At 47.7% G+C, this 142,852-nt stretch overlaps 1 protein-coding gene and 4 long non-coding RNA genes across 15 annotated transcripts; all 5 read right to left on the bottom strand.

The window, feature by feature from the left end:
• Positions 1–33,386: 33,386 nt before the first annotated feature.
• LOC311437216 lies at positions 33,387–41,281 on the bottom strand. The gene is made up of 4 exons (XR_014693369.1): positions 41,213–41,281; positions 39,897–40,219; positions 35,372–35,682; positions 33,387–34,641 (listed from the first exon to the last, which is right to left on the bottom strand). It is a non-coding gene; the product is annotated as an uncharacterized lncRNA (long non-coding RNA).
• A 19,434-nt stretch (positions 41,282–60,715) lies between these two features.
• BMP4 (bone morphogenetic protein 4) lies at positions 60,716–64,247 on the bottom strand. Its single transcript, XM_084520201.1, has 3 exons — positions 64,097–64,247; positions 63,348–63,727; positions 60,716–62,383 (listed from the first exon to the last, which is right to left on the bottom strand). Exons 2-3 carry the CDS (start codon positions 63,718–63,720, stop codon positions 61,542–61,544), a joined length of 1,215 nt encoding a protein of 404 aa, XP_084376327.1. The 5' UTR covers positions 63,721–63,727; positions 64,097–64,247; the 3' UTR covers positions 60,716–61,541.
• A 315-nt stretch (positions 64,248–64,562) lies between these two features.
• Positions 64,563–71,175, bottom strand: LOC311437787. Of its 5 annotated transcripts, XR_014693711.1 has the most exons (6): positions 71,013–71,169; positions 69,433–69,473; positions 67,615–67,710; positions 66,996–67,199; positions 66,282–66,738; positions 64,563–64,999 (listed from the first exon to the last, which is right to left on the bottom strand). It is a non-coding gene; the product is annotated as an uncharacterized lncRNA (long non-coding RNA). The 5 variants fall into 5 exon arrangements; XR_014693708.1 differs by lacking the exon at positions 64,563–64,999 and having other exon boundaries at positions 66,122–66,738; positions 71,013–71,175; XR_014693709.1 differs by lacking the exon at positions 64,563–64,999 and having other exon boundaries at positions 66,122–66,738; positions 66,996–67,195; positions 71,013–71,175.
• Positions 71,176–84,836: 13,661 nt separating this feature from the next.
• Positions 84,837–98,604, bottom strand: LOC311437211. 7 transcript variants are annotated; one of them, XR_014693365.1, is made up of 11 exons: positions 98,097–98,604; positions 94,791–94,956; positions 94,384–94,625; positions 92,885–93,262; positions 92,245–92,398; positions 91,822–91,953; positions 90,188–90,382; positions 87,778–87,874; positions 87,556–87,658; positions 87,183–87,457; positions 84,837–85,022 (listed from the first exon to the last, which is right to left on the bottom strand). It is a non-coding gene; the product is annotated as an uncharacterized lncRNA (long non-coding RNA). The 7 variants fall into 7 exon arrangements; XR_014693360.1 differs by having other exon boundaries at positions 91,822–92,107; positions 94,384–94,956; XR_014693361.1 differs by having other exon boundaries at positions 94,384–94,956.
• A 10,129-nt stretch (positions 98,605–108,733) lies between these two features.
• Positions 108,734–140,522, bottom strand: LOC311437212. The gene is made up of 10 exons (XR_014693367.1): positions 140,246–140,522; positions 139,114–139,255; positions 129,716–131,192; positions 128,791–128,896; positions 125,216–125,353; positions 125,067–125,110; positions 113,361–114,892; positions 111,634–111,783; positions 109,263–109,336; positions 108,734–108,852 (listed from the first exon to the last, which is right to left on the bottom strand). It is a non-coding gene; the product is annotated as an uncharacterized lncRNA (long non-coding RNA).
• Positions 140,523–142,852: the final 2,330 nt, after the last annotated feature.

Genomic DNA, 142,852 nt, shown 5'->3' with positions numbered 1-142,852 from the left:
CAGATCCTGGGGTGATGAAGTATTGATGTTGCCAAGGTGATTAATGAAGAAATACACACTTTCCAAGTCTGGTGCAATGCATGTATTTTTGTTCCAAGAGGAAACCTCATGTCACCTACTTCACACATTGGAAACGGGCTGTTGTACGTCACCTGCTTTCCCCTGCACTGAGCTGAGCAGCAGACTTGATTACTCTTGCTCTCTCCCACTTCTCCATCCAGACCTGATTTCCATGGGGAGATCTTCAGTGCTGTTTCTAACAGCTCATCCAGCTGGAAGCTGTCTGGAGAGCTGCCCACACCTACCAGTATCTCCCAGTGACTGTGAGGTAGGTCTGTGTCATACAATCAGTGCTGTCATAATGAAAGGGGCCATCTGAACAGGCACATGCACATCTGATCTGAGTCACTCCAGCACGTTCCCACTCAACATCCGCTGTCCTGCCTCCAAATTTAGCCCCAGGTGATTCCTCCTCTCCCTTTTTAGGTGAAGGTCACAAGAGCAGCCAAGAAATCACCGGGAGTCAGCACTGGAGTTGAGGGCTGAGAGCAGGTTGTTTTGGTTTGTTTTTCTTTCCCTTCTTCTCCTTTTTCAAAGTGTTTTTTTTTTTTTTTTTTTTTTTTTTTTTTTTTTTTTTTTTTCCTCTTGGTGTCTTCTGCTGTGAGCTCTATTTGGATACTGCTCCATCATACTCCAAGCTCTGTAAATACCTGAGGCTGCTCTGGTACATTCAGCAGCAGCTAAAAGAGGATTGTTAAACCTCCCTGACACAGAAGGATGGGACGAACCCCTGCCCAGGAAAGTGTTTGGGCTTATTAATACAATGAAGCGCACAATGGAAAGTGCAGTGCACCTACTGGGTCTTCTCATGCTACTTCTGGAAGGATAAAAGCACACTAGGACAACAGCTGCTCTCTGAAGATGTGTTTGCATGCCAGCAGTGCTAATGCATAGAATAAACTGGATTTTTCCAATTGCTAATGATTTTAATCTTTTCCTTCTGTCTCTGAAGTCGAGGGGCCGACAGAACACAGAATTGGCTCGTGGTGTTTGCTTCCCCTTTTCAGTGCATTTTCTGTAATATTAACCACACGCAAACTCGGAGATCACCTTCTGCCTGAGGATGGCCATGGGGTTATTGCACCTCCCTGGATGTTTCTTTCCATGGCTGTGACCCACTGCAGCACTGAAAGAAAGATGTTCCCAGCTCTTCTGTTTTCCTACACACATCACATCATCCCTTGGCATCTGTTTCCTTCGCCAGCTTTTGCTGGGAGCTGTTGCCAGCATTTGTCAGCTGAAGCAGGGGACAAGCCTTGCTCTCCAGATCAGCTGCTCCACAAAGGCCAAGCTATGGATCTCTCTGCCCACCCTTTGGTGGAGCCAACCTTGAAAGCCTCAGAGCAGCCTGGGCACTGCATCGCCTTCCCTAATTACCTGCGCTTAACTGTCAGCATCATATTCTCCTCAGGGCCAAACCCAAAGACTTTTCAATTCAGGCAAAGCAAATAGATGATACGAATTGCTATCACTACAGGCCCCTCAAGTCAGCCCGGGATATTTTCCTGACTGGGACAGTGCCGGAACAGGGGCCTGTCTGCTTTTCAAGGGATGCAATTTGATCCTGAATTTTGCGAATAGGATTCAGGATTTTTCTGTCTTCACTGGTGAAGAGGCAAATCTCGTCACTTTCCCAGCATGGCAGAAAGCCAGCACAGGAGCCCTGAAAGATGGATACAGCTCAACTGGCCACCCAGTACACCAGCAACTAGGGCATGGGCAGATCCTTCTGAACAAAGTGCAGAGCTTTCTCCATCTCAGGTCCTAGGAGCCTGTGCATGGACAGCCTATTACAGATCCTGGTCCAGAATTCATGGGGGTAACAGTACAAAAGACGAATGGGACCCACCCTTTGCTAGCTTTGCCTGCTGCAGTGGGTAGCCCCAGTTTTCTTCCACATCCTGGATGCAACCTTCTCCCTTCTCTTTCCTGCTCCTACCCCCTATCAGTGCTCAGAGCACAAATCTTCCATTTTTTTCTTCTTCAAAGTGAAACATTCTGTATCTTATTTATTTTGAAAACAATTTACAAGGGCAATAATAGCATCCTTTGGCTTCTTGCCTTGATAGCCCCAGGCATTCTATATGCCTCATTATGGGAACAAGCGCACACCCTGCCATGTACTACTTATATAGGCAACTCACTGTACGCTCATTAAAAATCTGTAGGTATTGGCTGATATACTCAAAGCAGAAAGCGCGCAGCGCTAGCAAGTCTGCATATTACTGCCGAGCATAGAAAATGACTGCATAATAGGTCGTGTGGTTCAGCAACGCAGCTCAGTATCCTGGACATCTGAAAACCTTTTGTGGTTCCAGCATCCCACACAACCGCGTGCCGTTTCTGGACGCAGGAGGTGGCGATACGAGCGGTTACACAAGGAGGCAGTCGTTTTACACGAATCCACGCTGTGACCGATGCAAAAAAAAAAAAATGTTCGCGTTTCATGGAAGGAGATAAATAACGCAAAATCAAAGCTGCTGTTACAGAAAAGAGGAGGAAAAAAAAAAAAAAAAAAAAAAAAAGCCGACTCTTGGAAGCCTCGGCCTCCAAGTGGAAGAGCAATGCCCCTCAAAATGGCCAAGGAGAAAAATGCGCAGAATGTCCTTGTGTTGTGCAAAGAGTAATTGCACTGGGCAGGAGTTTTAAAGTAAGCAAACATGACTTCCAATGTGATCCATATTAAGATTTATTGACCCTTAAAGTCAATATTCTCTGCATCAGGGCCAAGGTTAACATTGACTTTGAGGCCAATGAGAAAGCGCTAATGAAGTGACGGTTAAGAGGCCCTCACAAAACTGTCTCTTTTTTCAAAGGGGGTTGGAAGTCTCTACCCAAGATCAGCCCCATCTTCCTCTACATTTCAAAGGCATCCAAATCTGCTAGGCTTTCTGCAAAACCCCAGCCATGTTAATACCGTGCCAAACTGATAAACCCTTTGGATAACTCTTCTAGCAGAGACATATGCACCCTCCAGGGTATCATCACCCTGATGCTCTGATCGTGGTCAGGACCTGTTCATCTCAATCCAGTATAAACACAGATGGAAGGAAAACTTGACCTCAGCTGGTGACAAGCTAAGAACTCATTGGACAGCACTGTAGAGAAAGTCAGTATTAGTAAAATGCTGTTATTAGACAAGTCTTACTCTAGGGAAGAGCAGGCATACATCAAGAAACCAGGGGTTTGCAAGGTTGTGCAAGAAGAAAGTACGTCACACCTCAGCCTCACCATTGCAAGTTTACAATTTCCTTTGCTATTCACAGTGAGATGTTAAGTGGACAGAGAATATACAGTCTCAGTAGATTAAATTTAAGGAGTGGTTACCCAGGGTCTACTCTGATGTGTAACTCTGTACTTTCAGAATATCCATGCCTGAAAAAAAAGGCAGATTTCCAAAGTTGGTTTGGGCACTTGCCCAAAACCTTGCTATACCTGCAGAAAGGCTTGTGTCCCAGACATGGTCTCCTTTCCCCAGTTTTACTAATCAGGCCAGTAAGCGATACTCCTTCTCCTATAAAATCTTGACTTCCTTACTACTGATCTGCCAAACCTTCATTAGTAAGAGGTGGGGAGCAGAGCTGGAGAGAAGCCCTGGAAGTTCTGTTCTTAGTGACAGTGCAATGCAGCACAACTCTCCACTGAGTGCACACATATTTTGAGGGCTTATACAAGAGCACAGCACTGACAGGGAACATGGATGTCTTTGGAGTACAGAGGGGATGTAGCATAGCACATATTTCAGCCCAGTTCCAGAGGCAAAGCTTTCTTTTTAAACTTCTTTGAATAAAGTTGCAAAAATTTCCTTGGGACCTTGTTAGTTCTATACACTTTTATGTCTTTCCCCAGCTGCTTGCTTTCTCCTTGTGTTCATTAAGACATTTGGTTTTGTTACAAGGTCTGGGCAAAAGAAAAATAGCTGTATGTATATATAAACAGACTATTAAAATAAAGAGCACCATGTACTGGCACAGAAGAATTTGTAGTGTTATTTAAAAGTTTTTAGGTTCAGTGAGGCTGTTATGCACAGCAAATGGCATCTCAAGCCCAGCTCCTACCAGTTTTCTCATCATGCTCTTGTTCATCTGTCCTTTATTTTTCCTTCCCCGAGAAGCACACACATAGGGTCAGATCCTGCAATTCCCAATTGTCAGGAGGGAAGTTCGCTCAGCTCTCATGGATCTTGAAAAAATTGGTCCCTGATGACCTCTTTTGGCATTTCATCACAGACTGCTAAACGCCTCCCTCTGATCCTCTGTGGTGGTGCTGTGCTATGTGGCAGCATCTTCTTTCTTCAATAGTCTCAAATAGGAAGAACACAGCAGGCCCTATAGGGTGCATCCAGGCTGCTTCATTATGCCAGAATTAGGGGAAAGAAAAGAAGAAAAAAAAATAAAGAAGCAAAAAAAGAGGGAGAGAGAGATGGGCAGGATACCACCACATGGGCCACTGCCCCACTTGCAAGAGTCTCAGGGGAAACTGATGAGGATTTGCTGCCCACAATGCAACCACAGCTCTAGATGCATCCCAAGACCCATGTTGTGGCCCCTCTTCAAAATGTGATCAGTAAAAAGTCAGTGCCCAACCTAAACCTTTATTTAGCTGCTTTATACAATTACCACATAACTTGGCATGGTGGGCACAGCCCTACAGGGACTAGGAAAACACGCAGCGAACAAGGAGGCAAGCTGGCAGTGAGATTTTCCCACACTTTCTTAGAGAATCAATTTTTATTCTTGCAAATGACAAACAGAAAAGAAGAAGAAGAAGAAGAAGGAAGGAGGAGGAGGAGGAGGAGGAGGAGGAGAAGGAGAAGGAGAAGGAGAAGGAGAAGGAGAAGGAGAAGGAGAAGGAGAAGGAGAAGGAGAAGGAGAAGGAGAAGGAGAAGGAGAAGGAGAAGGAGAAGGAGAAGGAGAAGGAGAAGGAGAAGGAGAAGGAGAAGGAGAAGGAGAAGGAGAAGGAGAAGGAGAAGAAAATAACTTACCACTCACTCACTCTGGGGAGCACATGAAAGATGCTATGGCTGCAACAAATTCATCCTAGCAACGCAAGATCCAGCCTTTTGCATTTCTGCACAAATCCATGCTGTTTCTCCCTAAAACATGTCACTATTAATTTTGTACACACACACTCCCACTCAAACCTTTTGTTACTATACAGATATTTCAGCCACCTAAGTGGTGCAAAATTAAAAAAAATGTGCAAACAGAAGAGCTTTGGGGATGCAGCACCAATGAACATTACCCTCTCTGGAGCAAAGGAATGGCACAAACAGCAGCAGTGAGCTTGGAGGTGAAGCTCCAGCTTTCTGCTTGGTGAGATTATACCTTTAAGAGGAAAAAAAAAAAAAAAAAAAAAAAAAAAAAAAAAAAACAGAAAAGAAACCTAATCCTTGGGATGAGTCACTCTAGAATTGCCGTTTCTCCCCTCATAGGGCTGAGCAGCCCCACACAATGCCCCCGGGGCACAGGCTCCTCATTTGGCAGGGCTCAGGGCAGAATTCAGGCCGGGGAATACCTTTACGCTGGAGAATTTGGCTTGTAACAAGGCTTTTCAGGAACATGGCAATTGCCCACGTGAACGCATGGCTTCCTGCATTAATATGCTAAAGAGACAAGACAAGCATCTTTAACTACAGCTGAGGACTAATTAAGACTGCTCTTTTACAAATATTGCATGGTTCATTCCATTCTTCCCCGATTAAGAACAAAAGAAGAAAGAAGTCATTTATTGTCATGAGTCACTTCAGATACAATGGAAGGAATTCCAACAGATGACTGAGACAAAACAAAAGCTGACATTATGAAAGCCATGTCTAAACACTAATTTAAACTGTCAACTTGCTAGTGAGGAAGGTTCATGACAGAGGGAGAATTAAAACTTAAAAGAGCACATAAATCATTGAAGAGATTAGCAGCGTGTGATGGGGCCAAAGTACGCCGCGCTGGAAGCTCGCTGAATGGTAGTAAGCTGCCCCGCAGTTTGGGGGTGAATGCTGTGTTTTGCCAACAGTCCTGGGCTAAAATGAGTGATTTGGGCCGAGTTCCCAGAAGCGGGAGCTGTGTGAGTCAGTGGCGTTACTCCCACGTCCAGCAGGTGAGGATCAGACCCCTTGAGCAACATCCTAAGGCTAGATAAAATCTAGCCCAAGCTTCTCTCCGACTTGGAGGTGCTTGGTTTTGGAAAGGAGCCAAAATGGCTTCGGGTCACATCCAGAGCCTCTGTAAACAGCCACAGCAGACTCCCATGACCTGGACCTGCCCACGACACGCAGGGAGCCCACCCTTCCCTTCCAGCAGCACCTCTGCCTCTCCCTCTCCTCTGTTTTCCAGGGAACATGTCCTGAGGCAGTGCCTCAACTCACCATAGACCTGCCTCCCACCAGCAGAGAGAAAACTAGCTCATCTCTGCCGGAATAAAGAAACGTGGCATTCAAAATTGCATTGTGTGATACAGGGTTTCAACTGTGGATTTTCTTCCTACACATCAGAGCAATTTCTTATACAGATTTTCAAGCAAGTTTACACTTTTCAGCCCAGCTGGCTTCTCAGACTGCCACACAGCCTCCAGCTATCACACAACAGCTCTACAGCACATCTTATTCTGCATAAATCTTCTAAGGGCTGTGGGCAACAGTACAGCAAAATGAATGAATATTGGGACTCTGTATCACCTAAAATCTATATCTATTTGCTCCCATTGTTTTTAATACTCCTAAAAAAGAGAAACCATAATAGATTACCAAGTAAGAACCGTTCATATTGTTGTATTCATGTAGGTTTAGCACCCTTTCTAGCTATTTGTTATCAAGGTGACCCTGAAATCCATGCAAGCAAAAGCTCCACCTTGACTTCAACTCAACACGAGCACTGCTTCCCTCCTAGACCAGAAAGCCACCAGTGAAGTCTCCAGCCACAACCCCAGAGTTTACTTTAGTCAAAAGTCAAAGGCCAGGAAAATATTTGATTAGTTGGTGAATAAGAAGGCATTTGAGAATGCTGGCTTAATGCAGACATTTAACCCATTAAGAGACTACTTTTCTTGAACACCAACAATGAAGAAGTCCCCCGTCCTGCTGTACACTCTCCCACGGACAGGGATATTAGTCTGGGAGGACCACAGGCTCTCTTTAACTATCTGAACATCAGCCCTAAAGTTAATGGAGAGATTGCACTGCCACGGTCCAGGCCCTTGCATCCTAAAAGTGCTGCTGGAATTAGGTCACTCTCAGCTTTGGCTCCGGTTCAGGCAGAAGTTCAAAAAGTCAATTATAAAATAAATAAAAAGAGGGAAAGTAAATGAGATGCAGAGCCCTTTAACTTAGAGGGATGAAATCACTGTGGAACTCGGGGAGAGCTTTGCTGTGAGTTTAGGAGTGATCAGGACCCTTTGTAGTGTCGTTACATTTGGCTAAACATGTTACAGAACTACAGATTTTTTTCTTCCTGTCCTTGTGGTGGAAATCAATACAGCTTTGGCTATATCACTGTTGCCTACTCATGTTATGTCAGTACTTGCAAGCCACAGCCATTTTTACCGTTGTGTAGGGCCCCATAAAAAGGCTGAACAGGAGGACTGACCCGTCCTTTATGCACAAGAGGCAAAGAAGAAAATAAATAAACAGTTGGACAATACTAGCCACAATCATGAAAAGAGATGTTAAGAAAAAAAATAGATTTTTTTTTTTTTTTTAATTTACAAAGAGCTCTTCACAAGTGTGAAGAAAAAGAGCAATGGGGCTGCACATGGAGGCTCACTGCCTCCCTGTCTGGCCTCTAGTACGGACTGATGGCTAGACCAAAAGGGGCTGTGTTAGCTCCTGGTCTTTGCTTCTTCTGGCTAGGATGAAGACAGAGGAGCTGCTAAGACAGGAGTCACTTAAGACGGGGTCAAGCAAAGGACTTGGGAGAAATATTTTTGCAGCAGTATACCAGAGGATTTCAGTGAAACAAGGCTGCACGTGAAGACCAGAGGAAAGGTTTATAGCAGAAACCAAAACAAGAAATGAGATCCTCAGGAGAGGATTTGGATGTGTGAATGGGGGAGTCCCAGTGTGTCTATTAGAGATGTTCTGCAGGAAGTCTGCAAGGCTTGACCATCTCCTGGTTGAGGGAGCACAGAGATGGCCAGGATAAATATGATGCACACAAGAGTAGAGGCAGTTTTGGCTACTCTATCTTTGGCATTAAAGACGGAAAGAAGTAGAGGAACATGAAAAGAAAGATGAAGACTGTGTTTCTCAGTCAAGTTGGTCAGCTGAGGTGAGAGGTGCTGGGGCTCTCTATTTCCAGATGCCAGCAGAATTTCTGTGGAATGGTAAAATTAAATGGAAAAGGAGGAGGTTCCATGTGGAATTTGGAAAGGGACAAACTGAGGGCAAGACTGCAGGATTCAGAGAAGCAGCAGAAGCAGACAGAATCATGATATCACGGGGAAGCAAGATTTCATGGGGAGGAACATGAGGCTTACTCTCAAAAAGGTGCCAGACCAGCCAGGGAAGAGGAGGATGGGAGCTCTGGGCTTGCTCCGGAATACACCCCAGCATGAAGACACAAGGATCCTATTCAGGTCCACTGAGTATGGGGTCAAGATATTGCCTTCAGCGGGCTGCTGTGCTTGTGTGGCCACAGCCTGGACACAGCCAGACCACCCGACAGGGGTCATACTTTGTGTACTTCAGTTACTAGTCCTTGGAGCCTCCCATGGGAAAGGTGGAGCTCGAGGGGATCCCACTGGTGTCGTGGAGCCACACACCGGGCTGACGGTGAGCATTAATGTGGGTGCAACGCTCCCTGAAGCCTCGGCCCAACGATGCTGCAATGAAGGGGTGAATCAGGCCTTTTCACATTGACGTCAGTAAAGTTACACCCAGGGTAAAATTAGCCCCAGGACAGTCGTTCTGACACTTTCACAATAGCACTTTTTGGGGTTTTGGCTTAGTTTTGCTTTTTTTTTTTTTTTTCTTTACTTTTTTAAGTGATTCTCCACTAAGCCCACTTCTGCAGTGTGGAGAGGGAGAGAGACGGCCCCGGCTGCTTTGTGTGCGTGGATCGTGAGGGACGAAGCAACGTAACCGTGCTGACAAACAGATCACGCTTCGGAGATCTGAGCCTGAGCGTTACCTTATGTTTTAGCTGCTCGATCGGCTCCCACGCCTGGGACTGTTTGAATTTCCCACCAGCTCAGCGCAGCTATTTTCCACATACTTTAGGTGCCGAATTAATTGTGAGCTCAAAGAAACGACATTTCCAGGCTCCTGACGAAGAGCGTATCTATCGGTGGAGAGCAAGACACGCTGCTAAGCTTTTACGAGGTCGTTCACCCGCATCCGAAATGTGGGTGAGCAGCTGGGCCCCGTGGGGTTATTTGAGGACCCACTGGTGTGCGCCGCGATGCGAAGCCAGCACGAGTACCCTACGTGTGCCGATCGAAGAGAGGTCCGTAAATACATGTGCAGTTGGCTGCATTTTTTGCTCAGCTCCCATCCGTGTTTGTAAACACTGGAGAAAGAGACCCGAATCTGTGTCCAACCCCGCGCAGTTACAGAACATACTGTAATTCTGTAATGCGAAACAGAGTGGCTCGCTAACCGTGCAGATCTGGAGAGAATTCCTGACATGATCCTTTTACGTATTTTATGTTAATCACTTCCATCTCAGGAACACACGCAAACAATACCCTATTAGACGTTCCCTTTGGCACTCGGACAGCAGCGCAAGCTGCCGCATGTACCAGAGTGGCGGCCGGAGCAGCCGCAGTAGGGATGGGATGGGACGGGACAGGACATTACAGGAGGCCATCGGTGGATGTTGCTAATGGGAAATAGCCAAAGGGTAACATACAAAAGGGCAGAGCGACCACCACCTCCTTGTTTGGGTTTTTGTGCTGGTTTTCCTGTGGGTTTTTCTAGGAGAGCGAGTCTCCGGATGCCCAGGAGGGCTTGTGGGTGTCAGAACCGTGCCATGATCCCAGAGACCCCAATGCTCTTCTGCATGGGGCAGGAAGGAAAATTTCCCTGCACAGAGCTGCACATCACTGCCTCGAGCAGGACCCTCTTGGGTAGCACACGAAGGATCAGCACCTGCCTGTTCAGGTTTTTCCATCCTTTGCTCAAGTTTGCAGAGTGGTACGAGGGGTATGTGACTATTTAACTCTTCAAACAAGCCTTTACTGCTTTCAAAACTGGATTGAAAAATATTTTCCCAGTGGAAAGAGGCTGAACTACCTAAGCAGCAGGGCTTTGCTGCAGCCTGTGACACCAAAACACTCTACAGAGGGGAGGTGGGACATCCGTGAGCATTAAGGGGATGAATCTTGCTGCTGTAGAAAACAGGCAGGAGTCCATGGGGACCTCACCAGTGCTCTACAAATAGCCTGGGAGGCAGGCAGGGGGATGAGAAGGGAGAGGAGACATCACTGCAACTGCAGGAGCAATCACAGATAGAAGACACATAAAACAAGCCCACTGCTGCAACAAGGCTGGCTCCTCACCTTTAATAAAATACCAACCCGTGGTGAAGTCAGGCAGCTGTGCACATCAGCAGTCAGCTCACCACAGGGCATTTAGGGCTGGCACAGTGCCCCATCGCCAGGGGCACAGGATCTGCAGGGCGCCTCCATCCCTGGATGTACCCATCACGCTTCAGCAGATGGGTATCCACCAGCATCACCCCACACCAGATCAGAGCAAACCCCAGGAAAAACAGAAATAAGACCTCTCCAAAAGCCCAGCACAAGGTTTTGCAAGGATCTGAGGATTCAGATCCAGATACTGCATTTACCTTTTGCAGCAGATGGATTTATTTTTTTTTATTACTCACTAAGATGAAAATCTGGGGTGCTTACATCATGCAGCCCTTTAGTCCTGGTAAAGCAGGACATACTTGTCCTAGTGCCAGTGAGAAGCAGTGCCTGGGAGATGGGACATTTCTGCTCAGGATGTACTTTTAAAGCGTTTTAAAAGCAGCCCTGACGTTGAATAATAATGCTGAAACAGAATTCACTCCAACATTCACTAGCCCAAGTGTCTTTGCTGAAATCATGCTGTTTCCCTATTGTTATTTAACAATAAATCCTGCCCCCAGGGAAATGTGTATAAATATGAATTTAAGAGTTCCCAGATACAAAGAATCTCCCTTTTTCACCCTCCCGGGAGATAAATAGCTTAGAAATCTTCCTACCAATGTGTGCTTTTCTCAAGACTTTTCCCCTTAATGCTGTAAAATGCTTCTGGAGCATCCAGACAGTGAAAGAGCACAGCACAGCGAAGAGAAACTTTTTAAGCTGCTGGATGGATTCCTTCATCCCAGTGCTGAGGGGTTAAACACCTCCACGTGCATGCTTCTTCGCTGCTCTGGAGCCCAGCTGCGTTGTTTTGTTCTAGAGCTGCCTGGAAAAGGTAATGTGGCCCTATTTTTGCAAAAGGATCATTGCAATTTTTGCACTACTGCTTCCTCTCAATTTTCCTGGGTCTGAGCTGGGCAGAGAGGCAGTTTGGGAGCTGCCTACAGGGCTCTGCCTGGCTTCTTCATCTGGGGATGCACCATGGAGAGATGCTTTTATTAGCTTCATTTTATGGCTGATTGGATGGAAATGGTGCAGCTCAAAACCTGGAGCCCTCATTTCTCATCTTCTGATGGGTGTCAAAGCCTTGGCAGCCTCCATCTCATGGGCTGTGGGGATCTAAGGGCCACCACAACAACTTTTTCAAAATTCGACATTTCCAGACTGCTGAACTGCAGGGCCCTGCTCTGCATCAAAGCCTGGGAGACATCTCAGTCCCTACTGAGTGAAGAGAGATATGACCACAGCAGTACCTTTCAGTTAAAAAAACTGTCGTCAATATCTTCCCAGCCCTGCACTGAGATCATAAGGTCAGGCAGACCTTTGTGCATGTGCATCGCCCAGATATACACAAGGTCTACAGTCAGACATGTATAGAAATATATAGAAACTCACTAAGCATGGTGGAGTACAGAATTAATCACAGTAATTTCCCTTTTTTTTTACACTTCATCCCCAATAATAACATCTTCTAAAAGAAACCCTAAGGGGGATTTATGCGGAGCAACATGTGGCTGGCAGCAAACAGAAAGGCACGTGGCACCTGGGCAAAGAGCGAGGCACAGTGTGCTGGGCACCTGGCCTCCCTCTGCATTTACCAGGCAGGTTGGACACAATCCCTGGGAGCAACTCAGAACTGCCCCAGGCACTCGGAGAAATGTTGAAAGTAACCCAGCTCAAGCTCCACCTGGAAAGCAGTGGGTGGGAAAGATAAGAGCTGTGTGATTGGCATGCCAAAAACACATGGGGGAGATAGCTGCAAGGGGGGATCCCCGAGGAGCTGGCACTGCATGCTTTCCCTTGCCCATTTCTGCACGCCTGTCCGTCCTGAGTTTGAATCAATCCTCTGCTCTAATAACCTGACAAAGAACTTCTACCTTGTGCAATATCCACAGTTACTCATTTCTTCTGACTCCCTCTACCTCTATCAGCAGTTCTTTAACTCTAGTTCTGCCTGGAGAGTTTTCATTGATGTAATTAACTTTTTTGGGGGAAGAATAGCTCTGTTTCTGTGATGTTTTTTTCCAAGGTCCTGGTGGTACTGAGGGAGAGCTGGCCATTCTTGTGAACCACGCTGTGCGACACTCACCCTGCTTCCCTCCCTTCCCCACAAAAAGCCAGAAATATCATTTAAATCACTATTGTTCCCTATGATTTAATTTCATGCCGCTGCTCAACAGCTACAGCTATTTACGGCAGTCCCCTGTTAAATGATCACGGCTCACCCTGGGTATTTATGAACTTGAAATCACTTTTAATGGTGCAAGATCATCCCCAAATTCAGCATCTCTCCTTGCAGCTGGAGTATAGATAGGACATGTTTACTTAAAGTGCTGGGAGTTCAAATATTTAGCTTGTGGTTTTGATGACTGAACAATCTGTACTGTGCTTGGGGACTACATGTGCGTCTCGCAGGGAGCAGAGGTCTGCAAAGGAAGGCGCAAACATGTTTGTCAATACAGCGGAGCCCCCCGCCACCGCTTCTCGCCTCCCGGAACACGATGTTTAAGAGGGCATGAATTAATATAAACAGCCTGCTGATGTCCGTCTGACAGAATATGTGGGAAATTGAGTTCACCTTGAATTTATGAACTGGGAAGGCTATTTCTTGTGGTGATTAATGGTGAGTCACGGAGCAAAGCCGAGGCCATTCACAAGCCCGCGCGCTATACGTCGGGTGTCGTGGGAGTGAGAACAGTGGGAGAGCAAAGAAAGGTCTCATGACAGTCTGTTAACTAATTTTCATGTGCCAAGTGAAGACGTGTCCTGGAATTTTGCAGGACTATATTTAGCAATGCTGAGCGTCTCCAAAGAGAGGCTTTGTAAGATGCTGGAACAGGAAGAGAAATACACGCAGGTATAAAAGCACTCTAAGAAAGCAATAACTTACACAACTTTAGAGGGATATCTGACAATACATTTACTGCCAGCTGGGGACCGAGATGTATATCCAGAAGGCTGACGAACAGCAGCCTGCCCAGCGTTGCACTTCTGCTTAAATACGAGTGCAATAACAGTTCTAGTGTGGCCTTTTTCCCTATAGATTTCCAGGGATTTTACCCTGGGGATCTGGTGCTTGTCTGGGCCATTCCCATGTGGCAGATCTCCTTCCATCCCAGCCTTGCCTTCTTGCTGAGAAATACCAGCAGAATCCCAGAGAAATGATTTTTTGGGGATACCTTTTGGAATATCGGTTTGTGCTGATGGTAAAAGCGGTGTAGGCAGAAGAAGGCCAAACCTAAATTCCTACTTGTGATGTGATGGGCTTGCGAGCTGACCCACAACACGATGGAGCTTGGGCTGAAGCTGGCCTGGCTGCCAACCCAGCCCTTTAGGTGCAGCCATTCATAACCTATGGCCAGGGCAAAGTAGCTCTTGGGTATGCTAAATCCACGGTGATACTACAGGACAAAGCTCCAGCTGCAGAAAGAGCCCCTGCAGGCTACTCAGCCTTTGTGCACAAAGGAATAGGGTATTTCATTTAAGGGAACTTACTTTCCCCGTTAACATGAGCTGTTTAGGATGGGACTTGTGCTTTTATTTATACAAACAATCTTCTCCTGCCCTTCAGAACCCCAACACAGGCTTCAAATTCAATATTCAATAGTATTGTGATACAGGACTGATGTTATTTCACAATATCATCATCCACGACTTGGTCCTACTGCTGATTAGCATAGGGGAACATTTCTCACATCTTCATGGTGTACTTCCCCATCCCATGCCTGTGTATTTGGACACTGCACAAATGAAAGGAGAATTTCACCCCATATGACCCTTCAGAATCCAGTTGAACTGTGGTACAATAAAATAATGCAATTTTATCTTAATGCCAGCCGGCATTATTATCAAATATCTGCAGGGCAAACAACCAGGAATGAACCTGCTGCCATGCACACAGGTTTCTTTCATGAAACAGAGAAAAAAAAAGAAAAAATAAGAAAAAGAAAAAAAAGAGGGAAAAAAAGAGGGGAAAAGGGGAAAAACAAAACCAACAAAAGAATAATGCTATAGGGTCTCCCCAGTAGCACAGGGGGCACAATCTAGTGCTGTGTATATGGCAAGGCAGCAGAGGCCCGAGGACACGCTGTCCCAGTGCCAGGGTTGCCAGCATCCTGACAGAATTAGGAAGTCCTCTCTCGCAGTTGCCCTGTAGACATGAAATTACACAAAGAAAGACTTCATTAGGATCCCGAACTAAATATAGTCAAGTGGGGAGAGTGGAACGTTCATTTTTCACTCTTGGCAAGCAGCACGGCTTCCCAACCTTTAGGACATTGTTTTAACTAAACTGGAATCCTGCACAATTGTCATTCTGACAGCTCAGCACCTTGGAGGGGAGGAAATGATGAAAATAAAATCTTTACCTGGGAAAACCCTGAAAAAAGCACGTGTCCTGATGGCAAAGTTCTTGCCCAGCTGAAATGCTGCTGTCACTGGGAACAAAGGGCTGGAAAATTATTGGCGTCAATGAGAGTTTTGTATGAGCAAAGATCACGGGGTCAGTGCCAAACAGATTGTTTGCAGCTCCAAAAGTCTTAGAAAACTGGATATGACAGAAAGAGCAGTACTGATAGAAAAAACACAAGCCTTTCTGATCAATTAAGGTCTGTCAGCATCTTCTCTGGGACTCATTCCTGGTGCAAGAGCCCTGTCCTGCTCCAGGATGGGTCTCAGCACCACCAGGTCACCCGGCACAGGGGCTCCTCCATGGAAGAGCACCGAGCACCCAGCTCTGCAGTCTGGCATGGAGTCTGTTTTTTGGGGGATCCATCACTGCTCAAGTGTTTTATTCAAAGTTTTGGTGGTGTCGGATGTACGCCAGCCCCTGGAGGAGAGGCAGAGCTGGCTCTCCCTGTCTCATCCCTGGGCTACAAAATGCAGCTCTTCCTTTTCTTCTTTCTGGCTCATTTCTTCTACTGCTCATGGCCAGCTTCAAGCTCGGTGTCCTCATACAAAAATGCCCTGCTGTTTCTCCGGACATCATTGTGCCATCAAGGAGAAGTCAGGTTTGGGGTCAAGTAGCTTGGGCAATTATGTGGGTGAGGAAAGGATGAGAAGGTGGGGCTGGGGGTGGGTGAACAAGGCTGAAGACAGAGCACAGGGGAATAGGAAGGGTCCCAAGGCTTCAGACCAGCAATTCCCAAACTTCTCTTGGAGGCCTTTGCCCAGGGCGTGCATCATCTTGTCTGTGAGCAATCCTCTAACAGAGGAGTTGTTCTAGGGCTGTCACACTCTGTCCCTGCCTGCTCAGCACAGGGAAATGGCACAAAGCACCCACAAGGCAGCAGAGGATCAAGCAGAGGATCAGCCTTCCTCACCAGAAAGCCAAAGGCACCTGGGTGTGCGACTCCAGCACATCAACTCTCTGCGACCCACATGGGGTTAGGAGTTAGGTGTGGCGAGGCTTTTATGAATCTAGCTTTGGTTACTCCTGCTTTTCTTGGCTCCTGATAAATATCAACAGTTCCTAAGAAAGGGTCAGAAATCCCACACTCATCTGTCATCCGAACAGCATCCACCGAAGCGACTGAAACGCTAGTGAATCCAGCACACGATGCTGTAACGGGGCAGGAAATCCCAGGAACAAAAAGGACACGTTAGGAGATGAAGGGGGAGGCAGAAGGAGAAGCATCCAACCTGTAAATTATACCTCCTATTTCCCCACAGCTGCATCAGTAAGGGTGGGAACTTTGATGGAAATAACTCTTCCATGGGAACGCTGTGCGGGGCGAAGCTTTCAGAGGGGCATCCCACCTCGCCTGTAATGGAAAACCTGAAATAGCATTTTGAAGACGTCTCCCATTAAGCGTGCTGCCTCCAGCAGATGTTCAGGGGGTAGGGAGCATGACCAAATGCAGCTGAACTGAGGGAGTTTCCAACCCAATGGGAATATCCATGGATTGAAGGATGCACAACCCTAGGAGAGAGTTTGCAGTGGGTCAGTTAAGGGAGGTAGGTGGGATAAAGGTAAATCCATTTATTCTGGTTCCCATTTAGCCCCAGGCAGGCCCCTGCACTACTCCGAGAGTACAAAGCCTGGGGCAGGAGCATGGCATGGGGTTGCCTTCCCCTCTCCCAGCTCTGGCCATGCCGCTGGACCTCAGCCCTGGCAGCTCCCCAGACAGAGCCGCTGGCAGCCGGGACCAGCAAGGGCTGCAGAGCTCCACAAACATCACTGTTTTAGGAAAAACATCAGCAAAGAGCGGTCACGTGCTTCACTCCAGGAGCTGAAGGCGTGAGAAGGGCTTTAAAAAAAAAAAAATAAAAAAAATCTATTCATTGAAGAAAAGCAATCCAGAAAAGAAACCAAAAAAGGAAGCAGCCCTGATGCAGACCCCCCCAGAGCGCCGCATGGCAGTGTGAGCAGCGGAGAGGATTTGGACAACAGCAGCAGGCTGGGACGAGCTGTCCTGGTGGTACCCACCCTCCCAGAGGGGTGCAAGGGGGTGATCTCTTGAGGGAAGGGTTCCCAGGACAGCTCTGCTGCAGCCGTTCCCATCCCCACAATATGGCCATGCCCTGCTGTAGCATGGGGTGATGCTCAGACCCAGTTTGAGGCAGCTGTGTGCACCCACGTCCCCCACCAACCATGGCATAGGCGTGGGCAGAGCAGGGGTAGGGGGCTTCCAGACCACCTCCATGCCCACCTTTGGCCACGGTGTGGCTCCCACCAGGGAGGGATGGGTGGCAGCACCACGCTCAGGTGATGCTCTGCTGCAAGCATGGCACCAGCAGAGTCAAAATGACTTCTGGGTCTTGTGGGTTTTGTGTCTTCCTCTTCTGCCAGTTATCAAAAACCAGCATTTGTCCCCCTCCTTTACATGCAAGCCCCTCGTGCCTGCTCCTAGACCCACTGCTCACAGGCCAAGGACGTCACCAGCAAAGTGCTCTGGGGCTGAGCACAGAGGTGGAAGGGTCCAAAAGAAACACCAGACCTACCGAGCGGTGAAAACGAGCTCTGCCACTGTGCAAGAAGGCACAGGCGTGTATAATATAATATATACTGTACATACCGAGAGAAAGAATATACTTCTCACTGCAAAGTGTTTTATATGCTAACCATCAGGCATACACCAAGTCAATGGATGCTGGCACTTTACATAAATATATGATGATGCAGTGCTATATGTAATAAAAATCTGGAGCACAAAATATGGAAGCAATTCAAGAAAACAGATCTCACATTTTTGCCTTTGTTACAGTCAGATTTTGACATGCTCTGATTAAAATTCAACATCTGCATGCATTTAAAATTAAAATATATAGGTATTCATGTTTTCCTCCTTCCACAATGTTTTACTGCTGCCTTTTTCTTCTTAAATATTAAAAACATTACATTATTTTATTTCAGATGTCTCAATATATTACACATCACCCTTTCACCTCAGAGCTTTGGTTCAAATCCAGCTCTTCGCTGAGGAAATAGAAAACATCTGAAAATATTTAGTAGTCTCATCTCAGTGTCTAATCACAGTCTGCTCTGACATGACAAAACACAACAAACAAACTGGCTTGCCACAGATGAAAAATGTTTACACAAAAATACTCAGGAGTGTAAGAATGAATAAAGGCATCTCTAACTGCATTAAAGCCCGTGTTGTTAAGTAATAAAATAGTTAGCAGATAATCTGAGCTGCACCTGCCCCTCTCAAAAAAAAAAAAAAGAAAAAAAGAAAAAAAAAAAACTACAGGTGATTTAAAGACCTCGCAGCCTAGCAGGTCCTGCCTCATGTTTTTCTGTTATTCTAAAGCAGAAAGATGTGTCAAGCTGCAGTGCAAATATTGTCCATGGGCATCATGGTCTGCGGAGCCTAAGTACCTCGTGATTTAGGAATCTCAGAAGAAAACTTTATTGCCAGTAAATCTTCCAGGACTAAAATATACGTACTTTAAGAGGGACGAGCATAAATAAGTCGTTGTCCTTGCTGGGGAATTCAGCCATTTGGTGGGTGGTTAGGAGAGCAGCTATCCCGGTAGACTTCATGGTGGGCGCTGGGATGGTGCACAGCACAGATCCTCCTCCAAAGCAGTGGCAATTTAAACAGGCAAGAGACAGGGTAGGAGAGAAATAAAAGCTGCAGAGAGGTGCAGGACCTTCCCCAAAGCCAGTGAAAGACTCAGTCATGATAGCCCCAGGCCTGCACTTCTCTTCCTTTGACAACTGCTCCCCAGTTTTGCCTGGCCCACAGGTGTTGTGCATGAGTAAGGGGCAGGTGTTGGCAACACCACATTTTGTTCTCCAGCAGGCTCAGCTTTGCTTCCTACCTCTATTTTTCCATGAGCAAGAATGGAGAATATTACAAAGGGTGCGGCGCTCATGGGTTGGGTTGGACTTGCAAGTCCTTGTGGACTTGCCCCCTCCTCCTGCTTGTGTTCAATCCACCATCTGCTGAGATGGAGGAGGATGCAGCAGGGCAAGAGGCATTCTCCCTGACCCTAGATGCTTGCTGTAAGAGTCATGTCCTTCTCCTGAGATGTAGCAAACCCTCACCGGCATGGCCAATGCATCTCTGGAACCAACGAGGTTCCATGTGGCTCATCCATTCCCCAGGTTAGGCAGCAGGAACAGGCAAATTATAACTTTCCCTATGTATTTTTTTTTGTTTGTTTTGTTTTTTTCTCTCAGCTCTGACATAACCAAAAGGGAGCATAAAGAAAGAACAACGCTTTCTCTGTATTTCTGTCCCCCGTCTTCAGATACTTCCCACTTTTGCCAGGCTTACCCCAAGTAGGCTCTTCTCAAGCTTTGCTCTGAGGAACTGGCTCTGTAAACTATTTCTAAGCCATTGTTTTCCAACCTGCAGAAGCTGACCAAGATCTACAAGGGAAAAAAATGTTAAAATCCATTGTCTTGTCCATCAGTCTCTTACAATGCCTTTTTTTTAGGAAGCTGTTGTTGTATTTTCTGCTGCACTGGCCAAATTAAATATGAATAAATTAACATGGCTTTTCATTACATCCGCTTTAATGCAAAATGATATGTACCCCTTAATTCAATAAATTAAGATAGTATATTTTTTTAAGGGAAAAATACCGGTGTAGCCTAAGCCTTTGCAGATCTTGGCATGTCTACAGTACACAAAGGACAGGCCAAGGAGACACCCAAAGGATGGCCATCCTCTGGAGGAGCCTCCAGAAGTGAGGGCTCAGCTAACAAACCTTGCTGGGAGGAAGGCTTGCTCTGCCTGGGCACAGCTCTGGAGGATAATAATTTTCTTTGCATGTGACTTAGGCAATATCCCAAGCATTTTCCATTATGTCTTTCTCCACAGCATCCCCTGGTCTGTCTTTGAATATATTGTCTGTGCTTCATACTCTTTTGTTTTCCCTCAGCTGTCATGTTTTCCTTCTGCTCCTTGAGGAAATCTCTCACTTTGCTAACTGTTTAAATTCAGCATCGACAAGCACGCTTGTTCACACAGCCTTTGCTTCTTTGCACTTCTTTATCCCCTTGCAAACCTATTTCAAATTAGTTCTCATTTCAAGATGTGAACGTCGCTCCAATCAGCCATGTTGGCCTGCTAGGCAGCATATTAGTAAATTATTTCTCCAGGCTCTTGATTGACATTGTTGAAAAGATATTTTTCATGCGTGTCAGTCTTTGTGGGGTGAAAATGCCTTTAACATGCTTCTAGGATTTACATGGGCTTCCCTGGGCTGCTGCTGCCAAGTTCAGATGCGGTTGGAGCATGTGGCATTCTTTGTCCTACTCTTATTACATTTTTCTTTTTATCCAGCCCTGCTACATATTTCTTATTTTTCATATTTCTGCCCTGTGATGTAAAGATTAGCCAGTTGCTGAATGTGCCCTTGTCATGCCTGTCCACTCCAGCGTGAGCAGCTCCTGCTGTGATCACTGTGGTTTCTCCTTCCTTCCCTTCTTTCCTTCTTCTTCTTTTTTTTTTTTTTTCTTTCTTTCCATTTTTGTCTTTGTTTGTTTGTTTTTTTTGGTTGCTTGGTTGGTTTGTTGGTTGTTTTTTTTTGTTTGTTTGCTTGCTTGCTTGTTTTTGTTTTCTTTTATTCATTTATCTTCTTTTTTAATATTTGAAGACTCAGACCTTCAAACAGCAGAACAAGACGTCGCATGTCAGCCAAGCCATGGCATGAGCCCATACACATGGTCATAGATGGGGACGAACTCAAAACACCAACCTTTGCTTTCATCTCAGCATGCAGAGGTCAGGCCTTGCCTCTGGCTCTGCAAGCAGCCTTCCAGCCCCAGAACCACAGCTGCCCTACATCCAGGCTGTTTTCCTGTCTTTGCAGACACAGCCCTTTCTGCTCAAGTTCTTCCAGAGCTCCATGCCACCCAAGCCATGGCCATACCAGTGACATCTCCACAACCTCATTAAAGATGCCTGCAGAAGTGTAGCTGAGGGCTGGAAGCCTCAAAAACAAACATGGGAGCAGGAACAAAGAAAGAAAACTTAACTTCACTTGTCAAATGAGTACATTTGGAACAGAAGATACTGGGAAAAAAAGTCATCTTTCTCAGAAATGCAATCACATGCCCAAGTGTTGGCTATACATGACCAAACTCCCTTTTGAAGTCAGCAAATGTAGGACTGGTTCCCTAAGAGCCATGTCCAGGAATGGCATTATGCTTCCAGGATGGATTGAACGCGTCAGCCAGCATTTGCTCAGTGCTTTTCTGGTTCACTTGAAAACTGCTTTCTTAAATGAAAATCCGGTCTTCGCCCTGGACATACATCTGTCTTTAAGTCACTGTCAATTCATGCCTAAGAATGGGTTCATCAACAGTGCAGCACCTCAACATCCACGTTCAACACCTTCCCTACGACAGATCTGCCACCAAAATGGGTCTCACCCATTTTCTTGAAGCACATCATCAAGATACAAATACTAGCACAGTCACAGACTATGCTTTAAGCCCTAGAGCACTCAAAAATAATCAACAAGTCATAGAGCAGGAAGGAAAGTCACAGGAGTATTGAGACACAAGCATTTGAGATGAAGTTGATTCCCATGTTTACCAGTCAATACCTCACAAAAAAAAAAAGAAAAAAAAAAAAAAAGAAAAAAAGAAACACCAAAAATCACCTGTTTCTTTGGCAAGCAGCAACTGGAGAGCTTTCTTAAATTTGTGGCAGTAGAGTCCACACTCAAATTGTTCTCCTGATGGAAATCCAACAATCTTCTCCATCACCATTGTGGGTAGAGGACAGGCCACCGATGGGAATAGTTTCACAATTCTTTTATTGGAAGCATCTGTAGAAACCATAAAACAACAACTACAACAACAGCCACACAAAGCCATGTTTTCTCACTTCTTTCCGAGCAAGGAGGGTGCCAGAGCGATTCTCCCCTCCCGCCCCACTGCGTGGTGGTTTCCTTTGTTCGCATTTCACTGCCTGGACCCAGCAGAGAGATTTATGGGCTGGTGCTGAGCTCAGGACGCACACAGCACTGGTCTCCGGGGGCTTGGGCTTGACCAGGAAGAATGGGGGTGCAGAAAAGCTCCTGCAGCTTCAGGGAGGAGGAAATTTGAGGGAGGAAGGTTATTTTGGGCCAGATTCCAACGCCATCCACTGAGCAGCAGCTCTCTGAAAAACGAGCCCTGGTAGCTGATGAGACTCTTGGTGGAGAATAAATCTGCGGGGTACCACACTCAGGGACACAATGCCTGGGCCAGGACCGACATCCTCTGTGCTCCCCTCTGAACTTGGTCCCCCTCCCAGTGACGAGAAGCCCATTTATTTCACCATCAGATGATTTCCCATCAACAAGGGGTGCCAGGAGCACTTGCCAGCCCTGCCGAGAGCAGCATTTTGGTACCCAAGCTCTGCTGGGACCTGAAGTGTGCTCTGCCCAGCCCCATGGAGAGAGGGCTCTGCGTGTCAGGGTGGAGGTGGTGCAAGAGTGGGACGTGAGACCCTGTTTGCTCTCCTTGGCTTTGACGCACGCTGTCTGTGAATTTCAGTAAGTTACCACATCAGCCCCGAGTCACCCTACCCCAGCGAAGCCGGGACACTGTGTTTCCTGACGTGTCAGGCTCTCGTAAGGAAGAAACTCTCCTGATTTGTGATGGGTGGGAGGAGCAGGACAGAAAAACAAAGAGAAGAAGAAGACAAAGAGCGTGCAGTAGAGATGCTTGGCTCAGCAGAGGCAACAACACTCTGAGCACGCAAGGTTGTGCACATAAATATTCATGGTCTGTTCAACACCCACCCCTACCCAGACCCCCAGTGATGTCCAAAGCCTTGTAGGAGCAGAGCTCCAGCACTCCTGGCAATGGTGACAGCCATCAAAGTGGAGTTTTTTTTATCTCAAATACAGGAACTGGGAAACACTCCTGCCTCCACAGACCCTTCCTCAGGGGTGCAGACCCCAAACACCTCCAGAGGCTGGATTAATATTCGCACAGCACCTAGCATAGCAGGAGCCTGAGCCAAACAGGGTCCCACGTATACAAAAACAGTGATTTTTTTTTTTGCAATCCTGTGCATGTGTGTGTTTTTTCGGTGCATGTGCTCATGATAAACATAAACCAATAAAACAAACCCAAGTGAAATACAGACTGGGAAAAATGTAACCTATTAAAGCCACACAGAAAGGTTTTTTTTCCTCTTCTTGCTCTTTTTCAGTTTGTCTAAATATACCTCCAGGCTTTTTCTTTTGGTTTAAGTGTGCTCTTTCATGGATGGTTTTCAATGTATGTTAAAGTTGCTGCCTGCTGCCAGCTCAGATTTTTGCACTACGCGTCTCGGCTTTCTGTTCTATTAAGACAAAGTGCTGGCACCGCTCTTCGGCCGAGTACATTGTTCATGGTACTGAGCAGCGATTTTCCATATCTGACTGTCTTTGGGTTCACCCCAGGAGGAAGGGTGAGCCTGGTTTGTTAAGCTCTCGTTTCTCAGAGAGCAGCAACATCTGGAGCGCGGAGCAGGCTGCTGGCACGCCTCAGCGGAAAGGAATTCGGCACGGGGTGAGGTCTGCCCAGCTCCAGAGGTGTCATTGCAATCGGTTCTGGTGACGGAGAAATAACGAAGCCCCCACATAAAGCAGCATTAGGAGCACATTCCAAGCTACGCTGTGTTGCTCCGGGGTTTTGTTTCGTCTAACAGGGAGCCAGGAGGCCCAGGAAACATATAGCCCTTCGTTCTCATCATCCGAAACTACATTTTGCTCTCCTGCTGCACAAGATTTTTACACTTGACAAAAGCTTGTTTCCCTTGTTTTATAACTCAATGAGTTAGCAGAACAAATAATCGAGGCAGGTGTAGAGGTTGAGCTCTAGCACTTGATTTCAGTGCCACTTTTATAGGCCCCTTTGAGGCGCTCCCAAAAACACATTCCCGGTGCAACCATCCCCTGAAAGTCACGGTACAGAAGCCACCTTTGGATGAAGATGGGCAGCTTGCAGCATAGCCAGCAATGTGGGCATCCTCCAGACCTCTGTCAGGCACAAGGCCCTTTCAGCATTTTGGCCAAGGTAGACAAGATGCCTTCACACAAGCTGGTGCATTGCTTTGGGACACAAGACCCCCAAGATCTATAGGTGACACTCCAGCACACCACACCTCCACAAACATCCTCCTTTCCTCATGCTCTCCGCCTTCCCTTGCCTTTTCCCTTCCAGTATTGTTGGAGAGCAATGCGTACAAGAAACTTCACTAGATGGTGCTTTCCAAAGCAATGCCGAGAGGCGGTAACTGAACACCACCCCACTAAAATGTTTATGTCCTCGGGTCTCCATGTGCGTTTGTAATTGTACTTGCTGGAAAGCCAGCCCACCACCACGAGTGGAGATAAAAGCTATCCGGCACGCAATCCCTGAAAGTTTATTTTGGCTGCCAAGCCAAATGTGGAGATAGTCTTTAATTAGAAGTGTTGCCTCTGCAACAGTGCAAAGCAATAACAACAACAGTGGAATTCGTCTGAAGTGTGTGCTCCCCTCGCATGGCTATGGTGAATTAAGCAAAAATGTCAAACTCAGTCTGCAACCAGCAGACATATTCCATCACATTAGATGTTTACACCATACAGTAGCCTGACTATGGAGGATTGGTGAGAGCACACATTTTGACAAGCACTGGTGATGTTCACGCTTATTTGGATTGATACACAAAGAAAGACTCTCAGATGTTTTCCTCTCCACCTTTCCAAATTGCTGTGATGACAATTAAAAGGCAGACATTGAAATTAATGCCTGTCACGACTTCATTTGGGGCAGATCTATAGTACAATTTACCCAGAGAATCCCAAGAGAGTCCTGGTAGGGTATTTCTTGATCCCAGCAACATTTATTTATTTAGACCTGAATTACTAGCATATCACTCTTAAAGCTTTCTGCTAAAATAATAACTCCATATGATTTTATTTAAAAAGCTTTACACCTTCCAGTAATGTATAAAGAAATGGTAATTACCTTGGGAAGTTCAGAAGTTACAAAGACCACACAACTGAATGCATGGTAGCACTTTGCCCTATCACAAATACACTGCTTTTCTTACAGGGAGAATAATATTTTAATAATGTACGATGTTCTTATGGGGTCTGTTGTTATAGCTGAATGTAAGTCTCACCAGAGAAGCCCAATTTCCCACTTTTTTGTTTGTTTGTTTTGTAGCAGAAATCTAGCACACTCCAACATCAGAAGTAAAAATAAATAAATTAATTAATTAAAAAAAAAAATCTTAACTGGAACCTTCCAGCAACTCTTTAAGAAACTACTTTTTCTCATATGATGACAATGTGATTTTAAGGTAAAACATTCTCAAGACCTACCAAACCCAGAAATAATTGCTCCATCAAATGGGGGTCTCTGGTTTGAAGCCTGGGGGACCAGCCTTGCTCACAAGAAGCATAAAGCTATCGGTTTCCTCCTCTGTGCCAAACGCTGTCAGTACCCCGGCCCCTTGCCAGAGCACATCGCTACACACCAGGCAGAAAAGAAAACTAAGAGTGAAAACAAAATGGTCAAAACCCTCCAGGCCCTCGGCTGGAGCTCCACAGGGTCAACAGAGGCCAGGACACAAATGTGAGATTCATTTCTCCCCACCTGCAAGAATTAGCCTGATTATTTAAATCAGACTAAAGAAGAAAGCCCTCAGTGCTCACTTTCTGCAACATGTTTACACTTTTTTAGAAACCAGAGCAAGCCTAGAGGCCCTCAAGTGACCACACTGGGTTGCAAACCGAGTTTATCTCAGCTTGGTAAGACCTATGGAAATGTTGAAGCACGGTGTCTTCACCTGGAGCTGCCCTCCTGGTCGTTTGCTCTTAGCTACCTCGAGTTAAAAGCTGTGTCTGAAACACCTGACTGCAAACGATTCTTTCCAGTGAAATCATGTGAAAGCAGAACAAACAATTTTCTTCCTAATAAAAGCAAGGCCTTCAAGACCAGCAGAGCCAACAAGTTAATCAAGTTTCCTACTAAACAGGAAGTTGTGCGACTGTGGCAGGAGGAGCAGATCTGCGTTTTGGCTAGGGAAAGAGCAGAGAGGAATAATAGAAATTAACCACTGGGTGCTTTTTTTGTTTTGCTTTGTTTTGTTTCTTTGACAGGAAAATAACCTTCAAATGCACCGGTTTGGGCAGTGTGTTGCTTGATAAGACTGGCAGTAAAATGAAAGCAAGCTGCAGCAGCTTCAGAAAAGGGAATGGTAAAACCACCACATGCACGAGAACCATCATAATTAAACCAGAGACACACCATTAATATTTTTTTGTGGTTGTTATCACACTAGTTGTTATCATCACTAATTAGAGCTGCAGCAACACTCATATTGTAGCAACATTTGGCGTTTCTGCCCCTGAGCAGGATCCCACTGTGTCGCTCAAACACAGAGCAGAACAAATAGCCCCCATCCCAACAAGGTTTGTAATGCAGCATGTTCTCTTGCAGGGCTTACAAAGGAGAATAAACTCACTGCTTGCTCCATTCTCATATGTACAAAGCAACTTCCACTTCCAAGGGCTTGCGTGTTTTCCTGTCGTCAGATGGGCAATTATTCCAGCGTATCTCACAATGGTGGTGATAGACCAAATCAAGAAGAGCTAAAAAATAGAGACAAAAATGCAGTCGTGTCATTACTGCAGAACATATGACCCTATTTTCCTCCGAGCTACCAAGCAGTACTATGGGACATGTGCATTCATGTGAAAATAAGCCCAGCCAGTCGTTGAGATATATACAAAATGTATGATTCATGATCATTGTTGCACTGGAATCACTCGACAAAGAGACAGAAGGAAGCTGTTGATTACCAGGCACCTCAGGAAAGACCACAGATACAGAGAAATTTAATATTATAGTCACTGTGGACGTGTGAATTTTCATCTGCAGACTAACAGGCAGGCCTGTGAGAAGAAATGGAGAAAAGCATGCTCATTAGATTCAGAATAACTGGAAAAAGTTTTGTATCCACCAATTCAATAAGGGTGGAAGTCACTGACTCATGCCAGCTGAGGCCATTGAATAGGTCGTTGACCAGCACTCCGAGGTCCAAATGGGCACTATGCCCTTTATAGCCTTAATCCTTTGAATTAGTAAAGTCCCAAAGACTGAAGAGGCCATAGAGAAAGCACACAGGTCATATGCTAGCTGTGTTCCTTTGGTTCTTTGGGACTTAGCTTTACTTGGAGAAAGCAGTAGTATTGAACCCTCAGTACACTGAGTAACTTGAAAGTGTAAGTATTTGTTGGATCAAAGTATGCATTACTTCAAAAGCATAAAATGCCTAGATATTGAAGGCAATAAATCTTCCTCTGTAAAATGCATGCATATATAATTTATATGATAAGCTTACTCAGATTTTTAGGTTGGCTTCCAACAGACATGAGATGTAGGCAATTATGTTTCCTAGGAGTGAGTCTGTCTGCCCCCTCTCAGTCCCAAAGAAAATAATTTTTGAGCCCATTAGCCAGTTTCAACCAATTTTGGCAGAGGGATAGAGGTCTTGAGGGTACTAAGTTCCCATATACTTTGTGGAAGTAGGTGGCCAGGTAGGAGTGGCAGGCTTGTTAATGCATGCCTTGAGGGAATGGGATCAGCAGAGACACAACCCTTCTTAGACCTCAGAGAATCCAGAAAGACCTCATGAATGCCCCAACAGACATGGAGTTGTGACAGATTCAGTCAAAATTCATGTCTCATTAGACATCAGCAGAATCAAAGCATAGGGCTCAAAGCAAATATTTCCCTGTTGATCTCCTCCTCGACAAACCATCCATTTTTCCTTCTTTTTTGGGCCTGATGGCAGATACAGTACCTTCAGAGCACCCTCACATCACAGCTAGCAATTCTCCACTTACAGCTTTTGTTTCTTTCCATTTAATGGGAGCCCCATTGCATTTTTATGCCTTAACTCTCTGCTCATAACTGTCAGACTATCTCCTAACATATGGAAACAATTCATTTTCTTTGTCATCGTTTGGATCTGAAACTAGGGTACTCTGAAATGTAACTATACATGAATTTCCCTGAACTAATTACATAATATTTATCCTATTTTCTTTAAAGTAATACTCGCTAGCTAAGAAATGAAGAACTGCATTGCTTATAATAAACTCTGCATGCTACATTGTAATCTAAACTGTACAGTTATATATGGTGAAGAACTAAAAGGTTTGAGTTATTCCCCTTGGCAAACATTTTTTTAAGGATTGCTTAAATAAGCAGTACAGAAACCAGATGTCATTTGGTAAGAGTATCTGAATGACCAAAAATTTGCTGTCTGGGTATTTTTTTTACTTTATAAAAACATGAGAAATTCTTTGGATTTATATCATATTTAGCAGCTGTGAAACAGTGCAAACATCTGTTTGTACCTATAGGGAGCTGACCTGCGGGGTCCTCATCTCTTAATCACCAAGCAACAAGCTAGTCTCATATACATAGTTTATTGTTTTCTTTTCAGCTGCCTCCTGCACTTCAAAGTTTTTATACTCTCATGTTCTATTATCGCGGCAAGAGGGACAGTCCATTCATTATAAGTCCAGATCAGCGCAACAACTGATCAAAATTGCCATAAAGCACCATGGACCCAGAAGTGCCCTTGAACAGAGTCATAAGCAACTTTCAGTATGTCATTAAAAAATTGTTGCTTCTCTTTTTTCTTTCCAGCATTCTTGATTTTTTTTTCTTTAAACATAAAAACTAGAAGAAAAGAAGATGAAAAGGAACAGAAGTCTTTTGCAGACAGTCCTCTTGAGGGAAGAGGGGTTGACAAGACAACCCCATGAGGTCTCATCCTCCTTATTTTTCTAGGTTTCTACAATTGCCAGTTATCACAGGAAAAAAAATATATATTTCTTACCTCAAAGCAGCATCCTAATGACTAGAGAGTAGGAGAATCCAGTAACTTTATCAGCTATCCGCCCCCAGAGAGGGTCTCCAGCTGTATGTAGGCACAACACCCAGCCTAAGTAAAATCTCAGCTTCCTTCAGGACTTTTAATAGAAGGCAGGGGAGGTAATTTACTTGAGAGAAGCATTTTGTCCTGGTCTTTACAGCTTTCTTACACACACACACCATCCTTTAGTGATTTAGCCAGGAGCAGAATTTTTCAGCCTCTGCGATAATCTCTCCTCTTTTTTCCCTAATGTAATATTGACCTTGGGACCTTGATTTTTATGCAGTGAGAGAAAGGTGCAAACAGCGTGAAAGAAAAGATTTGTGGCCCTTGGACATGAGAGTGGAATCAGCACTCCCAGATATACTATGAGAGCTTAAACTATAGTCTGAACTAAGTCTGAAAACAAATGGGAAACACTGTATGATTCCATCCCATTACAGTACAAATAAATCATTTCTGGAAATCTAAAACAAATGGCCCGAGCTCAGCTCTATGGATGATCCAAATGCAAAAAAGCTGCTAATTCTAAAAGGCAGATGCAAGTAACCAATTAAGTAAGAATGCAGCAAAAAAATAAGGAGTGTAACTTGTTTAGCAGGAAGATGTTAAGGCCATAGAAGTGGGTCTTCCAATCACCTTTTTTGGTATTCCTGAGCAAACATTCTTTTTTGCTTACGTTAATATGGAATGTATTATGACAACGTTCTTATGGATATCCATGCCTTTTGTCTATCAGTACTTGCAGATACATTCAAAACAGCTGCAAATATTTTTTAAATTATGTAAAAGTTCCAAACACTTTGAAAAGAATATTAATATCCCTTTAAAACAGCATTGTATTATATTAAATTAAGGCTAGGAATTTACAGAACAAAAAAATATGTTGTTAGCATTAACATTTTCACTGTTCTCAAACACAGTCATCTTAGATAAGGCTTAGGATTATTTTGATTAAATTTAAAAGAGTTATGGTGTTTGCACATTTAGACGACAAAGCAGATAATCACACATATAGATTACAAGGAAACGTTTGTGTTCATGAAGTTCAGAAGTGTTTTTTTTTTCAACTATTTTATTTTATATATATATATGCGTGTGTGTACACATATATAAATCACATCTCTTTACAACTCTTGTTTCTCTCTCCTATCTGCGGGCCATCATAGGTATATCGTCTCCCCTGGTGCAGGTGGAGAATTTATGTCCCTTAATGCTGCTTCCTCAGTCTTTATCTATGCAGTTGTAAAAATAATAATAATAATAATTTAAAAATTATCTCGGAGGGATTTTCAGAAGTGATCTGACAGGGGAGGTATCAGAACTTGTAACAAACCCCTCAACCATCTTCCTGTGGTGGCCTGTTCACATCTGTAACGAGGAGGCTGGTAGCACACCAGGGAGCTATGGGACAGGAGCAGCTCTACCTGTCCCCTCTTCCAGACTCTTTGGGGAAGGAAAAATATTAATTAGTGCTTTGCCCTGGCACATGGGGCAATGCCATTGTAACTGGAACATTGGCACCACTGGAAGACCACTACAAAAGTACCATGGGCAAGTGCTGAAGATCAAGGGGTCTCCAAGCTCAGGAACAATCTCTTACAGGTCCCACCCAAGGAGTGGGGCAGGAGGAACCATGTATTGACTCAGACTCCTGCAGGAAAAACAAAACAAAACAAAAAAAACAAGGAGAAAGAAACCAGGATTGCCAAAAAAAAACACTCTCCAAAATAATCCTACAAGGGCATGCATATGCAAAAGTGATTGCAACTTGGAAATGTGTTTTGTGGCTCTTGGGTCAGCTGGGGTTTTTAGTGTTAAGAGATGCCCAACATGCAACCTGGAGGTAACATCAGCTCTGCAAGCAAGGGCTTTCTTCTGGCTGTTTCTTCTGTCATGGCCTGTTGTGTCATTTCTTTCTGTCCAGCCTATGCAGCTCCACTTTCAGCCTCCTAGCTTTGATAAACAACATGATAAATAACAGGGAGGATGGGGAAAAGAGGAAAGAATAAAGCTGATCCATGTGCTAACTCCATCGATGGGAACTTATGGACTGTTATTACTTTTCATTTTTTGCTAGGATTAAACAGCTAATAAATACAGATTTCATGTCCCATAAATAACATTGTGTTTGTCAGCTCACTCAAAGAATAATCGATAGTTAGTGCATGAGATTTTCCAGTACAAAAAAATAAGCTCTACGTTTACTTTTCCCAGAGATACCTATGCATTCTCCATTTGGTTTTGTCCCTATCTAAAATACCAGCTATACTCTCACGAAAACCACCTTGAGTGACCTAATTGCAGGCAGCTGGGTGCCTTCAAAACTTCTGGAAATAAGACCTAGACCTAAATAGTTCCCACATCTGTGGAGGCTGCCTTTCTGCTTGGAAAATCAGAACACGAGCCCTGGTCAGAAACTGCCATCAGTCCTGAGCCGTCTCCTAGTGCCAAGTCCTTGCAAGGACTTCATCTCAGCAGAGCAGCTTTTGGATATAACTGTCTTGGTGCTGTCAGCCCCTCCTGACACGAGCATTACGTCTCTGCCAGGCCCACAGGGTTACAAGTCTTGGAAGCCTGAAACAACTCTACCCTGCGTGAGCTGCCAAATATACAGCCCAGTGTCCAGGCGAAGGATAAAGCATTGCTCCAACCCTCACTAAGATGGGTTCATGGTACAGTCGTCTCTGCTAAAAATACGGGGGCTTTTCCTTTCACCCATGCTGCAATACCAGCCACCAAAGTTATCACAGAATCAGAGGAGTTATTTATATTTTCTTATTTTTTATCTACTCAGATAGGTCACTACTTGTGCTCTGCTTGTTTGGGCAGAGGCACAGCAGCAGACTCAACACACGAGTTTTTCACTATGCATCTCTACCTTCCACCTCACCAGTGGCACTTATCAAACCAGCTTTTTCACCTGTATCTAATTTAAAGGTTACAGTCCATCCATTAACCCCTGCTAACACCACCCTAGAGGCAAAGCAGCAATATTCATTTAGTTGTACTTGGAAATCTGTCCTAAAACTTCAGTATCAAAAAATAAAAAATAAAATAACAAAAAAATAAATGCTTACACAGTACAGCGAATTATATATCTCATCTCAGGGACACCCTTTCTGACACCACAGACTCCTGTCCTTCTCTCTAGCCAACCTTCATGTGTGCAAAGCCATGCAGCAGTTCAGCATCAGGATGCTGGATGCTTTTTGTATGACATTCCCAGAAACCCCTCTAGTCGCCACCCCAGTATTCCTCATTCCCCCTCATTATTTGCTCTTTTTTCTGGGCACGTAGCCTGGGGTTTGTCCCCACCAGCTGCACCCCGTGCACAACCCACCCAAGCAAGGAGGGGCTGAAATTCGCTGCGTCTGCACATGGAAACAGCCCTGCTATCTGTGCATGTGGTTACCTGGCAATTCCAGCCGACAATTTTTGGATTATAATTCCATTACCCGTGCAGCTACCAATTCTTGCAACCTGCCCCTGCCAAGAAAACTCCAAGAGAAACAAAATCCCTTAAAACCCCTGCTCACAATGCTCCAAATTGCTTTGGCAGCTTCCTTCCAAAATTAAGTGATTAAAGCAGTGCTAATGAGACATTCATCACCTGCACCTTTTTCCTTAAAATAAATACACAGGGCTCCGCGTTACAGGTGCATGCAAAATTGCTTAAATACACAGCTTTGAAGCACAGAAAAAATAATAATAATAATTTTTTGAAAAAATAAAGGACATTCTGGCAAAAAGTTCCCCAAATACTTGAAAATATAACTGAATAAATAACTCCTTTTTGGACCGAAATCTGCAGACCTTAGCAGATGTGTCCAAGCTAAACGAAACATCCAGGGAACTGGATCTCCTTTCTGATGAGAAATAATGAAGAGCACTGCCCTGGCAAGGAGACAGCCTGGAGGAGCCCACTGGTCTTTTCCAGCTCCGACTTCCGTGATAGCTCCGAGTTATCCTTAGGCACCGGCCCGATCCATCAATGAGGTTATTTAGTGCCGACGCGGGCCCCGGGGCTGCCAAGCCTACATCCATGTTGAACTGGGAGCATTCAGACCTTCGCCAAGTGAATGGGATTGTTGGGCGCTCACGGTCAAGCACGTGCAGGGTGGAAGTGCTGTAAGGATGACTGCATGGAAGCGTGGGCAAAGATCCTCTTAGGAAGCAGTGGCTTTGGAAAAATATGAGGGTAATCCTTAAATTTCCTTTTTTTTTTTTTTTTAAACACCACCATGGAGGTGTCAGCTTAAATTATTAGGGAAAATGCTAAGGCACGTAAAGAAATCACATTCCACAGACCTGCACAGAGGTGTAGAGGGGATATTTTCTGCGGGGCTTTTTTTTTTTTTTTTTTTTTTTTTTTTTAGGCCACGCTACAACAGTACCTGCCATTGTATTTGCAGGGCAGGGTGTAAAATCTGCTTACGGGATTTTTCGCTGCACGGCTCTGCTCCGCGACCCTTTGCTGCGGGGCTCCAAAGGTGAAGCCCTCGGCAAAACCCTTTTCCTCAGCGGCAATGGAAGCGGGAGCAGGCCCTGCGTTTGTAAATATTAACTTATTTCCAATGTCAGATTATTTACTCTCCGCTCTTATAGCCGCCCGGGCCAAATGGACGGGGTCCAAGTTTGTTAACAATAGATCTTGGCTGGGACACGCCGTAGCAAAGGTTAAATCCTGTTTGTCGTGCTCCGGCCCGGAGCCCCATTGACTCGAGCGGCACCGGCGGCTTTGGGAGGGCGACGGGCTCTGGCGAGGAGGTGAACACAAGGAGGTGAAAAAGGACAGTGTCCTGTGAAATGAGGCTCTTTGCTCTCAAGGTAATACACGTAGATGTGCTTGCTGTCCACTGGAAAACTGAAAAAGCATCGTTACCTTTCTGCACAATTTCCTTTGTTTTTTTGCTTTCCTTGCTCCACGCCACCCCCATCATGTTACACATTTATGTAATGCACATTACACATAGGTCCGTGTATTATACATGAAACTGCAAAAACAAAGCCAAGGAAAGATTTTAGGGACACATAAACCCAGGGAGGGACAGACCCTGCAGTCCCTACAGTATGAGCCACCCTTGTTTGAGGGGTCCGGTCTCTCCTTGTTGACCAACCACACAAGAACAAGCAGAGGACAGCAGCTGCCATTTGACCACAAATCTCCAAATTCACACCCAAAACCAAGCACTGGGTGGTGAGGAGGCAGCGGGCCATCCCAAAACAAGCAAGAGGGAGTCGCTTGTACCAGCAGAAGAGGAACATTTACCCATGGCAAGGCAGGACTGAGCCACCCTGTGCATCCTCCTGCTGGGCCACAGGACCGCTGCTGGCCCCGCTGCGCCAAGACACGCCGATCCTTTGGGGCACGCGGCGTGCTTTGCCCGGCGTGACCCCCACAGATGGCTCACGAAGGAAGCGCTCCCGAAGCCAAAGCGGTGCACAGAGCAGCTTATCCAGGAGCACTCGCGTCCAGAGACATTCCTCCGTTGATTAGGGAGGCTGAGCAGGAGCCAGGGGCGGGCCGGCAATCTCCTTCCTCCGGCTGCAGCCTTACCGCCACGGCTTGGATCACACCTCTCGGAGACGCTCGGGTCGGGCACGGGAAGTTCACGGCTGCAAGCTCGCTGGCAGGGAAGGGGATGCAGGGGAAGTTCACCAGGGTTCAGCCAGAGCCAGGTCCGGAACGACAGGTCTGATAAGAAAAGAGAGGGTTTGCAATGGACATGAGCCCCCCCCGGGAGTCCTCGTCTCTTCTCCAGCCGGTGCAAGGTGCTGGGTGCTTTGGGAACAGAGAGCCAGGCTCTGCTCCGACAAGCTCATGGCTTACAGCAGCTTGGGAAGAGACAGAAATGGACTGACTGGTGCACCTCACCTTGATGGAAGGCAAAGTTTCCAGGTGGGCACCTCTTCTGGTGCCTTGTCGTAAGCCATCCTGCTGAACATGGACAAGGTCACTTCAAGGCACACTTTGCAATACAGGAAAGACTAAACAAACCTCCGCAGCAGCCAGGGTCAAGCTGTGCCATTTTCATCCCCGAAGCCAAGAAGAAGATAACACTTTGCATCAGGGAGCAAAACCAAGGCAGCAGAAGGACAGAAAAGACGGGAAACGTTACTCGAATCATCTCCGCAGCGAGCGGAGGGACCGGAGTCGAGCAAACAAAGAGATCAGATGGCCAGATGGGACAGATCAAGCTGACCACAAAGCCTCTGTCCAACATTTTTTGATAACTGCCAGAGCCATATGTTCGTGAGGGTTTGGGGATAACTGGGAAGGGTGTGTGGGCTCGGAAGGAGCCTGGCCACGCTTGGAGCTGTGTGGCCACAGGAGGATGTAGGCTTCTTGGGCACAAGCAGAGTGCCTTTGGTGTGTGGATCCATGCTCTGCAAGGGGAAAGAAGCTGGTAGATCATTTTTCTCACCTCCTTGCCGGGCTGTGACCAACCCTTTTGCGTGCTTTTCCCGGTGTTTGGTCCGTCACTAATGAGCCATGTGTTGGGGGAATTCTTAGGTCATTTATTTTGCATCATGTCTGCTAGGAGAGGTAGCAGGATGGTGGCTAATTAGGAAAGCAGACAGATAGCACCGAACAAAGCCAAGGGCAGAGGGACCGTGTCTGTGAGCACGGAGGACAGCAGCCTCCCTTTCTGCCAGCTGCCCCATGACGTCCACGCTCACCATGGGCAGAAGTTGCACATCCTGGACAGCCCGTCCTGCCCTTTGTGCAATGTCTCTGAAAAAAAAAAAAAAAGGAAAAAAAAATCACTTTGCTCATTTATTTTGTCAGCTGCTCCTTTGGTTATTTAGCGCATTCCAAGGAGCGTGAGGAAATACGACAGATGACGTCCTGCAAAAGCCACGGCGACAGTTTGCAAGAGTGACTGGCAATGGGCACCCCGCTAGTGATGTGCAAGGACATCCAACCCTCCCAGAAAACCACCACCGGCCCTGGAAACGTGCAGCTTGTCACCCACTCCTGGGTGGGTGCTGTTCCAGGTCCCTTCGGGTGTTTGCTGCACGTCGCAAACTCAAGACCCTGGAGATGGGACCCAACCAGCCACGACTGCAGGCAGTGGCTTTGGCCCCTTGGAAATGGAGTGGAAAGAATTTAGCCCAATAATATTGCTTCCTTCTGGCCCGGTAATGTTACCATTACATCATTATAGCCTTCCCATACAGGCTGCTTCCCACCCTGCTGCCTTTTCATCCACGGGCGCTTGGACATGAAGAGCTTTGAAGCTGGCCCTGGGCATTGACAGAGCCTTGGAGTCCTTCTACAACCAGAACAAGACGTGTCTCTGAAAGCTTTGCTCCTTCCCGTGTGGATTTGTTTTCTCACGCACAGACATACCTGGAGCAGGGTGTGATGGAAAAACTCTCTGTTGGATCTTGCCACCCTCGTTTTACCAGCTGTGACCAGACACAAAAAGGTCACTCAAGGAAGCCAGGACCAAAGCAAGGACTTTATAAAGCACATATCCACTTAACAGCAGGAAGAAAACTGAGAGGAGCAAGTCAACTACATGAGTGCCATCTTCTCCAAGGCCAAACCACCACGCTAGGAGCAGTGAGGAGCACAGTGGAAACCACCTGCCTGTTGTTAAACCCTCCTCGTCCTGTTGACTTTGGGTGCAGGTCCCCCTGCTGAGGCTGGGTTTTGGGTCACACCACCATTGTTTGGGAACCGTAGACATGGCCTCTGAGAAAAACACCAGCCATGGGCTGCATGTCCTGGCTGCTGGTGGAACCCAAGGGGCCATCCCCAGGGTGCTAGCTCTTGCCACCAGCACCACAGCAGCTCCCAAAACCCTGCCTCACCTCTTCCCCCACCGCCTCAAAGCCCCATAAAAACCCCACACCATACAGCAATACCTTGCTGTAACTCCCCAGGACCCTAGCCAAGAGCACAAAACACTGCAGACACTTCTCATGTCAAGGGTACGTGGGTCTTGCAGGGGGCACAGCTTGCCTTTTGTCCCATATGCTGGTGTAAACCCAAGAGCTCAGCAAAAGAACACAGACAAAGTCAGAAAAATGGCCAAAAATTCAATGGGGTTGGAGTTTCCAGAGCATTTGCATGGCTGTGGCAATGGAGGGAGCATCCCTTTGGCCAGGGTTGCCCAAATCTTCCCCTCTCACTGGATGCAGTGATGCTTCCCGGGCGGATGGGACCAGCAACCAGGTTAGCAAATGCCACTGAGCCAGCGCCCCACTGCCTAATGTAAACGGGGCTGTTGGGCATGGTGAGTGCCACGAGGCTTTGATCAGGGCCCTGGCCCGAAATGGGGACCAAAGTGGGCTCCTCCATCGGCCAGGAGGGGAAGGAAGCCCGTGGGCTTTGCACCTCATGCCAGAAAGTTTTCTGCTGTGGAAGAAAGGAAATTGTGAGGGTTATGCCACAAGCTGCCCAGAAGTAGCTGGGAAAACTCACTCCCTGATTTTGCTTCTGAAACAGTTCCCAAGTTAAAAAATAATAATAATAATAAAATAAAATAAATAGGGTTTGGAGGGTTTTTTTTGGGGGGTGAGCATGGACAGAGCTCGCTGATAGTTTTTCTCCAGTGGCAAAGCCGAAGGATGCTGGGGTGGGAAGTTCCCCATCACTGAGCTGCCCACAGCTCACCCTCTTCCCCCAGCGAAATGATCCAGGTTAACAAAATAACAATGGGGGGGAGTGAAGAGACTTTTTCAGGTCTGGGTCACCCCATGGATGTGGTTCACAACCCCATCCTCAGATGGCTTCACCGCCCCACATGTATAGGGGGACACCGCATCTCGCCCTACACCCCGCTGAGAGTTACACCCCACCACCCTGTTACAGGATAGCCACAGCCCCAACAGAAACAGGGAGAAAAAATCAGCTTTTTGGGTACGGAGCTGGCCTATGCTGCCCAATTCCTGCACGCTGGTAGAGGAAAAAGTGGCCGAGGTAGGAAAACACCAGCACTTTCTGTTTGAGAGTGGCAGTAACTCCGTGAAGTGGTTAGGAGTTTACAAGGGCTCGGAAAAAATTACCTCGTTTTAGTAAGTGTTAATTATATGACTAATTAAATGGAGAGGAGGTTGAAACACTCTCCTAGTCATAACCTGCGTGCTCCCAGCCCAGTCCTTGCGTGACAGAGAAAACAGGGAACGAATCCTGCTTGGCCCTCACGGCAGGAAGTGGCTACTAAACCGGCTCTAACTTCTAATTTATTTATCTGGAAAGCTGCAAGGAACTGCTTTAAAATTCACCGACGTTTCTGCTACTTAAAAAAAAAAAAAAAAAAAAAAAAAACACCAGCCATTCAGTAAAACACATTTGGAACAGGCTGAGTTTTAGGAAAGAGATATAAAAGGCCACTTTGTTTATGTTTTTCAGCAGTGGTATGTTGGCTTCTTTTCTTTTTTTTAATGATGGCGAAGAAAAAAAAAACATTATGTTAAATCTCTTATCTTCACACAAAGTGGCTGCAGCTATCACAAAACACACACATTGTGTCATTTCAAAACACGAGCAGGCTCGCGGGCAAACATTCTCCAGATTACCTCCTCTCTCTCTTTTTATTTTTATTTTTAATGACTTTGTTGACATTAATAATGCTCAGCATATTCAAGCGAGGTGCTTTGTTCCTCCAGTCAGGTCTCAATCACATCCTTCTGAAGAAGCACAAGGGAACCCCAGGGTCTCAGCCTGGTCCTCAGTGCCTGCAGAGCCCTCTCTGGTGCCCAGCACTGCAGAATCCCCCTCTCACCCTTTCCATGGGCTTAAAATAGGGGAAAAAATGTGCCCAAAAGTGATGAGCATGGGGCTGTGATGCAGAAATCTGTAAAACAAATTATCAAATCTTCTCCCGCGTCAGGGATTTCTTCTCCATCCCAAAGGACTGCACCACAGCTCCCTCAGGCCCAGCTCCTCATTTTTTTTTACGGTAGATAAAAGTGATGCTCTGAGCCTGCTGGGACGTGGCAGAGGTTGCTGGCAAACGGGTGCACGCTGTCATCTGCTGCCCTCCCTCCCCACGGCTCCCACCCACTCGGGCAGGACCGGGCTGGGCGACAAACCCCGAGCCAACCCCAGCTGGAGAGCCAGCCCTGAGATCGGGGAAGCCCAGCCAAAAATAAGCTCTAAATATCAGAAAAATGTGTGGGGGTGGAAAGCAAGCGGCAGCTGTTCAGGTGTGAGGTGCCTCGGTGGGCTCCTCACAAGAGATGGCTGAGGGCTGATTTGATCCACAGCGTGCACAATGAACTGTGAACACCTTGCTCCAGGCACAGCCAGGAGGATATTTTGGCAAAGCTTGGTCCTTCAGTGCTATTCTTCTCCATCCCAAATCCCCTCCTTGTGCTTCCAGAGGTGGGTTTGACTCAAAGGTGCTTTACTCCCCACCCTGTACGGCCACCCTGGAGTAGGCTGAACTCATCTGCACGGCTTCTTCACTCCACAATTAGTCCCTGGCCTGTCTTTTCTGAACAATGCAGGTGGTGATGCCTCCAAATAGGCAAATAGCCTGGTAGCAAGGACAGGAGGATTGACGGAAATGTGGAGGATTTATGAAAATGAGGAACTGTTTGAACAGAACTGGCCAGAATATGGCCTGGCTGGCGGGCCTAGATGGCATACACGGCTAGCCAACAAACCAGCACGTGCACATTCAGCCAACCAACCCACCCAAACAGCATGTGCACATTTAACCAACTAACCCAACCAACCAACATGTGTATAGTCAACCAACTAACCGAACGAACCAGCACATATACGTTCAGCCAACCAAACCACCCAACAAGCAAATGCACATTCAACCAACTAACCCAACCAACCAACATGTGCACGTTCAACCAGCCAACTCAACCAACCAGCACATACACATTCAACCCACCAGCCCACCCAAAGAACATGTGCACAGCCACCCAACCAGCATGTGAGTGTTCAAGCAGCCAACAGCTGCTTGGGGAAGCAGGACTTACCTCTATAATCCATTTGAAACACACCCCATCGTCACTCCTTTGATTGTATCCTCAAGGTTATGCTTTGGTCTGATAGCTGTGGTCATCCCGGAGGTGTCACCAAGCCACAGGGACACCGTGCAGGTTCAGAGTGCAAAACCACAGCCTGCTTGCAGGGAGGTTTTCTCTTCCTGCAGCAATCTGCAGGATCTCTGAGGAGCCCCACCAGGTCTCTTCCACCAGCAGCTGGTTTGGGATGCTGCCAGACCTCATCAGCAGGAACCAGGAGGGATGTCCCAGAAGCTGGAGAGCGGGTGTCCTCACCAGGAGGTTTCATCCCTTCCCTGGATCAACAGTGGTAAGCATGCAGGAGATGGCAACACCTGAGAGATGCGTGCTGAAGGCACCACCGTGGTGCAGAACCATGTCCCTTCCCTCCACCCTCCCACCAAGCAGCACAGCACTCAGCCTCTAGCCCCAGCACAAACCCTATTTTCACCTGGGGCCGGCTACCCCAGAGAGACAGCCTGGGGGCAAAGGAGGTAAAAAACTGCACAATAGTCACCCGAATATTCCAAATGCACGAGGCTAAAAGCAGCACTTCCTCCAAAAACACGGGTCTAGACTTCAAAACAGACTGAATGCACGATTTCAGGGAAATTTCTGAGAGCATTCATTACCGACAGTGCCATAAATGTGACGGATTTCACAAGTTTGTCCAACCGACGTGCCGAAAACAGCCTCGGCCGGACTGAGCCAGCCCTGGTGCCAGCAGGCAAACAAGCCCCCGCGGCACGGCACCAGCGCCGATAATACTTGCGCAAGGCAAGAACCGGAGGACCTTTCAGCAGCTATAACTAATCTATTTCCACCGTTACGCTGCATTGCTTCAGAGACAAAGTGGGGATTTTTATTTTTTTTTATTTTTTTATTTTTTTTACTGCTAATTAACGTTTGTTCGCGCACAAAATGCAGAAGCCGGTGCCAACCGGACATACCTAGATATAGCCTAATATTAGATTTCACAAAAGCATTCATCCTGTCTAAACAAACATCCTCCATACAATATTAACCTTAAAATCTTCGCCGAAACAGATGTTTGCGCTCGTAGGCACGGCCCGGCATCGTTTCCCAGGACGAAGCGAACCCTCCGCATCCATGACCGTCCCCACACCCCAAATAACCCGGGCATTGACAGGAAAACAGGCTGTTATTTTAGGAAGCTTTGCATAAAACTTGGTTTCAAGTTTAAAACCGTATCAGTCACTATTTGTCTCTAGCCCAGACTCGGGATAGGGTTTCTTCCTCTGGCTTTATTGCCGTGCAAAGTTACTCACTTTTTTGTTACAGCCAGAAGACAAAGTCCTGCTTTTAACAGCTGAGAAAATGTGCTGGCAGATGATATACGATGTTGATTAACCAATAATACGGCTCGGGTCTGGTCGAACATGCAGGCGTCTGAAATGGGAAAGCGAGTTTTTTAACAATTTGTTATACACAGTAGCAAGAAAAACAGGAAGTAGGTGTTTATTAGCAGTTTCCAAATATACCAGCCAAAATAAAACTCCCCGTGCAGTCTGAGGTATTCAAAATACAGCAAGGACCAGAATTCCTAAGATTATAAAAGGGTAATTAATCACAAACAGTGTTCACAGACCAGTGATTTGGAAACTTCCTTTTTATTGAAGATCGGGATCAAGAGCAAACTTCAAAGCAAAACTAATTGATCTGAGATTCATTGCGTCTGGTCGATAAAGCAAAAAAATAAAATATCATTCCGGCGAAGCCAGGTCTACGGTTTACATTCATTATGCCCTGACAGCCCATAAAGCACATTAAAAAGCCATTTTTCAGCGAATGCTATAGCGCTGACCTATTTCGACATAAAAGCTATTCATACACGGGAGACTGTTGCTTCCTCGTAATCAGCGTATTGCACCCAAAAGCCAGCCGTGTTATTCCAGGCTTGTTTCTCAGGAATGCGAGCATATCTCGGGGACTGATTCATAAAAGGAAGAGAGCAGCCCACTCCTGGGCCAGGCTCGCATGCTTTATTCAGAAGCAAAATTTCCGAATTTTGTTTGGATTCAGCCAACCTGTTAACTCTAGTAGAGCCGGGTGAGAAGTTGCAGCAAACAGCTCAGGCACTAAATGAGCTCTTTTTTTTTTTTTTTTCCCCTTCTTCTTCTGAAATTGACTGAAAACAGGTTTTTTTACCCATATTTCCTCCTAAGATTTGTATGCAAGCACATCCCAGCCAGGAGATAATTTATTCACTGCCAGCGCTCATTGCAAGATTTGCAATTACACCTGTGCAGTTTGTCAACTAAGTCCTCCAGCTTTGTTTTTTGTTTGTTTGTTTTTTGTTTTGTTTGTTTGTTTTTGGCTTGTTTTGGTTTGGATTGTTTGTTGTTTTTTTTCTAGTCTGGAGCACCCTATGGCCGGACCCCACACAGGACCCTACCATCCAATTCCAGGGCTGACACCAGGGGTGGGATGCACAGCCCATGGGATGAGGAACACAGCTGGCTTTTCTTACAGCATTCATTTCTGTGGCAGGTAGGAAGGCATGGATGGACACAGAGTTTGGAGAAAGCAGAGAACGATGTTCTCTTCTCCGGCTGGCACAAAGCATCCCAGGCTGATTGCAAGAAGGTCGCTTGCACCAAGCAGAGCTTTCCAAGGCAATCTGTGCCTCCTCTGTTTTTCTGGAGAGCCTGAGGAATCCCTGGCACAAAAAGATGCTGGAGCTGCATCCCTCTCAGCCCTCCCTCCATCCTGCTGGAGGTTTTTGTATTGCAGGAATCCCAGCTGGGCCGTGGGCTGCAGAGTGCTTGGATCACGCACCCAGCCCTCCCAGCGCCAAATCTTCCCACCTCAAACCCTGTCAAAACACAGGCGGCGCGGACGCATCCAATTTATTCTCGATAGGTTTTGCAGACTTTAATTCTGCTGTGCTGCTTTCCTGGAATCAAAGGCAGAAGTCTCAAAGCTGCCAGGTCACTGAAGCCTCTGATAAAGATTTTATCCTACATGCAGGCTGTGATTTTTGCCTTTTGTCCACCGATGTCTTCACCTGTGTCATCCCCTCTTGGCAAGGGAGCCTGTTGCTGCGAACAGGAAGGAGCGCTGCGAACAAAACCTTTTACAAGGGATTAAATTTCTTCTAAAAGCATGTAATTCTACATAGCCAGAAGCAGTTTCTAATCTTCATATATAGGAACTTACAAGGCAAGGAATTCAAAGCCACCGGATTAAATGAAAAATGTGAATGAAAAGCTACATGCTGATACTCAGCTGACCTAGGCAAGTTACTGTACATTTTTCAAAGTTTTAAATTACCACTAATGGAAAACGTGGGGAGTAAGCTTCAAGCGTCTCTCTACATCATTGCTTTAAGAAAAGAAGTCCAAAACAATGAATGAATATTTGCGGAGAAGCCCACGATGCTTTCCAACACGGTTGGCCTCCCTTTGCTCTTACTGTATAGATCAGCAGGTATCATCTGATCAGATTAAGACCAGCTGTTCGTTTCTGGTAAAGGAATTTCCCAAAAAGGTAAAATATAATTCAGGCTTAGAAACCAAGATACTTTGGGAGAATAAAACCTCTGCTCGCTTCTGTAAAAAAAGCAGAGAAAAAGACATTATAAAGCATTTAAGAGCTTTGGTTTCAATTATTTTATATTAAAGGATAGGTAAGCTTAAATTGCTCAGACTCTTTAAAAAAAATAAAAGGGATTGTAAACAAAATTGGAAACAGATACGCAGCGACCAAGTTCCCACAGGTGCGTTCTCCTGCCGTGGAAATACCCGTGTGAATTCGCCGTTTCCCACCACGCCAGGGGAGATGATAAATTCTGAAGTTACCCCGCGTGCCTTCGGCCTCGGCCGCAGGAGAAGAGGAGAAGTGACCTCTTGTCTGGGCAGGCTGAGGACCCCAGTGTCCCTCCATGAGTCTCGCACCAAACCGAAGCAAAGGGTTGTGCTGGCCACCAGGGCTCGCCGCCAGATCAAAGCCCCGGGCCACTCACAATAAAACAAGAGGATAAAGCCCAAAGACTCAAAGAAACAAAGGGAAGGTTGACGAGATAAGGATCAGCTGCAGATATGATATTTCACCCAGATCAGAGCCGGTGCAGAAGTTCAATTCAGAGTTCATAAGACAAAAATACAAAGAGAGAGAGCATCTCTAAGGTTTTGTTGCTCTGTGTCTGTGTTCTCAGTGATATTCCCATCTTCCAGGCAACAAAGATTGGCCCTGTATTGTGTGACAACGTATAATTTAGCTCATCTTTTCCTCCAGGAAAAAGATCATCTTTTTCCCCGAGCTCATCTTCCCTCCTCACACCAACTCAAATGTGCACTGTGAGCATTTCTAGCACCTTCACCCAGCCTCAAACCAACGCCTCCAGACACATCTTGCAAGCGAGGTGTGAAGCCATGGGGTAACCAACACACCCAGAAACCCCTTTCTTTGGGGAAAGGGACTTCTGCATGCCCTGAAACCCTTTATATATATATATATATATATATATATATTTATATTTATATTTATATTTATATTTATATTTATATTTATATATGAACTTACAAGCTGTGAGGTTTCTGCCTGAGCTCACCCCGTGCAGCATCACACCCCGGTGCTCACTCTCTATATCACAGCTGTTTTCTAGAGTACCTACAAGGCAGTATTTTCACCCCGTTGCAAACCTGCCATGGAGAAACCTTCTCTAACCTTGCAACATCCAAATTCAAAGGCAGCAGCTGGATGCAGTAGAGGAGGACACAGATGGATCAGGGGAAGATGAGCGAGGAGCACCCCGCCGGGCACAGCGTGAGGGGGATGTCCTTGCCTCTGCTTGCTTGTAGGTTGAGATGTGGGGAAGAAAAGCTTGGGAAAGAGATTTTTAGAAAAGCACAAAAGAAAAAATAAAAAGAAGATGCAATTCTTAAATCAGGTGAGTGCTGTGGGCTTGTGATCAGGGCGAGCAGGTTAAATATATGCCACAGCTAAGAGCAAATACATCAGGGCACAAAACAGCATCCATGCTCTTACAGAGCCCCAGTCTCCAGGTCCTCCTGAGGACAGCACACTGAAGACATCCACACAGCAGTACCAGTCCTGTCCACTCCGAAAGAGGCTTTCAAACACCTCACGTGCAGTCCCCTGGCACAGAAACCCCCAGAGACCTGCAGGCAGCCCAAACCCTGAGCACCAACCCCACTGCTGCTCAGCAGAGGCAGCACAAGGACGTCAGCTCCAGAGGTTTTATTTTGGCCATGGGGAACGATGGTTTCCTGTCAACGCCGTATACAAACCGACCTCCTGCCGGCTGTATTTTGTTCGTTTTTGCCTCCAGAGATCACACACCTTCTGAAGTTTCCTAACATGTTGTCTCATAAGGTGCTTTCACAACAGCCACGCCGCGGATACATTAGCCAGCCACAGCCGAGCATAATTCCAGTCTCATAAATCTTCCGGCAATTACGAGGCCTCATTCAACCTCCCCGTGAGATAAAACAACCGCTGCTTCGTGGCGTCATGATGGGATTATTTTTTATTTTTTTTTTTAGCTTTTGCTTTCCAGCAAATCAAGCCTGCAAATAACTGCAATGTGCCGCTTCCTCTGCGGAGCCCGGCAGAAATTGTTCACCTCTGCTGGGTCCTGGTCGTGGGCAGCTCCCTTGGCACGAACGAGCTGCAGGAAGGGGAAAGCTGACGAAGTTCAGTGAAATTTGGGATTTCCAAGGTGCCCAGGTGCAGCACGCTGGGACCTGCTCTGCCCACAGCCGTGAGGATGGAAGGGGCTGGGGTAAGGGCAGCTCAGCACGGAGCGGGGTTGCTGGGCTTTCTGCAGTTTTAGGAAACAAAGCAATATTTTCTACCCTTTTTCCTTTGACCATACCCCATCTTCTTGCAGAGAAAGCAAGCCTGTTGAACCATGAGTTGTGCCCAGACAGGCAGATGTGCAATGTAATGCCATCCTCACCCGCAGTCCCACGGTGCTCACAGCCATCACAGGCGGCAGAAGCAGCACTCGTGGTTACGCATTTGTAGATCCTGGAGGATCCAACCCTCACAGCCCCAGGGGACCAAACCAGCCCATCCATTCCTTATTTCCTCAAATGAGACATCCTACACTTCGCTATTTGTCACCCACAAGGGAAAAACAGAGGAATCCAGTTAGAAAGGGAGGAAATCCCATGTTTCGTGGGTACCACCCCCTTGGCATCGTGGGGTAGCACCCAGGTAAGCGCAGCCAAATTGTGGGATCTTGCACAAGCCACCCTGCTGCAGACGTGTTTTAGCTCACGGCAGATTCCCACTGCTCCTTGCCCACAGCTCTGGAACGTGGGAAGGAGCCAAACTGCCGGATTTCGCTGCCTTCCCTTGCCATGAGGATGAAGTCATGGGTACCCTGCGCTCCGCGCGAGGCGCTCAGACTTTCCTCCCTCCCCACCGGCAATGGAAAGTTGTTGGAGCGAGATGGGCAGCGAGCTCCCTTTTGAAAGCCTTTCCTTCTGCAAACACATTACTGCGCCACTGGACGCTGTTCAATCCGGCGGCGGCGTTAAGTCGGGTCGCCTGAGCGCAGTTTTGCAGCAAGAAGCGGCAGGGTGGGCAGATGGGAACCCGCAGACATCGTGCCGTGTTGCTGCCTGCTGGGTTTTCTTGCAGCACCAGCCACCCCGGATCCCTCCCAGGCTTTGCCCAAGATGATCACAGCGGGCAGCCTGAGCAGCCTTGGTTGGGACAAAGCCATGGCAACTCCTGCCCTGAGCACCTCTGCTGCCTGCCCCCGAGCAGTTTCGGGGCTGCTCTGTCCCACCAGGGCAGCATTATTAACATCAGCAGTACCCAGCAAAGCTGAGGCATCTTCCCCGGGCAGATGGTTGCAGTACGTGTTTGTGCTCCCATCGCTGGTGTGTGAACATGCTCCCAAGACAGGACGCTCAGCAGGGCCGATGCGCCACAGCCTGAACAGCAGCCTTTCTTTCCACCTCACCTGTCCCCAAAACAAGATCTTTTCAGCAATTTCTGATGATTGTAACGCAGCGGTGACCACTGAATAAATAAACTGGACGCCCTTAGTTCTGATTATATTGCTCAAGAAAGCAAAAATCTCACTTACGTGAGCATCCCTCCTAACACAGCCCTTTGGGAGACCCCCGTTTGTATCAGTTCCCCCAAGTACCGCTCCCATCGCTGGTGTGGTTCTTTGAGTGGCCTCCCTGGGGTGTCCCGGTGTGGGACAGAGCATGAGGGGCTAGCACTGAGCACATCCTGGGGCATCAAAGGTGTTGTCCTGCACAGGGATCCTTGTGGGGGCACAGCCCCTCGCCCCGCTGCAGCTCTGCACCCCCTCAGCTCCCCACCCGCGATCCCCGAGTGCCGCGCAGCCGAAGGAAATCAGAGCACGGGCTTGAAAGGCTGCTTGGAAAACATTAGCAGCTCATTACCGATCATCTGTTTAAAAATCCCCATTAATGTATACACATACGTCCCTGGACGGCACATTTACCCCCAGCTAATGGCACGGAGGGGAAGCTGGAGGGATCTGTGCGCAACGGCTCCGGCGCGCTCCCAGCCCGCCCTCATTTACAGTTTTCCCCACACAGGCTCCTTCTGACCTCTTCAAATCCCATCCCAATTACAGCCTCCCACTTACCCTTCAATGTAAATAAATCCTGCGTGGTGGGACCGCTGCTACCAGCGCAGATAAAAGCCGTGATGTTGATGGAGGAAAAGCACAACCTGCGGCCAGCTCGCAAGGCGGGCAGGAAAACTAAGCACGGGGGACATCACAGAATCACAGAATTTGCTAGGTTGGAAGAGACCTCAAGGTCATCGAGTCCAACCTCCAACCTAACGCTAACAGCCCTCCACTAAACCATATCCCTAAGCTCTACATCTAAACGTCTTTTGAAGACTTCCAAGGATGGTGACTCCACCACTTCCCTGGGCAGCCTGTTCCAGTGCCTCACAACCCTTTCAGTGAAGAAGTTCTTCCTCACATCTAGCCTAAAACTCCCCTGGCTCAACTTAAACCCATTCCCCCTCGTCCTGTCACCAGGAACGTGGGAGAACAGGCCAACCCCCACCTCGCTACAGCCTCCCTTGAGGTACCTAAAAAGAGCGATAAGGTCGCCCCTGAGCCTCCTCTTCTCCAGGCTGAACAAGCCCAGCTCCCTCAGCCGCTCCTCGTAGGACTTGTTCTCCAGGCCCCTCACCAGCTTCGTCGCCCTTCTCTGCACCCGCTCAAGCACCTCGATGTCCTTCTTGTAGCGAGGGGCCCAAAACTGAACACAGTACTCGAGGTGCGGCCTCACCAGAGCTGAGTACAGGGGGACGATCACCTCCCTAGCCCTGCTGGTCACGCTGTTCCTAATACAAGCCAGGATGCCGTTGGCCTTCTTGGCCACCTGAGCACACTGCTGCCTCATATTCAGCCGACTGTCCACCATCACTCCCAGGTCCTTCTCTGCCTGGCAGCTTTCCAACCATTCCTCTCCCAGCCTGTAGCTCTGCTTGGGGTTATTGCGCCCCAGGTGCAGGACCCGGCACTTGGCCTTGTTAAACTTCATGCAGTTGACCTCAGCCCATCGGTCCAGCCTATCCAGATCCTCCTGCAGAGCTTTCCTACCCTCAAGCAGATCGACACACGCACCTAACTTGGTGTCATCTGCGAACTTACTGAGGGTGCACTCGATGCCCTCGTCCAGATCATCGATGAAGATATTAAAGAGGACCGGCCCCAGCACCGAGCCCTGGGGGATGCCACTAGTGACTGGCCTCCAACTGGACTTGGCTCCATTCACCACGACTCTTTGGGCCCGGCTATCCAGCCAGTTTCTAACCCAACGAAGCGTGCGCCAGTCCAAGCCAAGAGCAGCCAGTTTCCCGAGGAGAATGCTGTGGGAGACGGTGTCAAAAGCCTTGCTGAAGTCAAGGTAGACCACATCCACAGCCTTTCCCTCATCCACCCAGCGCGTCACTCTGTCATAGAAGGAGATCAGGTTCGTCAGGCATGACCTGCCTTTCATAAAGCCATGCTGACTGGGCCTGATCGCCTGCTTCCCCTTCAAGTGCTGCATGATGACTCTCAGGAGGATCTGCTCCATGAGCTTTCCTGGCACTGAGGTCAAACTGACAGGCCTGTAGTTTCCTGGGTCTGCCCTCCAGCCCTTCTTGTAGATGGGCGTCACGTTTGCTAGCCGCCAGTCGATTGGGACCTCCCCCGATAGCCAGGACTGTTGATAAATGATGGACAGCGGCTTGGCCAGCTCCTCTGCCAGTTCCCTCAGTACCCTTGGGTGGATCCCATCCGGCCCCATCGACTTGTGCACATCTAAGTGCCGTAGTAGGTCACCAACCAGTTCTTCATGGATAATGAGGGCCACATCCTGCTCCCCATCCCCTTCCACCAGCTCAGGGTACTGGGTATCCAGAGAACATCCGGTATTGCCGCTAAAGACTGAGGCAAAGAAGGCATTGAGCACCTCCGCCTTTTCCTCATCTCTTGTAACTAAGTTTCCCCCCGCATCCAGTAAAGGATGGAGATTCTCCTTAGTCCTCCTTTTTGTGTTGATGTATTTATAGAAACGTTTTTTGTTATCTTTAACGGCAGTAGCCAGATTGAGCTCCAGATGAGCTTTGGCCTTCCTAATTTTGTCCCTGCACAGCCTCGCTACTTCTTTAAAGTCCTCCTTAGTGGCCTGCCCACTTTTCCAAAGCTTATAAACCCTCTTTTTCCTCCTAAGATCAAGCCACAATTCTCTGTTGAGCCAGGCCGGTCTTCTTCCCCGCCAGCTCGTCTTTGGGCACGTGGGAACAGACCGTTCCTGCGCCATTAAGACTTCCCTCTTGAAGAGCGCCCAGCCTTCCTGGACCCCTCTGCCCTTCAGAACCGCCTCCCAAGGGACTCCACCAACCAGTGTCCTGAGCAGCTCAAAGTCAGCCCTCCGAAAGTCCAATACAGCGGTTTTACTGGTCCCCTTCCTGGCCTCGCCAAGAATAGTGAACTCCACCATTGCGTGGTCACTCTGCCCTAGACAGCTCCCGACGATCACGTCCTCCACCAGTCCTTCTCTGTTTGTGAAGAGAAGGTCTAGCGGGGCACCTCCCCTGGTAGGCTCACTAACCAGCTGCGTCAGGAAGCTATCTTCCACGCTCTCCAGAAACCTCCTAGACTGCTTTCTCAGGGCTGTGTTGTGCTTCCAGGATATGTCAGGGAAGTTGAAGTCCCCCACGAGTACAAGAGCTGATGATTTTGCAACCTCTGTCAGCTGCCTGTAGAATTCCTCATCCGTCTCCTCATCCTGGTTCGGCGGTCTATAGCAGACCCCGACCAGGACACTAGCCTTGTTGTCCCTGCCGATCCTAACCCAAAGGGACTCGACCTTGTCATTCCCAACCTCGAGTTCTACAACCTCGAAAGACTCTTTAATATAGAGAGCCACACCACCACCCCTTCTATGCTGCCTGTCCCTTCTATAGAGCTTATAGCCAGGCATTGCAGCACTCCAGTCATGAGACTGGTCCCACCACGTCTCCGTGATGGCAACCAAGTCGTAGCCTGCCTGCCACACGATGGCTTCCAGCTCCTCCTGTTTGTTACCCATGCTGCGTGCATTGGTGTAGATGCACTTCAGCTGGGCCATTGCCTTATCCTCCGGCCTTGCCATTGTTCCCCCTGGCACAGCCCCAACAATCCTAGCCTCAGCCCCATCCCCCTTCCTACCTAGTTTAAAGCCCTCTCAATGAGCCCTGCCAGTTCCTGGCCCAGGATCCTTTTTCCCCTAAAAGATAGGGACCCGTCTGCGGCCATCAGGCCAGGTGCTGAGTAAAGTGCCCCATGATCAAAAAACCCAAGATTTCTGCGTTGGCACCAGCCCCGGAGCCACGTGTTTAACAGGTGGGCTTTCCGTGTCCTCTCTGAACTCCTCCCTGCCACCATAGGGATGGACGAAAACACCACCTGCACTCCCGCTCCATCCACTAACCGACCCAGTCCCCTAAAGTCCCTTTTGATAGCCTTGAGGCTTCTCTCTTCGATGTTATCACTGCCCACCTGGACTATCAAAAGGGGGTAATAGTCAGAGGGGCGTACCAGGTTAGGAAGCTTCCTGGCAACGTCCCTGACCCTGGCCCCAGGGAGACAGCAGACTTCCCTACGGGTAGGGTCCGGCCGACAAATAGGGCCCTCTGTTCCCCTAAGAATCGAGTCACCAACAACAATAACCCTCCTGTCTTTTTTGGTGGAGGCAGTCCTGAGGCGCGGAGTCGACCTCCTCGCCCCAGGCATCCTCCTGGGAACATTTGCTACCTCTTCCTCACACACCGGCCTCTCAATCTCTAGGGCCTCAAACCTGTTGTGTAAGGGCACCTGGGAAGGTGGGGCCGGAAGGGGAGAGCATCGCCTGCGATGTCGAGCAGGGACCTGTTTCCATTCCTCCTCAGCTCCCAGATCCCCTCCCTCTGCCCGACGGGGACAGGGCAGGGGGTCCGCCCCCATTTGGGGAGTCTCACCTCGGCACCTCCCCTTGAGGCCCTGCAGGGAGTTACTCCAGAAGTCTATCTCCCGCTCACACTCCCTGATGGCCCTCAACCTCTCCACCTCCTCCTTGAGCTCCGCCACCATGCGGACCAGGTCATCCACCTGCTCGCACCTCACGCACGCAGTTTCTCTGCCTCCCGCCGATGGCAGCAACAGGCTCAGACACTCCTTGCATCCGGTGACCTGAACTGCGGCATTTTTTAACGGGTAGTCGGTCTGCGTGTGTACCGACTTTCTGGAGAGCGCGCCGTGCCTGGTGGCGACCATTATCGCCTAGTTACGGCTGTTGTTAACGAGGTGTTGTTTGTGTGTAGGGGGAGCGCTCTGCCCTTCCTGCGCGCCCTGCCTGCGCGAACTGCCGCGCTAACTGCTGCGCCACTCCCTCTGACGTGCCACGCCCTGTTTGCCCGCCCTGGTCGCCGCGCTCCTGGTCGCTCGCGCTCCCTAGGGGCTGCTTTTGAAGGGCTGGGGAGGGGGCGCTGCTGGCTCCGCCTTCGCCTCGTCAGCCTCCCTCACGAGGGCTGCCGGGTCCTGGCGGCTCTCTCTAGTAGGCTCGATGCCGGACAAAATTAGCCCTGCCTGGCCCGATCCCCCGCTCCGCTGCAGAACGCGTCTGCCCCGGAGCCGATCGCCTCGGCAAATGCATCGGGGCTGATGGAGGGGATCGGGGGTGATGCCCAGAGCTTGGGCACGATGGGATCAACATCCAGGGATGTTGAAAGAGAAGCTCCAAGGCAGCGAATGGCCGTCCCTGATAAAGAGATGGATGGCAGGGAAATTCTGTGGGACACCCACACACCTGGGACATCTTGCTCAATGTATGGGAAATCCGCTTGGGGGACCGCCTGTTTTCTCTGCTGAGGCTTGGGGGGAGCTGAGATAACCCCATCCACCCACCACACGTCAGAGGATGGAAACCCCTGAAGAATCTGCATCAGATGCAGTTTTCCCGTATGTATTAATGAGGTCTCGAATGAAAGGAAGCATTTGGGACACTTTTAAATGTAACTCACTGCCATGCCACTGACTGTGCCGGTGTTACACTGCTAGAGCCCTGGACCTTTTCCCCTTGGTAAAAAAAAAAAAAGATTTCTCCAAAAGTATCCAACAGGCCTGGAGACAGAAAAAGCTGCATCTCTGCTGGCTCCTGAGGATGTCAAAAAGCTCCTAAATCTCGTTTCCAAATGGATCTTCCCCAGCCACGGGCAGCCTGCCCCAGGTGGGACGCCGGCATCTCACCGCGGTTCCTGCACGAGCCACCACAACTTCTTCCAGTTTGGTGCCATGGGGTGTGACAGCAGGTCCTGGGCTTTGGTCTGCTGGGTTTTGGGGCAGAGGAGAGGGGTGTTGTGTCCAGTTTGTTTTGTGTTTTTTTTTCCTCAATCGTGGTCTTAAGGCGGGGGCTCTTCTACCGATCATTAAATAATTACCGTGCGGTTTGAAATTGTTTTTAGCGAGAAAGGACTAAATGATCTTATAATGTCCTGAAACTGTCAACATGATAGATGGGGCTGCATTCAGCATAAATTATAGGCAGTTTCCATGCCACAAAAGCCGCACAGGCTCACGGATCCAGCCAAAACATTCAGCAGAAAGTTCTGCCAGGCCGCAGGGCCCGCTTTGCCAAGACGTGCAGGTGTGCACCGCCGAGCGCCGACCCGCGCCGCTCCCCCTCTCCTCCCACCCTGCTGCGCTCACCTCAGCTCACCTGAACCACGGCGTTACGTGAGCCCAGGAGCCACGGGAGGGATTTCCAGCTCGGAGATGGCACGTGCTTTCATTTCATCTGCAGGTGCAGGAGCTGGGGATGGAGACGTTCGCAGATGCTCTTGGAGAGGTGTCCAACCCCAGCGCACAGCACCTCGGACATCACCGGGGCTTTGTGCAGCTGTGGGGACCCAAGGCCGTACATTTCCTTGGTGCTCCTGTGCTTGTGAGGCAGCATCTCCCTGGCCAGGTAGCTCACACCCTGAAATATCATATATATATCTCCACATCTGTGGTCCTGGAGACAGGGTGCCCAGCTCACACGCGTGGCCACACAACCTCCACGTTGGGCAGTCCCTCAGCAAAGCACAGGGTCACCATCGCAAGTCCCAGAATCGTGGTGCCCATCACATCCATCATATTCGCTTCATGGGACAGTACCTCCAACCTAATTGTGTTCCCCAAAACACCAGCAGAGGCTGAGGCAATCCCGTCTGTCCTCTGAGCACTGAATTCCCCAAGAGCTGAAGGGTTGCAGAGAGCCCGTCCTGCTCCCCCAGAGGAGCAGCGAGCGAACCCTCCACTGGTCTGGATGCACCAAGGGGGGCTGCTTCTCTGCTCAACCCATGGGGTGAGAACATGACATGACCCAGCTGAGCCCTGCAGGATCCATCAGCCTCCTGGAGCTCAGCGGGATGTCCCCTTCTGTGCCACCAACAGCCCTGAGATGGGATAGGAGCGAGAATCCGGAGAGGACTTTGCCTGGCCCTGCCTCTTCCAGGGGGCAAAGGAAGACACCGGTGTCATCGCGCACGAGTGAGGTCAGGAAATTCTTGCTCTGTCCCTGCTCCTGGTTTTGCTGAGTCCGAAGCGAGTTGTTCAGAACAAGATAAGGACCCGGCGGCAGCTCTGTGCAAAACATCCTGTTGGCCTCCGCGCTGCACCGCGGCGGGGACAAACCTCTTGTAGGAGGTACAAAATCCTTGCCCTGTGCCCTCGTTTGGGTGGCCTTCATCGCTGGTTTTGGTGTTTGGGGCACTTGGATGAATGCAATGATTTGGAGATGTGCTGCAGCGTCAGCAGGGAGGGGAGGACCTTTCCCCCCGAGCACCAGCTCACAGTAGGATCTCCTGGATGTCCCATTCTGCTCCACAAATACCCTTTTCCTACAGAAATCGTTTCCCGGCCCTTCTCTTCAGCGCTGCTAATCATCACTCTCCCAGCCTCTGGATCAGGCCCAAACCAATCACATCTGCACCCAAAAAAAGAAAAGCGCCCGCTTGTGTTTCATTTACTTTTATGGGAGCGTTAACGGGTTTCAGTCACATAAAACCTTCACCTTCAAAAGGGAAAGGGGAGAGACAGAAGAGGAAAGCCCGGCACGTAAGGCGGGCGGCTTAGCCCCAATTACAAACCAAGTGGCACCAGCACGAGAGGAGCTGACCCGCTGCCTGGGGGTTCCCCGCACGGGGTTTAGGGTCAAGCACGGGGCCAGGGATGATGCCAAGAGGTAAAAGGATGGGATGGGGACCAACGTTATGGCCCCGTTGTCACCAGGACATGGGGATGTGCCACCAGCAGCACAGCCCCGGGCAGCCCACAGCTGCGTGCAGCTGCCCTGACCCCATCTGTGGGGTCTTCTGCTGGTGGCTTGGGGTTTCTCCGCTGAAGATGCTCCTAACCGAAACCAGATTTGGTTCCCAAATAGCCCCAAACCCCCTTAAAGCTTACAAATCTTCCACACCTGTGTTTGCTCATTCCTGCTGCTCAGCCCAGCCCTGGGAAAGGCGATGTTTATCCCACTCCTCCGCAGTTATTTACAATGGGGTTTTCGGATGGAGATGGAGCACATATTTGTCTAATGGCGACAGGGCAGTGAATTTAATTCTCCTCATTAACAGTCATCAGCTTAACGGGAAGCAATAAAAGATTTTTTTTTTATTTTTTTTTTAATAGCGGGTGCTCGAGAGGGGTTTTTTATTGCAGCTGCTGTCAGCGGGATGAGCGCATTCCTGGGCTGCGAGGGGGGAAACTGAGGCACGAGGCTGTTTGCTGGCCCACCCGGGACCACACAGACGGAGGTGGGAAGAAATCTCAGCCCTGTGCTGCCCCCGGGCCACACAAGCCCTGTTATTATTATAAGCCATTATTCGACCCGCAGCCAAAGCAATTTGTGCAGCGTGCTGGGGAATGGCACCAGCGCCCAGGGGGGCTGCTGCAGGGCCCCCCACCCTGCTCCTCCCCGTGTTGGTCACCTCCAAATCTTCTCGTCTGGTTGAGGACATCCAGGAAGGGACAGGTTTTGGCCCTATAGTCGCACTGAAATGGTTCATCTGGGCTCCCGCTGCCCCAATAACTTGAGGTTTTCTCCCCAAACGTCCCCACGCAGGGACAAGCAGCCCTTCCTTCTCCACGGGATTTACCCAGACTTATACGCACACAAAGTCCCTTCCAGCCCCTGATTTTCCTGGAAAAAACACAGCCCGGCTCTTCTCAGAGATCACTCGATCCTCGTGGCAGCCCAGCAAGGTCTGAAGCAATTTGTCCTGAACGCAGGGATCACAAACGCACGCGGTGCCTTGGCCGTCCCTCAGGCAGCTCTGGGGAAAATCCTCGCTCTGTCTGACCCGGGTTGTGTCCCGGGGGATCCGAGCTGGTTTCTGAGCAGCGCAGAGCCCAGCTTTTTATTTTCTGCCACGTCCAAGAGCTGTTGATCCCTGCTTACCCTTCACCCCGTCCTTACCCCAGCTCTGCAGGTCCATCAGACCGAGAGCAACGGGTCCAGCTCCAAGGTCAAGCTCCAAGCTGCTGCAGGTGATTTTGTTGGTCCCAGCAGCTCGGGGGGACCCCAGCAAAGGGCTGAGCTCCTGCCCAGCCCCAACACCTCCCTGACCCATGGGGAGAGCTGCCTGCAGCGAGCAGCAGGGCTTGGTGCCTGGGGAGCGCGTTGTAAGAGCATCACAGCCACGACCTCCTTCCATCCTGAGCATGCAGGGGGATTAGAAGGGATAAACTCCGAAAAAAAAAAAAGGAAAGAAATTATATGAGTGGCTCCCCGTTGCAATCCCTACTCCTGTTGCCTCGGAGGTATCTGCTCAGCACGGGGTCCAAGCTGAGCATCACTTCCACGGGTGTGATTCCCTATGAGAAGCGATGCACCCCGTGCCCAGCGAGCAGGAGGCAGCCCCTCGTGAGCCCTCTCCTCGCACCCAGGGCTCCCCAGGCTGATCCTGGCACGCAGGCTCTCACTTCTTTCCGTATTAAATAGCAGGAGCGCCTTACAGTGCAGGCAACACTGGGATGGGGTGACTTGGCAAAGCATTTGCGCCTTGCCCGTGGGACTTCAGGCCAAGCTGAGCCCTCAGTTTCCAGTGAAAAGCAGCCTGGGGTCTCCGTTCAAGCATGAGAAGGAAAAAAATCACGTTACCAAATGCCTTCACCAAATGAAGGAAGCCCTCTGCCTGGCCAGGGGGAAGCCGCCCACCCTGCTGGGGGACGCAGGCGCCAAGGGAGCAGAGAAAGAAGATGGGAAGCCCTCTCCAACACCACAACGGAGCTGCCATCAGCCAGGCCATTCCCAAACCCCAATGTGTTATTTCTGTAGGCACGGATGCGTGCATTGCAAATGTATTTTTGCAATTTCTGCGAGCTGATTAACTCTTGGTTATGTTATGGTACCAGTGGTCTCCGTCCTCCACCGCTATTGCCCAAATCCTGCTGGCTTCCTGGACTCGGCAGAGCTGGAAATAGCCCCGAGAAGGGTAAGGACCAGCAAGGGGCAGCTTCCATGGAAAAACAGAGACCTAAAGGTGAGGACACAGCAGAGGAGGAGGGCAGCAGGCATGTAGGAACAGGGCAGAGATGATCTCTGGGTCAGAAGAGGCAGCTCGCTGTCCAAAACCACAAGACCTGCTGGGCATGGCGATGGGTTATTCGGTTTTGCTTCCGCAGCAAAGAGGAGGAAACAGCTCAAAAGGGATATTCGGGTAAGCTGAGGAACTCACTGGCATAGGATCTAAAAAAAAAAATAAGGTTTGTAAGGTAATTCTATACTTCATTTATGGAAGTAAAATCCAAGCCAACCTATTAAATACAGCAACCCTAATTTTGGCTCAGGATGCTGGACCTGTAAAGAGTTGGATGCTGGTGGGTACTTTGGATGAACATCACCAGTGGCTTGCTGGGTTCCTGCGAGCTCCTAGAGCATCCTCAGAAAGGAAGCAGCACCAGGTGGTCCCCGGGAAAGAGTTAGCACGGACTTTTTATGAGTGGAGAGGAGCATCAACAGCTTTCCATCCTTAGCCTGCTAAAACTGGGAGAGTTTTGCAGCTGAATCTCAAGGCAGGGGCTGAGGTGGTCCCATAGCTCTGCTGGCTCCCCACGTGCACAGCCCAACGTCTCCACCCAAAACCCTCGCCCACAGAGGGGCAGCAGCATCTCCTCATACCCACGGGGGTCCCACAGCTCCAGGCTGGGACCGTGGCTCCTTGTGTGCTCGTTGGATCTTCAGGTCCACTGCCACGTGGGAAACCCCAAGGTGAGGAGCACAAAGCATCTCCCAGTGCCCAGGTGCAGCAGTTTTTTAAGCCACCAGAGCTGGGCCACGCTAATTATTTTCAGAATGGGTCAAAAAAACCTTGCTGGAGGTGTCCGAGCAGAACAGGCACATCAAGAAGGGTCTTCCTTTGGTGGATCCATAGCACAGCCTCTGAGCTCGTCCCGGAACAGCGATGTTCAAGCCTTGGTGCTCGTCTTCCAGATCAATTTGCATTTTTAGAAACTAATTTGCAACGCCTCAGACCCTGTGGCCACAAGCAGAGCCTGGCTGTGCTGCGCTCCTCCTACAGCATCTCCGGGGCAGCGCCTTTCCCAGAGCGACGCTGCAAGACTTGACCACTGCGAACAAGTGACAAAGGGTGACCAAACCCTGCTGAGATACTCTGCTCATTTCCTACACCCGTAAACCACGTGGACTGGAGCAAACCACTACTTCTACCAAAAGCCACAGCCTGCTGGAGGTGGGCACGAAGACGGAGACGCATCATGGTGAGTTTCAGGGCGTTTGCTGTCCAGCTTGTGCTCCTGGGATGCCAGATTTTGGGTCGCAGCTGCCAGGAGGACACTCAGCATCTGCTGAGCGAGAGGGGGGATTAAATCAACGCGCCTTATCTCAAACCTCCATGCGCTGGGGCTCCGGAGATTTCGGTGCCAGCCCCCGACGGCGAAGCGCTCGCCCGCTCCGAGCCGAGTTGGGTCTGCGAATCCATCCCATGGCGCAGGGGAATCGTTGAGCTTCCAGAGCAGGTTTATTTGTCACTTTTTGTAAACACAGCTAAACACTGGCTGCCCGAGACTAAACCGACCTCCAGCTCTTTGCCACGTGAGCAAGGTAAGTTTCCGAAACGGATAAACCAGGGAGGAGCCGAATCGGCGCGTCCGTGGCGAGCAGAGCTCTGCTGACAGGGGCCTGGCCACCACGCTGACTCCAGAGCACACAATTGCTGCAAGAAATGCCCAAAACAATGGCCAGAAAAGCTTCCTCGAATTCCTGGGTCTCCCCGCACCAACGCTTCACTCGCAGCTCCCCCAAAGCCACCTCTCGGCCCTCTCCCGAGGGGAGCTCTGATCAGCACCAGCAAACAAATGATGGGGAAGAAATGCCTCCAGTTATCAGCTGGAAACTGGAAAGGGGCCCGATTCTGCCTTTCTCTGACAACTTTGTTGTATTTTCCCAGTTTTTAAGCAATTTATCTGATTCCTGACTTGGTTAAATAGCTCTGGGATCAGAGGGGGCCGTGCGGCCGCCTGCCACCCGCGGGGGACAGAGGGATGCGGGCACACGGGAAGGGAAATCCTCAACCCCGTGCCTGGTTTGTGCTGCACACAGGAGTCTGGAGGTGCCCCCTGGGTGAGCTGCTTCATGCACCCAGGAATATTTTGTTATGTGCATCACTTTCAGTGCCAGCTGGGTTACATCCGCAATTTAGATCCCTAATATAATTGAAATATCATGATTTAAAGCAATAAAAATAAAAACAAAGCACAAAAAAATCAGCAGTTTCCTACAGTTTCTGGGCAGAACAGCCCATGTAGGATCTCACCCCTGCTCAACCCCGTGCCAGGGTGGAAAAATCAAAGGAAATGAGGAGCTCCCAAAGCCACACGCGCACCAGGACGCCTCCCCTCGCAGCACCTATGGCAAAGCAGGTGCCTCGGCCTCCACAGGGCTGACGCTTTGATTCCATCATGGAAACACAATGCAAAAAAATAAATACCCAAATAAACAGACCCATAAAGCGGCAGGAACGCAGCAAAGCAGTCGGAGACGTCTGACGGCGCTACGAGAACGATGGAAAGCTCAGAGCTGCCTGCACACGGGCTGCTGGGCTTTGGGACATCATCGGGGTAACCCGGGGTGCACCAACAGGCAGGGAAACAAACCTGGGAGAAGCCTCTGAAGACTCTTCAACCTTTTTTCTTTTTTTTTTTTCTCCCCCTTTTGGGGAAAATCAGAGTGATTTCCTCGAGGCAGGTGCCAGGGCTGCTGCGGGTCCCGCGGGGTTACCTGCGGCGGGGCAGAGCGGAGGCCCGGCGCCCTAATTGCCCTGTCAGGCAGCTGAAAGAAGCCTTTAGCTGATGCCACTTCAAAATGAAATTCTTTCTCTGGCATGGCTATGTCTGATATGCAGGCATCAAAGGGGAGGCAGCAGGTCGCCGATGCCCCGGGCCACGCATTTCCCTTCTAAAGGCAGGAATGAGAGCCTCAGCTCGGGGCCGAGGGGGCCCCCCCCGGAGACACAGCAGCAAGAACCACCGCCCCTACACGCTTCCCAGGTTGTGGGGCGAGCCCCCCCTGACCCACCACGGCCCCACAGGCGCCGTGCAGCCCACCAGCAGCAGAAAAACAGTGCCAGGAGGCTGCGCAGACCCGGCTCTGGTGGCCCCAAGGAGGCACGGAGCCACCTGGAGGCTCTCCATGAGCGCAGGGGACACCACAGCTTGTCCCCGTGCACGGGTGCCCGGTGGGACAGTGGGGTGGAAAAGCCTGGCTGGCACAGAGGGGCTCAAGGGGTGGTTTTTGTGTGGTTTTGTGTTTTTTTTTTTGTTGTTGTTTCCAAGAGAACCACGGGGCCATGCTCGCCTCCCCCCGCGGCTCCCATCTCCTCTCTCCACCTGCACTCTTCAGGGAGCCAAGGCTTTTGGCAAGCTTTCCAGTCCGGTTTTTTATTGGTTTCAGCTAAGCTGCCCCTTTTGGAGGGTTGGAGAGCTTCAATCATTAAAAGAAGGGAAAAAAGAAAAAAGAAAAAGAAAGAAAAAAAAATGCATCATGCACCCTGCCCCCGCTCCCCTCCCTTCCCACTCCCACAAGGGCCGAGCCCCGTGTGCGCACCCCGCGGTGCCACACGGCCCAGCTCCCCGTTTCCCAAAGCAAACACAGCCCCTCCACGGCGTTTGAGCCAGGAATTTCGGGCCCCAGTTACCTCTCCAACCATACCTGTTTGGCTCTGATCACCTTCCTGCTCGGAAGCAATTTGGAAAGGACGCAGCACAGGTAGCTATTAGCTAACACGTATTTAACTGCTCCAGATATCTTTTTTTTTTTTTTTTTTTTTTTTGGCATTGTAATGGGGCGATTTGATCTTCAAAGGACCCGTGCAAACCTTTGAAGCTTCCCAAAGAAGCCAATCTCCAGTGGGGAGGGGAGTGGAGGGGAGGGGGGGGGAAATGTTAATAGTTTTAAAACCTGGGGAATCCTGAAGATGGACGAAGGGTATAAAACCCAGTGGGTTTAGCATAAAGCCCTGAGGTAAAATCTTCACCTTCTTTTCAAATGCATTTTTGGTGGGTTGCTTTGCAAACGCTTGGGCCAGGTTAGCAAGGTCGGCTCTATTCCCAGCGGCCGGGAGCAGCAGCTCTTAATCTCCAGGGACCCTCATCTCCCACGTGGCGCAGCCCCAGCACAGGGGGATCCACGGTACCTCGGCGAGAAATAGAAAGACTGAAATTTGCAAAGCCTTTTTTAGGGGAAAAAGGGAAAGGGGGGGAAGGAAGCAGGGACAGGGGGGGGAAGGAAAAGAGGAGATACGTCCCCTGCTGCACTCCTGGCCAGCACAGCCTCAGCAGCACCCTGAGAGGTGAGACACAAAATGCGTTTACCTTTAAAATAATGACTCATTTTATTTTTTTCTTTTAATATGTAGTTATAAATATATTTTGTCAAAATATATGATCATTATTGTCAAAAACATTTGCACATAAAGTCATAAATAAGGTCAAGGTGAACGTTTAGTTTAGAGAAAAAAAAAAAAAAAAAAGAGTCCAGCTATAGCAAGCAGTTCTGGGGTGGGACGGGAGGGAGAGAGAAGGGGAGGAGAGGGCGGCGGGGAAGGGGAGGGGGGTCAGCGGCACCCGCACCCCTCCACCACCATCTCCTGGTAGTTTTTCAGGACCACCTTGTCATACTCATCCAGGTAGAGCATGGAGATGGCGCTCAGCTCCGTGGGCACGCAGCAGGCCTTGGGGATGCTGGAGTTGACGGAGTTGACCAGCGTCTGCACGATGGCGTGGTTGGTGGAGTTGAGGTGGTCGGCCAGAGGGAAGGGGCAGTCCCCGTGGCAGTAAAACGCCTGGTAGCCCGGGGGAGCCACGATCCAGTCGTTCCAGCCCACGTCGCTGAAATCCACATAGAGGGCATGGCGGCGGCAGTTTTTTTTGTTCTTGCGGGAACGCTGGTGCTTGGGGCTCCGGCGGGCTCTGCGGGTCAGCGCGTGGCCTCGCCCGTCGTGCCCGAAAGTGACCAGGAGCGGCCTGAGCTGAGCCCAGTCCCCGCGCCCTTGAGGTAAAGATCGGCTAATCCTGACGTGTTTGCCCTGATGAGTCTGTGCGTGGTGGAGGTGGGTCACCTCGATCACCAGCCCGTGGTTCGGCTGCTTGTCCTTGGTCCACCGGATCACGGCCGGGCTCACATCAAAGGTCTCCCAGCGCGTCACGTTGTGGTGCACCAGCCGCGTGTCCAACAGGCGCGTAATGGCCTGGGCGCGCTCCGACAGCGGCTTCATCACTTCGTAAATGTTTATCCGGTGGAAGCCCCTCTCCCACGCCGCGCTCGGCTCCTCCACCTGCTCCCGGTACAGCCGCAGCTCCGCCGAGGAGATCACCTCGTTTTCCGGCACGCTGCTGAGGTTGAAGACGAAACGGATCCAGGGAGCCTCGCTGGGGCCCGGGACGGTCTCCAGGTGCTCTGGAGGGGAGCAGGGCAGGGGGAAAGCGGTACAAGAAAGAAAAAAAAACAAGAGTACGTCAGCCTCGGGGCACCCAGCCACAGCTCCCCAGCGCGGCCACGGCTCAAATCCGTGCTTCACCTGCCCGGCACCGCTCTGCTCCCCCGCGCATCCCTCCCGGCGGTCCTGGCACCGCTCGCTCGCCCTCCGCACGCCTGTGCCCGGACGGGGTCTGCCCTCCCCGCCTCTCCCCTTCGCTTTCAGGGAGGTTTTTCCCCTTTTGCTTCCCCCCCTCGACCCAGGACTCCGTCTCCAAAATCATCTCCTCGGAGCGGTGCTGTGCCAGGGAGCACAGAGGTGCCTTGTTACGGGGCGCAGGGGGCAGGGGGAGAAGGAGAAGCAAATTCCAGCGCCGTAATGATGCGGCTGGATTAATAATTCAGATTTACTTTGGAAAAGAAACATCCGCTAGGAAACATTTGGATCAGATTACAAGGGCCTATTGAATAAACCTTATAAACACACAGCTGTAAGTATTAAATTCGAGTAGGGGTTTTTGGGATTTTTTTTTTTCTTAAGAGCAAAACCAGGCAGCGATCGCTTTGATAGTTCAAAAGAAACACACCAGGGGCGAGAGCCCGCCCTCGCTTTACTCCCGCATCCGATCCAGAGCCATTAAATCCACGCGAGCCCGGGGAGCGACCCCGAGGCGAGGCGGAGGGACTGAAGGAAACTCGCTCTTGTCAGCAGAGGCACGGGCACCTCAAAATATCCCCAAAACTCGGGTTAAGCACAGGATGCTGGAAAAAAAATACGGGGCAGCGTGCCTGTCAGCCACACGCCCGGCAGGCTTGGGGGGGTGTTTTTCCTCCCGTAAGTTTAGAGCCGGGCACGTCCTGCTTCTAAACGCGTTCGTGAGCTTCCAAACACATGGAAATCCCGATCGCTACCGGGGCTGGGAATCTACCTCCTCCCATCACTGACCTTCATGGTGGAAACTCCTCACGGTGTTTGCCCGGCTGGTCGATCGCTCGGGGTACTGCAGGCTAATTTCCTGGAGGCTTTCCTCCTCTTCCCCGGACTGGAGCCGGTAGAGATCCAGCATGTAAGTAGGGATGACGGCTGACTTGCTGGGCTGAGGCCGCCTTCGCAGCCCAAACATCTGCAGCAGAGTTGTTTCGAAACCCCGCAAGAGTTCATGGCTTTGGGCAGAGCGGCGTCCGGATCCGGCTTGTTGTCCCTGAAGTTCGGCGACTTTCTTCCTGCCGGTCTCGGGTATCAGGCTAGCATGGTTGGTACCTCCTAGCAGGACTTGGCATAGTAGGATGACCATCAGCATTCGGTTACCAGGAATCATGGTGTCTCTGGGGTGGGAAACACGCAACAACAAACAACAAGGAAAGTCAGGGTGAGAAGCGAGCCCCCCCACCCGAAGAAGAAAAGAAGAAGAAGAAGAAGAAGAAGAAGAAGAAGAAGGAGAAAAGTTTAAAAAAAAAGGAAAAAAAAAAAAAAAAAAAAAAAAAGGGTAAAAGGGAAAGGGAAGGGGAAGAAGCCCCCGGCGGGTTGGGGGCTCCGGGGCGCATCGCGGGGCCGGCCCGGCGGGGCAGGGGCGCGGGGCCGCGGGTTCGAGTCCCGCCGCCGGCGGCTGGAAGAAAAAAGTTGAACTAAAATAATTAAAAAAAAATTAAAATCAAAATTAAAGCCACGGCGAGGAAGAAGAGGGCTGTACTCACTGACAGCAAGCAAGGCATATCAGCACAGTCCATGATTCTGGAGAGCCAGACCCGGCCCCAGCGCGCCGAAAGCCCCCGGGGCAGCGGCTGCCGAGCGCCTCCCGCGATCGCCGCCCGGGCGCTGTGCGGCCCCCGCCGCCGCCGGCCCCGGTTTTTCTCCCGGCCCCTCCGTCACGTGGAGCCTCGCACACCCCCCCTTTAGCCCGGCCCGGCCCGGCACGGCCCGGCCCGGCCCGGCCCTGCCCCGCCGCCCCCCGGCCCGCCCCCGGCTCGCCCGGCCCCGCGGGGGGACGGCCCCGGCCCGGCCCCGCCGCCGCCGCCGCCAGGGGGGGGGCTGGATTTTGGGGAGGGTGTGAGGGGTAATGGGGGGGACAGCGCTGAGCACACAACCCCCAGGGAAAGCCAAGGGGTGAGGGGGTGAGGGATTGGGAGTTTGGGCTCTGGATGGGGCTCTGCTTTCGTGTGAGGGGAGCGTGGAGCTGCTTGGAGGTGTAGGGAGAGCCCCCCTGTCCCCCTCTTTGGGCACAGCGAGGTGCCCCTGGGGACACGAAGGGGCCACAAATGATCCCTGTCTTCACTCCCCACCTGCCCTGTGTGTTTTCTCTCCCTTCTCTTCCCCCGTGACAGCCAGGCAGGTTCCCTGACCCCACAAGGACACCTTCACCAGCCACCCCGGGGCTGCACGTGGCCACCACGGAGGGCTACCAACAGGCTCACCTGGAGGAAGGATGCTCCTGCCGCACAGCTCGATGCCTGCATTGCCAAAGATCACTTTGCAGGGCCAGATTTTGGGTTAGGAGTGTAAGCCGGGCATCCCAGGGCTCAAGGTTGTTCCCTGGTGGGGTCTGGGTCCGTCACACATCACCTGGGCACGCTGTGAGCAAGGCGTGGAGACGGCAGCTCCTGGGAGAGGACGGGATGCCACAAAGTGACAAGAGGCAGAGTGAAACGACCCTGTGATAAAGAAAGAGAGCTCCACCAAGGCGTTAAAACACCATCCCTTTGCCTTGCTGAGGTGCCCCTCTGGGTCGGACAAGGCGTCGTCCGCAGAGGGACCGGTTTGTGAAATTGTAAGACCAAAAGACACGGTCAGAGGGTTGGCCGTGAGGACTCCCCAGCTGGCAGATGAACCACAACCAAGAGCCGGCTGAGAAATGATGAGTGGAAAGCAGCAGAGTCCCACAAACCACCAGGCCGCCGTGCCCAAGCAGAGAGCGAGAGCGGGGCAGCGCGCCTCAGCTTCCTCACAGCCCCGAGGCACTGCCCCGGAGCTCCCACAGCCAGCAGATAGGACTTCCTTTCATATTTCACTTCTTTTTTTTAAAGCTCAGACCTGACCCGTGCATTACAAAAGCCCAGGGATGTCACCGAGAGGACACACGCAGATAAAAGGCAGTGCTGACACTGTAATATCTCTGAGTTATTCCTATACCACTCCGAGTTTAAAAGAAACATCTGTTAGCAAGGTATTTGGACTATGAATCCATCAAAATTTGTGAAATATTGCTATCACCATTTCAAATGTATCACACTGTGTGTTATTCTTAACAAGGGAAAACAATTTTTGGAGTAGCTGCTGTGCAACTTTTTAAAGTCGAATAACATTTTCATTGAAAATATTCCAGTCTAAAAGCAAAGTTTACGCAAGGGCCTGCACAACGCTGCTCTTAAAACAGACCTCTGGATGGGGAAAAGCAACTCGCTGCCTTTTTGTGGGAGCAGCAGCGAGATGGGACTCTCCTCGCCTGAAGACCTCAGTCAGATTCGGGCAGGATCAGACAGCGGCTGCGCTGGAAACGTTTTGTCGCTGAGGGCTTCAGTCCCACAGCATCCAGTGCCTCCTCTAGGAAGCCGTCCCGTTGAAGCGAGATCCAAAAAGTTACTTATGTAATGCTGGTTAACCATGCCTCTGTGCAAGGAGGTGGCCAGCTGGGGACAGAAAGCCAGTGGAGAGCGATGTGGTTTAGGCTCTTGTAGGAGGCAATGGTGTATTTGAGTAGCTTATTGGTTACTAAGAAGTGTTAGTCATGGGGAAAGCTGTAGTATTTATTCCGTAAAATGTAAATACATAACCCAAACCACAACGGAATAACCATGGATGGAAATAGTGTAGCATTTACTGAAGGAGCTGAAACGCGTTTCTACAGAAGCTGTATTTCCTTAGCCCCATAGAGAGTAATTTTACCTTGAACGTAGCTTCTGCTCAAGCCCGTGGAGTTACACATAGGCTGAATTCGGTCCAGGCACGCTAAATAACTGAGTGTGTTATATATTCCAACCAAAAAAAGTCAATGCCAAAATGGAGCTAAAAATACAAATGTGGAAGGTTTGAAAAGCAAACACTGCTTAATTCAGCGGTAGATACAACCTCGTATGTTTTAAAGATCCAACAAATCAAAAATAGAGAAGGTTACGTCTCTGCTCCGCGCAAGGCACACCTCAGCCAGCATCACACCTTGCGGGGGCGAGGGGGCACTGCTGAGGTTCTCGCCTGCGATCGGTCCCAGCCGTGCTCAGGGCTCTGCAGCCAGGTTTCTCCCTCGTTGATCTCCACGAAAAACCTTCCAGGGGCTTCTGCAGCTGGACAGCAAGGCTGCTGGGCTCCTCTGGACGCTGGGCACCAGCTCACCGGGGATGTCACCCTGCAAAAAATGGCCAGACAAGGAGATTCGTGCACGTACAGCCTGCAACTGTGAGTGAAGTCTTGTTTTGTTGGTGGCAGCAAGAAGCCCAGGGGCTGGCAGGTTTCCTGGAGCCCAGGTGCCCAGCTCTGCTTGTGGTGGATGCTAGCTGAGGGGCAATTAGTGTTTTCTTCTTGGATTTGCCCAGATGTTTTCCTGATAAAGTCCCAGCCACTAAAATTTGCCCCGTTCCCAGGTTTCTTGTGCTCAAGACTTACCAGCGGGCACTGCAGGTCGACGTTCGGCACCTCTAGAAATGAGGCTGGCTCTGTTTACAAGGCAAACTTCTCCCCTCATGGCAGCATTTCAGGAGATGCCTCTGGACTTGGGCAGAGCGAAACCTTCCCAAACCAGTTCTTGTATCCTCTGTTATTTTTAGAGCAGCTGCACCTTTTGGGCTCCAAAGTTTGCAAACAACCTGCCTTGGGAAAAAAAAAAACTTGTCTCACCAGATTTGTGCTTGAGCAGAAACAAGCCTAAAACCATAAATAAATAAATAAAGTCATATGTCAGAGATGTTTTAATGACATGAATTACAGGAGGAGATGCCCATAAGTGTGCTAAGATCAATTCCCTCCTACCCTTTCCTTACAACCGCCTAAGCTTGTCAATTAAAACAAAGGGAACCGAGCAAACAACTCCAAGGGATTACATTTTCCAAAGTAGCTCTTCACTAAAGAGCCAGACTCCAGCTGGTGAAAACAAGTCCAGCTGCCTGCATGGCGAAAGGAACATTTCTTACAGCCACACTGAGATTTTTAGGATTTCTCTGAATGCTCCAGAGCTGGTCTGTTCTACCAGTGTTTGCAGCTTTCTCTTGAAAAAAGAAATTCGTACCTCTCCTGAAATACAGGACTGGGCCCAGCCTGGAGTTTCCTTCAGCTTTATATGCAAGTGTCTCTCCTGAGGTCAGGATCACATCTAGAACTGCTCCTGAGAAAACAAGAGAATCAGGTTTAGGGCTGCTGTGCTATTCCAAACAGCTTTGTTGTTTTTACAAATAAATATAAAAACAGTGTGTGGCAATATTAAAAAGTATAGGAAGTATAAAAGTATTCAAGTATAAAAATATATAAGGGCAGTCTTTGGTAATCAGATACACAGCAGCTGAAGCAGTAGGATTATCCACTTCTTTCTGGTTTTAAATTTGAAGGATTAATTTTATTGTTTTCCAAGTCCATGAGGAGGTTGGCTGTCCCATGCAGGGAGAATGAGTCCTGGTTTCACTTGACTTGTTCACTCTGCCACTTTTGGAAGGTGCCCAAGACTGAGCAAGCCTAGAAACTTCACGCCTCGCTTTCCATCCATACATTATCCGTCTGCTCCATGAGAGTGGAAGGCCTCTGCAGCTAAATATCGTCCTTATGAGATGCTTGTGTAGTGCATCAAAACTAGGAGGCCTGCTCTTGGGGAAGTGCTTCAGGAATATAATTCATAAAATAAAGCTGAAGCCATTTTAATGGTCGGTTATTAAAGTTCTCCTGATCTGTGTTATGAGCGCCTCTTTAAGCCAACTGTTGAAAAATCATTTGTACATTGACTGGTCTCATCCCTGAGAAGCAAGAAGGACCTCCAGAGGATGAGAAACTCATCCTTCCTGTTCCGAAATCGTAGCTGCTCCTAATAAAGACCGTCGCTCTCCTAACGAACACCAGAAAGCCATATGGATATCTCAGATAAGCAGGTTCCTTGCGGATCTGTTGAGTCATGAATACTTTTGGAGCACACCACAAGAGCTGGCAGCTCCCTCAGCGTACAAACCACTTCAGTGTGTCTCCAGCACCGATGTGCGGCTGTGTCTGACTTCGGCTGTGACTCTGATATTTCAGATGCTTTGCTCTTCCTCGCTGTCTAGCAACACTGCCAAATCTACCACGCCGCACAACCACATGGCACCTCCGGGGTGCTGACATCTGTCTTTGTCCTTTAATTGTATATCTCGAGATCTGCTATCATCAGGAGCTTTAATGATTCCAAACACTAGCACGAGGCGTAAAGAAGCAGAGCAGGAACAGTTGTAAGAGAACACGCTGGGATTTGCTAAGTGAGTTTGTTCCGAGCGTGTTCACATCTGCTCTATTTGATTCTCAGCAATAGCAAAGGAGTTCAGGGGTAAGCCCCATCACCAGTGCTCAGAAGCGTCAGCACATCTCTGAATTTCATATTCCTTAATGTGAGCATCCTGAAAACAGAGAGATTCTGTAAGATTCCCATCTGACCCCAGGTGGGAAGCATGGACGTGCCTTGTGGCTTCCACCTCCAGCAATGAAACTGTTGGGGCTTTGTACCTTTGTACCAGCTGCCTGGTGATCGAGTGCGTGCTCACAGGCACTCAGCAGGCCAAGGATCACTCTTAGAAAGTGCTCACCCAGCAACCTTACACTGTGAACGTGTATGAGGATGAGCTTCCCCCAGATACGTGATGAGCAAGAGATCAGTGCAGAGGGAAGGGCTGCTGCCCCACAACCTCTATACAAGGCTGCAGGTTGGATGGGCTTTGTAGGTCAAGCTAGTTCCAACTGTCCTAGTTCCAACCAAGTGTCCTGTGTGCTTTTATAACTACTATATCATATTATAACCTTTTATAACATATATAAATGTGCACACACAGATGCAGGGACACACACGTATCCACCACACTTGGCTAAAACTTACCAAGTGCAGCAGGATCCGACCAAGGCCCTCAGTGGCTTCTCCTAGCACAAAATAATCCATGTCAGTGCAGCACCTTTGTCAGGGCAACCCAGTTGACTACAGACACCCTACAGGTTTGCTCCCTGTGAAAGGGGTAATGCCCTGTATACCAGAAGGAAGGAGCTAAAAGAACCCCCGGTCCTTCCTGATGAACCTTTTAGCAGGCCATCACTGCAGTGCAGCAAGGCTGTTTTATTATTGATAAAGTGAGCCAAGGAGTGAGGTGTTCTCTGGGTTTATTTTCAAGGTAGAGGTGTTCTTACTTACTGTTACCTGCTCTGCTCTGCTCTGGGGCAACAGAAGACACTTGTAAGGAGCACCAAAGCCCACCATACCCCTTCTGTAAGTAGCCATTACCCAAAAGCACCTGAAAAGGAGCACAGCTTGTGTCAACAGCAGCGAAACGTAATTTAATTTTTGGTGTTTTCCTCCATAGGCAATTAGCTGTTTTCCCCTTCACTGCTTCCATCACATACAGACACTGACTCAGCAGCCTAAAGCAGGCCTTTAGCTCCCTGGGAAGTTCAAAGGCTCGGTGCAGTGCTGCAGCTACTGGGATGCCTAGAGGAAGGCTGGCCTTATGATGAAGGAGTTGATTTGGACTTCAGAAGGTCTAGGTTCAGCTTTGTGTTCCTGTGACACTGGCTGAGCCACCAGGAACCTACTTTAGCCAAGTGGCTAAGCATATGCTTATCAGCAAAGAGTAATTAAAAAAAATGAGGAAAGGAGAACATTAGAATGAAAGGCACGTCAGAGCCTCCCTTCTGGAAGAACAAGAGCGCTTTGAACCATGCTCAGAAATAAAGCAAAACCAAACACCAGTTCTAAACAGGTCCTCAAACTCCAGCTCGGTGAAGAGAAGGCTTTCAATCTATTTTGGTTGGACTCCAACCCTTGGGAGCATGCTGGGAGAGCAACAAGACCCAGGGATGTTGCCTGATCTCTCATTTACAGCACGTGAAATAAAAGTGGTGTTGCTGTCAGGGCATTCACTGCCCCATACATCATGGAGGGACATCCTCACATCTCAACTGGAGTAGAAAGCCCTGGGTTGATTCTCCCTTGCATCACTCTGGCTTGAGAAGAGCAGAAGGGAAACGTTGCTGGAGATGGAAGCAAAATCTTCCCTGTAAGAAACAAGCAAAAGTGAATATGCCTGGAAACTAGGAATTAAACACATTGTAGTCAGAGGTGGGTTTCCAGCATTTTCCAGAAATAGTCATCAGGGCTTTAGATTACTGGCTGGCAGCCACACGGCCCCTGAACTGAAGGGAGGCCAATTTCTTGACCTGCTGGCCTCAATGCAGAGACAGTCTGTGCTCCCTGATACCTTATCCAAACGATGTGGGCAAACCAAAGCTGTACGTGTGCACCGTGCCTGGCTAATCCCCCAGGCAAACCAGGCTTTCTGCTAAAGGCCATTTGCAGGACCTACTGATGGTATTTTCAAAATCCCAGTGACCAAACAGCGTACGGAGAAATAAAACTGAAGAACTGGGTCATAAAAAAAAAGGGAGAAGAGAGACTTTGAGGAGAGTTACCTGAATTTGTCTGAAGAAAGAAGAGGAACTGCAGGAAGGCAGCACACCTGAGGACATCCCATGCCTCACTTTTTCTTGTATGATGGGACCTTGGGCACAAGGGGCTGCTCATCCATGTGGAGGTTCACCCACTTGGGCAGAAGGGTTTGCAGCGCCAGACCCCCGAGGATAAGCAGGAAGACAGAAGAGGAGAGAAAAGCGATATGGGAGAGAAGTGAAAACCAAGAAGGCAAATTCAGCCTGGGCAGAGGGCCAAGGCAAGGCCAAGTGCAATTCTAGAAAACGGGGCTGAAGCCAAAGGCACCAAGGTGTCACAACAGGCAGCGCGGCTCTGCAAAGGCGACCCGGAATGGCACAGCTGGCAGGTGCACAGCATCACCCAGCCACGAAGAGATACGGGCTGAAAACTCGGTGTTTGAGCAGAGGGCTCAAGACGAAGGGTGTAAAACGGTGATTTCTGTGTCACAGCCACAGCTAGGCTGTGTCTCAGCACCAGCCCCCTGGGCAGGCTGGTGGTACACTTTGAGGCACAGAAAGCCAGCATTGAGCTGAAAATGTTTTGGCTGCCAAAAACACTCATCTATCCCTTCTCCAGTGGCCCTCAGCAAGTCATCTCACCTCCCATCTCTCTTTCTTCACGCAGCAGTTAGGTGCAGAGGCAAGGCAGGGCAGGAAATCCTGCTGCTTGTCCACCTACACCAGGCTAAGCATGCGAAGGACAGAGGTAGGGCTGCGCAGGTTTGGGACTTGACTGCAAGGAGAAAATGGAGTGGATTAAGACACACGATTGGAGAGCAGAGCATAAAATGAGAAGGCAAAGAGGACTTAGAGCCACTGAGTATTAACTTGGGTCAGCGACAGTGAACCCAAAACCCAACCCAAAACCACAACAGCTCCTTTTTCAGAGGCTCCCCTGGAAGCCACCAAGAGCCTAAGATGAGACCAGCACAGAGGAGGAACCATGAAAGGGATGGCACAACTAAATCACCTCCACTGTCTGCTTACTCAAAGCAGGTGTGTGAGTGTATTTACAGTGCTGAGAATGGCTACACCTGGAGGCAACACCACAGTCACCAGAAAATTGGAGACCTAACTGGTCTGTCTGTGCCTGCAGGAGCAGAGCTCTGCTCTTTCAGAGATAGCTCCCAACCCCCTCTCAACCTTTTCCAGGATATGGAGAATTTACCATACCTAGCATCATCCCTTTCCACGCAGGATCACCTTCCCCTGCTGCTCAAAAACTCCTTTCACCCAAACCAGCAAAACTCCAAGTCCAGTCTGCAAACAAAACAAAACAAAACAAAACATCCCACCACAGGCATTGGACAAAACTATGAAAGCATTTTTTAACAAAAATAAATAAATAAAAGCAGGGCTTTGGTTTCTGCTCTGTTGCCGGACGCATGTACATGCTGCGTTTGTTCATTTCTGACTCTTCCCAGCTACAGAAGTCCCAAAGGACTTTGTCTCCACAGGGTGAGCAGCTCCGTGTCTCCCATGGCAGAGGGCACACATGGTGATCTGGCTCGCGTTACTGAGCAGGATCAGATGATAGGTGAAGATCCGTGATGCTGAGCAGCAGGTGCAGCTGGTCAGCAGCTCACAGGTCAAAGCCTTTTCCTTCTGTCTGAAAATCCTCCTGCACCTTTCTTTTCTGAATTTTCCTTCTGCAAAGACTCTTGTTGCTGTCAAGCTTTATACATTTGCACATCACTGCATGGATGTGATTTTAGCACAGGGCATCGGCCCCGTATGTTTCAGCTCGCATACACTTGTTATAACCAAATGTTTTGTAAAATTGTTCATTTTTACTGTGCCATGAGAGATGAGTAACACAGCAAAAACTCTGCCTCAGAGCCCTGGGTCTTAGGAAATGTAGGCTGTCACCGTTTGCTGCCTTTGTATGCTGTTAGATTTTCTCCAAGTAATTTTATGCTGCTCAGGCACCTAATGACCTAAGTGGTCCCTGGAAAGGGGAATTGGCTTCCTCTTTGAAAAGCCTGCTGTTTATCTGCAATTTAGCTTACCTGACTTGTTTAAAGTGTTATCAGAATGCATCCACCTACTTTCTTTTATTCATTTTCACTTGATATCCAAGATTTGCTTGAATTGAGAATGTCTAAAGCCTCAGGCATGATCCTGGGTGTTCTCAAGTCTTAAATGCCACTGCTTAAAGAGTTAAAGATCTAGATGGCTGCACTAAGAGGATGATAAACTAATCACTCAGTCACTGCTGGTGAGCCTGGTGTCATTTACTGAAACATGGAATGCATTTAACAATGTAAGAGAAACTCCATGCAGTGCAAAAGCCAAAGATGATTGTTAGATTGTCAAGGTTTACTTTGGAGAAAGTCCTCAGCCTAATTACCTACGTTTAAGCAACAGAAGTATTTTTCCACTCATTGAAGAAGCTAACATTTTCTTTTCAAGCCGATGTGATTTTTCTGAGGACCACAGATTCTGTTCAGAGGACTACAGAAATTTAAGGCAGGGACTGGGTTTCTCACAGTAAAAAAATAACCCTTCTAGGGGATAAGTAAGAAATGTGTCCTATCTTCATAATCTCAGATATCATAATTACAGTGCTATGACTAAACATTTACCTATTGATCTGTATCTTCTAGTTCTGCAAAACAGCTTGAAAGGAAAGGACAGCTCTCAGCACTCAGCAGAAATAGTTTTCTTTTTATTTAAAAGCCAGGCTCTGTTTTGGTGTTAGAAGAAGGAAATGCTTCAAATCATTTTCCTTGCAGTCTCTGAACCATGAAGGAAAAGAAAGGCCAGGTCCAACTATTTGGTTTTGCATTCCAGAGTTTGGAAAACATTTTTTTGTTTTGTTTTGTTTTGTTTTGTTTGTTTGTTTGTTTCTCTAGCCTTAAAATGGGGTCTCAGCTAAAGATCAAGATATCAAATATGAATAAAACATCAAAGGAATTTTGGGGGCTCACCCACTAAGCAGCCAAGCTGCAAATAATATCGATTTTTTATCTTTTCTTTTTTTTTATTTTTTCGATTTTTTATCTTATCTTTTTATTTTTTAGCTTTTTATCTATTATTTTTATCTTTATCTTATTAAACTTACTTCAGAAACTCCATTGTGCTAAGCAGCTGACACAGGACCTTTCCCACCATACCAAATCCCAGAGCTACTGTCAGTGGATTCCACCAAAAGTCTTTCATTGATGAGGAAGTAAGGCCTGGGGTGACACAAGGTATTCCTCCAGAGTAAAATGAAGGTGTCACCATGGCACATCTTGGCAGATCAGTGTCAGTTTGACCTGGCAATAATAGGCAACGCAGGCACATGGGTTTTGCACGTACTAACAGCTTAACCATTCTCCAGAGACCCTGGCTGGGTACTCTGATGTGGCTGTAGCACATCCTTGCCGACCTGCGTCAATTTGACCTAGCAAACACAAGTAATAATAGAAAATGAAGCAATATCAGCTTAGCAGTGTTAACTGCTGCCCAGTTCTCCACAGATTTGAGATGGGCGCTGTGCTTGCTAGCTGGAGCAAAACTTTTCCTGTGGCTCTGGTACTGCAACCCAGATGCCTTCCTCCAAAGAGGCAGAAGCACATACGTTATAATCAAATCCACCTTCACGACGTGCCTGACAAGGTGGCACAGGATCACTTTCCCCGCTGGGTTATGGCTGATGGCTCAGGTGGGTCTGCTGATGTTGGGGGCAGTCTCTGCAGAAGCAAGGAAAGCTTCAGCCTGGCCCACGGGATCAAAACTCGGGTGGAAATTCAGCAGATCAAATGCAGAAATGTACAGCATCCTCTCGTCCTGAAATAAACATCAAAAATAGATCAAAATGCTCTTGAAAGGTGGCTATTTCCATGCATGCCTAAAAAGGGAAACCAAATGAATACTCAGGTGTTGCTGTCTACACCGTAGAGATCTAAAGGCAAAAAAAAAAAAAGACAAATGCTATTCAAGGGAACCTGCTGTTCCTGTTGCATAAACCCTTCCCTCTACAAAGAGACAACGTTCATGCTAGGAGCTGTCTCTCCAGCCTCACTGCACTTCATGAGAGAAGGAGAACAAACACTTTAAGATCAACAGGACCAAGAAATGGTTCTACTGACAGGAACTGGGATGCTTTGAAATGCACTCACAGCTCCAGAGACTGTAATCACTACTTCAAACTATTTCTACCTTGCCTCTATATGCACGCGTTTTAGGAGTTGAAAAACTGCCGCTCTAGTACTTCTCAGCAGCTAATAAAAATCCTTGTTAGCAACATCTGGATACAAGATAAGGGAACCTTGCAAAGAAACATGAGGTATTCCGCAAGTTTCTGCGCTGGGTTCATCATCAGTCCTCTGAGGACTTTGCTCCAATGTCCACTGAGGTGTCGGGGTGTTTTTCCATTGACTTCACCGGGCTCTGAACCAAGACCTAAAGCCTCCCTGCTGTGTTTTGGACATTTATTTGTGTTTGATCTGTAATAAGATCTTTCATTTTTCTTATTTCTGTAAAAACAAATAAAGCCCCAGTGCAGGAAAGCAACTAAACACATGCTTATCTTTAAGCGTATCCCTAAACCTAGTCACTTAAAGTCCTTAAATCCTACGGATCCCGGAGAAAGGAAAGCACATGCTTAAAATTAAACACGTGCTTAGGGGCTTTGCTAATTAATGATAGCCCCATGTCTTACAGGGCCCTGAGCACATTTTAAAGCATCTGGGGTTTTAGGGCCCATATGGGAAAAGTCGCATGGAAACCATCTCAGAAGTACAACTTTTAGTATTTTATCTGATGCTGGAAGCCTGTCTTTATGAAAGGTGACTGCTATTAGACCGATTCTGTTACGGTACCATTTACAACCGGTTAAGAGAAGTGCTGTTGCTGGGATATTTGTCAAAACAAGGCTATCTGAAACCAGAACCTTCTCTTGGCTATTACTACAATACAGCTCCACCACGACGGCCAAACTCATCACAGCAAAACTGCTTTTTGGAATGTGTTTACTGGCATCTCACGAACAAATGCATCCCACCTCAGGCACAGTGTTGTCCCTGGCCTCCTTCACTTTGCTAGAGGAAGCACTCGGGCATCCTCTCGAGTCTGTTTTTTGGCAGATAAGCGAGCCTTTGCCATTGGATCAGACAGCAAAAGGAAGACCGGTCCCAGTAATCTGCAAGGAGCAAAAAGCATTTTTTTCTTCACCACACCTTGTTTATTTTGGACCTCTGCTAAAGAATTTTAGAACTCTCAGCTATCTTGATCACAGATAGGGCCTCAAATTTAACAGCTTTGACAGGTCAAATCAGTGTCGTCTCTGGTGAGAGAACATCTGGGAAGTTTCTTTACAAAACAGCCCTTTCAATACAGTTTTTCTTAAGAACTACTTGCTCTTTCTCCTGATTACTTCACATTCACATAGGTACCACACACCAACACAAAACGACACAAAACCTTTTGTACCAACACAAAACCTTTTGCCTTTACAGCATTATCTGTGCAAGGACCAAGACCTGCCCTTCTGTCACCTCTACACTTCATCTCCTTACCTTTTAACATACCTTCTTGAACTTCTTTTTCAAGACCCATCGGTGCACTTCCCTTTAAGATGCTCTTGGCCCTCCATTTTCTATAAAATTTTATGCTGTCCCACGTTTATAGGTTCATTGTTCCGCAAGCTGAACAATGAGGCCATGTTTCCATGTCTATTAACAAGGAATCTGGATCAGATGTTTGCACACACTATTCAAGTTAGCCAAAGCATGCAGTCTGGTGCTCCTGCTGGCTTTACTATTTATACAGACTGGGGAAAGAAAGACAGGTGATATCTGAGCCCAGCATAAAGCCTTCAGAATAAGTTTTTTCAAGAAAAGTGATTGTTTGAATGCTTCACATCATGTGGCTGCAGTGTCTTTGATCTGAGACTAGATTTACCACGGCTTCACACTTTCCTTTGAGTAAAAGGCTGAGCCGATGCATCACTCATCCCATGCACCACGAACAAAAGGATGCTGCAGGCTTCACCTAGAAGCAGTAGCAGTATAGGATGCCTCAATCCAGCACCTAAAAAAAAACATCAAATAGTTTCAGTCCAGCCCATAATGCTTTAGAGGACAAAAAGGAGTATAAGCTCAGGAAACGTTTTATGGACCCTTCTGCAGCCCTGTTTTTACGTTAGCAGTGGTAGGCTCCTAACTCCTTGCTTCTTCAGTGTCACTCAGCTTACAAGGACTCTACAGAGAGATGAAACTTTCCTAAAAGTAAGAGTGATGATCCAGTTTTAAACTGCTTTTTGAAGAACAAGCAGATCGCTTGTTGGAGAACTAGGATTGGTACCGCTGCAGGCAAGTGGATTTCAGTCTGTGTGATGGACGTAAAACACAGGTCAAAATGCCCTCACTGCGGTGTCGTCCCCGATGCTTTTCCACAGACCACCTTCCACACAACCTGTGGAAATGAAACACTGTCTTTTTTTCTGGTAGCAGACACATAGAAGATTTTTCCCAAGGAAACTTGGGGAAAAAATGTTGTTTGGTGTACTTCCCAATCCCAAAGAACGGACGGCTGAGCTCTGAACAGACCTCAGCAAATTCACTTCTTTCACCACCAGATTCCTTTTCCCTCCGCTAACTCTAACCTCTCTGTTTCCCTTCCTTTCTGCACAAGATTGATTCACAGAATTTGATTTAAAGGATGTTTATTTCCATAACAAAAATGATCAGGGGTCTAGAAAACATGACCTATGAGGAAAGATTGAAAGAATTGGGTTTGTTTAGTCTAGAGAAGAAAAGACTGAGGGGGAGACATGATAACAGCCTTCAACTATGTAAAAGGTTGTTGCAGATAGGAAGGTAATAAATTGTTCTTCGTGTCCACTGGGTATAAGACAAGAAATAATGGGTTTAAATTGCAGCAAGGAGGATTTAGGTCAAACATTAGACACGTTTCCTAAGAGGAAGGACAGGTGAGCACTGGAGTAAATTAGTCGGGGAGCTGCAGAGGCTGTCACTGTTGAGGCAGATTTGCCAGGAATGGCTCAGACCTGGCAAATCTTGCCTTGGGGTAGGGGGATAGATGATCTCCCGAGGTCCCCTCTGGCACATTTCCTACTAGCGTGTATTTGTATGAGCCAATGTCCTCACAAGTACCTTTGTTCCGTGGTAGGGAAAGAAAAAATCTTTCTTGAACACTCCCAGAGATTTTTTGCTGCTGGTTTTATCTGCAGCAGCAGTGCACTTGAAGACGTCCACAGTTGTTTCTATCTAGACAATTAATGGATGATTTTTACAGACCTGTCCCCTGCACGTGTTTTCTCTTATAGTTCATGCTATAAAATGCCATTTCTGCACCCCATTCAAAAGCTTTTCTCCAGATCAGAGATGCGGGGCTCCCAGACAAACAGATCTGGCCTGTCTGGGAGCGATGCCCGCCGATGCAGGCAGCATGAACAGCGTCTGGCTGGGGGGAGCTTCGTCCTCCTCACCTCCTGCTGGGTGACTCGGTCCCACAGCGCACGCAGGGTTTGCATTTTGAAGCCCAGCTCTGTCAGCACCAGTTGTGCCAGCCCAGCCAGTTCATTCCCAGTGCAAAGGGCAATGGAATTGCTTTCAAAATGCATCACAACTTCCTGCCACTGCAGGCAGTCCTTCGCCATAAAAGCCATTTGCTGCCTCTTCAGCCCAAGCTGCATTCAATATCCACGAACAAGGGGATGCTCCTCTGCATACTCCAGGATTCAGGGACATCATCCTCTCAGATATACAGCTAGAGGAATAAAATCCAGTCTGATCAGTGAAGAAAATACAAATACTATCATTCAATGGTGAAAGAAATTTCCAATTTTCGGCCTCAAGCAAACCAAGATTGTTTCACAAGCTCACAGAACATGAAAAGGTTAACAAATATGTTACAAAGAGAGACTCTCATTTGTTTTCAGATCTTTCTTTCCATCTTCCTTCCATTTACATTCTCCCAGAAACAGGAGCTGAGGCTCAGCACGGCAAGAGAAGCATTTTCTTTTGGTGTTAAACTTTATGGAAGCAAAGCAGTTCAGGATCCATTTAGGACTTTTTGTGTCATCTGGAGAGCAAGATTAGCCAACCTGAGGCATCTTTTCTGCCATCTACACCCTGAGAAAGCTGTTGTGATTTTGTTTTCTTCACGGTTGCAATTTCTTTTCAAATGGCATTAAAATTAACTTACCTGTGGAAGTCTGGGTTGATTTCCTACTTCAGGAAAACCACAACCATCACACTTCAGCCTGATTAAAACATTTCAAACAACCATCCCATTCACCAGAAAACACTTCTGGTGTGATCAAGTCCAAGTGTTTACTTGGGTCAAGTTCGGTGACAGCATTCCCTCCACAAAAAGGAAACAAAAAAAAACAGTAAAATACAAGAATATTTGAGTAAATCTTGTTTAAATGTTTTGATTTTTCATCTGAATAAAGGTAACGTAACTGCACTTTTCAGCACTGCATGCACACACATATGCAACCCAACCAAAATAAGTGAAACATTCCTGGCCAATGAAACATCCAGTATGGTACCAAAGGATTTTGCATTTTTTTTAAGAAGACTTCTTCTATCCTTACTGCACACTATTAAGCATGTACAGACTTAATGGCACACAACACCTCACCAAAGTTCCTCCTTCGGGTTTCCAGTTCAGGTTCCTATAAAAAAGCAGTGATTCCTTCAGGTCTTGCTAGACCAGGTTAGTCTGATAACAGGGTTTGTCTCCCTCTGCTGGTGTTGTTTTAGCTTTTAGAGTTATGAATGGCTGGAAAATACTAATAATATTTTCAGAAATATTTGAGAAATCCAGGAGATACTCCTCACCCTCACTCAGTTCTCTAATTCCTAACTGTTATTACTGAGACCAAGTAATGACTGAAGGTGCAATTAAATCAAATCACGCCACATCAATGCTGATTAGTAATTGACATTTCTCTCTGCACACTGGTTTAAGATTCTTTGTTTGCCATTGCTCAACCTCCTTTTTGAATGAGAGGCTAAGAAGGTTATACCCTGGGGTACAACCTCTCCATCCTCACCACCCAAGTCAGATGATAACCAAACAGCCACACCACGATGTGCATGGGTCTGCTTAAACCAGAGAGCCAGACTGAGGGCCTTAACTCAAGTTCATCTTCACATTTTCCCACTCTGTAAGAAGGACAGCTGAACTCCATGCTCGGTTCATGCATGAATGGACAATGCTCTGCTCCTGGGAGCTGCCATCCCAGCTAGGCAGCACAAACAAGCAAATAAAGAGCAGAGAGGAAATGCTGATCAGTTTAAGACAGGATATTCCTGGTCCTGAAGTTGGACAGCTACTGTAGGTGATCCTGTAGGGGAACTAGGTCTCAAAGCCATGAAGAAAATGCATTTTTGTTCAGGATTTGCTCCTTTCGCATTGGACTGGTAACACTGTCAGCATTAAACAAAACTATTTCCCTCCACTGCTGAAAAAGTGTGAGAACTGCAGGGATGGCTACCTACCATTTTGCCATCTAAAGCTCTGAAAGGCAAATCTCATGCCTTATCCCTGAGCTATTAACTGCACCCCCTAGGTCCATACCCATTGATTACCTGTTGTCTTCTGGATGTATTTGGCTGCTGAAGGACCTATCCCAGCGTGTCTCCTCCCAGGGCACAAGCACACGGAGCAATCTGGCAGCACATCTAGGAGTCAGGGGAAGCTGACACACGATGCCGTGTATATATCACACGGCAGGATTCAGCTTACCTAACTCTATCCATCTGAAAGACAAGCATCGGGTCTAAGTTAGCCATATTAGCTCCCTGAACAGTCAACAGTGACACGCATTGCCAGAGGGCAACTTCTTCCATGACTTCAAGCCACCTGCCTTTGGCGAGATAAACCCAACCCCAAGACAACGTTATCACCTACATTTTTCACTCCAGAATAGAAGATCCTTGTCAGCCTTCCAGCCTGGCAAACAGCAGGCCCGTTCTGTTCTGTACTCATCATTCACCTGACGGACACATGAGGCTTTGCAGAAGGCAATGGGAATGCCCTGAATTACTGCAGTGGAAAAATCAGTCATAAGAACAACTACCAGTGGTTCCCTGGCTTGACCCCACAAAACTCTTGCATCCATTTGTGTATGCAAAAGATATTTTAGGGAAAACTAGGCTGGGCATAGCATTGGTGGATCAAATCTATTGCTTTCAGTATGAAAACAGGAGCTGCTGCAGCTAAATGAAACAAAAAATGAAACATTACAGTTGCATGTTAAAAAAAATGATTACCAGGATGTTTATTTCCTGGGCATAGGAATTGGGTGTGCATGTAGAGTATTGGTGCTTAAAGAACTCCCCCTGTTACTTGTTCCAGCAGTGATTCTACCGATGATTACCATTTAAGTCACGTGCCAGATCCTCACGCAGGCTGCATTTACTTGTACATTTAAATGCATCCACGCACATAAAAGCGGCCATCAGAGTGCCATTACATCAAGAATATAGCATTACATCAAGATTTATTTAACTGAATCCCCCATAATTAGGTCATAACGTATGATTAAGCAGTTGTTAACTGTGTCGTAAGGAAATCTACAAAGGGAATGAAATATTTAAAACAGTAATAACATACCTATCCCGCCTTGCTATTTACGCACAGTTACACACATAAAAACAAAGGAGCAACTCTTAATTACAAGGACAATTTATTTCGCTGACCTTCTTATTGGGACACAGGCCAACCCCACTGGGTTGATCTGGTTGATTTTGCAGCACAAATATTCCGGCCCCATTGTTGGAGCCTCTGCAGTCGTCTGTCCGGGGAAAGCAGAGCGCTTGGCGCTAATTTACAGCCGTCACAACTGGTCAAGGGCAGCGGGGAAGTACACAAATTACAGTTAAAAATAGAGATGGCTTTCTGAAATCTCGTCCTGGTGGCTTCGAAAGGTGAGGGGCCAGGAACACGTCCGTCTCATTCCGCGCTGCCTCTCAGTCCATTTTGGTCTTTTTACTTTTCCCCTTGGATCCTGAGCTCCGCTTCAGTTTTGAACTTACATAGGAAGGCAGGAGGTTAAACCAAACTGCTAACTGTGTCTCTTCAAAACTGACATTTAATACAGGGTATAAATCACTGTGGGAGCCTGTTATTCCTTCAGGAATGCAATTACATAGGGTCAAATAAAACATGAAAGAACCCAACAAGTTTTAAAATGTAGTATGTTCTCAAAAGCAGGCAAGAAGGAATGCAAAGCAGTCCAAATATGCTAACATCCACATGTTGTCCTGTATGAGGGGGATTAGAAGGAAAGGTTTCTGTTCTTTAATGATTATGTTGTTAAGCATAGGTATGTATGCAGGTTCAGGGCTCTCGCTGAATACCAGTCCATTCAGGAGCTTTGGGCAGATTACTGTATTTATTTAAAGCAGGTGTCTTTTATGTATCTCATTATTTTAATTGCCACTGTAGCCCTATTTAAGATACCACTGCCATTTAGCACACAAATGGGATATGCAAAATGGACATTCACCTTTTCCTCCAAGGCTCTGGGCGCAGACCCTACCTGCCTTTCATGTGTACCTTAGCAGCAGCGTTGTCGGGAGAGAGACCATAGTATTGCAAAATTATCTCTTTGATAAGCAAATGCCTGCCTCAGTCCGATTTAGGCCACTTGAATCTCTTTCAGTCTCCTTGGCTCGCCTTTGAAACAACGATGGAGAATAAGAGGCAAATACATAAATAAAACGTGGTGCAGCCTGTTAAAATCCGCACAAAAGACAGATTAAGCAGGTTCAGCACCTCCTATAAAATCATTCCCTGTCACCATTCAAGTTTCACTCCTAGTTCTCCGAGCACAGAACAAACCTCCTGCTTTTATAGTTCAGATATGTGCTTAAATAGCCTAGAAAGAAATGTTGTGTGGCTAGAGAGTCCAGCAAATTTTAGGGTCAACTTTTGCCACCGTCAATTTCACCAGGCAGTATTTTACACCTCGAATAGTTAAAGTAAGCAAACTTTGAAGTTCCTTAATTGAAAATCTGGGATTTATTGAAGGCAACAATTTTATCTGAAAGTCTTTTTTTTTTTTTCTGCCCAATGGGATTTTTTTTTTGAATTCCAAATGAAAGATTTTATAGAAAAATAAAATTTGGAACATCTTAATTTGAGAATTGTTGGAAATGTTCCCTCTTCTCATTTAAAAAAGGTGACTCCTCCTTAAGAAGGAGTAATTTTTAAAATGCATGTATATATGAGAAAAACTATTTCCCTTTTAAAAAGTCTTAAACTTTTAACTTGCTTTAACCTTGAGTTTAGATTTTGATTTTCACTTTTGAAAATAAAACTTTCACTTGTTGTCCCTCTCCCTTTCTACGCAAGTAACACAAATAATACTTTGACTCTTTTTTCTAAACCAAAACTATGTACATAAAAACAAGTACATGAAATAAATCACTACTCTTTTTCTTTTATAAGCAAGCAGAAAGAGTGAGAATAAAAACAAAAATTGGGGAAAAAATAGGGATTTCCTCCAGATCTTTTTTTTTTTTTTTCCTAAAGCAAATTTCCTTATGGAAATATTTCAAGTGGGGAATTTTTCCTATGAAGAACCCATAGCTCCAGCTAGCTGGAGTCATTGATTTTACATACATTAAGACTGCCAGAATAAAATCTTAGATTTCTTTCATTTGCTTTATAGCAGCCCACTGCATTACTGTTACGTGGGTCACCGGGCCTGCCAACACTTCCATATATTCTCCGAACAATGCCTGTGAATAAGGTTTAGCAGAACAAAGGCTTTGTTAAAGGCACAGATAGCTCTGCTGCCTATTACAAAGATTATTAAATACTTCCTATTGTAAGAATACGGCTTTAGTTGCTTAAAACATTGCCCTACTCCAGGCATGTGAGTGAAATAACTCACGCTAATCGTGTGCCTTAGGGTTGGTTTGTGTGGGGGAAAGAGTTTTTTCATTATTATTTTTTAATATCAGCCAGAGTGACTCACCTGTTGCAGAGAAGGAGGTCTGGGAAACAAACACTGCTCAAGGGTTTTCTCAAATAATCTCTGAGCCCTTCAGTTTACAAAGTTGTAGTGTCTTAAATCTTTGCAACAAGGCGTAAAAATTGCTAGCTAAAATTTCTCTTCAGATAAAGAACAGACCTTTCACTTATCTCGTGATAATGTCCCCAAATACAACCGAATTTTAAGTGTTTTTAAGACTGCAGCTTGCACTTCCAAACAAATTGAATGGTGTGACTGCACGGAGCTGGGGATCTGCAGCACCACTTCCCAGGCAGGGGAAAGATTTGCAGAGAGCAACTCTAGAGGAAAAAGAATGAACTAAAATAGCAGATAGTAAATACGAATTTCAATTATAATCTGACATTGTCCTTCACATTTAGAGGATTCCCCATTCCTAGTACTGCTGCTCAAAGAAATGTTTATGGTGAAAAAGCCCACACCCTCACAGAAAGCACACCCAAAAGCTGAGGACATGCTGGTTTTGCTAGTTCAGGGCTGTTGCTGTCAGAGGTGCAGAGTTTGTGTGATGCTGATGACTGGAGCACCATGTCAGACTCCAGTCCTGCTGCCTGTGGCACTCTGAGAGTCTCCCGCTCTGCTTCCACGTGAAATGAGCCTGGGAGACACTAATAACCTGGCAAAAGTTTCACCATTTATCATCCTCTCCAGAAAGCCACCATTCCTCCACCTGCGAAAGGTTATCTCCTTCAGGTCTAGTTTCTTCAGCTTTCCTCTGATGAAAAAGAAAAAAAAAAAACCTAAACCAACATACAAAGTTACAACAACTAGAGATAACATCCCCGCACCTCAGCGATAGCTCCAGTGTGTTCATACCGGGTTACAGACTCTCTTCATGTCTGCAGAAGGGTTGCCCTGGATCTCAGCCATTCCGTTTGCCAATTCGTGACAAAGATCCTTTCATAACGGATCCCAGCTCATCATCCAGAGAGGTCTGATGTCGAAGGAGGCTTATTACAGCCATGCTTTCAAACTAACATTGGTTTGCCTTCCTCCTGCAGCGTGTCCTGGAAAGGTAACAGCCTCTTCACATGCTTGACTTGCAGTATATGAAAACTGCAGATATTAAAACCCCTCTTTAGCAGGAAAGTGAAAGGCTTCCTTCTGTAGAGATGGAGCTAACAAAAACATGCTATGTACATACATTTTATCTATGCCTTAAGCCTGTTTTAAAACATCTACACACAATCTTGGTGACAGTGGACATGCTGCTGAGATACTTAACTACCTGACTGTAGAAACCCCACATCCACAGCATGTCTCTAGAGAATAAAAAAGTAAAAAAATAAATAAATGTGTGTGTACAAAGTTAAAGATCCTTCTCTTTTAGCTGCATTTGGTACATCCCAGACTGCAGCAATCCCTCAAGGAGAAATATAGAAGTCACTCACCCAAGCATAACTTAAAAGCTGAATGTGCTTGTGCTGGGAGGAAGCAATGTCAATCCAGCTCTAAATACTGAAAGTCATAACACATGGGAGTTACAAATCTGATAATAAGATTTATTATGCTGAAACCGATAATTTAAAGAAAAGAAAAAGCAGTGCCTTTATCTAAGGAGAAAAAAATGACTTGATCATATACAGGCTCACAACAGCAGTATCAATATTATATAAAGCTTCAGAAGAAACACTGGGTAAAGGACAAAGAAAGCTATGGCAAAACGTGACCTAAGGGACAAACTTTAGTCCTGGATATAACAACAGCAGCCATTTGTGCCAATTCTATCCAAAGACCAGGGAAACCCTTGATACGTTGCCACGCAAAATGACTAGTTAAACTGGAGATGATAGGGATAAGACAAGTGCTGTAAGGAGGATAATAAATAGGCTAAAATGGAGATGAGAGCAAGTTGTACTGTCAGAACAGCTGAACTGAAGGGAGGTTACTGGAGGAATTCTCAATATCAGCCGTGGGATGTCTGCATTTAACACTGCCTCGACCAGTGTTGCTGCAAAATGTAGCAGCATTTCTAACCAAACGTGCTGCAGCACAGTTAAAAGACATTATCAGTACCAGGAAGAAGGGAACAACATCCTACGAAGTTCTCTAGTTTTCCAGTGCTGCTGGGATGGCAGAGCCACCCTGCGTGGACACAGACAGAAAGTGGCTCATCAAGAATCATTGCTGTTGTAGAGGGCACTGGTGATTCCTCAAGTCTTCTCTGATCATTTCTATTTGAGTGAGATTAATTCAAACTGGGAGAGGAATGGAAAACGGGTGAAAATGCAGCTCAGGGAACAGGAGAAACAACTAGGCAAGGGTCAGCTACAGCAGTCTAGCTTGGTCAATCAGGTGGCTCAAAGACTTGAAGGAGTCACCTCAGGGAACAACCTCGAGACAGCAGAGGGATGGTGTGAATGAAAGGTCAGTGCTGGCACCCGTGGCAAGGAATAAAGGGGGAGTAAGGATTTCTATGGATCATGGTAGCAGGGTTCACAAACAGCACCCCGAGAATAGCACCAGAAGTCTCAAGCTACAGCCTGATCGAGTCAGGAGCAGAGTTATAAAATAAGGTGCCTGCTCTCATGTCTGGGCAGTTCAGCCAGCAAAAGGGCAAGACATAATCTCAAAAACCTGATAAAAACAGCACTAGGTGCAGGTTACTCAGCAGGAAGAGGAGAGTGTTGAAAGGAGGAACACGATCCAGCAAGCACTTAGAGATGAGTATCTGTGCTCTGCTGATAAAGTTATGGCTCAAACTCTATTGCCCATTTCTGAAACGCTTTGAGTGAGCACACTTTTCGCAGTAACAATCAGATTCCAAAGGCACTGCTTGTTAGATAGGATTTTCATGCCCTGGAAAGAAACCAGCGTTGAATTAGAACTGCCCCAGAGATCAGCAAACGCATGAATTACCAGGCACTGTCATCTTCAGATTGAAAACAAGGTTCTGATTTGGAAAATCCAGGTCAAATTCAGGATTTCCGAGGAAGTCCCACACCATGTGTGCTGGCAGGTACTGCATATGCCAGATACAGCGTCTGAGCTGCAGGGGCAGATCCTGAGGTCTGTACTCGGTGCTCTATCTGTCTTATATCACTGGTAAAACTGGATTTTGATTAAGTATTATGCTAGGGATCCTCGCTACACACACACACATGCATGCATGCGTTCAGGCAGGCAGTCTCATAAACTTTAACTACACGCAGAAATCCCCACATTACCTCTTGGATGGGATCCAACACGTGAAGGGCACGCTGGCGGATGATCAGTACCCGCCAGGTACAAAGCTTTCTCTTTTCTCCCTGGGTTGAGTGCTGTCGTGATCTGCCCTATTGTCTTTGCAATAAAACTCATCAAATTCCACCAGGATAAAGTAACGAGCTGTAGCCCTTCTACCAACCTCCATCTGCTGTTTAAACCAGGCCAAGAAAACAACCAACAATGTCAACTCTTCATTCTGTTCCTCAGATCATCAGCTCTCTGAAAATAACAAAATCTGAAAGGCATATGGACCTTCTCATAAAAACAACAAACACACAAACAAACCCTCAGATGAGTTTCCCAAGTCAGCAGGATTTGTCTGCTAATTATTACCGTGCAGAGGGTCCAACAAGCCCAGAGCCAGGAATTCCCCGAGAAGAGGGCAGAGTTCTTCACCCCAAGAGGGACAGTTTGGGCAGGCTGAACTCCTTCATCTCTGGGGGAGGGGGAAATGCAGGGGATGGGGATTTAGCTCCCCAAATCAGCACAGCCCCCGAGACCTGGAAGGCCAGCAGGGGACTTGTGGTGAGCAGAGAGAGCTGCTTTTACCCTTACCTTCCTGCCAGTGCCCCTCAGAGGTAGAAGGACGGGCTCTGCAGTGGCAGGAAACCCCACTCTGATTTGGGACTTCTCCTTGAGGAGAAGTTTTGACCTGTATGGAAAGAAATACAGATAGATGAATGGTATCAGGTCTGGAATGCTAGGGGGAAAAAGAAAAAAAAAAAGGGGTGGGGGTGGAGAGCCTGTAGGTACTGAATATTTGGGCCCTGAAGTGTTCTCTCCCTCACCAGCCCTCTCTGACAACTTGGAAAGGTGTCCATGGGGCATGGAGAAAGGAGACAGGAACAACGCAAGGCTACAGCATCATACACAAACATGACCTTCCCCACAGACCTGCTGGGACCTGGTCTCTCCTCTTGGCAGAGGGGAAGGATGAGAACCAACACGGCAATCACCTTCAGCCAGAGGACCCCCACGTCTCAGCTCAGAGCTGCTGCCAGCCCTCTCTTCCAGGGAGAGGACAGAGCTCACCTCCCCATCCAGAAAAAAAAAAAAAGAAAAAAAGAAAAAGAAAAAAAAAAAAAAAAGTAGCATCTGTGGGAGAAAGACATATGTCTGGCCTCCACCGTGAACCCTGCGCCTGGCAGGAGAAAGCGATGCCGATTCCAGCCCCAGCTTTTCATTCCTGTTGTAACAGTCATAAACGCCTGCTGAAACCTAAGAAGAACAAGACTGTAATCCTAATAAAACAACATTCTGGAACCCTGAAAACTAGATGGAGGCTTCTCAGGCCAACTTTAAAATTATATTCCCCTCTCCAAAAGCTGCGCTTTCTGTGCGCCGGCTGGATGGATGCTGTTGGGCTGACCCCAGGAAGCACTGTGATGTGATATTTCAGCAGGGGAGGCACAGAAGGCAGTCTCAGCAGCACAGCAGCCATCCTGTCCCCAAAATATAGAGAACCTACTGTGCCCGGACTCTCGAGGTCCCCTCCTAAAAGCAAGGCAGGATCTTTGTCTCCAAAGCCAGCTTTCTTTTCCAGGTGCCCCGAAAGCCTGAGCAGCAGAGCAGGCACAAGCTGTGCTTGTCTGGATACAAAAGCTGGTGGAAAGGCACAAGTTTTCCATGCTGAAATCTTTCCCTTCTTATTTAAACTGTTGCACTGAACATAAGCCCTGGGGCTTTCCTCTGTGCACCAGCCACCCCTGCAGTGAAGAGGAGCAGGGAGGAAGGCTTCACCTTTCCCTCCTCCCCATCACGCAGAGGGCAGCTCCCCAGGGAGATGATGGCTGTGCTCACTTAGCTGGCACCTGCTTCCAGCCAGGTATCAAAGCAGCTAGCGCTTCTCTGTGGTCCCAAAAACACAGAGGGGACTGACCAGCAGCGAGCCTGAGGGTGGCAGATCCTCTGCGGCCGTAAATTCGCATCCTTCCCCTGGCATCGGCGGAGCTGGAGCGGCCCCAGCGAGGGAGCTGCTCTCTGGAACGCCTGCGTGGCGAGCTGTGCCAGCCCTTTCAGAAGGAAAAGCCCTCTGTTGCCAGCTCCTGTGATTTTCCTGTGAATCTTCCCCGATGTTATGTGAAACCCAAGCTCCCGTGGCGCTCTCTCCAGCACTTTCGCTTTAAGAAAAAAAATCTGTGGTCCCTACGGTCTTCAAGAAAAAAACTTCAGGAGATGGCCTGAACACATGCGAAAGGCTAAAAGTAGCAGGCACAGAATAAACCCATCTCATGATTTTTTAAAAGACTCTTGGCATTCTGGAGGCCCGGCTTGTGATCTGGGGACTGGCTGCAGAGAGCCCAACAACGAATTGGGAAAGTGCTGTCGTGTGATGACAAAGTCTTGGGTTTTGGTGGTGGAAAGCACTTGACAGCTCTCTGATCAGCTCTCCAGCAACACATAGCAATGACACGAGTCATCCCCTGCAGGGAATAGTACATTCCAGCTGCAAATGACCACGGGGTGCTAGTAATTTATCCGGTAAACAGCTTTTTTCTATCATCACGTGCTCTTCCAAGCATCAATTAATTAATGCTGCTAAGTCCCCAGTCAAGCAGGAAACTATTTGCAGGCGGTGGCTGGGGAAGCTCTGCAGGTGCAGCGATGCTGCGTGGCCCATGCCCAGCCTGGAGAGGTTATCGGGGTCAGGGCTGGCTCCTCTGGAGCTCTTCAGCTGCTCTTCAGCAGCAATTCCCCGATTAACCCCCTTCGTGCTGAGCTGCTGCAGCAAGCAGCCAGATTTTCAGCAGAGCACAGCACCTCTGTGTGCACTGAGCTCTGAAAACCTCACCCAACCATCCCTGGTGGGAAACGAGGGGCTGAAAATCTGCTCCCAGCCCCAATGTACTCTGAAGGGCTCATCCTGGTGCCGACACCGAGGGCCTCTCTGGCCTCGGGTGAATCATTTAACACCCACATAAACATACCCAGCCACGCAGCTCCTCCCCACACCACAAGCCCTTACCTACTCATTACATTAAGCTCGCTCTCGACTTCCTCGCTCGGCCCTGGCTGTGGGTGCTGAATTCTTAGAAATCTGGCCCGGAGCTATTTTGGATTGGCCCCGCAGAGCGCAGCAGGAAAGGCAAACCTCAGCTCGTGCGTGCAGCGTGCAGGGCACAAAAGGGGGCAGATCCCGACGGATTCACAAGAGCCTCAACTGTGGAAGAAAAGGGAAAAGTTATGCGAGCATTAGGGCACTGCTTCTGGTGTATTTTGAGTCTTTGCTGAGTGGAGCCTTTAATCTCCGCTGAGCAGAGCTTTTGTGAAGAGGGTCTTAAAGATTGGGAGAGAAATCGACAGACAGAGGCAACATCACAGACCAAAATCATAGCATGAGTTACTGCTGGTCATAAAAGAGTGAGCGTTGCTAAGCGTGATACCCAGATGGAGGAGATTCGGCCACCAGTGCCTCTCACACTATATTTTTCCCCCTCAGCCAGTACAGGCATCTCATCTCCCCTGTGCTTCTTTCTCAGGATCATTTCTGCACTGGAAAACAAGCCGTGGAAGTCACATTCCACGTATTGAGTCAAATCAGCTAAGTAGGATATTGCACGGTGTTTCAGTCCAGAGAGAGGGAAGAGAGAGAGCTCTTTACACTGAAATAACTAAAAGCTTCTAGCGTGACACAAAGGCAAACTTCACTAACCTTTAATTTTCCCCACTTCTTTACTGCGCACAGATCCAATGAAATCAAATGAGATAATCCCAGCCTGGTGCAGCCTGGAAGCAGAGGTGAAAACCTCCCAGAGCTCACACAATCAGAGCGGAGCTCGGACATTGTCGACTTCCCCCTCAACTATTTCCAAATAAAACACTTTTGTTGCTTGCTTGCTCCTGCCAAATGAGCTAACAATAAAAGAAGGAACTTGCAAAGCTCCTATCCACAGGAAAAAAAAATAGAAAGGGAAAAAGAAGTTGAGGATCTTAGGAAAAAAACAAAAGGAAAAAAATATTAAAAAGAAAAAGAAAACAAGAAACGAGAGGCCAGATCCTCTGGCTGGAGTAAAGCAGCGTAGGCCCAGCTCTGTTGCTTTACCCCAGGCAAATTGTGGCGTGGTGCTATTCTGCATTTCTCAGGGGTAGGGGGTGGTCTCCACTGGAAGATTGCGACACTGCAGGATACTTTTCCATATTAAAAAGGCGCTTTGGAGCGTTTTGTCTATTGCCAGGTTTTGGGTTTATTGAGGACTCATTTGGCAGAGCCATCCTGGAAGAACAATACAGATGTTTTATGGAGAAATAAACTGGGACTTGGGCTGGATTCTTTCAGCGCTGAATTCCACCTAATTTGGAGGGAGGAATGGCTCTTTTAATGAAGGGTGCAATCAAAACCTGTAGGAAAAGCCAATATGCCCTGGGCAAAGAGAGCAAGAGATATACTGCCCCTCTCTGCTTCAGCAGCCCAGTAAATTCTGGTCTCTTTAGCAGAGAGAAAGCCTCCCTTCTCACACCCCTCTTCACACAGGGAACCGGAGTCACCTCTTCCCTCCACAGCCTCAGCTGAGCCTCATAGAGGGAGTGCTGGCCTCTCAGCAACGAAGGGTCTTTGCAAATTACCTCTGCCACATCTTTACGTGGAGCTGATCCACTCACCTGTGGAGAACACAGGGCTTTGTGAGCTCTCCCTCAGCAGGGATCCACAGTCCTCTTCTTAATTGGCAGCATTTTTCGCTCAGCAGCTCCTGGAGCACCCAGGGATGATGCAGGACCTTCACTCATGAGAAGCTGCAAGGGAAGGGCTGAAAAAGTTGAATCTCCACTGACAGACAGCTATGGCTGGGCAGGCAGGACTCCCTTCCTCGCTAGGAAGGCAACGCCAGAAGACTGAAATCTCTGGGTTTGTTGTTTACTGTCAGCTATTTCTTTTCATCAGTTGTGCCTAATAAAAAAGCCAGCTTGATTCACTGCCTAATCCACTTTTTTTAGTCCCCACTCCACACAGATGGAAAGGAACACAGCGTGAGTACCCGTTCAATTGTGGCAATTGCCATCTACAGAAAAAAAGTGTTTGCCCACCTTGTGCTTCAGGTCAGCTCAAGTGAGAGGAAAGCCGCAGGCTACAAAGCCTTCTCTGGCTTTTCTTTGGCTTCCTCCTTCCTTCACATCGCACAATTTTTGCTCTTTGCATCACCCATCTCTTCAGATCTTTGTGGGGAGCTCAACGCTTCGGCTAGCAAAGCAAAGGAAGGGAGATGTGAGTGTTACCCTGACACGCTTCCCCCAGGGTTATTAGAAGTGGCCAGATGTGCTGGGCCATGCTATGGAAATGGCCACAGCGGAGGACTCCAACAGTGAAATATGGGAACAGAATTCACACAAGCTCCTAAACACGGTGCTGGGGGAAACTGCAAGGTACCAGAAAATAACCTACAGCTTAGGCAGCTCCAAGTATTTGATAGCTTGCAAGTCGAGGGATTGTCTGATGGAAAGACAGAGCTTTCAGGAATTGCTTTGGGCCAGCATTTGGCGAGGTAGCTTAGCCTGGCTCAGCTCCACGAAGCCCTGAAGCACATGCTTAACTTTAACCCTGCAAGAGCCACTGAAATCAGGGCAACAATCAGCACCCACAAACTGCACAGATAGCCGGGTGCCTGCTGATTCAGGGAAGCCTGGCTGGCACTTTCCCAGCTAAGCCAGAGCAGTGAAACCAGCTCACCTTCCCTGCTGGAGGCTTGTTCCCTGCCGGGATGCTTCAGTGCATCAGGCTGCACGGAGGAACAGCGATCTCCTTTCCTGAAACCATTTCTAACTTCTTCTCATTTGTTTCCCTCTCTTTTGAAGTTTCTCCTCCTTTTTTTTTTTTTTTTTTGGTTGGTTGGTTGTGTTGGGTTGGGTTTTTTTTTGGACAGCACGTGGGTTTTTGGAAATCCTTTGGAAATTCAGTTTAGAGGGTAGATATTCGGTTTATTTCTCAGCTCTGGAGTAGAAAACACAACATTTAAGGCAAGGGTAGAAGGTTCCTTTGAGCTCCATGGAAATCTTGTTCAGAGGATGAGGGACACAGCAAAAACGAGGCATTGCTTTTGGCCACCAGCTGAAAAATGACAATACTCAGAACTCATATTTATCTGTTACTGCTACTTCAGACCTCAATACTTATTTTTAGTCACCAGTGACAAGCTAACAAGTGCACTCCCCACTCACTACTGGGTTAATAGCTCCCATTCCCTGTTTATCTGACAAATGCAGCGATGGTCAGTTGTACACTGTGCAATACGCAATTTTTGGCCAGGCCTTCCTTTGGTGTCTCTGTTTGCATTTGCATTAACCTGGGGGTATTAACCGGGTCACGTAGACACCCAGGAACATAAACCAACCCGAACACCCAAAAAACACACACCACACGCAGAATCAACACACACAAACCACAGGATCGGGTGCAGTATCCATTGACACAACCAGATTAATCACATACACACCAAGGGAGTCAAAATGCAAACCGTCTGATTCCCACCCACCTCTTTCTGCACAAAGCTGGGTAAGGAGTAAAGCGCCCTGAGACATCACCAGCTTACTGCCCCTACCAGGTACCAGGAGCTTTAGTCCCTTGAAAATAAGGTCCTGTCCAGGTAGGGCAATTCCTAACCCTAAAAAGACTTCTGGTATGATCCCTGGTGTAAATCCCACTGAAATCCAAGTCCTTCGAGGCTCAGCACTCCCCAGGAAACAGCCCCCAAAGTCTGCATCCTCCAAGCCCAGGCGCTCTAATCCTTCCCACAAACACACCAAGTTTCTTCTTATAACAAGGTGCTATTTGTCCCCAGCTCCTCCTGGGAGGCTGTTTTCCAGCCTCTCTACTCCACATGGTCACAAAGCTTCCTCTGGGGATGGGGCTAGGGGCAGCCTGGTCTATGGGGAGGTGTCCCTGCCCGTGGCAGGGGGTTGGAATGAGATGATCTTTAAGGACCCTTCCAACCCAAACCATCCTGAGATTCTGTGATTCTCTCAAAGACCTCTCCATCCTCTCAAAGAGCTCTCCATTCCTCCAACATCTTCATTGTCTTTTTCTGCATGAGCCAAACTCACACTTCAGGAACAAGGAGACCAGAGTCATCCACAGGATGCCCCATGAGGCTTTACCAGTTCCTGGAAAATGCCGTACCTACCTTCTAGAGGAAGAAATACCTCCCAGAATACTTTTGAAGTTGTACATACCTTTTCAAAGGCCCCATCCTGCGACGGAGCAAGCCACACGTGTTTCTTCTCCTTTGTCATTCACAGCTGACAAGTCTCCAGTTTATAGTGGAAATTCTTATTACTCCCTAAACTCATGACTTTGCATTTTGCACTACTGGATTTCATCTCATTTCTATTACTCCAGTCTTCAAGGTCATCCAGTTCTTTCCGTATGGCACGCCTCCCAAGTTTGTGTCATCAGCAGGCTTCAGCAACACGCTCTGTTTTGTGCCAAGGCCATTCATGAAAATATTAAATAAGATCCGTCCCCAAGATGAATCCTTGAAGCACTACGCTCATATACCCAGCCAGATAGCTTTCCTTCTTATGCTACTTATTGTTGTCACGCAGTCAGTTGGACTCACACAAATTATTCAGGTTGTTACCTCACTCGTTCTGTCCGTGACTTCTCCTGATGTCCAGTTTCCTCAGGAACGGCAGATCCACCGGCCTCAATGGGAACTCCACAACGTAGGCACCCTCTCGCCAGCTGGTCTGGGGCTGTGGAGCTCATTTCCAGCAGGAGCAGAATGATCGTGAACCTCAGTGCTACTGGAATGAAAAGAAAATAAAAAACAAATAAAGCCTGGCCCTTACAGACATAAAATAATTTGGACTGTCCCAGACCAGCACTCCCAAGTAAAGCACCTCACAGTGAGCCAGTCCTGATATGACACAAAGACACGATGAGGACAGTTTCACTACAGTGGGTGACATTGGTGGTAGGGGGATGGACCAGCTGATCTTGAAGGTCTTCTCCAACCTTAATTTTTCTGTGTTTCTACAGTCTGGTAGGCAAGATCCTACACCTGCCCTGTTGTGTCGTGCCAGGCTTTGAGGAACCATTATGCCACTGTGCATTAAAATTAACACTGTTAAATGAACCTCGTTAAAACACGAAGCAAATACCTCTAATGAAAGAGGTGTTGGCTGAGTTGCTGTAATTTTACCTAATGTAGTAACCCCGTTACGAAGGAGGCACATGGTTTGATGCTTGTGCACATCGCTGCCTTTATGTGCTAGCATTTTGTTATCGATCAAATCCACTGGGGGATTTGATCAATAATAAAAAGTTGCACGTGGTTTTGTCTCATTTTAAGCAGGGAGGAAAAGAAAATGGGATCAATCCAAAGGGAATAAAGGTGATGTTGCTTTCCATTGATGACACTGAGAAATAAGCAGCTTGCCATTCCGAATTCAGTGGTATTTCTGTAATAAACACGTTTCCTGATGTATGCATGTGATTGTAATGAGCACAGTACAGAAATGACACCGTAATTTAGGAATAAGACAAATGCAAGTGATGTAGTTCAAAGCTCCACGGCTCTCCCTGGATTTTTGTTTGGTTTTCTGTTTTGTTTTTAACTGACTCTCCATGCCCACAAAAGCAAGGATAGCCTCAAGGGTTACCCCAGCTGAAAAGCATCTGAAGTGATCCCCGCTGACCTTTCTTTCTGATAGCACCCCGCCTGCCTTTTAACGGAGGCCTGAACCGAGTCAGAGGTGAAACAGATAAATGACTGAAGATCCAAATGTTTTCTCAACGGGCAAGTTCCCACATGCTCAATTTTCTTTTCCTCCATCAAGGACAAGAGGGGAAAAATTGCAAGTGATTAGCTAATGAACATCTGTTTCGCTTTATTTGTGCTTCCTTGCAGCCAGGAGTTGCATTTACTAATTTTTATTTCCTATTAAAAACAAAAAAAAAGGAGTTTTTGTTTTGTTTTGTTTTTTTTCCAAAGCCCGTCGAGGAGCAGGGCTCACAAGTGTGGCCATTCTTTCCAGCGCTGTGATTACCTGGCCCGCATGCCACGTCCTGTGTGGTTACCTTCTGTCCTGAACGTTTCATGTGGTTTGACATGTCTTTAATTTAGACAATCAGACCACGTCTAACCTGAAACAAAAACACTCTTTGGAGATCCTGAGCCCTTTTTGAATTCTACAGATGTCAACCCAGCGGGATGCGATGTCAAACCGTTAATTATATGCGTAAACAGGGCCGGTGGTAATTACACACTAAACACAAATATTGGCTGATGTAAATATAGACTGATTGTGCCCCCGCGCTACTAACTATTAAAAATAGCTGATCTAAGGCCAAGCTCTGCACCAACTTCAGATTTGGGCAACGCCATTGATTCACATTGACCTGTGTGTGCCCAATTCAGCTCCTGAGTTTATCTCCCTGCTTCTTTAATTTTGAGGGTTTTCACAGATCTGAACACTCGATCTTGCACAGGAATAACCAGAAGTGGTGTTTATGAACAAGCATCTCACCTGGAAATGATGATTTGGTGATCCGTTTGCCATCCAGCTCATAGAAATCAAGTTTTCCAAGGAAATTTGACCACTCACCTGAACTCCCCCACTCCTTCCAGCGTATTGCAAGCAGGTTCCCAAAATCTATCGCTGCTTTGGAGAATTACAGCCTTGCTTTGTGTACTCGCTTCAATTTCAGAGGCAACTTTGGCTCCTTCATTGTTCACTGTTGCCCAGCCTTGAACCAGGGTGAAGGAAATAAATTGCTAGCCGTAAACCTTTTAAAAACATGTTCCAGTTTCTTCCTCCTGCTCCCACAGATTTCCCTCCCATTTGCTTTGCCATTGAGTTGCACGCCCCAGCCTGTCTTCACGGCAGTCACGAAGACACCCAATTCTTGATGATACACTTTTACTCAACAGAACTAACTCCAAAAATATTGCAAGGACCATTTACGGCACATCTTGGAGCAAGATCCATAGCCAAGCTGCAGCAGTGTAAATCTGGAGGGACACTCGTTTGACACTTGTAACTGATATCATACTCTGCCCCATTTTATCACCCCCATCTTTCTTTATCGTCAAACTATCCGACCAACTTGTTCTCTAGAGAAGGATCATAAACCCACAGGTAATTGCAGGATGGCCACACAGACAGTAAAAAGAAAAAGCCTGCAGACGGGTAGTTCAAAGAGAGATTTCTCAAAAAAAACACTAAACCACTGAAAGGAGCCAAGCTGTGTCTCATTTGCAGATGTACTGGGAATCTATAAGTTTATTTAAAATCAGCCATAGCTGCAATACGCAACGCCTATCAAAATCAGACATTTACCCACAACTGTGGCTTTTGAAAGACGTGATTTACATCAGAACTGAAGAAGAAATAACAGGGCTTTTAGGCGGACTAATAAATGTATGGCCCAGATACATTTTCAGTAGCATATTTATTGTCCAAGGCCTCCAGTCAGCAGCACACTTAATTTTAAGCACATGCTTAAGTGCTTTACTGAACAAAGCTGAAATGGGGACCTACCGGGCAGCTCAAGAAAAGTACTTTCACATTAATTATCCTTCACGAGCAGTGATAGCAACCGAGCTTTTTACCATTGTATGCACAGTCCAAGCTTAGGTGCAGCTTTGCCTCTTGGAGCTGGAATCTAGCAAGGAAGGCAGCAAGCTTGGAGTGTGAGCAGAGCTTTCCTTGCCTCTTACGCAGCTCCATACGGCCCCTGGATGATCCAGCACAGAGCCCTGGAAAGGTTTCATCCAGTGCTGCGGGGGCCAAGGGGCTGGTGCACAGCTTTCAGAGCAGACAGTGGTACTGACTTACAGAAAGGTAAAGGAGGCAGGATTAAACAGAGCTACAACAACCGCACTGTTACGCCAAATGACTTCATGTGCCTCAACACACAGCTGACAAGATGAGAGGCTCACCAAGTCTGAATGTTGCTTAGCATCCAATCCACCCCGGCTATTTAGGTAGGGAAGATCGAGGGTGACCACATGCGTTACAGATGTGTAAAATCCTCCTTGCTGTCCTTAGTGGAAACACGAACACCTTCCTGAGTGAATGCGCTGGGTTAATGTTCTGCTCCAAGGATCGCATTTGGAGAAGACACCGCTGGGAACCCTGCAATCTTTAAAAGAGAAAGGAAAAGTAATGGTATCAAGTGAAACCTTTGTCAGTCAGAGGACTGCGGGGCTTATTCTGAGATAAGAGACAATTTCAGAGAAGTGAGATGTTGCCAGGAGATAATGATTTCCTGCAAGATTGAGCAACACTGAGTAGTCACAGCTCCTCAAATAGCACGTGAGGCAGGTAGGAGGATTCATTTCCTGAGGACAAGACTTTGCACAATAGCGGGCAACTACTGGCGCGAGCAGTCCCACAGACTTGTCATTACTCTGACCTCGCTGGGGTCACTTGCACAAGAAATTGCTTGATTTTATATGTCTGGAGATCCCCAGAACGACTCTCAGAGGCTGCAGACTGCCTCTCTTCATTGAAGTGCACACACACGTAGAAGAACAAGCAGCTACATTAGCTCTGGGCCTCAGGAAGCCTGGGTCTCTTTCGGTTGATGCTCTGTGGATGACCGAGTGCTTGACCAAGTCTTGCCTGCAGTGTGAACTTGCCCTGTATAAGACACCAAAGAAGCATCCTGAGAGAGAGAGGAGTTCCAGCTGAAAGAAAGTCATCACCCACTCTGCATCATATTAAACACTGGAGAATCCACACATAATTACTGCTTTAATTGAAGGGTGGATTCTCTGGTACCTACTTACATCACACCATAATCTCACATTTTCACCTTTTCTTGCTCTTCTCCATCTTCTGATGGCTTATAAGGGTTGAGCTCAGATTTCTCTGTGCTAGGAGGAGTAATTAGGTCTCTATCCAATGTTTGGCCATTGATTGGTTTTGAGACTCTCTCAGATTTGGGTGAAATTGGCCTATGGACAGAGATTGATAGGGCAAAAAGCAGAGCCAAGGACCCCACACACCTGAACAGTCATCCTGAGCATGACTGCGTAAAACTTTGTTTCCCCTTAGGAAATCAGGCTAAAAACACGGACCAAAAAGAAGATGAATTTGTTATTGTATTGCACTCCCACATTTAGCACAAGACTCTGTGACAAATCTGGCGTGTGGCAGTGCTGGAAGGACTTGGCTGAGACAAATCTCATGCCAGGGTCTATGCACACATACCAAGAAAACAGTTTTATTCTCACAATTTTTTAGTCTAAGGAAACCGGACTGGCAGAAAGTTGAAGAAATATAGGATCGCTGCCCCCACTTTCAGAATAGGTAAGGGTTCAGATCCACAAAGATGTTTAGATGTTTCGTTCCCATTTATCTCAGTAGGAGCCCAGCTGCACTGTATATTTGCAGATTTGGGCTCAAGTCACTTGTCCAGTGTTGCTCTGGAAATCCGAGGGAACCCAGCACTTGCCTGTGCCAGTTCAGAGCCTTCGTTGTACGACCAGGTCTTTTTTTTCTGAGCCAGTCATGTTCGGCACACCAGAACTGCAGAGACCCTACAAACACCTTAGTGCTAGTGTGGACTGCTGCAGAGTAAACCTGAGCCTTCTGACAATTTTCTCTGTTGACTTTTAGAGACCCCACAGGGGCAATGTGCAGGCCCTAGAAGAGCGACCAGTTATAAAACACCGTTCTTTATGCTCCAGAGCCCGACTACAGCTGCTCCTGGCCTGCCCTGGTTTTAAAAGCCGCACAGGACATGCCGGCTGCTCAATGTGTCGCGTGGGGCCCAAACACTTCTGCCTGACCTGGCTTTCAAGCCTTCCTCCCACAGGTGAGGGGCAATCACAGGAAATAAATTCCCCAGGCCCAGTCATGTGTGCAGCTATGGGATGGCGGAGTCAGGCCTTGCCGGTCCAACTGGGAGCCTCCGAGCAAGAGGCTCGCATGCTGTCCTGTCCTTTTTATTTTTTGGGTTTCTTATGTCCCCTATAGATGCCATGAGGCAAGGAGAAAGATGGCAATTTTAGTGCCTCGGGTGCCCTGAGCCTGTCTGATTTTCAGGTCCCCTTCCTGCGTGTCCCACGTGCCTCTGAGGCACGGGGAGAAGGGGCTGAGACACACCAGGATCTGTAGCACCAAGGAGATGGGTGCTGTCCTCAGGGTGTAACGAACCCCCAAGGGCTTCAACAGAGGTCTGGGGACTGATATGAGGTGAATTAAATCAAAATCTTCCTGCTGGTTCTGGTGGCTTGTGGATCAGAGGCCTACGGGCCTACTCTGCCACCTCAGCTCGCAGCAGGGCCGAGGAGAGATCCCAGAACTCCCAGCCCCCAGTAATGCCTGCAAAACTTAAAGATTTGCAGAGTTTACTTGCAAAGCCTTTTAGAAGCAGAGACGAGTAAACAAGAGTGAAAAGTTAAACAAAGGAAATACATTTATGCTTGTACTGTTTTCAAGTTTATGCAAACAATCCATTTCTAAAGCTGTCACTGACACTCCTGGCACGTTCTCATTCCCCAGCTCAGAGTCATGCTGGAAACTGAAATCACAAGCATTTCTGAGATGCTTTGGGCAAAATACCTCCCTCAGCTCCACCAGCCGAAAATCAGTGAGTCCACTACAGCCGTGGAGCCGTGGCAACGTCCTTGTGCACTGACTGACTCTGGAAGGAGAGAGAGAAGAGCGTGAATTTCTCTGCCCACAGTGGCCATGGAGGAAGCTGGTTTAGGGTTAGTCAAATGAATTATGAAGATCAGTTGAAGCAGTAACAGCAGGAAACCATCAGGCAGAGCAGGAATTAGAAAATACTGCTTTCTAGCTGGTCAGGCAGTAAGTGGATCTGCCACCAGCGTAACCTTTTAGTCATGAGTTGAGCAGGGGAAGGAGACGAGGACAGCCCGCTCTGCACTGGCAGAGCCCTCCGAGCTCCACGTAGGAAGGGAAGGCACACCACTGGATCCACGAGCTACCGTGAGAGTCACTGCAGGGTGTTAATTTCTCTAATAACTCAGAGGCATTTTCCTGCTCACATGAATTCACCTCTGCATGCTGGATTCTGCAAACGGCACAGCAGGCAGGGCAGGGGGTGCGGAGTGCTGGGGGTCCTGTTTGGAAAGATAGGGGTGTCCCATAGAAATCCAGAGGGGTGAGGAGCAGCCAGGGCTGGACTCCTTCCAGCCTCCCCAGGCAGCCTTACAGGGGAAAGAGGGAGCAGTCCTTCTGCCAGCATTCACAGCAAGAAATAAAGGGTCACTTTCTGCCCAGGCTGCCAGGGGTAGAGGCCGCTGAGGTCAGCAAAGCCACAGTTTCCCAAACTACGTCTCCAAACGTGGTATGGGTTTAACTCAAAGTGAAAGCATGCGCATTTATGACGGGCGAACAGCACAAGTGGCACTTCAGCTAGAAGACAGCACAGTTGCCATTCAGACATCTCTTCACCCTTCTTCCTCTCCTCCATTCAGCTGCACGAGCCAGCGTGTTTAACAGCTGATCCATCTGGAGGAGAGCCTACAAAGTTAATTTCTAGCTTTGAGATGGTTACTGGTAATTGTAGGTAATTTCAAATATAATTGCAATCGAGTTGAAAAAGCTCTGTTTGCAATGTTTATGCTCATCACTCTAATTTAAGACCTCGAATGCTGGATACGCTGCTCTTCAATACACACCCATTTTTCATCTTCCTGATTTCACCACCAGTGATTATAAAAACAGCCCCAGCAAACCACAGTCTGCAATGCAAGCCCAATGTTTGAAAAGTTGCATATAAAGTTTCAAGCCGAGCTGCTTGAAGGTTAACGACGGAGCATGTTAATGATTATCAAATAGACGGGGGAAGCCGCAAAGCGCTTCGAACACCGAAATGCAAGAGCCCCTCCGAACGACTGGTGGCTAACCTTGTTTAGCATAATGCTGCTCTTCAAAGAAGTGGAACTGTTGCATGTCGCAAATATGTCCACATGTCGTTTTAATACAGGAATAATTACCCGTGGCATGTTTGTTAGTGGAAAAAAGCAAAGGTCTCCTGTTACTTACACATAATAAAACCTGCATTGTTTACCACGAATGAGTTATATGAGACTGGTAATAAATAAGTGTTGTAACAAACTTTGGTGCCCAGGCCTACAGACTGAGCTTAATATCTGCAGTTTGGTAGCACCTTGAGGCCCCCGGTAAGATCTGGGCTGCTGGGCCTGCTGCAGAGTAAGAAATTGCCTCTGTTATGAAACACGTCAAAGATGGTACAGGCAGAATAACAAGATTCAAACCCCTGAGCAAGGTGACTCTAAACACGCAAGCATCTCCAAAAAGCACAGCAGAGAGGGACGCGCTGCAGGTGGCCTTGCTGCTCCCTCCACAACATCCCCTACGCTGTCAGCCACGTGGGATGAAAGCAGGCAGGGGACAGAGCAAAACCAAAGAGCTTTCAGCGCTGCGTGGATGCTACCGAAGAGGCAAATACACCAAGCTGCTCAGATCTGCAACTGCTCGCAGGCTTGAGGCTCTAACATGACCATTTTAAAAGCTAGACTACACCCTTGAAATTAAAATCAACAGCTGCATGCTGGCTTTGTACACTTAAAATAAAATATCTGGTTTTTAAAAAATACACTTGGTTTTCTACAGTTGACAAAAGTGCTTTGTAGTTTTAAGCTTTTTAGTGGCTAAAGTTGTATCTGCCAAATCTATGCATGTATCAGAGTATCCCTGTCTGTATCTATATCCACAGCTAATCTCTGTGAAAATGTGACTGCTTAAAAAAAAGAAAAAAAGAAAAAAAGAAAAAAGAAAAAAAGAAAAAAAGAAAAAAAAGAAAAAAAGAAAAAAGAAAAAAAGAAAAAAAGAAAAAAAGAAAAAAAAAAAAGAACCTCAGCTTGCTATGTTCTTGACTCAAAACACCAAGATAGCTAAAGGAACTATTTAAAGGTAGAGCTGCTCAGGAAACGATTTGTTTTTCTATGAAAAATTTAGAGGAAAATGAAAAAAAAAATGTTTTTCCTCAACGTTTTCCTACGTTTTGTTTTAAAATGAAAAAGTATCTTTACTTAAACTGTTTTTGTTGGGTTTTGGCAGCCATCGAACCATTTGAGAAGTGTTGCAACAGAAAATGATCCCGCCAGCCCTACTGAGAGCATCAATTCTGCAAAGATTTGAGCACTTGCTTATTTTAATGCAACCCACAAAGGTAAGCCTCTTTGGAGAGCTAGGACTGAAATGTCCTTAAAACAAAGTATATGTAGTGTATCTGAAGCAAACTTTAAAAACCTGCTTTAGGAGTGAAATGGCCTTATTTTAACTTCTCAGTAAGTTGCTTTAAATAGAGGAGGACGCAGCTGCAGAAGAGCTGGTAGAGGCTGCAGATGATTTGTAGCTCTGCACCACTTGACCCAAGGCCGATGTCGCTCCAGGCAACGTTAACTGCTCCTTCATTCACTCCCAAAAGTGCAAGCCAATTTTCCTCTTCCTTTCTGTTTCTTCACTCGAAGAAATAAGGAGGACAATCCTTGACCTTAGTCTCAGTGGAAGTCCTAGTCACTTCGTTTTGGGTGGGAAGGTTTACTAAAGCTGAGGAGCTTTAAGGAAAAACAAAAGAATAAAACAAAGGAGAAAAAATCAAGGGAATTATTTTCATGGCAACCTTGCAAGTCAGCAAGGCTGCTCCGGACTTCTGCAGGAGAAAGCCCAAATGTTGGTTAGCTTCAAATGAGGTCCTGATCTCACAGGCATCAAACCCTCTCTGCTCACATCCTTCCCCAGCTGCTTGGCTCGATGTGTTAGACCCACAACCCCAACCAACAACCTGGTAAAGGTGGAAAAAGGAAAATCTGAACGATTTACGCTCAAGAGTCACGCTGGTGGCCACCAGGACCCAAGATTCATCAGCAGAATCTCTCCGCTTCCCTGTCACTGAGCTCCAGATCCTCCTCTGCAGCAGTCACGGGCAACCACACAGCAGGGCTGAAACCTCCAGCTCCTGGGGACCAGACCCGCTCTGTTCCTTCAGCCTTGCGAAGTCTGCGCAGTGATATCTGCGACTACACCATCAAATAAGGCTTTACTGAGAGGGCAAAAGAATAGAGGGGCCTCAGAAACATGATAATCAAAGGCAGCTGCACGCAAGGCATTACTCTCCAGCTCTAAGAATAACCATTAATTGTTTGCACGGGTCAAAAAAATAAGAGCTCCCATGAAAACTGAATATCAATTCGTGCCTAATGAGAGGCTGATTAAACATAATAGAGAAATGAGAGCAAGGGAGAAAATTTCAGGACCTTGATTCTGGCCACCTGGCGGAACCAAAAGTGATGGTGAAACTGACTGAGACAACAAAGTCTGGTCTTTAGGAGCTCAGCCAGTTGTGTTTGTTACTTCCTTCGTGTTATACAACACCTTCCTGTTATATAAGGGTGGCTGGAAAAGCCTACGGTGTTACTCAAGGGAAAGGGCGCGAGGACCTTGAGTCCTTCCCCAGGATTGCAGAGGACTTTGGAATGGGATAGCAAGAAGAAATAAAGAAAAGGGTTTTTTCTTGCCAATTTTGTACATACTGAGTGTCCCAGAAAAATCCCTCCAAGAACACAGAGAGCAGTGCTTTGCAACGAGTGTCTTCAGCTCACTGATTCGTTTTCTCCCTCTGTACTGTGTTCTGTCTTGCCATCCGGGCTGAAGGCACTTCTGCATACCCTGTGAGCCAAAGAATAACCTTTATCCATCCACAGGGGTCTACAAAAGGCAGAGAAGGAACAGCTAGAGCTACCCTGCCACCGCAGGTCACGTCTTCAGCATGGCTGGCAGAGTGTTTAGCCCACGGTGATAAACCTACAAACTTGTCAAGACAAATCTGAAGCTACCTTGCCATTACCTCGTAGCCTGCCAAGCACTCCTGAGTACAAAAGAAAGGCAGAAAGGATCAAAATCTGAAGCACAAAGTGAACCTACTGTAAGGGGCACACCTTTTCTTCTTCTAAGCTGTGGCAGCACACCGAAATGGAGGGCATTAAAATTATCCTGCCCCAGATGCTGCTGCTACAGGTGGCCAGGACACCAGCAGATCCAGGTCTGTGCTCCTTGTTCTCTGGGAAGCAATTAGCCCTGAAAGATGGCCACATCTGATGTCCTTTATCATCACAGCATGGTCCAGATGGCAGCAGCTAAGGAATCCCAACGTGTCCTGGCTTGCTTTGGTCGGAGGCGGCCGACAACGCCACAAGACCACGAGATGGGAAACGGCCTCCTCTTTATCTGTGTGTAAATGAGGATCTGGTAGCCACATGCCTGGGAGGAGGACGGCAGGGACAATGCGAAACCACGCACCGTTTGAGCGAGATGTTACTGCTCCTCGGTGGAGACGGATGAAACCAGCCAGGGAAGTTGTTCCTCTCGTGAAACCTCCCCATTTCAGCTCCGCCATCTGGTCTCTGAGAGAGGCAGTGGGTAATGGATGGGTAATCCCCAAGGAGCACAAGCCAAGTTCCCAGACTTATTTTTCAAATGCTTTGCATTTCACTGTGCAAGTTGGAACACCAGAAAAAAAGACCTTTCTTGGTAGCTGCTCTTCTATTCCTGGAACTTGGCAAAGAGACACTCAGAGATGCTAGAGATGCTCTAGCGTTCCAGAGGCCAATAGGCAATGCGAAATATTCGGAGAAATGCAGCAAATGCAGGGCCAAGGAAAAAATATTTCTGGTGGCAAAAATCAACCCTAACCTTTGTAAAATGCACGTCAACAACAGCATTGTTTGTTATTACCAACTATAGCCCGGTTGTTACTTTTGAGCTAAGAACTGGTCCTGATTCATATTCCATCTATGCTGTTCTGCATCGCAGGCCTCCATCCTTCTGCCTTCTGTTCCACTTGGGAAACTTCCCTCTAGTATTTAACAACTAAGCCACTGTATTTCGGGTCCTCTTTTCATCCCGAATCACGTGGAAAAAAAGAAAACCTTAACCTGAAAAACCTGTGGTCAGGCTCTGCAGTTTATGATTTACCAGAATTATGCAGTGCATTGCATAAATAGCCTTGAATTATAGATGGGACTTCAGCTGAACCCCGCACCTATTAATCCAGATATTTGTATTTGCTCTGTACTCTGCATCACTTGACACAAGCTACTGTTTCTGATTCGGTAACTAAAGCTATATAAACAGAAGGCTGTTCCCTAAATTCGTACAGTTTGATTCTTTCTCTGAAGTCGCATTAGTACCTGTATTGGCAAGTATTTCACTTCTGGGCACAGCCTTGTAAGAATTCATTCATTTAAAAGACGGAAAAAGGAGGTAATTCGTGGCTAATCAAATTCTAGACCTTTATTTGAACAAAAGCTTTCTGTCCCTAGGAGCCACACTTAAAATGACATTTTAAAAAGTCCGCATTTAGGTTTCAAAATCAAGCACGGCAAACGAAGGGAAGCGGAGATCTCGCTACAGCTCCCTTGTGCTTCTGTCTCATGATGTGCTCCTTCATCACAGCATCATTTCAGACCATTTTTGCGTTCAAACAGGGTGAACACTGCGGAATGAATGAGCAGCTATTCAGTATGTCGCTCCCCCCTCACTACACGCTACGTCTGCCTATCCCTTCGTTTGCAACCCAAACCCTGCTGAAGGCAGGGTTAATAATTTCTCTCTAGGTTTTCCTAAAGAGCATTTCAGTGGACACGAGCGCTTGCCCAATATTCATCAATCACTCTGCAAAACGGGGAAGTGGTACACTTGTCGTTGTGTAGGCAAGGAGCTGAGGCACAGAAGGGAGGCCAAAAGTGCCCATCAATTCTCAGAGCCCGATTCGATATGCCCTGGCCATGATTATCCATGGTACTTAGCCTTATACACTGCGTTATGCATTCAACATACCACTCTTGTTGAATAAAGTGGCTGCTGGTGGCCCTGTGTAATCCTGCATTACCAGATTTGTAGGATTGTAAGTCAGGGAAGGCGATCAGCACCCAAACAGTGGCCCCAGGACGTGTCCAGCTAAGGGACGGCCCCACCGAGGGACTGCCCCATTTTCCCAGGCAGCATTACAACACCTTAGGGTTGGGACCACCCAGTCCCTCGTTCATCACACAGTTCCCTGCTGAAGCACCCGCAGGGAGGAGTCTCACAGACACCACACCAATGGAACGGGAATTGTTCCCGTGCATTTCTCTCCGTTACAAAGCAGGGCAGTGGTCCAAGGGCATGCCAGCACGGGGAGATACAAATAATGGTCCCTGTCCTGGTGCTCGTGTACAAGGGGTCACTTCGAGAGCTGCTTTGTGCTGATATTTCTTTCTCTATCTGGAGAGCTGATGCAAGGAAAGGTTTGGTTTGGCCCTTTGGATTTGCAGTAAGATGCCCTCATTATCATATTTTGTCATCATCACTGCAATTTTTGTCCTCATTTTGTCATTGTCATCCTCATTGCAAATATTGTTCTCAGTTTAAAAAAAAAAAAAACAGGGATGAAGATTTCCCTCCTTCCTCACTCCACCTGTTCCAGCGCTGCATTTCCCTCCCAGCAGGAAGTTTTCCCAACGTCCAACTCAAACTTACCATGCTGCAATCTGTGTCCACCGCCCTTTCATACCACCTGCCACCACCAGAAGAGGTTGCTCCCACTGTCTTTGCAGCTGCCCCTCAGGCAGAGGTACTAAATGTCCTCTTCGCCTCCTCTTTGTGTGGTTGCAGCCCTGAAGGAAGCAGGGTGCCCAGCCCTGAAGGCTCTGCTTGCCCCAGGGGCCAGCCGAAGCACCTGCACCATCACCCCCAGGCTCCCATCTCAGCTGTGACCTGGAGTTTCAGGCTGGAGTTTCCCTTCCCTGCAGGCAGCAGAGGGATAGAGGGAGGTTTGTCAGGAGGGAGGGAGGTTTCTCAGTCTCTCCTTGGTCTGACATGGATTGGGGACATGGCCAGAACCAGCATCAGCAGGGACCAAAGGAAAATTCACATCTTTCAGACTCCAGCACACAGGCAGAGGGATGCAGAGGCACCGAGACCACGAACAGGCAGAGGCAGCACCCTCTTAACCACTGAGGAACCCAAAAAGGACCAAAAGAGCTGCTTTCTCCAGGTACCACCACAGTCTGGGAAGCATACCAAGAGGCGCTCAGGCAGGGAGGGAGTTTAGCCCAGGTACAAAAAGGGAAGAGGCTGGGCTGCGGGGCAGTTAACCTCTGACAGACAGCCCGTAATATACCTGACAGAGAAAACAAACCAGGTGGTGCCACTGCTCGGAAAACACCGAGGCGCAGCGGGGGGGGACTGGGGATGGAGAAGGGGACGAGGGAAAACTTGAGCAGGGGAGAAGGGAGAGGGCAGGAGTCGTTAACCCCTGCTAGCAAGGATAAAGTATTGCACTCCCCATCTCACTCATTTGGCTGCCTCAGCTCCAGGAGGGCTGCATCCAGTCCCGCACAGAAATTTAGAGCCAGGTTCTCTTTTAAAAAGGCCAGACACTGGCTGTGCCAGGGCAGTCCAGCTGCCTGCCCCACGGGCCACAAAAGCTGGGTTTCCTAAGCTTTCCTTACCCTCCTAGGGGCTCTCGGAGCGCTCTGCTCACTTGTAGGAGCCGGGGAGCTCTCTGGAGCACCTTTTGGTCGGCTCATTTCATCGAGCATCCAACCTCAGGGCTCCAGCGTGGTCTTCTCAGGCATCTGCTCACAGGGGATACGAGGCAGGACAAAATGCAGCTCTGATCCTCTCTGCAGAGACACATCTTTGACAATCCTAAGGAACAAAACACATTTATAAGCCATGTTTAAAGCAGGGTATGATGCTTAGAGAAAGAGCTTTTGCCGAATGGCTCGCATCTGCTGCTGGTCTGGAGCTAATAAAGTTATCTCTGGGCTTCCAGCTCGAGGGGCTCATAACCACGGACACAGAGCCCCCCATCCTGTCCCATTTTTAAAACTTGCTCAAATCAGAGCTTTGGAAAACGTAGGAAACAGTTCTGTCCTCAAACTCTAATCTGCATTTAGATGGAAAAGCGAACAATTCCAATAAAAGAACAAGGGCACCAAATCCAGCTGTTGTTGCTCCTTCTGCCTGTGGCTAAACAGCATTGTTTTTCTTTTTGAGAACTGAGCAACATCGGGGAAGTTGGATGGCCTTCCTCGTGCGGAGGGCACCTCGTATACTTTGGCATCATGTGGCCTTCCAGGACATCATTTTGACACATCACCGATCAGACTTTATGGGCATTCTTGTGTCACTGCAAAGCAAACACAAAACTCACACGTTACATGCAGCCAGGTAGACTGAAGAGAAGATCACCAGCGAGCAGAACGTTTTAAAACACACGAACCATAAAGCGTTTGTGGTGGTTTACGATGGCAACATTTCTTTTAGGGCCTGATCCAGTCCTCTTTGAAGTCGACCGGAGTCTTTCCATGGACATCAGGGGGTGTGGGATTTGTCTCGCAGCAACTTATACCAACGAGAACAATATTTTGCTCTGAAGTCACCGCTTTCTGCCGTGGCTGTTTTGAAATCAGCCCGTCCCCTGACAATACAGCCTCGAGGTACTGACAGTCCCCGTGTTTTTGTTAAAAACGAGACTTGGTGACGGGCTCAGCTGTTTAGGAAAGGTAATATTTTTCTTCAGCACGCCTCCTATAAAGGGAATTAGCAAAATCTTCTTCCAACTGCAAGTAAAACATAAGGGCACAGCTGCCCCGGGGGAGTACAAGGGCTCCCAATGTAAACTCCACTGATATCATCGCCATCAGAAGGTCATAAAATTGATTGATTATAAATACAGCCCTCATTTGTTTACAGCTTGCATTTTTGGGTCCCGGGTAATTAGCACATTAGCAATCTCTCAAAGTGAGCGCTTACAGGTGCCGCTCCGAGATAGCCAAAGCCAAAAAAGTGCCCGAGAGGAACCCGAATTTCCTTAAACAGGGACGCGTTAGGACGGAGGGGAGCAATGTCAGTTCTGGAAGCGTTTAGCTACTTGATCACACCTACCCAGGAGCCAAGGGCATTACAATGACCTGTTAATTTCCTCCAGCAGTAAGGCAGCACCCAAAAAATGAGAGACATGTCAGCAATGTGAGGGAGATCTCCTCTTCGCAGAGCCTGCGGCTGCGCCAATCTTTGCAGATTCTTTCCCCTCCACGCAGGCCAACAAAGGGAGATAAAGATCGCCCTATTTGTGGTAACTGGTACTTAGTTCCTTTCAGCTACGCGCAAAATAAACTCTCTTTTGGGTCTCCAAAGGTTTCGGCCTGCAGACACAGCACTACCGAGCTGTAAGCCAGCCCAGCCACCTTCCCCTCAGCCCGTCCTGGCTCCAAGTTCACGACTACTCCGCTCGCAGGACATTAAGCTTTAAAGTCACGTTTTATTTGTACAGCTGGATGCACCAGGTTCATGCTTATTGTCTAATTAGCCAGCTAAACCACTTCTGAAAGGGTTCTAACGCTTTACCCCCAGTGAGATCTCCGTAGTGAGTGTGTGTTGAAATGCTAATGGGGACGAAGGATTCCTTTTTGGAGGAATTTGCAGGATTTTGGATACATCTCCTGGGCCAAACCTTCAGCCACTACGGCTTTGTTGGAGCCGGGCTATTCCCCGGAACAGATGTGGAAGGGCTCCTGACATGTAACAGAATAATGGAGAAGCTGCTCACTAACCTCATTTTAAGGTGGTTTAAAGCCTCACAGCCAACTCCCAGATTTTTGTTACCTTCCCCAGAAGTGTGTTAGAAATGCCTCCTACAGTTAGGCTGAGATTCCCCAGCCCGTCAGCTATTAAAGTATGCGGTGTGTGCCCTGGCATTCAGACAATTTTACAGATCAATTCTTTCAAAACACTTCTGCTGGCATTACTTGCTGCAGCAGTAATTTGGAAATCTCATACCAACGTTTTTTTCATCCACGAAACATGAATGGCAAGCAAGCAATAAGGTCAGGCATTGGCAGACTCTGAGTAGCAGCCAGTGCCTGTGCATTGGAGAAGAGATCTTGCTTTACATTTTGGTGGGTATTTCTGATAACAGTGTTCCTGCACTAAAACAATTTGGAGAACTGTGTTTTTTTTTACGTATTTGTATAAGCTATAGGGAAAAGCAACTCGAGAATGGCCTCTAAACATTACAACACTGGTAAAAAATAATGCTAATAACCCGTAATTGTGTGCCTTATTTAATTCCTCTTTCCAAGTGCCATGAATGCTAAATGATAGCAAATTAGCTCCAGAAATATTCATAGAAAGTTGCTCAGTTGCTCTTGCTCACCTACTTGGAGTTCAAGGAGGCATAAATCCCACATAATAATTACCCAAAGACAGATACGAAATTAAAAATCACTAAAATTCTGCACCACCATACCGTGCTGAACACTGCAACAATGCTCATTTGGTTTGAAGAATTCACTGTTTCGCAGTGTTCCCACTTTGGCTGCGATGCCTCCTTATACAACTGCCTCATGACCGAACCAGAGAGGAGAGGATCAAGCAACTGATTCCGTTTCAAACCTTGGAAATTGTTGGGATTTCTACACTCACGCCAGTTGCGCTGCTAAGCCAATAAACACAGCTTCAGTGGAAAATCTGATGTGTTTGATCAGATGGTGTTCCTGCAGCCGTGATGATCCAGCAACATGAGCACAGCACTTTTTCTAGCTGGAGAGCCAGCTCCAATCCTTGTCGAACCAACTGATACAAAGGAGAGCAAAAAAAATGACAAGAGGAAGAGATTTGTTCCCAAAGCTGTCCATTCCCCCTGCTGCATCACCCGTGCTAACCCTGCCCCTCCTCACAAGTTTTGCTTCCCATTTGATCTTTGCTAGCACTAAGAGAAAGGGGAGATAAGAGATGAAAAAAACTTATCTTTGCAAAAAACAGACCGTATCTGCAATTTATCCCTGAAATCTCTTCTGGCTATCCTGAAATGTTTTGCTACCATTCCCCCTCATTTGTTTTTTTCACACTGCTGTCCTGCTGCACTTTGGAGGCTGGATGATCACTTAATGTAAATTGTCACCTCCCTGCTGAAGTCAATGAGTTGAGTTGGTTTATAGCAGTTAAGGATCTAGTTCCTGACAGCTAGACTTTGGCAAAGAAAGGGCTGAACTGTGTTTTGCAAACAAGCAATCCAGTGAACTTCATTCTTTTTCTCTGTTCATGAACCAACATCGGTTTGGTAAGAGATATTTGTTATTCAAGTACTTGTTGGACAGCCTGGATCAACAACGGCTCATTCCAGAAACAGTTCATTTCAATTTCTTGCTGCTCATGGGGTGAGAACTGTCACCTAAATCAGATGGAGCTGATTCTAATCTTTGAGGGGATGAGTAAGCCTTTTAAAAATAGGAGAACAAAGGCTGATGAAGAACAAATACTCTTGTTCACATGTAAATACAAGTACACATACAAAGGACAACCATTTCCCAAACTAGCATGCAAATAAAAATCCGTCCAGGCGTACACAGACAGTCACCCAGGACCCCAACAGGCTCAGTCTGGCAAGTCCAGCTGCAATAAAAAGTATCGAGGGTTGAAGGAATTGTTAAAACCAGTCAGATTCAACTTCTGTCCCAATGGCAGTGGGATTCCAACCTCCAGTTCCTGCTCGTACCCCACTCAGCTGTGGTTGAGGTAGGCGTAGAATGCAGCAATGTTTCATTCAGTGAATTCATCGTTCAGTGTTGATCCTTGTTTAAGTTTTGATGTTCAGAAAGGGTCACCTTGAGGTTCCCACCTACCAGTTCATGGTATTTCTTCTGCTGCTGGCTTAAAAATCCCTGCTGGTGTCTTTTCGTGATGGACAGATGAATTAAGTTCACTCTTTGTAATCACTTTTAGTGATTACAATGACCATCTTGCAGTACTTGGCAAGCATCTATTCCTAAACTTTGGATAATTGAGAAAATTATCAAATAAATAGGAAAAAAAAATCAAGTAAAGGTCATACTTCTTGTGACCTTCTTAGGGAGCATCAGGATGAAAATAATGTCCCCAAACTGTACAGCAATTGTGTGCGGGGGATTCTTATGATTTTTCAGGTATGTGGGCACAGGCAGAAAACCAAGGGATTTTACAAAGCTCTGCCCCATTAACTGCCTTCTTAAAATGGCCCTGCACATCCTGCAACCTCATTTACTGCTCTGTATTGCTTCTATACTCACACCACTCTCAGGACAGTCTCTTTGGCTTGAGTATCTGAACGGCGAGCCAAACCAAACTGTTTCAGAACGTTTTATGAAAATGTTCATATTGCTTTGTTGCATTACCAGGCAGATGTGAAGTCCTTTCCACTTGAATTTCGACATCGTGGTGTCGGTGTGTCAGTGCATATGGCCACATGCAGCCTTATGGTCCTCCTCGTAAGCCTGCACTGTCAGAACGATGTTATTGCAAACAAGAGTTTCTACATGCCATCGCTGCAGCTCTCACCTCATCAAGAGCCAAACGAAGGAAGAAGGAAAAATTCTAAAAGAAGAAACTAAAAGTGAGCTGGAATTAATTTCACTGAAATAAATATTTTTGTTAAATCAGCTGTACAAGCTAAGCTGTTACTACATCACCCAGGAATGAAGATACACTTCAAGCTGCAGATCATTTCTGTGGATTCTTCTGAACTGACCACGACACTACATCTTCGCCACACTTTCTCGTTGGAGGCAAGGTGTAACATAAAGAACTTATCTTACAGCCTGGGCTATAAAAGCTCCTGAGCACTAAGTTAACCCACAAGTGGAAATCAAACCTTCAGAAATGGCTTTTCAGACACAAAAAATACATTTTATCTCCAGATAGCCACAGGATGCTCAGAGTGCCCTTTGAGTTTGACGACGGGCACATCCCTGAAGCTACCAGGAATCCACAAGACTAAGACATCCTGCACTAGTATGCCTGCTCATGCCTATTTCTAGCCCTGGAAGGTCTGTCCTGCACAGATTCAGAGAGCTCCTGCAGAGCTCTCACGTGGAACAGCAGCGGTGTGTAACAGGCAGGTCTCAGGAAACCATCTGGGAATTCCCCACTGTGCCCCTCAACCACGAGGGTTACCCGGTCTTGGCTTAATTTAGCCAGTTGTGGTCTCTGGAGAGGACGTCCTTCTAAATATATTAGTGACTCACCCCCAGTCATAACTTACCATTGTAGAGAAAATTTGTTGTTTATGTCTAGGCAAGCCAAAAACATTTTGCCAAGTGCTTCCTTTGGTAACATCTTATACATTTTAATGTCACAGCTGCTGCCAAGCCACGGCCCTAATGGCTCCATAATGATGTACAGCTCGCCGAGCACATCCAAATCACAAGGGTGCCCTTGAACTGTCCGAAGGAGCTGCTGCCTCACTGACCCTACTGCAGCCAAAGCAGCCTCTGCAGTCCTTTCCCCCGTGGTCCCCCAGCTGATCCCATGCTGCTGTACAGGACGCGATGCGATGAAGACATTCCTGCACGTGGCAGGACCAAGCTCTTCAGAGGAGAAAAGTCAGGAAAACCTTGAGGCTATGGCAGTTATAATTCTCAAACATGTTTTGTTCCTACGCTGTGTTTTTTTAATACAACTGAAAATAGTTTACAGCTTCAGGACAAAGAGGAAAGCAATTATATTCTCCTGGATGTACATTACCACTGCCTCGCAGGAGAACTAAACAAACAGAATCTGCCACGCATTGCCGTGGAAGTGAGAGCCCCCAGTCCTGCTCGTGGGGAGGCAAACGTCGCAGGGGGCTGCTCCCTCCTCTCCCAGGGAGGTGGTTGCATGGGACGTGGTTGCAGGACGCTGTGGTGCTCAGCCACGTGGAGTTACTCACCTGCATGGAAACAGAAGCAAAAAAAAGAGCATCAATTTTCAAAACTGAGAAGAGGAAAAGACTTTTACTCGATCCCCGCTGGTACAGATTTCTAGCGAGCCTGGCATCGTGGAATGCTGTCGCCAGTGCTAATTCCTGGGATAATTCACTTTCTTTCTGAAGTGTGCACGTTTATATTTCCCTGCCCTAGCCTACGAGAAGAGGCAGCGACATTGGTTTGCACTTCAGCATTGCCACCAAAAGCCATCTTTAGCATCTCAAAGTGATTCATCCCCGGGTAAGGTTCCCAAGGCAGAGCTAACAAAGCTTTGTTCCCCAGCTTGCCCACCAGATTGCTCAGCAGCAGCAGCCAGGCTCTCCACATCCCTGCCCCAGGCTGGCTACGTGCAGCCCCGGGCCACCAGCCCCAGGAAGCTGAGCCTGCAGGGCTGAAGGGAGCTGGCCCTGCTCCTCCTGCCTTTGAGACTGGGGCAGCTCAGACCCTACAGCAAGAAGGGGATCAGGAGACCCCCTGATCTTGCTCACACCACCTTCTGGGAGTGCTGGTTCTCAGCCAGGAGAAAATCACACGTGGAGCTTTCAGACCGAGGCGTTTTCCAGGTGGCGTTGTCCATGCAGGTAGCAAAGCAGTTCTAGAAAACCTACTTGAGATTAAAATAGATCTAATTGTATCTCCCAGGAATGCTTTCTACGACTCCAACCCTCCCTGAAAGCTCTCTGGTCATAGAAAGCCATACATGTGAAACTGCTTCTTGGAAAAACCTTGTTTTGATAACTTTAAAAAGGCGAACGAAACTAGAGGAAAATAAACACAGACACGGGTTCCCAGACCTGCGCACGCACCCTTCGCAATTTGCTTTGACGTCAGGCTCGAGCTTCTCCGAACTGATCGTCAATGTTTCGGGTTCCTATTTTTCATCGCCCGGTTTGGGGCCCAACTTTCAAAGAACAAAGAACTTCCCGAAAATCCGTTCCTGAGGTTAGGGGCTGGCTGTTAATTAGGGACGCAGGTGCCTCCTCGAAGCATCTAATTGGAGACTTTTCGTGGCCCTGCTCCGAGCCATCGCCTTCCTCCTCGCTCATCAGCCGCGTAACGCGCCGCCAGCGCCGTCATCGCCCCGCAGTTAAAAGCAGCTTCCAAAATGAAAATAAAACTTCGGAAATGATTCTCTGGCAAGGGCAACGAAAGTAAGACTGCTACCGATGCAGGCAAGGTTTATTTTATGTTTTTTTTCGGTGGGCAAGATGAGCTCTGAAAGAGCGATCCCTATTAGAATCGCGTTGGCATGTAAGTGACATTTTGGCAAAACACCATGGAAACATTTGGTCACATCCTCTCAGCCCTTAATTTCTTCCTTAAATGTGCTTTTTAATATGTCACAGTTGTTAAATTTGTAACAATAATTCCCTTGAGACTAAACAACCGTGCTCGGTATGTGAAAAATGAACAATGCATTTACATCAGTAAACCAAGGGGAAATTTTAAATAAACGTTTAATTGAGCACAAATAGCCTGAATGTTACTTTTGTGAAATCTGACCGTTCTGTAGGCTGATTTTAGCAGCAGGATGTCCTAAATAAACTCAGCTAAAACATATGTTGTCATACTCCTGCTCAGCTGTGACATAACTCCCCAGATTCGCCTCTCCTGATGGCTTTATTGCTGGGAGTCAAACATCGCCCCACCGAGAGGCAACGAAGCACTTAAATTAATTGGGGAACTTTCATTTCTTACAACGACCAGCAAAACCCTCCAAACAGACCTCGGAGCGCATTGGCACTCTCAGCTTTTTGTGATGGAAGGGAAGAAGAGTCAGGATTTGTATACAAAAGGACTCGTAGAAATTCCTGCTCAATCTAGTCTGGAATTTGACTGCACAAACATCGGGTAAAGCGATGCCCTCGGAGCAAGGGGCTGCTCCGGGCGGGGAGAACACAAAGGTGGTGTGTTCCCTGCTCTAACTGCCCTCACGTGGCCTGGCATCAAAGCTTCTGCCCTTGCTGCGTTATAGAAATCTTCGGGAGAGGTCATTAGCAACTTCTTTTATTTGTCGTGCGAAGCGCCGAGGACATTTCGAGGCCCTGTGTAAATGCTAGAGCTCCTATTAACCTGCGTGCTCCTCGGCCAACACAAACAGCTTTCAGTATGTCTGCATCTCCCCCCGGGGCTCTGGGCTGGAGCCCTCCTCGTGTTAATGGGATTTCTCGTTTCCTAACAGAGCTCTCGGTGTGGCGGCAGGACCAGCCGGAGTAGGAACCAATCCATTTGCTTTTCCTTTTCGAAATCAAACCAACCCAGTTTGGGTCCTGCTTTCTGGGGCAGACATCCCCCAGTGCCTCGAGCCTTGAGCATTTACTCAGAACTCCTCTTGGCTTCAGGACGAGCGCAAACGGCAGTGCAATTTCGCAGATCCATCGGTGCACTGGGATTCAGAAGTGCAGCCGTCGGCTCTGCCGCGAAGCATCGCCACCTGCTTTACCTCTCAGCGCTCCTGCTCCTCTCCCACTCTGTCTGCCTCGTCTGGTCGAACTGCGAGCTTCCTAATGCAAATCCCATCTTCCTGCAGCAGCCTTCAGTGCCCAGCACCGGAGCCTCGATGTCTTTTGGGACCATCTAACACAGAGAAAAGAGGAATACGCAGACAGCCCTTCCCTCTTGGCTCGATTAATAAACATGGGTATTTCAGCCCCGTGCTCCCCACTCTTGTTATCTCTAATTGCTTATCTGCTAAAGCTGTTCCCTCCTGGACGCTGCAAACCTTCCCCATCGCTCTGAACTATTTACCAAGCCTACGTTCAGCGACTGTTCGTGCAGTTGCAAATTCAATCACTCCGCACTTAAGAGAATGCACAGATGAGGACGGCCCGTGCCTGAAGTCCTCGGGGTGCAGGCAGTGATGTCCAAGTGTTTTTTTCTGTGCCCAACATATTATTTTCTCCCCCAGCCTTAGGCATTCTCCATTATGGGTAGTGGAGGTGCCAAAGAAGTCAGGTGTAGTGGGACAGGGTGTCCCTGGAGAGGAAAGGGCACAGCTTCCACACCCAACCTCACTTCTCCAGCTTATCGCACTATCTCCCTCCCTCGGTCCCTGTACCCACTCTGGGTCTCCCTCGTCTCATACACAAGCACATACAGAGATTTCCAGCGCTGCAATTTGCCAAGCTCCAAGCAGATTTTTAATGGCATAGCAAAAATAAAACCTCTCCAAAAGCAAGAGAAATACAGTCCGTGATGAAGTGATGTAAGGAAAGCTTCCTGCATGCCGTTCTTCTGAATGAAATTCCTGTCCTCGGTCACCAAAGGAGTACCTGCTGCTTCTGGGCAGATATTTATAAGGCACTTGATTCATTAATTGCACTTCACCTGATAAGTTTCTGGGACGGCACCCAAAATAACTGTATTCTCTGCTCAGACATAGTTTGAGAGGTGTCATGTGATGATGGGGCGAAGGGAGAACACGCAGCCACGTAGCCTTCAAAGCTCACAGCCCTCATTAACCTACACGACACAGCCAGGTCTCGCTGGCTGAACCTGGCAAAGTTATCAGGAACGTTTAATACGAGGGCTTACACAGGAACAAAGCCACTTAACGTCTGCCCACATCACCTCTGCTTGTCGTGGATAGCACGAACGTGGTTTTGATCTTTGTGTGTTTGCGATAAAAAGTGGCGTGGCTTTAACCAAAAGCATCACCTGGCACGGCTGGATGGACTTCCAGCACTGCAGAAACAAACGGCAGCTAACAGCCTTATCACCCAGACAGAGAGACACCGGCACCTTCCCTCACTGTACCTGTTCTGGAGACTGGATCCCATCTCTAGAAACTAAAGCTTCGGGAGAAAGCCAGCTGCAGCAGCCCAGCCCGGCGGCTATGCAGGTAGCAATTCCCCCGGGAGGCACTCACACAATGCTGCCGCTCGTTAGGGCTGGGTGGGACAGCAGGAATGGGAATACACATTTCCCTTCATTCATCAAATTGGAACCAGAATGAGAGTTCAGAAAAAAAAGAAAAAAAAAAACCAAGCACTTGGCAAAGTCAATGACTGGGGACAAATCGGGAGGAAGAGAGACTTTGATCAGTAGAATTGCAAAGAATGAAGGTTAAGAGAAATTGTTACATAAAGGGGATTCTTTAGTTACAGGAATGTTTGATCCAATTCGCAGCTAAGGATGTGCACCCATTTAAAACGGAAAATCCTTTCGCTTTGGTATGAATTTATCTAGCCCGCCAGACAAATTGCTCATATCAAACTGTCATTTGGATGTGCAGCCATCGAAAACACAGCTAAAGCACGTCCCTTAATTAGAAACCCCCGTGGAAATGCAAACAAGCCTCTCTGGCACCTAGCTCCCCGGGATGGTAAGGCGGACTTATCATCTGGCACAGCCCCCTTCCTGTTGGCGTGGGTGGACCGAGGCAGACGTGGAATGCCGCTCGCCTTCCAGCAGCCCTCCCGTGCCCAGGGCTGGGCTCCCCGAGCTCCTCGCCGCACACACGGGGCCGTCGGGATTAGAGCTCGGTGCGAGAGGCGTCTCCGGCCCAGTGGGGACCGAGGGGAGCTTAGGGGAGGCTTTTCTGGCTAAGCGCATTTCAATCTGTTTCATTTCGCGATCTAGTGAGCGCCTTTGATCCGGAGGCATTCGTTTTCCAGCAAGCTGTCTTGGGTCATCTGCTAGGAAAAACAATACGGCTCGGTCGTTATCCTCTGCTGGTGGAAAGGACTGGGAAATTTGGCAGGATCAGGCCTTCCAGCTCCATCCTTTTTATTGCCGGCCTTGCATTGTAAACGGTTTGTTCAGAGCCCCACGTCCCAGCAGATTACTGCTATAGAAGAATGCCAGGCTCATTAAAAATTAAAACAGGTCTCCAATCCTCAAAATTGTCAAGAAAATCTTAAAAGATGGATTCCAAAGGCTAGAAAGCAAAAGGGGCACTGCTAGCAGCGAGGACAGTTAACCATTGCAACAATTCATTACGGGATAGGCAAAGTTCTTTCTCCTTTGAAGTATTTAAGTCGAAGTGGCATGACATTTCCTCCTGTAGCCAGGCTGACACACAGGCTTTTGAACTCTGCCCAGGAACCACACAGTGAAATTCTCTGGCTTGTGTTTTGCTGATCAGATTAGAGCAGCACAATGGTACCTCAGGACTTCAGACTGCCACCGATGGGAGGTGAGCCCAAAGGGCTCTGGTCTTGCTCCTGGAGTGAGAAATCCACAAGCTTCCAACGATACCGGCTGGCATTGGGGATTCTTGATTTCTCTGATTTCTTTGAAAACCTGGTTTTGTTTACAGCCCGTTTAAAGAAAGCCTGGGACATCTCTCACTATGCAGGATTCAGACTTCCCAGGCTTTACGTAGGTCACAGTCCAGCTCCACGGAGGCTTAGTAGGAATGCTCCCATCCCACCAAAGGACCTGAGGAGACTGAAGAAATGACATAATCTTCTCCCACACGGACTCCATGTAGGCGGGCTCAGAAGTGTGAAGACAGAAGTGGAACGAGGGGAATCCACCCTGTGCCAATCTTTCTCTGGGAAAGATACTCATGCTGTGGGACTAGTTGAACAGATTTGGTGTGGTTCTGTTCCTTTTCCATCACTTACCCCACCAAGAAGTTCCCTCTTGCTTGGCTAAGCTTCCCGGGACACAACACAGGCTGAAGAGAGATCGACTGCAAGAAGTAATAAAAATAAGAGCAGGGTATTAAACAGGACATTGCTGCAGCGTAGTAATAGGAAGGGTGGAAAGGAACGGGCTCACGCATATTACAGTCCTATAAAAGAGAAAGAATTCTTAAATGAGTATTAAAGAGGGCTAACTCGGTTAGCATGAGAACACTGGTTTAATCACCTATTGTGCAGCTGTAGTTAATTTCGTACAGATTTTACAGACATCCCAGCTATCGTGCAGTGCTCCACACAGTCACTGGGGGTGATGCTCTGCTTTCATCGTGGGTGCTATTAATGAGGCCATCACCTGGGCGAATCCTCCAACAACCTCAGTTAGGTGTTTCCTGGAGTTATGCCTGATGAATGGACGTGGAAGGAGGACAAATCTGCTTCCTGACTGCATGGAAGAGAAACACGTGGTGTGTGGGGATACATAAGCACGCGCAGACACTTATTTTCCACCCAGGCGACCTCAGTCGGATCAGCTCCAAGCATCTTTGCAACAAACCTTTAACGTCTCTCCGGTGAGGGGTGTCTCCTTGGGAAAGCCATGGAAAAGTCATAAACTCGTGAGAGGCCTTGCCTGGGAACACACACTGTTTTCTACAGATTGGGCCTGAAAATATGCTGCTAACATCTGATTCATCTCCACATACACCCGAGCCATGCCCGAGTGATCAGAAAACTGATAACTTCTGATGGCCATCTGAAAATCTAACCGGTAACTGGATGAGCAAAGAAGCACCTGGCAGCCAGAGCAGATGATCACTTTGCAATCAGCTCAGTTGCTGATGTTCATCAGACACCTGTAAGACTAGTGACAAGCTAACTGGTAAATTTTCCTGAACCAGTTAACTGCTTGTTAAACCACTCGCAGTCAAACCACTTCACCAAGCCCTCTCTTAAATCCTAAACAAGCTGATCTGTTTTCACAATGCTTGTTATAAAGTGTGTGTTAGAGCATGTCAGTGTATGCAGAATATGAAAGCAAGCCCCAAAACGACAGAAATCATATTTAGCATGACTCACTCAAAAGACTACCCCTGGGCAACACGTTCATTAATATAGAGAGAGGAATAACGAGCCGTCAGAGCCTGGTACAGGTGAAGCACTGCGGTGACTCCTGCGACTTACCCAGGCTTTAATGCCTCGGCGTACAAGCACTTGGGCGTATCACAGCACCTGCTGTCCCCAGACCTCAGCGCGTGCTACCAAAGGAAGGCCAGCCCTGTCCCTGGGGCACCGATGGGAAATTGCAAGAGGAATCACTGATGTCACTGCTTCTGATGTGGGAATCCACTGTAAACACGCTCCCTTGCAAATGCAAAGTTCTCCAGAAGAAGAGAGGAAATTCTGCTGTTTGGGAAAAAATGTCGGATGACTTAGCACACAATACTTAAATTTCCTTCTGACCATACTAAAAACAGTTCATGGGCTGGAATTGTCCATATGGGTGGGTGCACGTGTTAATCCTAACCCAGGGACTGGCCGAGCCTCTCCTGGTGACCCGCAGTAACAGTGGGAGCCATTTTGACTCTTTGATTTTCATTCACATTCTTCTGTATCTTCCTCTAAGTCCTTCAAACGTAGCGACAGGCTTTGGCTAACCCGCAGACACGTTTATAGCTACTACTTCCCACTGGTCTCTTACGTGCTGCAACCACTGAAGAAATGAAAATGCCAATTTTCTTTTACATCATAACGAGGAAGAAATTGTTTTGTAAATGGTGAAATGCAAGCTGTCGCAGCTGTTTTGATGTAATCCTGAAAGAGACGGGCTTTTCATTACTCAAGGCCTTGCCTGTGTTACTGGGTAGAAAGCTCTCCAGAGCAGGCAAGTGCTTTTCATGTCAGCTTTTATCTTCTCTCATCATTCCACGGTGATCCCCTTCACCCCGTGTTGGGAGGTTCCCAAACATGTAAAATGATGAAGGATCACAAGCCTGTCAACGCAACACGTATGTCTAATCTGACAAGAATTTCTGAAGATTCTGATGTGTGTAGCTAATTTTCTCTCTTCCAATTGCTGTTTCCTCTGCCTTGTTTTCCCATGACTACATGTGAGAATCTTTATCTAAGCATTATAGGGATCACAGCCTCTGAGGTTAATACTGCAGACTCCTTTGCTGTTCTTCCAAAAAGTCCTCTTCAGCCGGCTCAACGGCAGAGAAGAAAAGTAGCAGGATATGGTTAGCTTGGCTTTAGCCATCTTCTAGTCTTTGGGAGTTATCTAGGCGTTGACAGCCCAGCTGTATCATGGAGCTAGAGGCATGGAGAGGGAGCAGTTGGACAGTTCCTAAGTGTACTCTGGACAAAGAAGCAAAAATTCCTGGTGAGCACTTAAAAACATGATCCATGAGATCAGCTCATTTCCATTTCCCTGCGTCTCTGTGAAGCGTGGAGCCATAAGCCTGCTGAATTTTATCACTGCCATTATACTGAGGCACTGACATAAATAGGAATTAACAAATTAAAGTCCATCATAAGAATCGTGGGATATGGGAATTATGGCAACCTGAAAGAGTAGGTGGCATCTGTGCCCACAGCAGGGGACTGGAGTTAGATGATCTTTAAGGCTTCTTCCAACCCAACCCATTCTGTGATTCCCTTAGTCGTTACAGCAACAGAAGAGATTCCTTAAAAATCTTAAATTCCTTAAATCTTAGATTCCTTAAAATTTATTTTCTTAACAGCAGAAGAGTCAGAAAAATCTACAGCAAGTTACCTTTTGTATATACAATGAGCATGCTACAGAAAATTCAAAAGATCTTTCTAGTCCATGGAAAAAGTGACCTGGATGAAATATATCCACACTCCCTAAGTATGAAAACAGCATCGGCATCACAACGAAACCTTCCTGCTCCCGGATTCAGCAGTTCTCACCTACCTACTTGTGCTATTAATTATTACTAATTAACTGCATGTAGAATTTCGCATTAAACCTCCCATAAGCGATGTTGCTATGCTGTTTAACCATAAAACCAAACCAAACCATAGTAGCTGGCATCTAGCATGGCAGCATCTATCTATTTATCTGGCCTATAGATCCCTGGAAAAGGTTCTCTAGCATCACGGTAATATATGAAAAGAAAATGACAGCTGCTGACCCCACCTGCCCTCTGAAAGTTTATGATCTGTAGGAATATTTGGGTGAGCAGCCTAGAATACACAGAGTTTTATTTGTTCAATAATACCCAAGTAGAATCAGGAGTAATATCTCTCTTTCCTTCTTGCTCCTGCAGTAACACCTACCTGCCGTTTGCAGGATGAGCGGCCACAGGACTGTAACAGACGCATAGATACTTAAATGCTTTGCTGAACGGGGATCAGCAGCACCACCAGACAAGCTCTGACACCTCCGTGACAATCTAACAGCGGGAGAGGGAAAAGGCCTTCAAGTTTGATTAATATTGAAGGCTGTCATCTCAACCTTCCTGTTCCAAGTCAGAAGCCAACAACAAAAAAGGAAGAGAGAAGGTAAGATGCACCTGGACAAGGCATTCTGCAAGCACACAGCCAGAGACAACTCCTAGAGACAGAAAATACAACAGGTAAAGTGATTTACCTGGGGACGTGGGCCGTGTTAACTACAGACCTGCGTGTCCTGCCCTATGCATGCCCCCACCACCCTACAGAGAATCAACCTGTGCTGATAAAGCCCTTCAGGCAAGGAAGACCCTGCCAACCTGCATCACCCAGCGGGACGGGGCTGCAGCTCGCTGGGAAGCTCACTGCACGTGTGTGGTCAGCCTTGCAAATGTAATAGTGCAGTAAGCCTATAAAAGACATATTGCACTCAGTTTTTCCAAGGATGATGTAACTGGGTGGGGGCACTACCAGGCTGACGATAAGCTAAGAATAATGATACTTGAAATAAAACTTTTGCATGTAAATTTAGCTCCTAAAATTTATTAGCAGCAGGAAGATAATGGTGTAAGAAGTTAATGAAGAGTCACCATGAGATCATATTTATATTAATCTCGAGCTTGTAGGCATTGTTTCTTGGAGGAAGTACTCATTGTGTGTAGTGCAGTAAAAGCTGCTTTAAAACAAAGAGATAAAATAGTTGCCTTAGCACAGCAGCAGCATTGTCACTGTAAATCTGCCGTGCCACATATTTTATTACATTTTCATAGCAGAAGAGGGAATTTACGATGTGATACTACAAGCTCAGCCAGCCTTCTTCTGTCAGTGGGGTACCTCTCTTAACTCATATCTAAAATATTTGCTGATACTGAAACGTGACTGGGAGACACAAAAACAACCTTTTACAACACAAGAGCACATTATATTCATCTAACTTCGAGCAAAAAGAAGAAAAACAAATAGCTTGAGCATCTGTTTCTGCAAAGAGTAGGCATTGTGCTGCAAAAACTTCTGCTCTATGGGAAGAACAAAGGGAGGGAACCACTGCTGAGCTCAGACTGCTTTTGGGGATGAAGGAGCAACATAAAGATGTTATTACTGTTGTTACCAGATAAAAAATGATGCCCTGCCTTACCTTTAGGGATAAGAGTCACCCACACCGTCTTTGAGCTTGATCTCCTGTAGCCAGATACTCACATCAGTGTTGTCAGGACATTACAGGCGTTTTTTATGGCTTACACTAAGCAACATCTTGTCCAACACGATCAAGGACTCATCACTCACTTTGTTTTGGGGGACCATTCACGGTATATTTTGGATATTCTTGCACAGATAGAAGTGTCACGTAAGCATGAGGGGACCACATCCATCCTGCACAGAAGCTCAGCCTTCAGGCGATGAAGAATTCAGCATTAGGAACTCCTGTTGATGAATTAGAAAAACACACGTTTAACACTGTAAATGTGATTTGATCAAATTATTCGGGAGGTTTCTGTTTGCGTTGTAGGTACGGAACTTGGTGTCAAGAAAATCCTCCAGGCAAAATGGGCAAAAGAGCTAAGGAAAAGAGGAACTTGGTGCACAGCTTATGAATAAGACACCAGCGACAGAAATCTTGTAGGTCAGTTTAAATCAAGAGGGAAATAATACGAAAAAGGACTTCAAAAGCATTTGCAGGAACATTCCACCAAGACCAAGTCATCTGTCCTGACTTTCCCAAAAGCAGCATGATCAAAGCTGATTATGGGATTTCAGGCACTGAGTGTTTCTTTGTGTTGCCCAAGCAGAGAGTGCAAACGCTTCCTGATACCAAAAAAGACAAAAGGAAGATCCTCAGATATTACAAAGCCAGGGCCGGGATTTAATGTCTTGAAAAACACGTCGGTGCCTCCAGCCCACCCGCACGATGACGTGAGACACGGCCCAGCACCGTTGGGGCTGGCCGTGGGGTTTGGGGTAACGCTGATAGAACACTAAACAACAACATATGCACCGCGTTCGTAATGAGGTTGGACTTTTAACCTTCGAAAGCAGTGGGAAACAATGGGGCTTTTAAAAATACCAGCTCAGAGGTAAGGAGAGGGTCAGCCTCGTACAATTTATAAATATAAAACCAGTTGCATAGCTGAGCTTCGCTTGAAAACATAAATTATTTGGAAGAGTAAGAGGAAACCAGAGGAGGGAGGAAAAGAAAGCTGGCAAAGGGGAAAGGACTGGGAGACAGTGGAAGAGATGGGAGAGGAGGGGGGCACTTGATGAGCTTGGAGACAACCACGCCGTTAAAGCTCCGCGTGCCCACAGTGTCAGAGAAAAAAATAAATAAAAAATCGCTGCTGTCTCGGCCAGTGCAGGCCTGTGCTTTGGGCTGTGCTTCGGCACTGCTCCGTACCACAGCCAGAGCTGCCTTTGGGGTAAGGGGATGGCAGGCAGGTCCTCCCCCCTGATTCTTCTCTCTCACTCCTCCTGGCTCCCCTCCTCTCCCCGGTTTGGCCCAGCACAGCCCAGAGATCAGCAGGTTTAAGTGAAAGCCCCTGGATTTGTTCACATTTCACGTGCCAGGCTAGTGGCTGTTTCCCTCACACCAACCCAACGCATTCAAACAGTGGCAAAGCAAAGGAGGGATAAAGAAAGGAGCTAATAATAATATTAAAAAAAAATAAAACCCTGAGGATTCAAGGTGAGCAAATTCTGGCATCATTTTTGGCAGACACATGGGCCTAGACAGGATGACACTGAACTCAGATCGCTGTAATCTCAAACACACAGCAGGCTCTATTTTGGGAGGACCCAGAGGACATTTCCTTCACGTACCATCAGACTTTACAGCCTGCTCAGCACTATTACTCAGCACCCTACTGAATTCCCCCAGCCTCCACGCAAGAGCTCCCCGTTACCGGAGGGTCTTTTGCAGCACCGAAGCAGCCGGGCACTGCAGTCCCTCGTCAAGCAAAACGACTCCAGGAGGATTTATTCGGCAGGAGAAAGAGCAGCAAAATCCGACCCATGTCAGATGCAGCTCTCCAAGAAATTCCTTTTCACTTGCAAGTGACACACAGGCTCGAGCTGCCTTCCTGGGACTTCCCAGCACCCTCGTGCCAGGCGGCATTAGGACGGAGCCTGGCACCCAAGGGTGTTTTTCAACAATATTTCATGGCTTCTTTTACCGTCTTCTCTTTAAGCCACTTCCAAACTCCGCTCCTTCTGCTCCCTACTCGGATCAGACTAATAAGAACATCACCTCAGGGAAAAAAGACTCGTACACAGACAGACTTCCTCTTCAGAGGATCAAACAGCCCAGACTGTTCCTTTTCAAGTTTTATTAATCCTGGTTCATAATTTCCACCACATCATTAGTCATTTCCTATTATTGAATAGCTGGTAGCAGCATCATCGCCCAGTAAACAGCAAGATAACCATGCCACCTGCGAGTTCTTGGCCGATACCTACCCGCAGCCACATCTGGGTAAAAGACGGGAGAGGTAAAATGAAAAGCCAAAACCACGTCGACTTTTTTTGATCTGTGCCTCATTTCTTTTATTCACATCATCTGCTCAGCCGGCTACGTAAAGCTGCAGCAGACCTTGTTGCAAAACAGCCCCAGAAGATTAGCACTCAGAGCAGCAGTGATGATTTTCACTGGAATTCCCGTCGGCGAGGCACGCGGGGTCTGAGGGGAGGTGGCTGCTTATCAGGGCTTATTATTCCTTGGGTTGCCTGAGCTTTTCCTAGCTTGTCAACATCCTGTAGGTATTTTTTTGCCACCAAAAATGGGCAGAGAATTCAAATGCCTCGAAGCAATCTGTTTTCTATTCAGTTTTTCTTGCCCTCGTCCCCAGTAAAGCGTCTTTTTCTAATAATATCCTTTTCTTTCTACCATCTGGCTCCGCAGACTAACAAGGAGACAGCACCCCGGGCTTTCCATTCTCAGTGGCACATCTCATACCCGACTTTCTGGAGCGTCTTTTTGGACACCCTCCCTTCTCCCCTTGCCAAAAGGGTCTCCTCCTCCTCAAGTTCAGGCTCGGGGTTTCTACGTGGCTCCCTTTGTTCAGCGGAGCTGGACAGAGCCCCACATCCAAAGACTGAGCCAGAAGCGTGCGGCTGCCATCCCCAAGGGGCAGCGGGGAGAGCAGTGAGGGCTGTTCTCTGCCCAGGCAGTGCCACTTCTCCTCTCCCCTCGTTTCCCATTCTCTCAGTGCATTTTCCAGCTGCAGGCCCTCCCTCTGCCCTGCGGTTTCCCCACAGGCTCTGTGGGAGAGCCTGAGGGCGGCTCCACGCCAAGCTCGCCGAAGACAATGAGCCCTTCCACCATCTCCAGGGCAGGCAGCGGAGTCCCCAGTTCCCAGGACTGGGGAAGGATTTCCTCCTTTTCACTCCTGGCACACGGAGCACAAGAGCTGGGGTGAAGCGTGCCCCTCGCAGGAAGGAATGGCTGAGGGCTGATGGCAAGGCAGGTCGCTGCCTTCCCGCGTGCCCTTGGGCAAGAAGTCACTCGCCATTAGACTCTGTCAGTGCTTGTTTCGATGCGTGCCCCGTTATTCTGAACACAAATATTGTTCATCAGAGGTCAGCTGAGTGCTAGGCGAAAAGAGGCAAGGAGATGCCTAATGGGTTTAGCAGCCTTTTGGGGAGCTCTGCGCTGCGCCTGCGAGCGTGGCTGCTTTTATCAGGGCTTTTGAGAAGTGTGCTCTGCCAGCCCCGCACAGCCCTGAGCAGATTCCTTCCTCTGGGAGCTCTCCGGCCCTGCCAGGTGGAGCTTGGCAAAGCCAGGAGCAGGGTTACGTGACTTGGCTGCGCCAGGCTGTGGCAACGCCTGCGGCACTGGCACGCCCTTGGCTCCTCACCTTACCCTGACTCACCTGCACTCGGAGCTTCAGTCTGCCCGCAGGAGGAGGCAGGGGCTGCTGTGCCTGCGTGGGTCTGTCCCTCCTCTCACTACCCACACCTGGTGCCGTCTGTCTGCACCTACACGAGGAGAGAACAGTCCTTCATAATCCTTCATAATCCCCAGTGGGCACAGGTTTCTTTCTGCTTATGTGTAGTTTTCTCTCTCTTATCCTCAGTATGCATAAATGTATACTTCCAACATACACGTATTTATATAATATATATTATATAAAACACATCTATTTTGTAAAACAGAATAAAAGCTGACTTTGCACAACCAGCTATCAACTCTCTTGTCTGCTCAGGTGCACAACCCAGCCCGACCCGTTCCCTTTTCTCCTGTAACGCACAGAGCACAAGAATTGCTCAGGTGTTGTACTTCTCTATCTGCCCACCCTCCAAACTATCATTTTCCTCTTTTTCTCTGACCCAGCACCCTAATTCCACGTGAGCTTTTCACGTCTGTGTCTCCTCTGAGGTGTAAGCAGGTGGAATTATTCCCCTCTTGAGCAGGGAACAGGTAGGACATCGCCACAGGTCAAAACCACTGCACCTCCATGGCGTGGTATTTCAGCACTTTGCATTTTACAGCATTTCTGATTAACACAGCGTGGAGCACTGAGCTCACCAGCAACAGAGACAGAGCTCAGAGGAGTACCCAGTAAAACACAGGCACATCTTTAGGGCTTTCAGATGAAAGATGGTAAAAGCATCCACCTCCTACAAGGAAACAGTGGCAGCAGCAGGGATGCATCTCACTACCCGAATCCCAGGACCCCTTTTTCCTTTCCCACTCCTGCACATCTTACACAAACCACGCTCAGCTCGGACAGGAGCTGCCTTCCCCAGAGCCACCCCTGCCCTCAGCTCTCCTGGCTCCTCACAGCTTTGCCTCACCTCAGTCAGGGACCTCGAAAGCTGCTTTTAGTGAGCAGTGATTTTAGGATCATGGCTTTTGTTCTCCCAGCAAGTCGCTTTGTGCCCTTCTGATGGAATTCCTGCAGTAACGACAGGGGCAGCGTGTAATGGAGAACGATGGGCATCCTTACTAGCAAAGCTGGGCACACGAGCCAGAGATCAGAGAAACAGATCTCAATAGCTCAGCTGGGACGGAGAAAGCCTGTTGATTTTGATGTTCTGTACAGACAACAGAGTCTTTATTTTAAGATCCTACAATCCTAAGAGTTGGCCAAAAGGAAGGAATTGTTTCTATTTCCATTTTTCAGATGGGAAACCACGGCAGTGAGCAACTGATCAAAACCATGGAGTCCAAGAGAGGACTGGAAACTGAGCCCAGATCAGGCTATAAGCCACTTTTTTTTTTCTTTTCTTTTTTTTTTTTCCCAAGGAAAATTCTGCCTTTGCCAGGACCCCAGCCATAAAGCTGCTGTGTAGCTGCTCCGTGACAGCAGCCACCGCTGAACTCTGCACCAGCATCCAAGGGTTGGACCCCTCCTATGGTCCTCCAGCCCCCTGCAGGACCAAACCCTGACATCCCGGTTCTGAAAGCCCAGCATTTCACCCCACAGACATGAACAGGTCTTAATTCAAGAAAGGGCCAGGATGTAGCTCATTATAACAAACCGGGAGAAGGGGAAGGTTTGCGATGGCACGTAATCAGTAAGCAGTGCTCTGCAAAGCTGCCTGGCACAGCCTGCCCCTGCAGCCAGCACTTTCTGCCCTACCAGCGATCCCGATGGCTGGAGCTGTCCCGACTTTTATCAGCAGGGCAGCCTCGCACTCTGCTCAGACCCAAATGATCAAGTGGCCTTCGCAGCTGCCACCGCTTCCTATTAAAAGACAACAAGAGGCCTGTGAGATTAAGGAAGGATAAAAACAAGAGCTTATCAATTGGGAAGTCATGGCGCTGGTTATCTGAAGCAATGCAATTATATCACGGGCTTTATCTGTGAGTGGCTTTTCCCTTCCAGGGGGTAGGAATAGAAAAACTTTTCACTACATAATGAGCCCTATTGAAACCCCATTTTGCCCTTGGCAAAAGGCCATTATCCAGCAGCAACATGTAATCATCCTAAAAATGCATAATGGCATGGAAAACGGACAAGTAGTTTCTTGAAATATTGTTTGTAAAAGGCCTAATTTATAATGGGGATTGTTTGTGTTAGGGCCTTTTGGCGCGTATGGTTAACAAGAACTTGCTGTTCCGCTGCCAGGTCGCTTCATCAAGAGGGCCTTGTGCAGGCCGCGGTCGATATGGCCGTGGAAACAACGGGAGCTTTTTCCAGCCCTGCCCCATCGCGACCGAGGGAGCGCCCCGCTGCTTCGTCCGACGTTGTCCTTTGTGACGGACGCCGCCGCTGTCAAGGTGCCGCAGCGAAACGTACACCCGATCAGATCCATCGCACTGCTGCACCTATTTGAAAAAAAAATATATTAGGAAGGATCTGGTAGTGCCATTAATTGAGGTTAATCGTGCAGTTGTAGCTCTTTGTAGCAATGCCGTTGTAGGAGCAGCGCCTTCCCTGCAGGAACGGAGCCCCTGGGTCGGGCTCTCTGCTGTGTGAAGAACTGCAGCACGTGCAGGAGGAAATGTTTTCCAACGGGGAAAAAGGAAGGCTGCAGGAACTGCTTCTCACCTGCTGGGTTATCAGCACACTTTGGTTGCATTTTGTATCCACAAAAAGGAGGTAGGAATGGCCCCACTGGGTTTAGTTTTGTCACATGTACTAACAAACCCGTAGACACGCCAGGCGTCCTGCTCCAAGGAAGCTCTCTCTGGTTCGTAACCTCTGCAGATGCCCAAGAAACCTTTGTAATCCCTCCAAGCATCTCCCTTTATGGCCAGAAAAGCTGCGTTCGAGTTCCACAAACTGCTCATGGCAGAACCAGCACCCGGTTGCCAAGGCACAGGAACTCTACCCCAAAGCCGAGCACCACGCAGAGCATGGGGCAGCCCGGGCACCATCCAAAACCACTCACCCCGCCGAGCCAAGGAGCCAGCTGCAGAGGGTGAGGAGGAATCGTGGCTTTCGAGGCTCATAGTGGCAGGATCTCGGGCGGAGGAGCTGCATCTCGTTACACAAAGCAGGCCCTGGCTGCGGCTACGGCAGTCGTGCCTCCGGGCCTCCAGCACAGCCGAGGCCCTATGGTGCCTGGCGCTGCACCCGCGGTTATTTTGAGCCGGTCCTTGCTACCAAGGGCTTAAAATTGACACCGAGGGGTATTTTTAACCAAAGCACAATAATTGCCACAACTAAAATGAAAACAAAGCTGTCATTTGGACAGCTTGACAGCGCGCGAAGGCCTTCTGTAGAGAAATGTAATTCGAGGCTTTTTTTTTTTTTTGTCTTTCGGGCGTTTTTGCTGGATGCCCGGGTATCTCCCTAACGTATGGAAATAAGAAGCCTCCTTTATTTGCTCCGAAGCTGTGTTTGCACAGCAACTGCTGAAGAAAGCAGCTTCTTCCTTCCACGACCAAATAAAATGATCCCTTAGGGTATTTATAGTCCTCACGGCCTAAAGGCATCGCTTGGCTCTCTACCACAAGCCCGGCTCCGTGTTGCTATATTAAACAACGCGAAGACGTAATTACGGGGTACTCAAGCCAGTGTCTGCAGACAAAACCTGCCAGGAGCGATGAGGCATTTGCCTTCACACGGAGACAAGAGCCTGGATTATTCCCCCCCTGCAGCCCTGCATGTGGAGGGGCTGATGCTGCCAGGCCAAAAGCTCCTGGTGCCTCTGATTGTGCAGTTTTCTTGTACCTTCCTCTCCTTGCCTGTGAGTTTCTGCCCTCCGAGTGTTTGTTACTGGCCTTGGGCTGGCAGCTACTCCTCGCAGCAGGGTGGTAGAAGGAAAATGTGCCCCCCTCGTGGTTTAATCCAGCTGGGCCCTGCGGGGATGCAAGCTCCAAGCGTCCAAGCTCCATCCCCAGGCACAAAAAGCCCCAGGACGCCTGCCCAAGTAGCTACGAAGGGGTGAAGGTACGAAGAAAGAAAAAGCTCCTTGGGGCGCGTGAGCTCTGGCAGGAAACTTTAGAGAAACTCTGGGGGAGGGATAAGTCACGAGGATGATGAATTGCCCACTGGCCTCGCCGATTCCTTTCCAGTCCCACTGTCCTTAGGAGGGTTTCCTCGGAGCCGAGCACAAAATCCTCCTGTAAATGTTTCTTTGGGGTGAGGAAGCCAGGCGCACAACCCCCAGGCAGGCTGAGCATCAGCAGAGCTGACAGCGAGGCAAGTCGCTCACCTGCTCCTTCCTTCCCAGGTCAGTCTCCTGTTCCTGCAGCCCGTTGGTTTGTCCCTTGTTGAACGTCACTGAAAAAAGCTGAGAATTTGCTGGCAGAAACCAATGTGAGAGGTAGGAGCCCTTGTCCCAGCCCAGCACAGCCAAGCCAGCCCCAGAAGGGCTGAAAAGCAAAGTTTTGCCCGTTTCCAGCTCAGAGCAACCAAGTCTTCCACACTGCCCAGCCAAAGCCAAGAGCCCCTCTGTAACACTCGCCCTGCAAACCTCCTGCCGAGCTCATCTGCTCTGGAAGCCTACAATAAAACGGTGACTTTCAACGTTTGGCACTTTGATTCTGCAAAGAACGGGACAAAAATCTTTCAAGGGGACGACGAGACACCGGGATGCCCCCTGCGCCCTCCCACCACTCACACCCAGCCCGCAGGTTGGCCCAGTCCTGCTCGTGGCTTTGAGCTCGGAGCCCTGCTGCCCTTCCACGTCCCCCGTGCCAGGCAGCGGCTCCTGACTGCCAGATTTCCCCCACTTTTCCTCCCTGGCCGGGCGCGGAGGGGACCTCTCCAAGGCAGTATCCGCAGTGCCACCTTCTGGCCTGCGACACGAATCCCAGGCACCCAGCGAGGCCCTGCTGCCAAGCCTGGTCCTTCAGCCTGTCCCCACGTTGGTCTCCAGCCCTCCTGGCCACACGGAAAATCGTGTTGGGCGACGGGCTTCACAGCACAACGGCCACCCCGGTGCCGGTCACCGGGCTGAAGAGCTCAGGGCACTCAGCCCTTGGGTTGTGCCCCACACCAGCACCACGCCACGGCTGCTCCGCTCCTCCCCGCGGCACGGCCAAGTGCCACCGCCCTTTTCTCCAGCTCGGGAATCCCCACGCTGCTTTTCTCCCCGGGAAGATGTATAAATGCAGGAGAAACCGCCAATTCCCGGCGTTTTTTCTTGGCCTGGTGTCTCAGAGCTAGAAATAGGCTGCTGCTCTCGCTGCCAGCAGCAGCGTGTGATGTGTGCTCTCGGATCAGGTCGCTGCAGCCCAAAACCAGCAGCTCTGCAGCCCTTTTTCAGTGCCCGAGGCTCTCACCTGCCCTGCAGCAGCTCCTCAGCTGCCCTGGGCGTCCCAGCAGGTGCATTTCCATCGGGGACGATCTCAGATCCCTATCCCGAAGCACAAAGACGAAGGGCTCCAAAGGAAGGGGGAAAACACGTCGCCAGGAGCCTTTACGTTGCCCGCTGGACTTCTATATTCCTTCTCCACGACGTTATTTACAGCCATACTAAAAAATTAAGTGCTTCATGGAGCTTCTCTGTGGGTTTTGGCCGCGTGGAACAAATGTGATTTCCTGATGCTTGTATCAGGTTGGCAGCGTGTCAGCGATTTCAATGCATCTCTCTAAATAAGGACTTAATGCTCATTTATTATAGGCCCCATTATACCACTCTCAGCGGCTAAAAGGGCCTGGGTTTTTGGCAGAGATGTCCTTTACACCCACCTTCTGTCCTTTTGACTGCCTTCTGATCTGATCTAAAAGAAAGAGGCAGTGTGTTGCACAGCTCCAGCTTGCATCCTGGAAGCCAGACGTTTTCCACTGCCCCTGGCTTTGGCCAACTGGGAAGACATTTCAAACCAAGAGCCCAGCCCCCATCAATACATTTATTTTTCACTTCCTTGCGTCTTACCAAGCCCCTTATAAAGCTGTATCAGCAGGGGAAAACAGTGTAGCACAAGCCTTGCCCATTTTGTCCCTCCTCTTCTGCTCCCTCTCTGTTAAAGAGGCAGGGGTGATGCCTTCCTCACCGTTTATTCCTCAGGCTCTAAGCTCTCGGAGACAGGGATCGCCTCCTGCACGCATGGCCCATGCCTGGCACAGAGGACTCTGATCTTGGCTGGCCACTGCAGGAACACACAATAATATTTGGACGAGGAGAGTTTACACATGTGGGAAGTCCCACTGGCTTCTAGAATAAGTCTCCCGACTTAGCCTGGGAACTGCGATTGGGAGATGTAATCATAACAAAACACAGCCTTTATCTCCCAGCGGGAACTCTTCCAACTTCCATTTTTCTTAAACCTTATCCATCCCTTCGTAAAATATACGTCTTTAAAAAAAATAAAAATGAAGGACTTTCCAACCGAACTCACATTTCCAAATATGATTTTTAAATTAATGCAGAGTTTTGGGGAGAAATTGGCCAAATTCCAATCAAGCTATCAGCACGGCAATTAAAGTGATTTTTCCATCCGAATATATCCCTGACATGGAAAGAAATTACACTATCACTGCATAAAGCTGTTCTGATAGATCAGTTCCCTCACCGAGCATATTTTATACTCATCAAAACTATTTATACATCCTCACATATCAAAGCTATTCTCGGAATGTCGAGTCTGAATAATATTAGCCACTCTTGAAAGCACAAACACACGCGGTACCCTCGCTAACGCCGAGTATAGATCCGTAAGAAGGAGCAGATTCCCTCTTCTTGCCCGCTGGGGTGCACGCCCGCACGGATCACACATCCCAGTGCAACCCACGATTCTACTGAGCTTAATTAAACAGCAAGAAAAGAAAGTGGTTTCGGTCTCTTTTTAAGCAAATATGTGCTAAATGTGCACCATATCAAAACTCCTTAGCACACACTCTATGAGATTTTGTACAATCCAGCTTAAGGGAATTAGGCACTCGGATCTAATTGAATTTCAGTGCGATACAGACACCTAAATCCTCGAAGCTCCTTTGGAAACTCCTGTCTTATCCAATACATGGTTCCCTTTCAGCTGAGAAATACCTTAGTAATGGTACACTTAACACTCAACAGCCATTTGACCTATTTTACTAATGTGTTTGGGAAGGAGGTTAATTAACGGTGGATAGCTATATCCTTAAGCTTAATTTTTCCAACAACCCTGCTCATAAAAGGAAAAATTGAGTACATATTAAAGGAAGCAAGCAATTAAGTTGCACAAATAGTGAGCTCATTGAACTGCAGCTGACTTCTATCATGTCAAAGAACAACTAAACACAGAAGCAATGAAAAGATTGTTGCCACGACCACCACTGAGAACTGCCTGGCAATAAAGATGAATAACTTCCTACTTGAAGATTACTGATTAAAGCTCTCAGAAACCAAAAGGTTAGACATAGGCATATCTGTAGCAAAATATTTTAATGCATGTTTGGCAGATTCCGTAACGTATTTACAGTGGATTTAAAGCAAAGATTTATACATCCCCAGTAAACTCCGTTTTAAGCAGCCTTTAAAATCACTGCAGCTCCAAGCATCAGAAGTACAGGGGGGACCCGGCTCCTTCTGATGCCTCAGTGATGGAGCTACCCCTACTGTTTCCTAAATACAGAGGTGGGGAAAAGGAAAGGCGAATATTCATAGGCCTGAGCGCAGCGTGGGAGGGCACTGGGCTTTGCTGGATGAACGGCGTCCACAAAACGCCTGCTCAGCACCGGCTGGGGCAGAATTTCTCATCATCCCTAGGTAGAGGGAGACGTGCAGATGTACTGCCCTAGAGCCAATCTGGGACTTAAAACAGCAAAATCGCATCCTGGGCCTCTTGGCCCTTGATCTACCATGACCTGAGGAGTTAAGGTCCTGCGTCGGGCACGGTTTACTGCCCCAGGTGGGACATTGCTGGGGGAGAGGGGAAATGGAGCCCTGGGCACCTGCTTGGCACGGCGCTGCGCCCCTGGGCGTGCAGGCAGACAGACAGACAGACAGCCTTACAGCCGGACATCCACACGGCAGCTTCAGCTGCTTGATTCGGTTCCTTGCAGCAGATCTCACCGCTGTGTATGTCAAAAAACACCATCACTGAGGAGGGGCCAGCCTGGACAGTGCAGGGGCACGGCAGAGCTCATCACTTAACCCCCTGCTGAGAGCAGCGAGCAGGACTGGAGGAGGAACTGTGCCTGGGGATATCTGCTTCCTAGAGCTCTCCACAGCCAGCGAGGTCTGTTTGGACAGCCAGCACAACGTGATGGCCTTTACAATGACCAAGCAAACACATGCAGGCCAAATAATCAGCTGTAGGGGATGCAGCGAGCTAGTGTTTCGCATGGTGTGTTTGCCCAGCAGCAGCAGAGCCCAAAGCCAAAAGGTAAGAGACTCCCGTGGAGGTGCAACTGGTGCTGGGGAAAGTTCTGCTCCACAGCACGTGTAGGTACAGTTAACCAAGAACAGCAGCGAGTGTCCCTATTTCCCCCTTATCCATACCAACAAAATTAGCAACTCAGGAAGAAAAATTCCCTGAGCGCTGTTTCGGAGCCATTTTTTTTCTATTTCTTGTTGCGTTTCCTTAGGATGTTTCCCCAGGAAGAACTACTGGTTGCTTTAAAAGGATTTTTGTTTTTAATGCTGGTATTGCACAGCACGTTCCCGTGTGCCTCTGCCTCACCTGGCTCCCCAGGGCTAAAATAACCCAAACTGAGCGCCCCACCACTGTGACAGTTGTTCTGTTAGCAGCACATCAGCAACCCTACCATCTGGGTGACTTCTAAATGAAAAAGGGAAATGCTGGCTGCTGCAGGAGAGACTGCTTGGGATGAGTGTGTCTGTGCCAGAGGAGCTGCTCTGGGACATGCCCATGGAGTCGGAGCTGTGCAGCATGCAGTTCCTCCTCCTCCACGATGCGACTTGTGGCAATGCTTTTGGGATTTCCAGCCCTTCAAAGTTTTACATGGGAGCGCAGGGCATGTGCTAGGAAATCCAGACTTAATAAAGTGTGCTTTTCCTGGTGACATCTCACAGAACCGTAAAGGCAAACTGTGGCGACCTCCTCTTCCCAGAGATCGAGACTCCCTGTGCCACAGCCTGAAAGCCACTGGCCTAAATAGCTATGTACAGACAGGAGAAAGACACTGAACAAAGCTGTCGTGCCCCGGTGGTGGAATCAGGGCAATGAACTATGCAGAAATATAGGGAAAAGAACTGGAAAGGCACTTTGGCTGGGAAAAGAGAGTGAGAACATTCAGGCAGAAGAGTCAGGAAAATTTTATTCAGATAAATTCTGATTATTTGCAGCCTCTGAGCAAATATCAGGCACCTGCAAATGCAATAGAGCAAAAAATCTACAAAGCAGAAAGCAACTTCATCCAGTGTCCAGGGAACAACTGGCTTGGCCTAGCAAGAGGCACTTCATTTTAGGTAGGCCAGGTTGAGAGGCTATTTGCAGTTCCATGACAAATGACATTAAACATGATTATTGCTCTCAGCCCTCACTGTAAAATACTTCTGTGCACTAATGACACGAATTTGAAGCCAATGATTTTAAACATCGGATCCAAACAGAAAGAAATGTTCAAGCCACAATTAGCCCGTTGGCTTTTAAGTGCTTGACCTTTATTTCTCTCACACACACCTCCCCCTGCTAACTCCTTGAAGTCAGCTGGCATCTTCTCCTGAGTTAGGGGCTTTTGGTAATGCCCTCAGGGCAAATATCTTATTACTTCCAATCCCTGTATGATGATGGAAGCAAGGCCTGCTCTTACAGTTCTGCTCAATGTAACTTTAAAACAAAGAACTTGGAATAAGACCTCCATTTCCACCTACTTGCTCCGCTGCCTTGTGTCTTTTTGCCCTTGAAAAAAATTCTGAATCCGCGTTCCCTGCAGTGAATCACATGAGGAAGTAAAAATCTTAATTGTAACATACAAGTAAAACAGCAAGACACGACTTCATTACAGTGGAGATAAAAGGGCAAGGGATTACAGGCATTTTCACCTCATCTTAACACATGGGGTTTCTTGGGATTGATACAGACACATGTGAGTGCAGGGAAGAATTTTTTTTTTTATGCTTTTATCTGCTTCAGGCACTTTTAGGGCCTTTCCCTGCCTACATCCCTCAGCTGGAGCCCTGAGATTCAGGAAGTGGAGCACATCAGTAACACAAAGCACAGAAGTATAATGGCACCTTGACCCAGCCCAGGCACATCCAATGTGCCCACTTACCTCTACCAAGGTAACAACAAGTTTTTAACCAGCCAAGGAGCGTCTCGTTAGCACGAAGGTGACAGTGAGACAGGGAAACATGAAAGGGAGGCAAGATAAAAGGGCAGCAGTGGGAAATAGGTGAACTTTAATTACCTTAGTAGCAGGAGAAAGAAACCCAAGTGGTTTGCTGTGCAACTCACTGATGAGCACGTGCTGTACAGCCCCATCTCTGTCCAATGCAGATACCTGAGGATAGTCATGCCACTGTCCTTCCTGGCCCAAACTACAGCCTTCCCTGTGTCTAAGTTCAGAAATACCCAATATTGGCCAACACGCCGCGTGTTAGAAACACAGAACACCCCAATTGTCCACCACTACCCTTATGATCTATGAATCTTCCCTATGTTTATAGGAAGGAAGCAGTTTTTCAATAGTTAAGGCTTTCTCTGATAAGGCTAATTTACAGCCTCTCCTTACCAAACGCACTAACTTGTTTTTAAAATATTCTGCTGTGCAGTTAGCATCTGCAATCACTGGCCAGTGGGGTATTTTGGACTAAATAAAGGCTGACTTATACACAGCACTTCCGATCTGTGAATGTTTAAAACAGCAAATAGCCATGGTGTGTTGCAAAGCTTCTGTATTTTCTATTTCAGAAATAGCTTAGCATAGAAACTTCAAATATGCTTAAACTTGTGTGTTGCTTTTTTTTTCAGAATATTTAGGCTTATGTCTTCAGATGCATATCTTTTAAATCTATTCCCATTTGTCAATACTTTAAACTGCATTTGTCTATGTGGCTCTCAACAACTCATCATGTTTTTCCAAGAGTATCAGAGCAAACCGATTCCCTGAGACACACCTACTGTGACAAGAGGAGCTGGGAGGAAACAAAAGGCTTTCACGCACACTCACACACACAAGCATATGCCCGGTTCTTCTGGGAAAATTCACGACATCTCAGACATATGGATATGGATACTTTTCGTTTTCAGCCTTGTAAGTGCATGAATAGCCACTTTTGTGTGGAACTTTCTGAATGACAAATGTTTTACCGATAAAGAGGGAAGGCAGGAAAACCAATAAGGCTAACTGAAGCATGCTTCCAAACCCGGTTTTCATGCTCCTTAAACCACATAGGCATTCAGGTGTGCTCGTGTAGGCTCAGCTCCTCGTATCGTAATAGTTAGACAGCGTTGTGAAATCTACTTTGAACAGCTACAAATTCAAGAGAGAACCATAAAAAAGTTTCATTCAAGTAAATGAGAGAAAAAATACCACGTACTGCTTTGGCTGAGTGTGTTGACATGAACAGCACTTCTGGAGATCCTGCATGATGATGGAAGCTCCGCAAAGCCAGACAAGGACAGATCCCAGGCACTTTGAATTTAGCAACAGGTTATTATTCGTGCTGAAGTTTCAGCTAAAGCTGCCAGCCAAGGATCAGGGTCCTAGGGCTAAGGTGCAAACTACTGCATCCATCACAATGCTACAACAAATCGATGAAAGAAAGAAAGATGAAGGGAGGTCTCTCAGGTGCTCAGTATCCAGCTGATGACAAAGCCAGACCAAAGGCCATAGGAGTGGCTTTTGTGGTAATTCCATAGGAGGCTTTAATCAATGGCATCTGCAGAGGTGACACAAGTGAATTACATTTATTTAATCGCTGAAAAGCCTAACTCCATGCTGAGATAATGTGGCACAACTGGTTGCCGAGCAGACAAGACTTCTATAAGAATGAGAAGGTATTTTGCAGGGCCAGAAGACCTTCTGCTGCAAAGCTCTTATCTTACCTAAAACAGAGCTTTGAGTACAAGATAACAAATCTTTGATAAAAGATTTGAATTTCTGCTTAAGACCCAAACTCAGTCTTATTTTTTTCCATGTAAAAGCCCTTTTATCGTGAGAAAGAAAAGGGCGAACGAATACAGCATAGTGTATGGGAAGAAAATCATAACCTCCTCCAAACTGCATCTGACTCTTCGGCACTGGAAAACTCAGCAGCAGCAGTTGTGCTTACTGAGCAAGACCAATATCCAACTAGCTCAGGTAGAGTCTGCAACAGCAGATGCAATTTTTTAAGACAGAATTTAAACCATTTTTCTATAATCATTCACCACATCAACATTCCTGGCAAACAAAGGCCATCAATGCTCCCTTCCTTGCCAGCTCGCTCTTGGAGGGGGATGAGGGAAGGGACGGCTCTCGGCGCGGGTGCTTCTCACCTCCGGGAAAACAGAATGGAAAGACATACACAGTATCTGCTTGTCACACTAGAAATTGCAAGGGGAAAGAAGGCAAACTCATGGGATTACTGAAAAGTACCTCTTTTTGGTAGAGGCATTAGTCCTGGGCTCATTATGAGGAACTATGAACTCAGTTTGACCACTGTGTTGGCGGGAGTTTCTGCAGGAATGGGGGGAGCTGAAGGGGGAAAAGGATATTAAATATACAGGATTATGATAATAAACAATAAAGCTATTTTAATGCTATTCTAGGATGTTTTTTTAAGCAATTTTAAAATTCATATGAAAAATACATGCATAGAAGGAATTTAGGGTTAGGTTTCTTCGTCCTCCACCCCCCGCCTGCAGCTACTCGGTTTTCTCCTGGGCCGCAGCGTTTGCCGAGCACTGTTAGCTGTGAGGAGTTTATCTCCATAGCTGTTTTGCTGGTTTGTTTGTGTTTAGCTAAAGTTTTGATCCTTTCTGGTTAGCGTCTTTCACTGGTAATTACAGGCAGTGTACCGTGAAAAGGTTAGTTTGGTCAGTGGAGCAGAGGGTTGGGCGGGGGGAGAGGGTTAGGAGAGTTTATCGAATGATCAGAGATGCCTTGTTGGCGCTCATCCTTTGTAAACAATAAGAAATGTCAGCGGTGCTGGTTGCTGTCACTGCTGACAGTATAAAGAGCAGAGAGCGCAGCATTCTTTTGGAAAGCTGGTTTACTGGGAGAGGAAACAAGGCTACGGGATGAAGGCACTGGGTGGATATCCGAGTACCTTGGGAAAAGAGAGGAGTTTGGGCTTCTCACTCAGCAACCTAATGAAAACTAGACAAATAGTCTTGCATTTAATATATAGTTTCCAGCAATTCATGCTTCTTTTGTTAGGAACAATTCCAGTCTGTATTGGAAAGAGACAGTTAAATATAAAGAAATCATTTCCCATTGACAAGCAAGTTTCAAATTAAGAAGCCAAAGGAAGTTTATGAAAGAAAAGAGAGCTGCATTCAAACAGGTACATTTCCACTGCCCGGCTTCGCGTTCCTTCAATTTTGTAACAAAAAGAGAAAAAAATCTGATGCCTGAACAAATACTCAAATGAAAATCTGGAAAACTAAATAAGCCATCTGAGACTGAAACGCCACAATACAAACAGCGACAAGTAAAGCAGAAACTTTTAAACGTCTGTGAAAAAGGAACTGCAGGAGAAAATAGGACCAACGTGAACCAATTTCCAAACACAAAGCTATACCTGCAGGCAAACATTTATCTAAAGGAACAGAATGTTCCGCTATTTAGGATCCCATAAGAAAACATGAGACAAAAACACAGAGACATTTCCAGGATTCAGCCGGATCAGTAAATCCAATCTGTGTTATGCAGCATTTCTAATACAGCTGATATGCTAAAGAAAAAAAAAGAAGGCAGATTTCCTCCAACAAAACCAATTACACGTGTTGAGCTGTAATAAACAACCTACTGTCAAAACAGCATTATTTAAAACAACTGACAACACTCCGTATTCGCTGCTGGTTTGACACACAAAGTACTGGATGGATTCGGAGAGTTATCAGTCTATCAGTCACCCTGGGAGATTTATTGCACTCGAGTCAAATAAAACTCAGGGAACTGTTTAACTCTTGATCTTCTAGCCTCTGCAGAAGGAAAAGGA

The sequence above is a fragment of the Aythya ferina genome (assembly GCF_964211825.1).
Source record: "Aythya ferina genome assembly, chromosome: 5".
NCBI classification, from domain to species: Eukaryota; Metazoa; Chordata; class Aves; order Anseriformes; family Anatidae; genus Aythya; species Aythya ferina.
The sequence above is the reverse complement of the archived record's forward strand: the minus strand, read 5'-3'. Positions and strand labels throughout refer to the sequence as shown.

What these genes read in the sequence shown, in the direction of transcription:
- BMP4 (XM_084520201.1), bottom strand. Translation starts at nt 63,720, where the DNA reads ATGATTCCTGGTAACCGAATGCTGATGGTCATCCTACTATGCCAAGTC. An exon ending in GAGGAGTTTCCACCATGAAG is followed by an intron (nt 62,384 to 63,347) that starts GTCAGTGATGGG and finishes GCTCCCCTCCAG; the next exon opens with AGCACCTGGAGACCGTCCCG.